The 144,179-nt window shown below is 33.2% G+C and overlaps 1 protein-coding gene across 1 annotated transcript; it reads right to left on the minus strand.

Annotated features, from left to right (window-relative positions):
* Positions 1–26,466: 26,466 nt before the first annotated feature.
* LOC114337369 (uncharacterized) lies at positions 26,467–99,437 on the minus strand. Its single transcript, XM_028287782.2, has 5 exons — positions 99,140–99,437; positions 83,014–83,241; positions 78,199–78,378; positions 42,813–43,160; positions 26,467–26,850 (listed from the first exon to the last, which is right to left on the minus strand). The coding sequence occupies exons 1-5, from the start codon at positions 99,402–99,404 to the stop codon at positions 26,558–26,560; spliced, it is 1,314 nt and encodes a 437-aa protein (XP_028143583.1). The 5' UTR covers positions 99,405–99,437; the 3' UTR covers positions 26,467–26,557.
* Positions 99,438–144,179: the final 44,742 nt, after the last annotated feature.

Below are 144,179 nucleotides of genomic sequence, written 5' to 3' on the forward strand. Positions count from 1 at the left end.
CCTTGGTCAAACCTAAACTGTTACACCGATATTTGCTAATGTAGGTCGAATGTATTTACTATAAACAAACGTAGTTTGTTTTGCTAAAGACATTTTTAATTATTAAAAGGATTTGTTTTAATAAGAAGATTACTAAGAGATGCCGTGTATCCCAACATACACGCAGCGTTCTACCCCTAGATATTTTACTTAGTTACGTCATGACCTACTTATTCCCACATTTTGGTGCACTCTCTCGATCATGAACGTCACAAAAAGAATAATAAAAACCGCGAATTTGATCCCTTACAGCTACCCTCGTCCCCACTCTGGTTTCCGGCTCTGGGGATTTTACTTATTTATGTCATGGTCTACTTATTCCCAAATTTTGGTGCACTGTCTCAGTCAAGAACGTAGCAAAAAACACTTTTTATATTCACACCTACCCTCACCCCTTTGTCGGCCCCGCAGCGTTCCGGGCCTAGAGATTTTGCTTAGTTACATCATGACTTACTTATTCCCAAATTTTGTTGCACTATCTCGATCATGAGCGTCACAAAAAAAATAATAAATTCCGCAACTTTGACCCCTTATAAATACCCTCTCCCCCGCTCTGGTTTCCGGCCGTTGGGGAAAGTCATGATCACAACTAATTAAACATATCCCCGTATAGTTTTTCCATATTACTTATCACGCACAAAATCCGCTCCTATCTGTCCGACTATTAATTTATTTATTTAAATAAATAATAAAATATATATCTCTCCGACTATAAGTGTGGTTTTTGAAAGTTTAAAGTAAAGCAGTCTTTTGTCCGAAAACTAATAATTTTTTATTTATAGTACTTCCACTGTAACTTTTTCCATGCATGAAATTATTCATGAATTACTTTTTATACTAGGTATTTTTTTAACTCAAGGAACTAGTATCGCAAAATTAAGCCGCCTTTCCATACAAATCACAATAGGTTAAAAAAGGATAAACAATACAGAATGTCCTTGATAGCTTCTGAATTTTGACGTTTATAGTTTTAAATTACTGTGACAGCTTGGTTTATTGGCAGTTATTTATTTATTTGATTTTATAAATCAATAACGTTTTAGTTACTTAACAATAAAGTTTATGTGGTTTTATATTTTATAAAAAATAAATATAATAATATTTCAAATAAATAAAGGAAGAGTTTCAATACTGACTTTTGAATCCTCAGACAAAGACGAGTATTAGTAATATCTTAGTGTTGATAACTCAATGTGTGAAAACTTTGCACTTGTATCATTGTTTCCCCAAAGGTACGATATATTAAAAATATTAATAATGTATTTATGTAATTGACTCAATAATTCTGTATTTCTCAACCTTAGGTACAGTTGATCCCGAGCCCTTTTTTCAGTGCGTCATTAATTTTGACATATGTATAAGATTTTTAGAGTGCCGCGAACCACTTCATGACATTCTATTTAAAGCTGACAGTTGTCAGAATATTTATATTTATCAAAAACGAGTAACCATTTTAAATTTCGCTGCAAAACGAAAATACAGCCGCACCATATTCTAGTCCAATCAAAGAGTGCAGCAAGCACCTCTACCGGTTTGTGAATTATAAAATGTGCTCAGCGCAATAAGGACGTGAATTATAAATTGTAAAATTCTCTCATCTTCCTTAGTCTCAGCATCCGTATGGCTTGCAAATTGTAGAAGCCTCGGATGTGTAACCAGAGAAGGTTCCCATTGTTTTCAGTCTGGTGGGATGTAGAACAACATTGTGTTGTTTTATATGCCATCAGAGTGAAAACTTAGTCTTTTGCTAGCAGTTGCCGCTAGTACATCTATGCCATTTCGTTCGTTGCAATCCGGGACTGCACGCCGGGTTTTGTTTTGGTTGGATCAGAGAGAGCAACATATGTGCCTCCCGATGAGAGACTAATAAGTTTCGAAACCGGTAGAGGTGCTTGCTGTACTCTCTGATTGGACTAGAATATGGTGCGGCTGTATTTTCGTTTTGCAACGAAATTGAGAGTGGTTATTAATTTTTTATTTATGTTTACTCTGATTGGAGTACGAAGGGAACCATTTTCGTTGGAACTTTACCGCGCTGAGCAGATGGGACGTGAATTATAAATTGTAAAATTCCCTCATCTTCCTTAGTCTCAGCATCCGTATGGCTTGCAAATTGTAGAAGCCTCGGAGGTGTAACCAGAGAAGGTTCCCATTGTTTTCAGTCTGGTGGGATGTAGAGCAACATTATGTTGTTTTATATGCCATTAGAGTGAAAACGTAGTCTTTTTATTTATATATATGTTTATACAGTGATGAGCGCGTTAATAACCCGCAAAATAGCGCCAGAGATGGAAAACATAATACATTACGAAACAAAAAGAGATCAAACCAGTGGAGATTGAAATGATCGTTATAAACGTATACGCTCTGGGCCTCGATTTTTGACCCTTCGCTTCGCTATCGAACGTATTCGCTTCGTATCTGTTTAGTATACGTAGCGAATACGTTCGATAACGAAGCGAAGGGTCAAAAATCGAGGCCCTGAGCTTCGCTGGTGGCGCTCCTAGCGGATTACTAATTCAACTTTCACCGGTAATTTTTAAATTTATTATTTAATTGTTATCGCTTATCATTTACAACGCAAAAAAGTAATTAAATTGTAATAGATTTTTTTAAAATTTTGCTAATCATTTTGACGTTCTATTGGCAAAATATGAATTTCTTACTTCGGATACTTTCACAATTATCGTGTAGATGGCGCTAAGATTTTTAGATTAAATTTTAATTACATATTACGGAACATTAAAAAAACTTAAATTCAGTATTTAAAACGTAAGTATATTTAACGTAAAAATATATACCACAGCTTTGACCAACTAATATTTTTTATAATTAAAGTTTTTAATTTTAATTTTAAATTAATCACTTTGACATTTATGTCAAATTTCCGGTAAACGTTTACAGACTTGCCACTACTGGCGGTCGCGAATTTGTAAATATCCCCTCTACGTACGAGATCACAGCGTATAAATTATAATTACATTACATAGTTTATCACCTTTAGACGTATCAGAGACAACTGTCACTGTGACAGTAAAATTTTATAAAGTACTCCTATCACAGACATCTAAAGGTGAGAAACTATGTAATGTAATGTTAATTTATACGTTTATAACGATCATTTCCAACGCCACTAGTTTCGTTTCTTTTTGTTTCGCAATGTATTAGGTTTTCCATCTTTTGCGCTATTTTGCCTGTTACGTATCACTGTATAAATTATCAATATTTATACACAACGCGTCAGAGAAAACGGGCACCACAAAAAATAGGTAATTTTTGATGTCTCGAATTTCTTAAACCTGTTGTCTGATTTAAGTGATTTTTTAATATGTTATAGCCTCAATCTTTAGCAATATCGCTGTTATAATATTGTTGCTAGACAGGTAAATTGTAATTCTATACCGGGCGTACAAATAAAATTGAGTTTTTTGTCAATGTTCACAACACCTTGTGGAATATTCTAGCCTTTATAAAGTACTTAAATTAAATCCGAACTATAGCCTCAGGTTTTCTTAATATTCTGTTTTTTGACAAATTTCTAATCGAGAATTTCAATTGTCATTTTATCCGGTAAAATTGTGAAACGTGTTTAAAGTTCTGTCACGATATTACTTTTGTTTCAAATTATCTTTATTCGCATCATGGATTGGTTATGTATTTAGAGTATGGTAATTGTCAACCCATTATACATCTATAAGTATAAATCACTTTATTATGGAACTATCTTTTAACAAATACATAGTTTTCGAAGTTCTATGTATGTATAATCGCGGATGTTTTTTTCTGTCACCTCCAACTTATGATTTATGGAGGTATGTTAGAGCGAATTTGACAAAATATGACGCACTGAAAAATGGGTTTGGGATCATCTGTAATATTAAACCTTTTTAACAATGTTAACTTTTTTGTTGTGACTGTTTTTTAATTTATTTATTACCGTTTTATATTTAGCTTATCTTTATGTTTAATGCTGAGTCCAGCAATCTTCTCAATAGCGATTAAGATTAAACACTCAATAAAATAACTTTATAAAATACGTTCACGGGATAATAGCCGTTTCCTAATTTTTACCACTGATACTCTGTCAGTACGTATCAATGATCTACCCATCGACGTACGTTTCACTTTATTTTCAACGAAAACTTTGTTTTCGTTTATAAATTCGCAAAGTCTGTTCGTTCGTTCGTGCGTCGCCGTCCCTGCAATACTTGGAGCCAACCTAGCGATGTATTTCTATGTAGTTTTATCGCCTGAATCCAAATCTGAAAATGGTATTTCGATATCTCAAACCATCTTCGAGATAAACGATCTCAAAATCAACTTGCATCTCAGGACAGCAATTTAGGGTCTTTTAGCAAATTTAGATATTGAGAGAACCCTACAGTTGAGACACTGCTAGAAACGAATTAAACCTCATGTACGTAAAAATGCAAATGAAAAATATAGGTCCCTAAAAAGTATAGCACGTGACTTCGACTGACATCGGCAATAAACACTTTTGTGATCAGGATTCTAAATTGCTGTCCCGAGATGCAAGTCTTTGTTTTGTTTGACACATAAACGTCTTTCATCTTTCTTTCATTTTTCCGACTGTAGGTAATGTTAAATGGCAGCTTACTATTGTTTTATTTGGGTTGTTTATTGTGTTTATTCAATGATATATGTAATATATGTATTATAATTATGTTATTATATACAACGTGTCTACGTAAGTTGGATACATAATTTATTATGGGTAACTTTTTTATTATTAATTTTATGAAAAAAGTTATTTTTCATAAAAAGCTGTGCATGTTCTAAAACCTAAGATTCAACCATTAGATATCAAATTGTATCTATTTTATACGAGGTATGTCAAAAAATATGAATTTCGCTTAAGAATAAAGCACCTTTATTTCTCACAATATTGAAAATTGTTATTATGAAAAGTTGTTTTAAATTAAAATTATGTTCTAATATATGCAATTACATCATTCTAATGAAAAGAAATATTTGAAAATGTTTCACAAATTTACAGCAAATGAACAGCTTAAATCATTTTCATTTATAACTCTTTTATTATTAATGTGACGAAGAAAAGTGCTTCTTCATAAAAAGCTCTTCATGGTCTAAAACCTAAGATACAACTATCATATATCAAATTTTATCAATTTTATACGAGGGGTGTAAAAAATATGAATTTCGCTCAAGAGTAAAGTAACTTTATAGTTTACATTATTGCAATTACAAGAATATAATTGCAAAATAAAACGTAGTTTTTAATTCTCATATTAGCAATTTTCCGTATTATGAATTTAAATACGCAAATAAACAAAGTTTTTGTTATGATAATGCTCGTATTTTCAGCTTGTTTGATTTAACTTGTTTGAAAATGAATCGTGATTCATGGGAAAAGTTGGAGTAGAAGATATATTATAAAAGTGTATTTATTTAGATAAGAAACAGTTTTGGTAGTACATATGTAGATATACTGATTATTATTTCGGTTGGTAGAATAATTGTAATAATAAAATGATTCGATCGTGCACTGCATTTGGTAGTACTACAAGAAATTCCAAGACAGACATGTATTTGAATGATTATCAAATCCTATTGATACCTTGATTGCGTTTATGGCTATCTTGACCAATTTGTAGTTTTGAAGGCTCTTCTACCCAGTAAGCACAAGTACGTACATAAGACAAACTAAGTACGTACTGATGGGACATAAAGTATGTACAATGTACGTACTTTGCTGTACGAAGTACGTACTTAATACGTACATAAGACGTACATTTTCCACTTGATGGTACATACCTAGTACGTACTGAAGGTACGTACCTAGTACGTATTGAAGGTATGTACCTAGTATATACTATATCTATATATACATATTATGTACAGGGTTATTCACTATATTTTGACCCCCTGAAAACTGCTTTATTTACAGAATTAGGAAATAATGTAAAATACAAAAGTTATTCGATTTTTAAATTATAATTTTTTGACATATATATCGTACTAGTGACGTCATCCATTTGGGAGTGGTGAAAGGTTATTTAATTCCCTATTCAGAATAAAAACATTAAGATGATTAATTTTACACGGTTTCCAAAAAATTTTGTTTAAATTAAATTAATTGACACAAAAAGAAGAATGTATGTAATTTATTTAATTCAAAATACACTCTACTGCTGTGAGAAAACATAAATAAATATTTATTGAACAAATAAACATTACTTTTCACTTAAATTCAATGTTCAAGCTGCAACCCATCTGCGTCTGGCAGTTTGAACATTGAATTTAAGCAAAAATAAATGTTTATTTGTCCAATAAACTTTTATTTCTGTTTTCTAAGAGCAGTAAAACGTATTTTAAATTAAATTAATTGCATACGTTCTTCTTTTTGTGTCAATTAATTTAATTTAAAAACATTGTTTGGACACCCTGTATAATTATTAATCATGTTAATGTTTATATTACTGAATAGAGAATTAAATAACCTTTCAAATGAGCTAGCACTTAACCCCTATTCCTATTTAAAAAAATAGTCGATTACGTCATCACGCCCAAATGGATGACGTCACTAGTACGATATATAGGTCAAAAAATCATAATTTAAAAATCGAATAACTTTTGTATTTTACATTTTTTTCTAATTCTGTAAATAAAGTAGTTTACAGGGGGGTCAAATATAGTGAATAACCCTGTACATACTATGCGCACTTATGATGATTTATGTAAATAAAAGTAAATATAGGTGAATATATCTTTATTATTTTTTAAAAAAATAAATTCAATTTTTATTCTGATTCCTTTTCCTTGAAAGTTTTTAAGCGATCCCCGGCTCACCTCAACCATCGTCCAATTTCTTGCTCCGCCACCTTCTTATCACTACATTTTTGACTTTTTATTGCCGCTTCTATGTTTTTATTTATATGACTATATAAGTTAAAAGTAGTAGTATCATATTATTTATATGACTATATAAGTTAAAAAACACCCACCTTATGGTGGCTCCTGGCTTCTGAGCCACCTTGGATAATTAGGGGTTGGTTACCCCCTACCATAAGGGTTGATGAAATAACTCGTATCACCGTAGATGCATTTATTTTATAAGTTAGAGTACTAACGGTAAATAGCTGGTGGTACGTTAGTTCTCAGTAGCTGTGATGTTTTCCCTTTGGGATCTCAAATATTAATGACTTACTCTTCGCAATGGAATTAGAAGATAATAATTAGTCTTCTCCTGTTTATTGTTTTGGTATATAATGAAAGTAACATTGTTTTGGTTAAGAGCGCTGAGTCGACTCGGTTATAAAAATAATGAATACTATTGTTATTGCAAACCGACCTTGGTCAAACCTAAACTGTTACACTGATATGTGCTAATTTAGGTCGATCGTATTTACTATAAACAAACGTAGTTTGTTTTGCTAAAGACATTTAACATTATTAAAAGGATTTGTTTTAATAAGAAGATTACTAAGAGATGCCGTGTATCCCAACACATCTTCCTTTCCTTCCGAAAATTTTCTGACTACGGAAAAGAAAGAAAATTTTTCTTTTATTAGTACCACCATCTGCTTACTGCGTTTTAATAAATACAATATATACATTTTTTATTTCCTATAAATAATAATTAAATACAAAAAAATAATAAAAATGTTCGTTATTGACATTGTTCCCGTTTCACTTGTCACTCACTTTGTTCTCGGATTGTAAGCATATAATCTATTCTTATGTATTTCCCTGATTTTATTGTTTTCCAATCTGATCTTACAATTAACATTATTTACCTCTGTTATTGTGAAGGGCCCTACATAAAGACTATCAAACTTACCATTCTCTTCCCTTTTTACCAGGACTAGGTCTCCTATTTTAAAGTGTTGTGTTGTTGCTTTGGGCTTATTTTCTTCTTGCCGCTCTTTTTTGTCTTCCTTGCTTTCATTGCTTCTAGTGAATTGACTTATCGTATCTATGTATTCTGTGTCCTCTGGTTTCGAAGAAGTGTCCGATATCACGTCTTCTTTGAGATGTGTTCTATTCGGTTTGTTAATTTGACATTTATGACATTGTTTAACGCATTTTCTTACGTCTTTTTCCAAATTTTTCCATCTAAATCTTGCTTTTAGCTTCTTTATGAGTCTGTTATTTCCTACGTGTCCTCCAAACATCGGATGATTATGATATTCCTCTATTAACCTGTGTTTTTCTTTGTCATCTTCTATTGTTTTTGGTACTTCACATATGTATATTTCTACATTCTTCAATATTTCGTTTCCTTGTTTAATAAATTCCGCAATTGTGCACACTTTAAAAATAATATCGTTTACGTATATTTTTATTTTACGTACTGCATTCTGTACCGCCAGCTTATCAAGCTGTGCCAACATTTGGTTTAAATCAAAATGATTGAATCCTGTGGCTATGCTCTTGCTGCACTTTATTTTGTTTTTGACCCTAATGCTCAGTCTTGGTGAGATTAGTTCTGCTCCAAAAGACAAAATTGGTAGTCTATGCGCCTCTAAATTATTTAGTACCTTTCTTACTGTCTGTTTGTGGGCTTCTGGCTGTAGTGCGTGTTCGCTTTCTGCCTTCGTTTGCCTTGCTTCCTTCTTATTTTCTCTTGCTTGAGCTCGTGTTATTGCTAATATATGGGTATTGTCTATGTATAGGTTCTTTAGTTGATGTAATGTTATTTTTCACTGTTATGTATTCTATGTCGAAATCGTATTCCTCTAAATCTAATCTGATTCTTGTAAGTTTCGAAGTTGGTTCTTTCATTGCAAATAAATGTGTTAGTGGTTTATGATCCGTTTTTACTAAAAATGTTGGTGCTCCATATAAATAACATTTGAAATGATTAATTCCCCAATGAATCGCTAGTAATTCCTTAACGATTATAGGTTCATTACCTTCTCGTTTATTGAAACTTCTTGATGCGTATGCTATTGGTAGGTCTATTCCGTTATAATCTTGACTTAAAATTGCTGAACAACTCTCGTTGGATGCGTCTGTTGTTAGGATGAATTGTTTATTGAAATCCGGATATTTTAGGATCGGTGGCTTCATCAGGGATGATTTAAGCTTATTGAATGCTTTTTCACATTCTTCTGACCAAAAAAATTCTACTCCTTTTCTTGATAATCTGTTGAGTGGTCTGCATATTTCAGCAAAATTTTGAATAAAACGTCTATAATAGTTACAAAATGCTACGAATCATTTTGTTTCTTCCGCTGTCTTAGGTGTAGGGTATTGTTCAATAGGGTGGAGTGAAAACTGGCTCGAAAAAAAAAAGTCCTTAAATCAATTGACCTATATGTGGAAAAGTTGCCTAATATAATGGTCTATTCTAGAAAAAAAAAGTGGCTTAAAATATTGCCATCTTCTACTGCCCATTTGACCGTGAAATTTAAAAAATTGAAGATAAATATTTTTTAAAGCCGTCATGCAGCTCTTCGCTTATTTCCATAAAAAATTCGTAATTTTTTATGGAAATAACCCAGAACTCACCGCGTGGAGGTAGCTGCATATCGAGTTCCACCGCCCTCCCACCCTTATTTGTACTTTTGTGATTAATTTTCATTAAAAACTTGAAGATATTGACTTTTTGTCTCGAATACTGGCAAACTAGCTCTAGAAGCAATTCGTGCCCTTATAAATCCATCCCTTGCTGTATTTCCACATACAGCAACTGCCGCTTCTGTTACTAATTTGATGCACCTTTCCACTGCTTGCGTGTGGCATGGATATTTTAGAATTTCAATTTCAGCTGGAACATCTAAAATCATTTCTTCTAGTTCTTCATTGGAAATACATTTTGTCAGGGGAGGTTCTGTTATTGTTGTCGACTGCCAGTCAATCATATCGATGTAGTCTTCAGCATAAAAATTTAAAGGTGGCAATTTGAATTCCCGTATTTCTTGTTGGTTTGCTGTTTTCCTACACTTCAATAATCTTCTAAGGCCTAATTCTCTCACTGTTTTGCGACTGTCAGCCAACATAGCCAATAATACATTTTCAGGATGACCGAAATAGCCATTCCTTTGAATTACTGGATCTATGATTTTTCTCAAATCTTCTGGTAAAAATTTTGATTTTTCAATCATACCAAATAGATGCTTGCTCCCGTGTCGACATGATGGTTGCATTTTGATTGCAAACCATGTGGTGGCATATACTTTCATAACATATTCTGTTAGAATAGTTAGATTTTGTGATGGTTTCGCTGTGGAGACATATAATCGTAAAATCCGGTTTGCGGTCGTAAGCCATCTGGAATGAGCCATTTTTCCGGGGTTCCTTTTTGACAAGTTCAAAGAGATGTTACCTTTTGAAATGGCATTACAAATTTCGTATAAGTATTGTTGGTCGGTGCTAAGTTGATCAGCACTAATTTCAGGCAAAGTAATTTCTATCCTTTTAAAATTTGTAGGTTGTAAAGTTTCACATTTTTCTAATTGCTTTCCTATCTCGCCACCAAATCCTTTTGGGCCAGTTGTTTTTCCGTCCAAATGTTGCAGCAAATGTCTTAAAGGTAGTTCGTTTGCGTGCAATAGGCAAACAAACCATTGTAGGGACCGATTCATCGAAAGCTCAAGCTGTCTAATAATTCCATTCTTATTACCAGTATTTACTGCTGTACCATCACAACCTATAGCCTGCAAATTTGAAACGTCAAAATTATGCTCCAAAAATTCTAGAATGCTCTTCTTTATACTTTGCGAATTGCCAGATGCAGGAGTCAAATGACCAATATATTTGGATCCTGGTTCTGAAACTAGGACTATATGCTCCTCAATCTTCGTTTTCTTGGACAAACTTCCTTCTTCACTAGTTTGAACTAACGTTTGGTCTTTTCTTCCATCAAAATATATTCCATATACCAATTCAGAACCTTCTTCTTTATCTTTTCTCTTGAGCTCAAATCGAGCTTTTGCCCTTTCTCTACGAATTTTGCTGCGGTCGACAATTTTTGATGAATCTTCTGTAGTAATTATTCCTACATCTTTTAACACTGCACTAACAAGAATTGCTGCCGTCCTATCTGAAACACCCGTTCTGTCACATGCATGTGCTACACTGGGTAGTTTTATTCTCATCTGAGAAGTTGAAGGAGTATCGACCTTGTCTTCTAATTTAATGACATTTTCTTCTGATGAACTGTTGTTTGAAGTCTCCTCTTCTAGAATAGATGACACTGACTGGTATGCTCTGCCAATTAAAGATTCATTGTATGGATCATCATATTCATCATGCCTGATTCTCCTTTCCTCGGTTTTACTTTTACGCTTCCATCTCTTTTCGAGTACTTTTGTAGTTTTTTGATCAACTCTACCGATTACCATTTTACGCGAAGTTCTTTGGTCGGTTAGAAATTCACGTTCAAGTACAGGCACTTTTATTGTACAAGAACAGCTTAAAAAGTCTTTACATTTGCATAAAGATATATCAAAGAGTTTCTTCTCGGCCAATTCTCTAAATGAAACAACCTGTTTTGAATTATTAAGTTTACCGTCCTTTTTTAGCCGTTTCATTATATTACGATATTTACCGTGGTATTCTCGAATTTTATGTAATATTTGTTGGTCTGATACAACACAAATGGAACTTTTCTGCCACAAGTTTTTCAAGTCTTTTATTAAACGAGAACAGACATCATCAGCGAAACTAGGTCTTTGTTTACTTTGTTGTACAACAATTTCTTGTCGACGATATAAGTAACATTTAATAATATCCGCGTAGGTCGGCAACACATTGTTCTTAAATGGTTTTGGTACACCAAACACAGGGCACAATGAATCACGTCGCGTAAAAGACATTTTTTACATACGTTAAGTGCTCTAATGCTGCCAAACAACTAAAATATTTCAACAACATCAGCGGGGGCAGACGATACATAGGTCCACGACCACAACCGATTTATTGCGACGGAGTTCGTGGAATCCTCTTAGCCTCGTTGGTCAAAGAGCATGTAGTATTGTTTCAAGGTCATTATATTGAGTTGCTATTTGGTTCTAGGAATGTTTTGTAATACCTTATTTACGTAATTATCCAGTAATAATTATTCATAAGATATTAGTGACAATAATAAGATATTATATATATATTTTTAAATATAGGGAAAATTTCAATTTTCAAAGCGGTTTGGGCAGTAGAAGTTTTAAGTTGATTGACCTGAGATTTTTTTTGGTGAATACTGGTAGTAAAAGGCAACTTTTCTAAACATAGGCTTTAGGGAATTATGAAAAAACAAATTTCGCTCCACCCTATTGTTCAATCGTTGCATATTTCGCTTTGTCTGGTGATACTCCTTCCTGAGAAAGATCATGCCTCAAATCTATGATCCTTCTAAAAAATTGACATTTTCCTGGGTTAAGTTTCAAATTGAATTTTCGACATGTCTCGAATGTCTTTTTCAGGTTGTCTAGGTGATGTTTTTCGGATATTCCTATTACTACTATATCGTCCATGTAAAGAAATGCTTTGTCTGGTGTTAATCCTGAAAATGCTATTGATATCATCCTTGAAAAGCTATTTGGGCTTACATTTAATCCAAAAGGTAATCTGGTAAATTGAAATGCTCCATTTTCTGTGCTAAACGATGTGTATTTTCTCGATGATTTTTCTAATGGTATCTGGTGAAAACCTGACATTAAGTCTATAACTGAAAATCATTTTGCTCTTCCTATTTGATCTAGTATCGAGTCTATCCTTGCTAAAGGAAATTTGTCTGTGACTATTTTCTTGTTCAGTTGTCTAAAATCTATGCATAATCTCCATGCTTTATTTCCATCTATCGCCTTTTTCGGTACCAGTACTACTGGGCTGTTGGATTCTGATGTAGACGGTTCTATTATTCCTTGGTCTCTCAGTTTTTGTACTTGTCGGTTTAATTCCTCTGTTTGTGCATGAGGTGTCCTATAGTTTTTAATGTATACCGGAGTTTGGTCTTTAACTCTCAGTTTCTGCTCGTAGAAGTTGTTACATGTAAGCATGTTATCCCTTAGGGCGAATATATCTGAATAATCTTCACATAAAGATACTAAATTATCGCGTATGTATTCTGGAATGTCTAACTTCAATGATTCCCGTAATTCCTTTTTCCTATCCTTGCTGTCGTTAATCAGTCTATATATGTAGAATAATTTAATGTCTAATGTTTTGATTGCGTTTGTCTCTACTTTTACTGTTTCGTAGGTTGTGTTCAAAATTTTGATGTACGGATTATTACTTGAAATAATTGCTCTCGCTATGAATATTCCTGGTTGTATTTCCTATTGTTCCACTATCCTTTCGTTCTTCAGCGTTTGAAAAATTTTTACGACTCTGTAAATTTCACATCTAGGCGGTATTATTATCGTGTCATTATCTATATTATCCAAAATGTTTGTACTAATGTAACAATCGTTGTCCTCTTTAATGTGCATTTTAAGGTTAGCGTAGTCTAGTATGCATTGAAAGTTTGAAATAAAGTCTCTCCCAATGATTCCGTCGGTTGGAATAGGAAAGCTAGGTTCCACTAACTGAAAGATATGCTCAAATCGAGATCCTTTTACTTCTAGCGTTGTTTCAACTTCTCCCATTGTTTGTAATTCTCCTTTAGTTACTCCTTTTATTTTCACTTTTGTGTTTGGTTTCACATGTTCCTTCATAAAATCTTGTGAACACTTCAGTATTGAAATATCAGCTCCTGTGTCTATGATAAAGGTATTTGTGTTTTCTAGGATTCCTGTTTTCATTCGTACAAAATTCGTTAGGTTTAAATCGAAGTTGTAAATATTATATTCCACTTCTGACTGTGTACTTTCCTTGTTTCGTTCATTCAAAACCCCAACTGCTGGTTTTCTGGTTCCTCTTGGCTGTCTTCTAACTCAAGTAGCCTTACGTTTCTGTTACGTCCTCCTCTCTGGTTCCCTGTGTACGTTTGGTTGTTGAATTGTCTATATCCTCTGTTGGAATAATTCCGTTGGTTTCCTGTTTCTTCTCCTTCGTTCCGTTGTCCGAAGTTATTTCTTCTTCCTCTGTCGTATTTGTTACGGTATCCTCTTCGGTATTGCTGTTGTCCTCTCCTATTTTCATAATTCGTCCTATAATTGAACACTCTCCCCTGTGTGTTCTCCTCTGTCGTATCAATCGATAAAAATTTAGATACTACTTCCTGCGGTGTTGTGAAATTACCTGCTTCCAGTGTTAGCTTAGCTCTATCCGTATTAACATTTCGTTTCATTGTTGCTACGACTGTTTCCGTTGTGTATTTTTTCGCTAGCTCCAATGGCATTCCTTCCGCTATGTATGCTACCTTCAACTGTTCCGCTAATTCCTCTACTTCGGATGCGTACACTGCTGCATCTTTGTTTCCTTGCCGTTTCTTTGCTAACTTGTCTATTATCGTTTTCGGATTGTCGCCTCTTAATTCCTTCTTCAGTGCCGCTGCTATAAGTGGGATCCTATCCTCTGTGGTTATCAGGTTTCTAGCCTTATTAGTCAATCTTGTTTTTATTAATGTTATCGCTGTTTCTTCATGTCCTTCTGCTATTTTTCCAAGTAACTCTAATGCGTCTAAAAATGGTTGTAGTTTCTCTGCGCTTCCATCAAACTTGTTGGGCAATACCTTGCTTGCAATATTAAAAAATTCGTTGATTGTCAGAGCCATGTTTAATATTTTTATATCTTGTTTTATGTCGCTTTTTCCCTCTTTTATTTCCTCGTCAATTTTTTCCTCTATCTCCTCGTCACTTTTTTCCTCTTCTAATTCTTCGTCGCTTTGTTCTTCCTCTATTTCCTTGTCGATTGGTTGGTGTATTGAACTTGGAACTACTGTTCTTAAGTTTACAGCTTGAAATGAGCGTATGACTTTGTCTCTTATTTTTCCGAAATATTTGTTGCACGCTTCTCTTTGTTTGTCCGATAGCGCTTCCCAATTTTTCTTCGTTAAATGTGTGAATTTGTTATACAATTTAATTAACTGTGTCGTTACTTCTTCTTGTATATCCTTAGATTTAGGTACTTTCTTCTTCAAGACCCTTCTACTTTGTCTTGTTACTTCTTGCGTAATCTCCTCAACTATTTTGATGAAGTCTTCCCAAGTAACTTTGTTGCTACTCATTTATTCATAATTCATTTATTCCTGTAATATTCATTTTCCTTATTCCTGTATCCGTAATAGGTCTGGATCCCGCGTATGAAAAAAAAGTTGATTAATAGCAAGCTGAAAATTTGTTAATAGCTTAAGGGTGTCTAGTCGAATAAACTTTGACACATGGGAACACTGAAACAGGGGCAGTTTTAATTGTGGAACAGGTTAAAAATTTGGAACTGTCACAGCACGAAAACGGCACATTTATTTTGTCCGACAGAACAGACTTAAACTCTCCGAACAGAGATTAAACTCTCGTGAAAAAATCAGGCTGCTATTTATTACCTGTCATAATTCCTGTCATTTGACATATTCTACATGTTCCACTCATTAAAACGCCCATTTGGTGATAAATAGCAGTCTGATTTTTGCATTAGAGTTTAATCTCTGTTCGAAGAGTTTATGTCTGTTCTGTCGGACAAAATAAATGTGCCGTTTTCGTGCTGTGACCGTTCCAAATTTTTAACCTGTTCCACAATTAAAACTGCCCCTGTTCCAGTGTTCACACATATCAAAGTTTATTCGACTAGACACCCTTAAGCTATTAACAAATTTTCAGCTTGCTATTAATCAACTTTTTTTTCATACGCGGGATCCAGACCTATAACGAACGCACAAATTTGACAGTCTTACGATGTATAGTAAATATATATAATGTATATGAAATGTTATGTCAAAAATAGTAAAAATATAGTAAATTGCACTAAAAATCATTATATCAATCAATATAAATCACCATAAAAATCAGTAGACCAATAAAAATGTAATAAAAATCAGTAGGTAAAATAATAAATGGATAAAAAGGCAGTAAAGATAAAAATATGCTAGTAAATATATAAAAATCCAGTAAAAATCAATATCAAATAAAAATGTATCATTACATCCTATAAATAAAAATAATATTAAAATAAACTATGTAGATAAAAATAGGTAAAACTTAGATTATGTATCTTAAATTACGATTATATTACGTTATTGTATGATTATATTTTACAAATTATATTATATGATTATATTATATATTATATTATACGAATCAGGACTAATATCGTGGAAATAGCATAAGAACAGATAATATGGACTTACCACTTTTACACGCCAGTGTTCGTATCACCAAAAAGTCCTCGCTGCACGTCCCATACCATTGTCCATTGTCAATTGTCCACACGAAGTTCCATCTCCATACCATTCCATTTTCCATACCTCAGCTCCGTCTCGGGCCTGACGCCTCCATCCTTTTTATGTGGGCACCCCGCTGCTATCTAGGGTGGTCGAGGTGCAAGAACATTGACGTTCCCATTTCTCGTTCTAGACTGCTAGTTCTGAGTTCTCGCCTGGTCTTGGATCGCCATATGGTGGCTCCTGGCTTCTGAGCCACCTTGGATAATTAGGGGTTGGTTACCCCCTACCATAAGGGTTGATGAAATAACTCGTATCACCGTAGATGCATTTATTTTATAAGTTAGAGTACTAACGGTAAATAGCTGGTGGTACGTTAGTTCTCAGTAGCTGTGATGTTTTCCCTTTGGGATCTCAAATATTAATGACTTACTCTTCGCAATGGAATTAGAAGATAATAATTAGTCTTTTCCTGTTTATTGTTTTGGTATATAATGAAAGTAACATTGTTTTGGTTAAAAGCGCTGAGTCGACTCGGTTATAAAAATAATGAATACTATTGTTATTGCAAACCGACCTTGGTCAAACCTAAACTGTTACACTGATATGTGCTAATTTAGGTCGATCGTATTTACTATAAACAAACGTAGTTTGTTTTGCTAAAGACATTTAACATTATTAAAAGGATTTGTTTTAATAAGAAGATTACTAAGAGATGCCGTGTATCCCAACACAACCTCAATAAGATAACAGGAAACCACACTGTATAAGCATCAACACCAAAAATAAGTAAAAAAAATCTAAACGAAACGTCTTGGAATAAATTATCACATCAAAACTGTACTCAGTAATAGGTATTTAATAATTAATATGTACACAGCTACTAGAACAGGGATCAAATCGAAAATAAATCTCAAATACAAAATACACAACCAGTACCAGGAAGAACATACTTAAGACGTAATAGTACGTACTCTTCTGTACGTACTGGTATGTACCCCAGTGTACGTATTTAAAACATACATTTTACATCCTGTACGTACGGTACCAAAATTGTACGTACTCAAAACGTACTGTGCTGTTTGGGTAGAGCTAGATTAAACAGCTTTGGCCATAGTTTGCCGCCTTGTCTCTTATACTCTGGGCAAATTGGCAAAATTCATGGAAAAGTTATTTACCAGCAATTTTATTGCTGGAATCGAATTATAAGATCCTATATATTAATAATATAGGTATGCAAAGTCCGCAGATAGTGTGCTACTTTTTTTATAAACAAAATGGCGCCCGAAAATCGTGTTTTTTTCAATTTTTGCTCTATAACTCCAAAGATTTTAACTTTACACCGAAAACACCCAAATAAAAATTCACCGAAATTAAATTCTGCATAGAGATATGTTTTTCCCGATTTGCTCCGACGAAAATTTTCCTCGGAAAATGCGGGTTTTCCCAACAAATCTCTAATTTTCAAATACAGTTTTAGGTAAGTAATTATTAAGCAATAATTAAATAACTTAGTGAGATCAAAGCTTTCTTGGTATAGATTGTAATTCCAGAAGTCGGGGAAAATTAAACGAATATTTTAGCAACAATTCAATTGTTAATTAACAATTTACGATCCCAATAATAACCAAAATAATCATGATACATTGATCAAACTTATAAAGATTATAAAGATGAGATGCTTATTTAATATTTTATCGACAAAATATAAATTTTTCATTTTTTTGCATAATCTTTAAATTTTGAAAAAAAAAAATAGTTATAATACGCTGGTCTAATTAGTAAAGTACAAAAAAGGTTATTTACCAGCAATTTTATTGCTGGAATCGAATATTATGATCCTATATATTAATAATATAGCTACGCAAAGTCCGCAGATAGTGTGCTACTTTTTTTATTAACAAAATGGCGCCCCCAAATCGTGTTGTTTTCAATTATTGGTCTATAACTCCGAAGATTTTAACTTTACACCAAAAACACTGAAATAAAAATTCACCCCAATTTAATTCTACATAGAGGTATGTTTTTCCCGATTTACTCCGACGAAAATTTTCCTCGGAAAATGTGGGTTTCCCAACAAAATCTCGAATTTTCAAAAAAAATTTTTGGGCAAGTAATTATGTATAAATAATTAAATAACTTGGTGAAATAAAAGCTTTCTTTGTATAGATTATAACTGCAGAAGCCAGTGAAAATTAAATATGTTAGCAACAATTCAATTGTTAATTAACAATTTCCAGTCGCAATAACAACTAAAATAATCATGAAACATTGATTAAACTTAGAAAGATTATAAAGATGTGATGCCTATTTAAGATTTTGTCGACAAAATATAAATTTTTCATTTTTTTGCATAATCTTTAAATGTTTAACAAACATAGTTATAAACAAATTAACATTTCTCAGAAATTATTTATAATATTATAATTTAAAAAAATGATTAAAATGCGTATTTAAAAGGTCTTGAAAACGAATGCTTTAATATTTTTTTCCAACCATTTGCAAAAAAGTTATGAAACAGCAAAATAAACATACGATTACTCCGTTTTTTATAATTTGTTTTAATTGTTTCAAAGCTTAAAAATGAGTTTATGGTACAAACTAATTACTCTCAAAAAATATCAAATATTTGTTCAATGGTTATATATTAATCAAAGATTAAAAATGATTTTTTTTGTAATTTTTAGCGCGAAAAGAGGCTTATTACAGAGCCGAAGCTTAATTTTATTTATTAACTACCGTACGTCGCGGGCGGTTGTCGCTTCGAGTGAAAATGTTATTAGCTACGGTACTGTATTAGTCTGCTTTCGCGCGTGTAAATTACAAAAAAAAATATTTATAATCTTAAATTAAAATGTAATCATTAAACTAATAATCGATATTTTTTGTAAGTAATTAGCTTGTACTTTAAACTCACTTTTACGCTTTGAAAGAATTAAAAAAAATTATAAACAACATAGTAATCGTATATTTATTTGCTATTTCATAACTTTTTTGAAAATGGTTACAAAAAAGTTTTAAAGCATCCATTTTCAAGATATTTGAAATACGCGTTTTACCTATTTTTTAAAATTAGAATATAATAAAAACTTTCTGAGAAACGTTAATTTGTTTATAACTATTTTTTTTAAACATTTAAAGATTATTCAAAAAAATTAAAAATTTATATTTTGTTGACAAAATATTAAATAGACATCTTATATTTATAAGATTTCAAAAGTTTGAACAGTGTATCATAATTATTTTGGTGATTATTGCGACCGTAAATTATTAATTAACAACTGAATTGTTGCTAAAATATTCGTTTAATTTTCACCGGCTTCTGAAACTATAATCTAAACCAAGAAAACTTTTACGTCACCGAGTTATTTAACTATTGGTAGATAATTTCTTATCTAAAACTTTATTTGAAATTTAACGATTTTGTTAGGAAAACCCGCATTTTCCGAGGAAAATTTTCGTCGGAGCAGATCGGGAAAAACATGTCTATATGCAGAATTTAATTTCGGTGAATTTTTATTAGGGTGTTTTTGGTGTAGAGTTAAAATGTTCGGAGGTATGGAGCAAAAATTGAAAAAAACACGATTTGGGGGCGCCATTTTGTTAATAAAAAAAGTAGCACACTATTTGCGGACTTTGCATACCTATATTATTAATACATATAATCATAAGCTTCGATTCCAGCAATAAAATTGCTGGTAAATAACTTTTCCCAAAAATACCCTATTCTCCGATAATCAGCCCAGACTATTAATGGGGTTGGGATTTGGGTCATTTTAATTAGCAAAGATATCCATAAATTATACAAGCCTACCTTAAAATATTTGAATTTTCTATCGTATTTTACTTTTAATATTCAGGAATATACACCAGGCAGTATTTTTAATTATTTAAATAATGACTCTTGCACGAAAAGTAGAATATGTATTAAAAACTAATTTCTCGGCAGCTCCTCTAAAATGTAAATTGTCCAACTCTAATCATGCATTCAGCTAACCTAACAAACATCTACGACACAATACCTCAAACTGTAAACAAAAGCCTCTGTTTAACATATCTGACTACCGGAAACAAAAGATAATAAAATAATTCACGAATGGAAACAATCGAGAGTCACGAAATATTAAAATCATGTTTTCCGGAAATGTGCCACAATAATTAAGGAACACAACAGGGACAACGAGGGGTCTTTTGTACCTAATAATGCCGTAATTACTCATTCGGGGCAAATGCCGTACGGAAACATAACAAACGTTTTTGTGTCTACACAATTTTAGTTAGGAAGGTCAGTTGAAATATTGGGTTGTATTTAAACATGTCTTTAGATCTAAGTGGATTATTATTTATAAGGTTATATTGTTGTATGTAATATAAGGTTGTATTTAAACATGTCTTTAGATCTAAGTGGATTATTATTTATGATGGTAAATGTTGATGAACTCTTGTGTATTACACTAGTCAACAAATAATCAAAAAAAGTTGCGACTGATGTTAAAATAGCTGTATAGGGCAGCTTAAAGCGTCCTGAATGCGAATTTAAACACCAAAATGTTCCACCACGTATATATTTTGAGTTATCTTCTTCTTAAAGTGCCGAGCATTTCTGCGTAGGCGTCCACCGTACATTGTCCGGTCAGGTGAAATGTTAGATTTGGAGTTATAGAATGCATCAAATATGGCTGTATATTATAGAAATTCTTACATACTATATACACATAAGTTCAGAACTAGAAACAAAAATTATATTAAATTGTGTACACAATTTTGTGCATATCCCAATTTTCCCATAACACAATTTGGATTAACACAAACACACATTTTATCCTGCATAGTAAACAAGCTGAAAATGCGAGCATTATCATAATGAAAACTTTGTATATTTACGTATTTTAATTCATAATATGGAAAATTGCTATTATGAAAAGTAGTTAATAATTAATAATTATGTTTTAATGTGCAATTATATCATTCTAATTTAAATGTTATGAACTATAAAGGTAGTTACTCTTGATCGAAATTCATATTTTGTATATACCTTGTATAAAAATAATACAATTTTATATACGATGGTTGCATCATAAATCTTAGAACATGAAGAGCTTTTTATGAAGAATAACTTTTCTTCGTCAAATTAAAAATAAAAGAGTTATAAATGAAAATGTTGTTGGTATCCATAATTTGAGAAAAATCTTCAAATATTTTTTTCCATTAGAAGGATGTAATTGCACATATCAGACCATAATTTTTTAAACCAAACAATACTATTTCATATACTATCGGTTCACTAAACTCAGACACAACTGGCTAGTGATTTTAGTCAATAATTTTGCCAATTTGGCAAAAAAAAATTATTACTAATTAGTTAATATTTACTAAATAATTAGTAATTTTGCCAATTTTGGCAAAATTCGCAAAAAACAAAAAAATTACCTACTAAAATCACTAGCCAGTTGTGTCGAGTTTAGCGAACCGACTATATTTTAATTTCATAGCAAATGGAACAGTCCATTTATCATAAAGGGGAGGCCGTATACTCGTATAAGCCTTTTTAAAGCTGTAAATAAATTATTGCTTTTAAAATATACTCAAATTCTATTTTTGAACATCTTATTTATTTTATATAATAATTAAATTCACTATCAAATGTCATTGATGTTTTACTAATAGTTACTTAATTTAAAATTTAGTTTGACATTCACGAAATATCAAACTCAAATGTTAATAACCTACGCTTTGCTTAACAAATCGAGATTAAAAAAACTAGCCTACTTAATAGCAACGATTTTAGCTGGACGTGTATTGTGTCGGCAGAAAATAAAACGATTGTGACGTCACATTTTAGATTTGAAGTCGATTATCTCGAAGACGGTTAGAAATCTCGAAATGACGTTTTCAGATTTGGATTCAGAAGAAGAAACTACATAAGAATCCATCGATAAATCTGATCTGAGTATTGCGGGAGCGGCAACGCAATAACACACACTTTACGAATTTATAAACGAAATGTTTTCGTTGAAAAACAAAGAGGATAGCTACTGGTTACGGTTCCTAAATATTATAAGTTGTCCTGGCTAGTAAATTCCATTTAAAAAAAATCCAATACTGATTCGGTATAAATTGTGTGCAATTATAACATAGAAAAATTAGTTTTATCAAATGTAGGCCATAAGTTGAAAAACCGGGATTAGAATATTGTAAGAAGCATTATCCGAAATGATCATCATTGATCATGCACTTAAAAAAAATATTAACAATTTCTGATTTTAATATATTAATACAATTTTATTAACAAATACTGATTTTAGTTCATACAAATCAAAAATTTTATGTAATATAAAAAATAATTTGTCTAAAGTGGAAGTAGTATTTATATGGGCAAAAGGGCATGCCGGTATACTGGGTAATGAGAAAGTGGATGAGTTGGCCAAAGATGCAATAAAAAAAGGTGAGATACTAACTCACATCTTATCGACAGATGCAATAAATGACGTCAAAGTTAGAATAAATAAAATATGGAAAAAAGAATGGAAAAATATTAAAAGTATGTCAAAAAATTTATATTTTTCTTTACATCAAGAACTTCCTCCGCCACCTGAATACATATTTAAATATAACCTGCCAAAGCAAGATATTTCTACTATCGTCAGATTAAAAACTCGACACGGGAAATATGAGGCACATCTGCACAAATTAGGAATAATTAATTCATCAGTATGTTTTTGTGATGTTTCGATTAGAGATTTAAACCATATTTTCTTGGAATGCAAAATTAACGAGAGATATATAAATCAATTATATTACAATTTACGACAAACACAAGTTCATTTTCCAATTAGTATAGAATATCTACTAAGTTGTCATAAAATGGAAATATTTAAATTACTCATAAACTACTTGAAAGAAACAAATATAATCATTTAAGTGAAATACGTATAAATATAACAAAACTAATAAATTGAGGTAAAAATAAAATAAAAATCTGTGGCTAACGGACTCGCATTCAAGCCATTTTTTCACACACACACACACACACAACAATTTCTGATTGATTAGAGCTAAGGTGGGGTAGTGTAAGATAGTGTAACAATCGGGTCAACTAATAGAATTCACACCCCGGATGCACATTGTACATTATACGTGAGACATCAGCAAGCAGACATATAATCGAGCAAATACTTGAGATGTTTGCGGACATAGCGTGTAAATAAATGGGCTGGTTTTTCATCAGTTATAAATAAATTTTGGGAAGCAATTGTACATATAAATAAAAGTTATCAATAAAAAATAGGTCAAACCCGCTTATTAGAATACCTCTTAAAGGAATATGCCGGTTTAATGAATAAAAATTTGAGGTCCCGAAACGTTTCTACTAGCGACCAATGGTCGGTTATTAGAATATCTCGGTTAAAGGAATAATTTTGATTGGCACGAAGGCTATTCCAATAAGCGGGTTCGACTGTATATACATATAGGGTGGAATATAATTAATTCTGCCGTTGTTTTAAAAAACTATAAGCAATGCTGAGACCCGTCGATATTTATTGACAGTTGAGTCCAGGGTTCTTTAACCGTACGTCATTAATACCTGCCGAGATGAAACACATAATTTTTAGCTAGCATCATTGTCTTCCACGCATGAAACTAAAGACAAACCAGATACCGCCTGTTATTAAGTAAAGACACATGTTATTTTTATAAACGCTCTAGAGCCAGTACATCGAAAAGAGATAGATACAAAAACGACGTTTGGTGACGTTTTCAGATTTTAAGTACAATTTGTGACGTTTCTGGTTTGTTTACTTGTCACTGTCAATTTGTTGGATTTTTTGTCCTTATTTTGCATTTAGAAGTTATTTGTATTAAAACAACAGTTGTCTTCACAACTAATTTAACACTGGAGTTTAAAATTTTTAAAAAATTTTGAAGTAAGTATCTTATTTTGCCATTCATTTACATACAAAGTTCATTCACAGTTGTTAAGAAATGGTTTTGTTTAAATTTCCATAAAAGTGAAATAAATATCAAAAAGAAAATATTTTAGTTTTAAATATTTATATTATAACAAATATTTAATATCACTAATGATAATAAAATAATTTATTAAGGGGATGGGTACGTATTTTCGGCTGCACTGCTATTCAAATGGGGTTTCATTTTTTCGAATCCTGAGAAAAATAATAAGCATTTTTGAAAAATTTAAACGCAGAATGAAAGATCACGTTCTTACTGAGGGCCGAAAGTCCCTGAAAACTTCTATGATGTTTATTTTAATAAATTACAGGGTTGAAAAACTAAGAGAAATGTAGTGTGATTTTTAATTTCAAATATATCATTCCAAAAAAACTTTCTATTTATTCTAAGGGACTTTTTGCCCTCGACAATAATTTAGTCTTTCATTCTGCGTTTAAAATTTTTTAAAAATATTGATTACTTTTTTTAGGATTCGAAAAAAAAATGGTGATATTTTCCAAATGGAACATTCGCTATCGGTGTCATACAACGCACTTAGTCAAATAGATAATAGATTATGATAACAAGACAGTGACACTTTTAAATATTTGACAAGGCATCGGGAATATTTTGAGTTGTTGATTAAATATTATTGATAGTGCATTTTATAAATAATTGATTTAAGACGTGATTGTTTAAGAACTTAATAAAAAGTTATTTATTGTTTATTATTTATGGAAGATTAAAGCAGATAATACATCAGGATATATTCTGTGATCCAAGTATTTTTGTGTTAAATATGTTCAAAATTGTAAGCGTTCCATAGTAACAATATATTATTAAAAAATCACTTTAACACTTTTCCTTTTTTCTCGATTGAGTATTAGTTTTTGTTGTACATATAAATTATTACAATCACTGAATACATAGTTAGTGAAAAAAATTATCACATTTTATTAACTGAATTAATAATTTGCAATAACAGTTATCCAAGAACATACAAAAGCGGTCTCTTTAAAGTTAATGATGACATTGTCAAGTAGAATGACATTCTAGTAATGTTTACATATCTATACCAGTGTGAATTTTACTACACGTAATTTGCCGTGTATAGACATAAAAAGTAGGGATAGCCGTAAAATATTTTCGAATTATGTACCGATGGCCTTAAGCTACTTCAAATGTAGCCCTAATTCTGCACCAAAATTTTAAATTATATTGATTTTATAACGTCACATTCTGTAATATAATCCGTGACCGGAGTAGTAGCTACTTTCTGTCACTTGCGGTTGCGTGGAATATATTTTCGACTTATTACGTATGCTTTAAATGATGACGAACGGGTAAAGGATCATGTACTCAAATGTCATCTGCGATTTTTAAACATATGTTTAAATGTACAGCGTGATTCACGCAAGCCTAACATAGTCCATAAGCTTTACTGTTAATGGAACATACTGTATAGTTTTCTATTTTTAAAAGCTTCTATCGAATCGTATACAGGGCCTGTTATGAATATTGCAAGCTCTGGAGGAAAAAGGTTTAAAACTTAGGACAAAAACAGAGTATTTGGAATATTCAATTAAAGATTTAGTTACTACAAATAAAATGGTATCTTTGGATGGTGAAGTGATTATGAAAACCAATAGTTTTAAGTACCTAGGATCGGTATTACAGAGTAATGGAGAAATAGATAGAGATGCATGCAGTAAGTAATTTTCCGAAATTGGCAAAATTACTTACTAAAATCACTAGCCAGTTATGTCTGAACCTATTAGCGAACCGACTATAACTACATATGATCATAGGAACAGTTTTGACCTAGAGCTTCTGATAGAGAGTTTGGGATATTGTATGGCTGTCTTTTTTTGGTCAATTTATTAAAAAGTGTTCGACTGTTAATCGGACGTTACACTGATCACAACCTCACAAAATTATTATACGATGGTGTTTATTTATTATTTGGCGTTTTATTCTCACCCTAATTAAATAATAATTATATATAGATGACTCACAGAAGTATCTAGTAGATAAACACTTTTGTTTTTAAAAATTATTGGATAATACCACTTCTTTTTACTAAAAACTAGGAGCACAAAATCAAGACAACTTACCATACTTTGTCAGAGCGGGTCCTCGTGATGTGGTTTTGTGTTTAAATAAAAAAAGGATTGTTTCAAAACAAGATAATTCTGGTATCAATTTGAAATTTTTAGTTTGATAAATAAAATGTGTAATTATATAAAAAGTTAACTAAAATTTATTAGGGTAATTAGAATTAGATTAAATATACATAAATATTTACATTTTGTTTTTCAATATCTCAGTTTATCCTTCCGTATCTTCCTTAATTTGGCTTAGCTTTTCTCGTTTGATACTTTTAAATAAATCCGAAGGAATAAAATAAGCTGTTCTGGACTCACGGCTGGGAATATTATCATAATTAATAGCTCTTTCTGTGTCTTTATGTCCTTTTCCTTTCACATATTTTCTTCGTATAATATCATTGAAAAAATTGATTTCAGCTTCATAAACTTCCTCAACAAAGGTTTTTTTGGATATACCTTCCACTGTCATGGATGGCTTTTTGTTGTAGTCGCATAAACCAAATGTAGTCATTCCTAAAAATTATGAAATTGAATCAAATTGATAGTATTAAAAGTTATAATACTTTAGAGAAAGCAATAAGCAAAGAAAAAAGCAATAAATAAACTGATACAATTATCATTATTTGGAACAAATTAAACATCATCATAATCTTTGGCTTTTACAACTTTCGTGAGTCTTTGCCGGGTTTACTATTATTGTCTTCCATTGGTTTCGACCCTGTGCTACTATTTTCCATGGTCTCACTTCCATCTTCTACAAGTTTTCTCTGACTGCATGTTTTCACCTTATTCTAGGCCATCCTGTCGATCTTCTACGTCTGGTCTTTCCCACAACACAATGCTAATCAGTCTGTCGTCATCACTCCGTAGCACTTGGATTGCCCATCTTAGTCTATTGGCTTTTATGTATCACACGATGTTTCCGTACCCGAAAAGACTACTTAATTCATTGTGGTATCTGCTCCTCCATTCATTTGTCACACTGCCATTCCATTATTCTCTTTGCCTTATCCCTATGCAGGGTCGGTTCCCTAATTGCATTTCTCCACACAATTCTATCTTGGGTCATATCAATGTTAATCCCCTTTACCAACATGTCCTGCCTTATCGTCTCCCCCCAGGCCTTCTTCGGTCTTCCTCTCCTACTCCTTCCAGGAATCTACACTTCAGATATTCTTCGTATTGGATGATTAACGTTTCGAAGTTGAACAAGACCAAACCAACTTAACCTATGCTCTCTCATTTTGGCATCAATTGGTGCCAAACCTAGACTTCCCCTAATATACATAATTTTAATTTTATCCTTTTTTGTCACTCCACTCATCCATCTAAGCATTCTCATTTTCGCCACATGCATTCGTTGTTCCTCTTTTTTTTCACTGCCCAACATTCAGTTCCGTACATCATAGCCGGTCTTATTATGGCTGTTTTATATTATTTTTCCTTCAGCGTCATTGGAATTTTTCTGTCACACAACACACCACTCGCTTCTTTCCACTTCATCCATCCAGCCCTAATTCTACTGCATGCATCTCCATCTATTTCTCCATGACTCTGTAATAGCGATCCTAGGTACTTAAAACTATTGCTTTTTACAATCATTTCACCATCCAAAGGTACCATTTTATTTGTAGTAACTCGATCTTTAAATGAACATTTCAAATACTCTGTTTTTGTCCTACTAAGTTTTAAACCTTTTTCCTCAAGAGCTTGTCTCCACTGTTCCAGTTTTTGTTCTTAGTCTCTTTCACTATTTCCTATTAACACTACATTATCGGCATACATTAGGCACCATGGAATGCTACCCTCTAGTTTCGCTGTTATCTGGTCCAAAACTAATGAGTATAAATAAGGACTAAGCACCGAGCCTTGGTACAATCCTAGTTTCATCTAAAATTTATCAGTCTCTCCCACACCTGTCCTAACACTAGTCGTTACTCCCTCATACATATCTCTCACAATTTTTACATATTCGCCAGGGACTCCTTTCTTATTGAGTGCCCACCACAGAGTCTCTCGAGGAACTCTATCATATGTTTTCTCAAGATCAATGAATACCGTATGAGCGTTGGTCTCTTTATTCCTGTATTTTTTCATCAGTTGCCCTACAATGAAAATTGCATCTGTTGTTGATCTTCCCTGCATAAAGCCAAATTGGTTAACGGATATTTCGGTTTCTTCACGTATCCGTCTATCAATTACTCTCTCTGATATTTTCATGGTGTGGCTAAGTAGTTTTATAGCCCTGTAGTTTGTACATTGTTATATGTCTCTCTTGTTTTTGTAGACAGGTACTAATATGTTGCTTCTCCATTTGTCCAACTTCCATAATTCTATTAAATAGACCTGCTAGCCAACTTGTTCCTGTCTCTCCCAATGCTTTCCATACTTCCCCAGGGATGTCATCTGGTCCGACTGCTTTTCCTTTCTTTATTTTTTGAAGCGCTTGAGCCACTTCCTCGTTTGTTATTCTGGTAACCATTGCTGTTACTGTCTCGGTTAACTCCACAGGTTGTCTGTCAAATTCTTCATTTAATAAACTGTCAAAATACTTTCTCCATCTCTTTTTGACAGCCTTTTCATGAATTGGTCACACTGCCCCTGCAAATACAATATATAATTCGCAGGATTTTGCGTTCCCATGCTAAGAGTTTATTGATTTTATTGCTGGCCATATTATGGTTTTGTACATTTGGATTTTGGCACGTCTTAAGAGAAGCTTTGACCTCATTAGATATTCAACGGCAAAGCAAGATTTATTCTTCGCCAATATTCGTTCTTCAATTTTCCGTTCTTCTGTGTTGTCACTGGTAATTGTTGTTCCTAGGTATTTGAATCCTTTCACCACCTCAAAATTATGATCGTTTATGGTAGTGTTTTGTCTTATTAACTGTCGTTCCTTTCTTGGCACGACCATGTATTTAGCTTTTTCTTCGTTTATTTCCAGGCCACGTTTAATGTTGCTTCTTCAAAGTTTGAACTATATCCTTAACTTTCAGTGTATACTGATAGTACATAAATAGATGCAGTAGTTTTCAATCCTAATAACAATATTATTAATATTTAAAAATATTAAAATATTACTAAAAGATTTTTAAATTGAAAACTTATTGGTCCATTTTCTTGGTAACACCTCCATGGCTTCTAAAATTTGCAAGCCAGATGGATGCTGAAGCGAAGAAAACAAGAGGGAACTCAAAAAACTTACAATTCACGACCCTGTCTGTTCAGCTGGTAAATTCCAACAGAAAATGGACCTAAGTTACTCAAACAAGTAACGACCAATATAAAAATAAAATAAAAATTCCATTTTTAATTCAGTTGCAATGCGAAGGCAAAACAATCTTCTTTTTCACTTAAAATACGGAGAGCAGTCCAGCCCTCTGAATCGACGATTTTCGACTCTTGTTGGAGTCTCATCGGAGAGAAGGTAGGGCTGCTTCTCCATACTTTAAGTGATCAACACCGAGAGTTTATCCCCCACACCGCAACTGAGGTGAATGGACTAGGTGACTAGCGTCATCTGGCAATTGAAATATGAAGTAGTTTTAAATCCTAATAACAATATTATTAATATTTAAAAACATTAAAATATTACTAAAAGATTTTTAAATTAAAAACTTATTGGTCCATTTTCTTGGTAACACCTCCATGGCTTCTAAAATTTGCAAGCCAGATGGATGCTGAAGCGAAGAAGACAAGAGGGAATTTAAAAAACTTACAATTTACGACCCCGTCTATTCAGCTGGTAAATTTCAACAGAAAATGGACCTAAGTTACTCAAAGAAATAACGACCAATATAAAAATAAAGTAAAAATTCCATTTTTAATTCAGTTGCAATGCGAAGGCAAAACAATCTTATTTTTCACTTAAAATACGGAGAGCAGTCCAGCCCTCTGAATCGACGATTTTCGACACTTGTTGGAGTCTCATCGGAGAGAACGTAGGGCTGCTTCTCCATACTTTAAGTGATCAACACCGAGAGTTTATCCCCCACACCGCAATTGAGTTGAATGGACTAGGTGACTAGCGTCATCTGGCAATTGAAAGATGAAGTAATTTTCAATCCTAATAACAATATTGTTAATAATTAAAAATATTAAAATATTACTAAAAGATTTTTAAATTGAAAACTTATTGGTCCATTTTCTTGGTAACACCTCCATGGCTTCTAAAATTTGCAAGCCAGATGGATGCTGAAGCGAAGAAGACAAGAGGGAATTCAAAAAACTTACAATTCACGACCCCGTCTATTCAGCTGGTAAATTTCAACAGAAAACGACCAATATAAAAATAAAGTAAAAATTCCATTTTAATTCAGTTGAAAGGCGAAGGCAAAACAATCTTATTTTTCACTTAAAATACGGAGAGCAGTCCAGCCCTCTGAATCGACGATTTTCGACTCTTGTTGGAGTCTCATCGGAGAGAACGTAGGGCTGCTTCTCCATACTTTAAATGATCAACACCGAGAGTTCGTTACTTCTTTGAGTAACTTAGGTCCATTTTCTGTTGGAATTTACCAGCTGAACAGACGGGGTCGTGAATTGTAAGTTTTTTGAATTCACTCTTGTCTTCTTCGCTTCAGCATCCATCTGGCTTGCAAATTTTAGAAGCCGTGGATGTGTTACCAAGAAAATGGACCAATAAGTTTTCAATTTAAAAATCTTTTAGTAGTATTTTAATATTTTTAAATATTAACCTTTAACTACACGCGCTGGCGTACTTTGTACGCCAGATATAAGAATTCTACTGCAAATATATTTAAAAATTTAATTTTTGACCTTGTTTATCTCTCTACCCTATCAATGGAATGTGCTTTACAATTTGGTTTTAGTTTCGTTATAATCGGCTTTCTGGGAAGATCGTAATTTACAGTTTATTATTTGTTGTCTCCGGTGGCGGACAATATACGCCACGATTATATTAATATAAGTAGTAATATAAGTACATATTTCAATTGTTTTTTAGTCATTATGGCACAAAGTATATTTTTCTTTATAAACAATACTTTTTCTCCTGCAAAAAATCACATTTCAAAAATTTTTTTATTAGTAATTTTATTTATCATGGAATCCATTTATTCCATGATTCCAGTTATAAATCCCAATTGGCTTACTGAGAAGGAACTCCAAGTATTTACTGATGTCGAATAAGGTGTATAACAAACAACTATGTGTATTTTTTCAAAAAAAAATAAACAAATCCGCTGTTTTTAAGTGTATTTTCTTGTGGCGTATAAAGTACGCCACGCGTGTAGTTATGTTATAACTTGATGCGCGGGTAGTTAAAGGTTAATATTACTGTTATTAGGATTGAAAACTACTTCATCTTTCAATTGCCAGATGACGCTAGTCACCTAGTCCATTCACGTCAGATGCGGTGTGGGGGATAAACTCTCGGTGTTGATCACTTAAAGTATGGAGAAGCAGCCCTACGTTCTCTCCGATGAGACTCCAACAAGAGTCTAAAATCGTCGATTCAGAGGGCTAGACTGCTCTCCGTATTTTAAGTGAAAAAAAATTGTTTTGCCATCGCACTGCAACTCAACAATCGATTGTTGATCTTCCAGGACTAAAGCCGCACTGGTAATGGCCAGTAATTTTCTCTGTATATGGCAGTAATCGCTTTAGTACCTACCACTGAAGCCAATATCTTATATGTAATACTGATTAGTGAAATTCCCCTGTAGTTGTAACATGTATCCATTCTGCCTTTTTTGGCACGATAATACAGCCACTCCATTTTGGTTGGAATTATTTCTTGTTCCCGGGCTTCTTTTATTATTTGATGTATATTAGTTTTAAGTTCATAGAACAAGTTAAACGTTATCGAATAATTGATCATTTTGACAGTTCTATGACTGTCCTTGTACTGAAGTGATTCTTGTTTCATATACACTTGCTAGCAAAAAAATCGACTTACTTGATGATTTGAAGTTTATGCTTAGAAATTTAATTTTGTAATGTGTAATGCAAAAAAATATTTTATATTATAGAGCAGAGGTGGCCAAACTGTGGCTCGCGAGCCACATGTGGCTCTTTGAAGGATTATTTGTGGCTCTCAATAAATGTCCCTGAATTACTTTTAATTCTTGTTTCAAAATGTGGCAACAAATATAAAAAGCTAAGCGTAACACGAGGACTTAGCCAAGGAGACCCCTTATCACTGTTCCCATTCAGTTTGGCCTTAGAATATCTAATAAGTAAAATATCATCTGAGATGACAGGAGGATTTGCGAATCGAGAATCAAAATTATTGTTTGCCTTTGCTGATGATATAGGTGCAGTCGATCATTCTACAAGAGACGTGAGTGAGGTGTTTTCACAACTCGAGGAAGAAACAGGTAGTCTGTAGTCTGTGCCTTCAAATAAATGAAGAGAACACGAAATACATGCTAGTAACCAAAAATCTAAGATGAAGAGGTAGGCAGAACATAACTATTAACGACCACAACTTCGAAGTAGTAAAAGAGTTTAAATATCTAGGAACGGTAATCACAGATGACAATCATATTACAAAAAGAGGTCTCAGCAAGGATGGCTGCGTGGAATAGATCATTATACTCCCTATCATCATTACTAAGATATAAGTTGCTAAAAAAACAATCTAAATTAAGACTATACAGCCAATTATTCGCCAATTGTTAAATATGGAAGTGAAACTTGGACTCTACATCAGTGGGAAATAAATCTTCTTTAGATGCAAAACTCTCTGTTTCTTGCAAAAGGTATCAGATATTCATTGTCGTTAATTCCTGTCCATTGCCTTATGTTTCGGAGTCAGGACATTTTTTTGCGTCCCATTCCGCTCTTGCCTTAAATTTTACCCTCGATTATAAGTTGGATTAACTGGTATTTTTCATTTCGCATAGTGTGACCTTGATACACAGTTGTCCTTTTTTTATGGTTTGGAAAAGTTGGCGTTCTTGGTTGATTCTTTTAAGGACATCTACATTTGTGACTTTCGCTGTCCATGGTATCTTTAGGGTATGGCGATAAAGCCACATTTCGAAAGCTTCTAATCTGTTTATATCCCTCGTGTTGAGTATTCAGCCCTCTACGCCATATAGCAGCACCGACCATACGTAGCACTTAGTAAACCTTAGTCTCAGTTGAAGATCGAACTCTGAACAGGTCAGTACCTTCCTGATGAGACCTTTTACTTCCCTGTCCGATGATCAGTCTTCAAAAAGCCACGTTCCCAGGTATTTCAATTTGCTCACTTTTTCAATGGACTTGGTATTCAGTTTTATGGTGGAGTTTTAAGGTGGATCCATGTTTCTGGAAATGATCATGAATTTGGTCTTTTTGTTATTAATCTCTAATCCCATTCTCTTACTGTGTTCTCCGATTATAGTGACAAGTTGTTGAAGATCGGCTATGTTGTCACAAATTAAATAAATAAGCTACTGGGAAATAATAATAGCTGCTGGTATTTGAAAGCAAAGTCCTCGGAACGATATTTGGTCCTCAAAGAAATGAATTGACAGGAGAATGATCTGAGTGATACTGAAAACATCGTCAGACATACAAAAGCTAAAATAAGATGGGCAGGCCATGTGGTAGATCAGAGCAAGACTGCATATTTGAAACAGCGATGTGAACCATTTTATTTCACGTTAAAATTCGTGAACTCCAAGCGGCAATAGAAAAATTTAATACCTTTTATAATATACTTTTTAGATAATTATTGTTTAATTGCGGCTCGCGAGAAATTTCAAATTTTAAAAAATGGCTCGGACTATCAAGGAGCTTGGCCCCACCCCTGTTATAGAGCTTCAAAAAACTAATTGTTTTATGTAAATTAGCAACGTGTTGTAAAATTTGCCAAACTTCTGTATGGCATAGGGAACGCAGCGAACATTGTCATAGGCATGCTCTATATAATTTAGACCTCCATAAACTTGCCGGTGCGGTGGTGGTCGGCTCAATCGCTTTTTAAACGTTGACGTGTGTGTAATCTTCAAACTGCAGTAACTAAATATTTTATAAGTGGATACTTCACCAGTGAACTCAGGTAATTGTATAATTACGAGAGCGCTATATTCAGAGGACTATCGCCTGCCATCTCCTTATGAAGTAATCTGCAGTTTTAAGGGCTTACTGTCGATAACAGAAGACCGGTCGTTATAGTCGACGACCAGGTTCGGGTCGGGTCGGGTAAATTTCTGTTTATAGAGGAGACCTTGATGCCATATCCTATCAAATGCCTGTTGTATATCGAGAAACATTAAAATTAACAAACAAAATGGTAACCAACAAATTGAATGAAATTATAATAGCAGAAAAACAATCTCGTAGGTCGGGAAGATCATGGAACGACGCTGTATTTACAATGATGCAAGTTCAAGAAGAATCGTCAGAATACAACAAACCGGCATATTTATGTTTCGTCGACCTTAAGAAAGCTTTTGACAGGGTCAAATTAAAGGACGTTATCCATTTGTTGGACTTATGAGGGGTTCCTCTAGGAATAATTAAAAGGATAGAAAATATCAACCAGAACAACACAATAGAAGTAAAAGTAGTAGATGAACTATCTGACCCAATTGTAACTGGAAATGGGATAAGAGACAGGAATTACCTTCAAAAAATCGATCGTAAGACACTTAGGTCTGGATCCCGCGTATGAAAAAAAATTTGTTAATAGCTTAAGGGTGTCTGTCAGACAAACTGTGATATATGGGAACACTGAAACAGGGGAAGTTTTAATTGTGGGAGAGGTTAAAAATTTGGAACCGTAAGACCACGAAAACGTCACATGTATTTTGTCCGACAGAACTTCCAATTGATTTGTTACCCTTTCATTAAACTATCATGCAAAAATCAGACTGCTATTTATCACCTGTCATAATTCCTGTCATTTGACATGTTCTACGTGTTCCACTCATTATAATGCCCATTTGGTGATAAATAGCAATCTGATTTTTGCATTAGAGTTTAACGAAAAGGTAACAAATCAATTGGAAGTTCTGTCGAAAAAAATACATGTGACGTTTTCGTGGTATGACCGTTCGAAACTTGTAACCTGTTCAACAAATAAAACTTCCCCTGTTCCAGTGTTCCCATACATCAAAGGTTTGTCCGACTAGACACCCTTAAGCTATTAACAAATTTTCAGCTTGCTATTAATCAATTTTTTTATACGCGGGATCCAAACCTAACTATATGACAGAGCTATAGAAATACAGATATAAGATAGAGATTATTAGAGATGCAAGGTGGACAACATTAATTACTTTGACAGGGTCAAATTAAAGGACGTTATTTATTTTTTGGACTTAAGAGGGGTTCCCCTAGGAACAATTAAAAGGATAGAAAATATCAACTAGAACACAATAAGTAGAAGGTGAACTAACTGTAGAATGGAATGATCACATAAGCCGAATGACAACAAATAGAGTATAGTAAGGACGGCGAGAGACGGTTCCCCAATAAGAAGACGATCTGTGTGAAGACCACGAAAACGATGGAATGACTAACTGGAAAACTTACTGGAGGCACACTGAAAAAACTGGCTTGTCATGTGTATACAAAAAGAAGAAGAAGAAGAAAATTGACATTATCGGCAAAATTCAGCTTGTTAGTATGATTTTAGAGGTTCAGTGGCAGTTTAGTCTCTGACGACTGGACTAATTCTACATATTTTCAATTATGCAAATCATAAAATAAAAATATTATTACTGAAAGTCACATTTTAATTATTCTAATAATAGCAATTCCCTACACCAGCGATTCTCAATCTCTTGTACATGTACCACTGGTGGTACATGTCATTATTTGCGGTGGTACACAAAACGCAAAAATACAAACACAGCCAAAATCAGTACCGTGTTCAATTTGATTTTATGCAATCCATAAACTTCCAGCATATAATAAATTATATTTAAATAAATTACCTAGCTATATAGGTATTTTAGTAAGGTGGTACCAAAATTATTAAAAATAATTTGGTGGTACATGACCCAAAATGATTGAGAACGAAATGTAGGACGACGAGAAAAAAGGTTTTTTTTTAATTTGATGCCTTTGGTAGGGACCAATTAGCCAGACAATTTTTTCTCTAACCATAATATATTTTTTTTATTTAAAACTTACCCTTCCGCACGATTACAATGCTGAAAATATTAGTGAGGTAAAAATGTGTGATATATAGGGTGAGGCAGATAACTGGCCTATTAGACATATCTCGAGAACTAAAGGTAACAGAATCATGAAAATTGGAATAAAAGGGTTTTGAGAAATGATCTATTAAATGAAAATATTTTCATCTCTTTGCAACTTCCGGTTATACCGGAAGTTGCTTATAACTTCGTTTTTTTAAATGTGACACCCTGTGTATTTTTACATTTTTGGATTTTCTTCGATGTCTTCTTTCTTAAAATATGAGGTTTTGTAATATTATACAGTGTATTTTAAAAGATAATTACGTTTTTTTAATAATTTCGTAGCAATATTCACACCGTGTAGAATTGTAGTAGTTTGACATCTAAAACTCTACTTACGCTCAAATGATTTTTAATATACTCTACTATTGTTAAGAATCATTAGTATAGCTAAATTTTTAATTTTAGTATACAGGGTTGTTCGAAACTTGGAATGAGTATTTTCTGAGTTTTCTTAAATGGAATACCCTGTATTTTTGTATTGTAATGAAATGATATTTTATAGTACTTTTTTATTTCTTAAGCATTCCCTCTACCTAACTGCTTCAATTTGTGAGTTATTGGTGATTCAAGGTAAATATTAATTGCAACAAAAAATACGTAAAATTTTATAAGGTTGGCCGTGAAAATACTTAATCCCAAATAATTTTTCAGAAATAAATACATATTAATCCAGACTGGTCCTTAAATTTACCAATAATGGTTTAGCTACCAAAATATCTACGTAGTTAAGATTGTTGGTGCGATTAACAATTAAGCAAAAACTAAAGCAGTTAGGTATAGGGAATGCTTAAGAAATAAAAAAGTACCATAAAATATCATTTTATTACAATACTAAAATACAGGGTGTTCCATTTAAGAAAACTCAGAAAATACTCATTCCGAGTTTTGACCAACCCTGTATACTAATATTAAAAATTTAGCTATACTAATGATTCTTAGTAATAGTAGAGTGTATTAAAAATCATTTGAACGTAAGTAGAGTTTTAGACGTCAAACTACTACAATTCTACAGGGTGTTAATTTTGCTACGAAATTAATAAATAAACGTAAATATCTTTTAAAATACCCTGTATAATATTACAAAACCTCATATTTTAAGAAAGAAGACATCAAAGAGAATCCAAAAATGTAAAATTATACAGGGTGTCCCATTTAAAAAAACGAAGTTATAAGCAACTTCCGGTATAACCGGAAGTTGCAAAGAGATGAAAATATTTTCATTTAATAGATCATCCTTCAAAACCCCTTTATTCCAATTTTCATGATTGTGTTGCCTTTATTTCTCGAGATATTTCTAATAGGCCCTTTATTTGCCTCACCCTGTATACATTATACTTTTATGTACTCTATGTAATATTATGTATAAGTTTTTAGTTTGTGAAAACTGTCATTATAGATAGCAGTGCGTGAAGGGTTTAAAGTGTGTGTGAAGTAACAATGTATTTTAAATGGGATTTACTTTTTCGCACACTTTCAATGGGTTTTCTGGCACACTTTCATATAATCAAATATCCTTAACTTTCGCGTTGTCATGGTGATGACAATATGAGCAATTAATTTACAACAACAGTTTTGACAGTTTTGTGGTTTGAAAGTAGTTAGAATTTTTAAATGCCAAAGTTGTAAATACTGTAGAATAGAAATGAATTCCAGTGACGAAGAGTTACAGTTTTTTATTTGTTTATCGTAGATAAAATATTGCATGAGACTGTGCGTGAAGTACTTTTTGCGAACTTATGCGATGTATAGCACTCGCTCCGTTGTCGCTCGTGCTCTAAATATCGCGTGCGTTCGAAAAAAGCATACTTCACGAACTGTTTCATAAATAACTATTTTATATGTAGGTATAGTTTAGTTTGTTTTTTTTTAACGTCTTATTATTCTTTTTTACTATTGTTTTTTTGTTTTGATTTTTTTTTGTTTTGGAATTATTTTTTTCGTTTTTTTTTTGTTTTTCTTTATTTTTTTTTTATATATTTTTGTATTTTTTCGGTGCACACGTACAAAATATAACTAGTTGCAGAACAACAAACAAGACTAGTTGCAGACAATAACAAAGATGTGGTTAGTAATTTACAATTTTGCACCTCTTGGTGTGATTACAGTATATTATAATTCGTATTGAAAATTATACAATTTAAAGTTATAGGTAAGAAAAATTTTGTTATTAGTTATTTCATTATACAATTTATCTGTGCTTAATGTTGTTCTGAAGCTATTTCCTTGTGGCATTTTTATAATGAACTATTTTAAATGGGAAATAAGCCACAATTTTATCAAAAAATTAATTTATTAACGTTTCGACGCCTAAGTCGGGTGTCGTTGTCAAAATATTTTGACAACGACACCCGACTTGGGCGTCGAAACGTTAATAAATTAATTTTTTGGTAAAATTGTGGCTAATTTCCCTTTTAAAATAGTTCATTATCTGTGCTTGCACTATTTAATGAACAAACAAGTATAATGTGAGTTAAGTCTCCCAGTTCACCACATAAACATGAAGAATCATCAATTAAACCAATTTTACATTTATAGGTTTACAAATATTTCTTTTAAAAATATCCAGCTATCCCATCCCGTACAGTTAATGATAGGGGAGCAAAGTATGCTAAATGTACAGTCACTCGAGCGTTATGGGGACCTATTGGGTTGTGAAGAGTAGGTCCTTAAACCAAAAAAAGTTAAGTAAAGTTTTCCATTTTAGTGCGGACTTTCCATGTTTAATTTAATTTTCCATCTCCAACAATCGTTTTTTAGATTATAGCGCGATCTATCCATAATTTGAAAAAATGTCTCGAATAAAAGTAGGAATTCAAATCTGCAATAAAAAATGGGGGCTTCTATTTAAGATTTTAAAGTAATCCCCCACCCCACTTCCGCGGGGGATCGTGTTTGGTGTCATTCGATAGATTTTTCAAAAATATTGAATAAGTGTATTTTTTAGTTTTTCGATCTGATGTTCATTTCGCGAAATATCACGGAATTCGTATTTAAAAGATTAAATTTAAACCCCCACCTGTCTTTGTGGGAAGTCGTGTTTGGTATCATTCGATAGATTTTGAAAAATATTGAGCATGTATTTTTTAGTTTTTCGATATGTCATTCATTTCGCGAAATATTCGTTTTTTTCTTGTGAAACTTTGGGACTCACCCATTTCCTTGCGCCCTGCACAAATCGTCAGATTTTTGAAATATACACTGTCTTGCATGTACTTAACTTACATTATCTTAATCTAACGATTTCTAGTTTTTATAAGGATATGCATTTTTCGGCCCCCCTTAACGAACTCCCCTGCATTAAGAGCCAATATATGGTAGAGGTACATTTTCAGGGTACAAGGTTTCTCCCCATGTAATAATCTGACGTGCTCGAGTAAATACAAAAATCACCGCTTGGGCTCCACTGAAATCAACCGGAAATAATACTAACTATCAAAAGACGAAAACTTGAGTACATTGGACATGTAATGAGAGGGCTAAAATACTCATTATTACAACTTATTATGCAAGGCAAAATCCGAGGAAAGCGAAATGTGGGAAGACGAAGAATATCCTGGCTTAAGAACTTACGGAAATGGTTCGAATGCAGTAGTGCAGAGCTATTTAGAGCGGCAGTCAACAGGGTTCGCATTGCCATGATGATTTCCAACCTTCAATAGAAGATGGAACTTAAAGAAGAAGAAGGGCTCCTCTACCATAAGTATATTCAAGTTTCAATTTCCGAAGAAACTCTATCTTCAGATCTTCTACATCTGAAGCAAGCAGCTGAATACTAGCAGCTAAGACAAATAGGCGAGCGGCAGCAACCCCTAAAATTACGTTATACTGACCACGAAAATCAACTTTAAGGTGAGTGACCAATTTTGGTAATTCTTTAGGTTTTCGAGGCCGCTCAATCCGAATATAAAATATATTTTTATCTAGAATTGGTGGAACATGTTCAAAAATCAAATTTTATGCAAAAATGCGAAAAATAAATTTTGATAATTTTTTAACTTTGCCTCCCTGTATCTTTAATATAAATATTTTCTTTTGAAAATAATTTGACTGTGTCATCTTTGAAGTATTTAGATAACGATTAGATTTGTCCAAACTGTTGAAAGAAGTTAAAAGAGGAGTTATTAATTTTTAAACATTTTGTCGTCAGATTTCGTAAGGTTCATGTGTACCTAAAAAAGTTTAGTCACAAACTTTTTAGTTTATAATTTTAACTAAACACTAATAAAACATAATTTATGAAGAAGTTTTATGGAACATTTGAAGTCAAAATATGCAATAGAAAAAATGTTATGTGACTTTATAGACGAGCGGCACATCCCAAAAAACGCTTATTTCTCGAGATACTGACCACGGTGTGGTGAATGGCTAATTTTGATCATATTATGTTTTTGATGGTGCTGAAAACGAAAATTAGGCTTATTTTGAATTTTACGTTGAAGAACATTGTCAAAATCACAATTTTATCCCAAAAATAAAACAAAAATGAAATCACGTTTTTTTGCGTTTAACTCGCTACAACTCTCTTCTATTTTAATATTTTTTTCTGAAATTTTTATACTATATATTTCTTACTTTTCTCAAGATAATGGGAACTGTTTCAATCTTTCCGTCTTATCAGAATAAAATTCATGAATTGTTTAAAGTAAAAGGTGCAGATTCCTGCATTGCAAAGTTTAATCTCAAAGGTTGAGAGACAAAATTTGAAATTTAGCTTTTTAATTAAGTTTATTTTAAAACGTAGAGCATAAGGACCAAAACTGATTTATAGAAAAAAAATGGGGCAACTTTTACTTTTAAGATAAACCTGTTTTCATTTTTTTTTTTAATCTTAGAGTAAAATTACGATTTTGACAATGTTAACCCATTTAAAATTCAAATTTAACCTCATTTTCATCATCGAAACATAAAGTATGATTAACATTAGCCATTCACCACACCGTGGTCAGTATCTCGAGAAATATGCGTTTTTTTTTTGGGAGTGCCACTCGTCTATAAAGTCAAATACCTTTTTTCCTATTGCATATTTTGACTTAAAATTTTCCAGAAATCTTCTTCATGACTTATGTTTTTATGCTGAATAAAATTATAAACTAAAAAGTTTGTCACCCAACTTTTTTAAGTAAACATGAAACTAACGAAATCTGACGACAAATTGTTTAAAAATTAACAACTTCTCTGTTAATTTGTTTAAATACCTCGGAGAAACCTTACTGTTAGCTGAATTCTTCAAAGATGACACAGTAAAATTTTCAAAAGGAAATATTTACAGCGACCAAAAATACAGCGAGGTAAATATGAAAAATCATCAAAACTGATTTTTCGCATTGTTGCATAAAATTTGATTTTTGGACATGTTCCTCCAATTCTAGATAAAAATAAACGTTATATCGTCGGCCCCATATGAAAAGTGCCTAAGTCCCAAAATAAGCAAAAATGAAATTTTTGCGCCATCTGATTAATCTTTGTGGTACGCATGCATCGCAAGACAAAAAAGTTCAAAAAAGTCAATAGATGTCGCTAGAACCACAAAAAATAATTCTACCCACTTCCACGGAGTTGGATGAATCACATGAAACTTGCCAAAGTCCATCATTTTCATTGAGGTTATATGCACTTTTGCTGCGCTGCTTTGTTATATCTTCAATTAAAGTATTATAAGCTAACATATCTTCATGGAAATAGTGTAAACTTATTGAAGGTAAGTTCAAGTTGATCATAATATTATAGTTTTTGTGTTAACTACATTTAAGTAGCATTATTATCTTTAAAACCCCACATTTGTTTTTCTTGTGGGACTTAGCATTTTTCAGTTTACGCATATTTGTTCATGATTTTCGTTATTAAATGTGCCTAACTCCAAAAATTTTCCTTATTTCAAAAATAAAACTTGACTAACTCCATTTTTAAAGTAATAATATTTTAAAAAATAGATCTATCTTTATGAGAAGACTGACGGACACTATTCTAAGTAACTGTGTCAAAAAACTGTGATAAAGTTTTAAGTCAAAATCATTCTTTAAATCAGTTTTTTTCGTCTCCTGTAATTTGTTAATTTGGACTTAGGCACTTTTCATATGAGGCCGACGATATTCGGATTCAGCGACCTCGAAAACATTAAGAATGACCAAAATTTGCCGTTCGCCTATCATGGTCGCTTTTTCGATTTTTAAGCCTTAAATTAGGGGTGTGCCGCTCGCCTAAAAAATATTATACATTTTAGGACATTTAAACATATTACTATGTATTATCAAAATATGCTGAGAAAATAAAATATAAGTATAATAATAAAAATTACAAATTATATACCTTGTACGTACTGATTCATCTCTATAAAACCAGAATTCATTCTGTCCATTAACAAAAACATTTGGCTAATGTGTTTCATCTCGTATAAAAGAGGCGGCTGTCCAGCACCTGATCTATACAAAAGACATTTATTCAGTAATTCCAAAATAAAACTGACGGGATTTTCGGGGGCGCTTCCTAATAAATGAGCTATAATAAAACGAATGAAGTCGAAAATCCTATGCACGCGCAAGTAATGCTGCGCTTTTTTCATTGCAATGGAGCTACTATAAATAAACGATAACTCCTTATCTTCTTTAGGTTCAGGCTCCATTTCTAAATATTCTTCCTCTTCATCTTGGTGAAGACCTAAAATCAATTGTAAATTAAAACATACCAATAAAAGTAGTAATAAGAGAACCAAATGAAATAACGACATTACAGCGGTATTAAGGAGGACAAGTACTTATGAATATAAGTGAGCAATTAAATAAGCATATTACTAATTTAAGAAAATATTTTCAGATGCAGGGCGAGACGTAGCTCGATTTGCACAGTAGATGACACAACACTGATCAAACTGAGAGTACTAGAAATGTGAATAAACCAGTGAAAAAATGCGCACCTGGATGGGTAAACCTCTGCATGGGCGACATTCCAATGAAGTCAGTCATCAAGACTATGTCGATAATTATTTATTATTGCCGATATATTATGTCGATATATATTATATAGCGACTAACTATTGGTTGACATGAGTCAAAGTAATTTAGGCTGTATCGAATAAGGATTTAATGATTTCCTTAATATCGATCTGATTTTATTTGTAATTTACACATCGGTTGGTGTGTGTTGGTTTTCTATAAACCTGAGTTTTATATCCAGTATCCTTTTATCCAGGAAGAATAAGATGAGCAGGACATCTAGCAAGATCACAGCAGACCAACCCTCCTAGAAGAATCCTTATGTCACAACTTGTGGGGAGTAGAAATAGGGGTAGGCCAAAACTCAGCAAAATAGGCGCACCAAATTGGTAACGATTGGCAATGGATAGGACTGACTGGCGTAATAGACTTGGGAAGGTCGAGGCTCTTTCATAGGGTTGTAGCACCATTGATGGTGATGATCCTTCTTTGTGATTAAAACGTCGATATTATTGTAAACTCTTTTGATATAATAGTTTTACTAAGTATGCGATTTTTGGGTGTTTTTGTATAATTATGGAGTAACTCTTACCATCTTATCTGGTATACATTTCCTATTCAGGCTTTCCCATACACTTAACTTTGGCACTTTATCAAATGCTTTTTCCATGTCTGGAAAAGTCAGATATGTCTTTTGTCCTCTTGATAGCTTTTTGTTGAATATATCATTGATCGCAAAAATATAATTCTGCGTACATGTACCTGGTCTAAAACTACTTTGGAATTCACCTAGTGCTGGTTCTATTATACGTATCAGTTGTAATTATTGTTTTTACCCTTTTTCAGGATACGTACAACCAAACCTACCTCTCAATAAGTACGTACTTGTTCCTATTCTCTTGCTATAATTATAATTAAGACACTTACAACACAAGGGGTATAAGTGATAATTTTAAAAAATTAGGTTTTAAATACAAAAATGGATTCCCTAACACATATAAAACATGGTGGCTTCAAACTTTCTACATAAAGTAACAATAAAATCATCAAAAATGACATGTCATTGAAAATATGCTAAGTAGTACCTGTTGAATTTTCATTAATTACTTTATTTACACGAGGAAGGCAACCAGTCCCAACTCTATTTTTAAGTTTGTCGTTGCTTTCTATCGCGATGTAAAAGATCTTTGCTTAATTAGCACAAAAACTGAAGACTTGTGTTTGTGAAAAAGGAAAAGCAGTCAGTTGCTATTCAAATCACGGCTAAGTTGTTTGCCGGTGTTTAAAGCGTATCTTGTAAGGTTTTCATGTATGGACTTTGTTGTCACTGTCATATATGTAAGCAATTGTTGGTGATAACTGCAGTCGAGGGCCTTCTGAAGACGGTCCACGGTAAGTGGACCTCTTTTCGACTCGTTTATCTCAATTATTTTATTCTTTTTGCTTGAGTTTGTTTTTTGTGGACCCGGTGTCAAATCGCGTTTATGAAACAAAAGAACCAGCCCTATGTTAAGATCTGAACATCAAGATTGCACAGTACCTACCTAGATTTTTTAAATTGGTCTAGAACTTTGAACAAAGTTTTCTCAAAACTTGGCACTTATACCCCTTGTGTTATATTAAGGTTTCAGTAGATTTCGTTTTCCTTTGCCCACCATACTTGTAATAATGTTCGCCATGATTTTATCATGGCCCGGGGCCTTTGCGTTTTATAGTTATCTTATTGCATCTGTTACTTATTCCGCATATTGTAATATTTTCTGTAATGTCATATTTTTCATTATTGCTTTTTTTTGCAGATCAGTACTGTTTTTTTTTCATTTGTAAAACTTTTGGAAATATTCTTTCCATCTCCTCATTACTGTCCCTTCTTCTTTCAACGGGTCCCCGTTGTCGTTTTTATCCAAGTTACTTCTTTGTTTTTCTTACCTCTTCGACTTTTTATAACTTTATAGAATAGTTTTTGGTTACTTCTCCTATATTCTTCTAATTCCTCTCCAAAATGATTAGAGGATTTGCTACGACTATTACTTTTTTTCACGGTTTTTCTCAGTTGGAAAATAAATAGCTGTGTCGACAGAGTTAGAAATCAGGAGAGGTCTTTAGACGGCTGAACCAAACAACACAACTCATCAACATAATAAAAAGACGGAATACTTCGACCACATTCGGTGACACCCTGAAAAATATTAACTTTTACATCTGATCATTCAGGGCAATATCCAAGGTAAATGTGATCCTGGTAGACTACATTTAAAATCGATAAGATAATGGTACGGAAAATCTTCTACATCATTAATCAGAGATGCTGTCAGTAAAGTCACGATAGCGAATATAGCGGTCATGTAATTAGAAGAGAAAGACACAACATTATATTATGTACCTGATGAGACTAGATCAGATCAAAATGATGTCACAGTTGGAAATTTCCTATTTGTATGTCATAATATTATTATACATTTTGCTTGTTTGGTATCATGACATTAGTTAACAATACTTAATATTGTAACAAAAGAGAAATCTTGGCCGACCGCCGTATAACAGTAAACACCTCGAGAATGACGTCATCGAATGATCTAGGCCTCGGCGGAAAGGAGGAGGAACTTCTCGAACATACGACCCGTAGGCGGAACACGCTGATAGCTAGAGATGGGCGTCGATTGTTCCAGAATAACAACTGGGTATAAATACGGGCATATTTGTAAATACAGTTTAGTCTTAAGCCAAAGTTGGTAAGGTAACTTGTATAAATAAATAATAAAGTCGTAAATAAATACGAACCGCTAGTTTTATTGTAATTATAAGTAATTACAATAGTCACGTTACAGTTGGTGTCGGTGTTCGGTTAACTTAGTGCGATATAAATAAGTGAATTACAGAGAGACTTTAAAAGACTTTTGAACTTTATTCGTCGGGAATAACCGGAGTGCGTTAATTGTTCGGTATTCGGAAAGACTTTAAAAGACTTTTGGACTTTATTCGTCGGGAATAGTTAAAGTGCGTTGATTGTTCGGTATTCGGAAAGACTGTTAAAAGACATTTTGGAAAGTACGTGTGTGCCGACCAAAGATGTTGCTACAAGAACTTACAGTAAAACAGCTCCGTGAACAGCTAGAGGAACGGGATCTGGACAGCAGTGGGCTCAAGATAGTCCTACAAGCACGACTCGAGGATGTCCTCACGAAGAACGGAGAAGACCCAAAGACGTTCCACTTCCAGTCAGCAGAACAAGTAATCTTATCGAAATTAAAAACTGTTTCTGAAACGATCGATGAAACTTCTAGAAGAAGCAACGAGAAACTTGAAGAAGTTAGTAGACAGAACAACGAGAAATTTGAAAGTGTTTCTCAAAAGATCGATGAAACTTCTAGAAAAAGCGACGAGAAATTTGAAAGTGTTTCTCAAGTAATTAAAGACGTTTGTAGACAGAATGACGAGAAATTTGAAGAAGTTTCTAGAACATTCGATAAGATGCAGAAAAGTGTAGAGACCGTAGAAGAAAAGATCAAACAACTAGAGAGCATGATAACCGATACAAAAGTACAACCATCAGTTAATGCAGCAGCGTTAGATCCTGTAGTGAAAGATGAACTACCGAGAGACGAAACGTCGCATAATATGAGATTCAAATTACCACCATTCGATGGAAAGTCCTCTTGGTCCATATATCTTAGACAATTTGAAGCTATTGCGACCGCCAATCATTGGACCGAACAGGAAAAGGCTGTTTCCTTGACTGCTGCTTTGCGAGGTGATGCTGCAGATATATTAAGAACAATTCCTAAGGGTCAAGAAAATTGTTACCAGACCTTTTTCACTCGTCTAGAAAAACGCTATGGAGATGCCCATCTACAACAAGTATACAAAGCACAACTGCGAAGTAGAAGTCAACGAGCAAGTGAGAATCTGCAAGAATTTGAAGCAGATGTGGCTCGTGTGGTGCGGTTGGCTTATCCAGAGGTGCCAGACAGCGTTTTAGAAGAAATTGCAGTAGATACCTTCGTCAATGGGCTGAAAGATAATGAACTACAGAAAGCTTTACGACTAGCAAGGCCGAAAGTTTTAGATAAAGCACTTGCTATTGCCTTGGAACACGAAGCAGCTAGCCAAGCTTCACGAAACAATCGAGTAATAGCCGTGGAAAAAGGCGATAAGAGAAAAGATGAACGTTTGGTGGAAATGGTACGGAGGGTGATTCGTGACACGATGCCGAAGAGACGCGTGAAGAGGGCTGGAAGAGTTCGTTCAAATACAGATGCTTCCTCGATACGGCCATGCGGTGAAAGTTGTAATCACCGGCTTAAAGTAGAGGAACAGCGTTGCCCTGTGAGACGAACTACCGTAGTTAATGAACAATGGCAGCCCCAACAGCTACAACACGCCCAAGAAGATGATCCATGTATAAAAAGAGTATTGGATTGGATGCAGCAAGGTGAGAGATCTAGTTGGCAGAACATTAGTGCATGTAATCCAGAAGTCAAGGCCTACTGGAGCCAATGGAATTGCCTGGTACTAAAAGATGATCTTCTGTACAGAACCTTTGAGAACGACGATGGTACAGAATCTAAGCTGCAGTTGATTGTACCTAAAAGTAAAGTGTCAGAAGTATTGCGTCAGTTGCATGACGGTACATCAGGTGGACACTTTGGTATTACGAAGACTCTGCAAAAGGTTCGAGAACGGTTCTATTGGGTGAACTGTAAAGATGATGTAAGAAGATGGTGCCGGAAATGTGAACTGTGTGCATCCGGTAATGGTCCAGTTGGTAAAAAGAGAGCACCCATGAGACAGTACAATGTTGGAAGTCCTATGGAAAGAGTAGCAATCGACATTGCAGGTCCATTTCCAGAAACCGATGCTGGAAATAAATACATTCTGGTAGCCATGGACTATTTTACGAAATGGACCGAGGCCTATGCATTACCGAATCAAGAAGCTGCTACAGTTGCAGAGATACTTGTTAAAGAATTCTTCAGCCGATTTGGTGTTCCTTGGAGATCCACTCCGACCAAGGGTGAAACTTTGAGTCAGCTCTTTTCCAAAACGTTTGTAAATTGATTGGTGCCAATAAGACCAGAACAACACCCCTGCATCCTCAATCAGATGGAATGGTCGAGAGGATGAACCGAACGATGGGTAAACACTTGTCCAAAGTTGTATCTGAACATCAGCGAGATTGGGACCAACACATTCATTTATTCCTGATGGCCTACCGCTCGGCCGGGAATGAAACTACAGGTCAAACACCAACCTGCCTGATGTTGGGTCGTGAAGTTCGTTTGCCCTGCGACCTAGAGTTTGGCTGCAGACCTTCCGAGGAATATGTTGCAGGCGAAGAATACGTAGACCGCCTGAAGTTCCGAATGAACAACATTCATGAACTTGCCCGACAACACATCCAGATAGCCAGTGACAGAATGAAAGATCAATATGATTCTCGCTGTAAGAATGAAAGCTTCGAAGTAGGTGATCTTGTCTGGCTTTATAATCCACAACGTCGTCGAGGCCTGTGTCCTAAACTGCAAAGACAATGGGAAGGTCCGTATGAAGTTAAGAAGAAAATAAATGACGTAATATACAGAACTAAGAAGTTACCAAACGGTAAATCAAAAGTTATTCACATAAATCGTCTTGCACCATATGCTGGCTCAAATGAAGCAGAGGAAGCCCGAGTCCTCCAACAGGAGATAAAAGATGCACCACAGCCAAGTTTTAAGGAATTTATGTCAAATTACGCAGAAAAAAAGAGTGCTAGATTCGGCGTGACCACAGAAGTTCAGCAAGATCTGTTTGGTGTTCCAGAAAACGTCTCTCTAGCCCACTGTGTTGCCCAAGACCTCGAGATGACTAAAGGAATCTCGTCCGTATTCAATAGAAAGTTCGGCCGCCTGGACGAGTTAAGGAATCAACAACCTAAAATTGGAAGAGTATTGCGATTGGAAGATGGTCCTCGATCTTTGCTGTATATAGTGACCAGGAAGTCTTATACGGACACGCCAAGCTACGAGAACATATGGCGTGCTCTAACTAATTTGAAGAAAATCGTGTGTAATTATGACATCAAAGATTTGGCTATACCAAAAATAGGCCATGCAGTAGAAAATCTGGATTGGAAGATTGTGAGAAGCATGCGTGAAGTAATCTTCAGAGAAACTGGCGTACGAATTACTGTGTGTTGCATGAACCCGAAGATGTCATACCCTTCAAAGACAGTAGACTGCTATTTCTTCTTGAAGGGTGTATGCAGAGCTGGAGAGTCGTGTAGATTCCGCCATCCTGGGCCTTCATCTAGAGTTGCTGATCGGGACGCTCAGATCTTAAGAGGGGAGCAGTGTAACAAAAGAGAAATCTTGGCCGACCGCCGTATAACAGTAAACACCTCGAGAATGACGTCATCGAATGATCTAGGCCTCGGCGGAAAGGAGGAGGAACTTCTCGAACATACGACCCGTAGGCGGAACACGCTGATAGCTAGAGATGGGCGTCGATTGTTCCAGAATAACAACTGGGTATAAAAACGGGCATATTTGTAAATACAGTTTAGTCTTAAGCCAAAGTTGGTAAAGTAAACTTGTATAAATAAATAATAAAGTCGTAAATAAATACGAACCGCTAGTTTTATTGTAATTATAAGTAATTACAATAGTCACGTTACAATATTATATTAATAATATAGGGTGTCCCAAAAGTAGGGGAACGGTCGAATATTTCACGAACTAAACATCTGATCGAAAACCTGAAAAATACGTGTTCAATCATTTTTAAAAATCTATCCAATGACATCAAACACCAACCCCCACTACACACCCTGGAGGTGGGGTGGGGGTAACTTTAAAATCTCAAATGGAAACCCCTAGTTTTTCTTGCAGATTTGGATTCGTTACGTAAAAGTAAGCAACTTTTATTCAAGACATTTTTTCGAACTGTGGATAGATGGAGCTATAATTGGGAAAAACAATTTATCCTGGTATCATAGGTAAATTATAGAAACGGTCTAATATCTCGAGAAATACACTTCCAAATGAGAAACCAAAAAACGCTGGACGGAAGGGCCGCCCGAGAACTTTATCGTACCGATCTATTATCGTTATGGTACTAGATACTGGCATTCTATAAAAATAACAAAGTTACTCGTTATTTTGATATTTTAGAAACACCTTCTGTACTTGAAAATATTTTATGGTTCTACGCATTATTAATTCCTGCATTTGAGGAAATGTTCGGAGCCATATTTCGGGGACACACTAAAGATGAATAGATTATTGCATAAATCAATAGAATATTATAGTCATACTTTCATTTCAAATTAGTTAATTTTTCTGAGAAACTAATAGTTTAAAATATTTGCAGTCAATGCACGAGACTAAAAACAAGATATTATCTCCGAATTCTATCCTACTGCATGGATTTTAATGAAATTTTGGGAGTAGCCCAATCTCCTAATTCAAAGTCTATCCTATATCCTATGACGCTTTTATCATGGGGGAGGTTTAAAATTTAAAAATTCATTCTATAATTTGATCACATTTTTTACAAAAACCATTCATTTTAAACCCGTTCAACTTTTTGAAAGTAGAAATAACACTATATTAAAAGGTATGGCAAAAGAAAAACAATGCATTTAAATTATGGTGGATGGGGAGATAAATGTATATACTTTTCATTTTTCCTTAAAGTACATTAGTCATATATTTTTTTTTCACCATATCTCGCTTAGTTTGTATATAACCGACATTTAACGGTGTTCGTTTTAAAGGCCTTTTCAAACACTATAAAAGGTGTTGGTAGCATTATACACCCAAAACCTGCCGTTCCTCTGTTATTTCAAGTTGAATACATCAATTTGAGCATGCACCAAAAAACAAAATATTTTCACCTACCATATCTCTTTTTGTATAATAAATAGAATATTTACGAAGGAACGAATCTCTTTATTATTTATAATCTAAAAAATGTTTTATATAGTGTTTTTAGTTTGATGCATAGTTTTTAAGGTATTCACAAAAAATCCGTCCGAACAGGTGTCATTTTTCAATGAAAATGGCCAATTTTCAACTACGCATAACTCAAAAAGTATTGAGTTCTCAAAAAAAAGTATAGACCAGTTTTTGCTTAGAAATAGGTTCTTTAGCCACTTCCGTGCTTATTCTGACCAACAAATTTTCCACCCCCTTGAAGAAGTGGGAACCGCCCCAAGATAAAAGCGCCATAGTATATAGGGTCGATTTTGTTTCTTGAGCTATTCCCTACTTACTGTGAAAATATCAAGTACATCAATGTAGTAGGATGAAATTCGGAGCCAAATACCGTCATTGACTGCCCTACAATAATGCTCTGCTATGATCGCGTGAGAAAGGACACACATAAGATTATAGCAAAATGTCTATTTACCGTAACTTTTCGAGTTTTTGAGCTACAGCAATGAATTTTATGTCATTGGAAAGGTTATTTTGCATTCTTTTAAAATATGTAAAAATATATAGGGTGCATCTAAAACAATTAAGATTTTTTATTCATTTCCGGTTCAACCGGAAGCCATATTTTTGATGAAATTTATTGTGATAATAGATAATAAAGTACCATATCGAGGGTTTAGTGTCAATCAACGTTATCTACATTTTTTGTGAAATTGAGATATATCTATAATCGAGTTCACCGTTTTCGACTTCATTTAGTAACAAAAACCTGTATCTCTATCTGCAGCAGATTACAAAATACATTAAACGTTAACTACCAATTCTGAAAAAATTGTTCATGTCAAAAACATCTAAGAGGTGATAACGTTATTTCACAGTGAATTTCGTGATACATCAAAAACAGTTATCGACTGTTAACGTTTATTGACACTAATATTTTAAGCTGTAATTGTAGACAGCGTTATTATTATAATTCGTATTTGTTTGAAAAACGTCATTTTGATACTGGATAGCTAAATACATTTGTTTATTTTCGATATTGTTCAATTCTACCATCTGATTACTCATTACATGATTACATCTTACAATAATCTGATTACTCATTACATCTTTTAATTTTGCCGAAGTTAAAAGAAAACATATATGTTATTTTCTTATTGCCGGTTACATATATATTTGTCGTAATTATTTAATATTTTGATTTTGTCAGTGTTTAACAGAAAAATGTCCAGTCATAGCACGATAGCACAAAACTTTGAATGACACAAAGCACTAGCGGGTCGTGGATCTTCTGAGGTAGCCTCTTGCCTTACAAATACAATGAAAAGTGAAGTTACTGGGAAAGACTTCGCTTTTATGTCTGAAAGTTGTTCGGGCCAAAATGTTTCTGTTTGCTGTTGAAACACTAAATATTTAAAAAAATCACCCAGTTATTTTTTGAGCCCGGATATTCCCAAATGGACCGTGATATGGTCCATGCCCACATCGAAAACGCGAGTAAAGGCTTAGAAATTTTTGATCCATCGGGATGGTATATGTACAGTGATTAAAATGGCTTTAAAGAAATCAAAATACGAAGTAGTGGAAATAGATCAGGAAGACATTTTGAATTTTAAAGAACTTCAAATTCAAATGATTAAAAATAAAAAAACTGACATTGAAGGAAATGTTGTCAAATGGTTGAACATAGTTTGGCTACAATATACATATTATAAAAGAAGACACTGCACACAGTTATTTCAAATATAATTTTAAATCAGACAACTTTACGAAATTAAAAATACAGAGAAGGCAACTTCTAACATTTTCAATTAACAAACTTGTGCCAAGAAGAAATATGACAAACCGTTAACGATTAATAATAAAAAGTTAAAAGGTTTAGTAGAACTCTGTGAGCAAAAATTAAAAAGACAAATATCACTTCTTTTACTAGAATCTTCAAGGAAGGGGTGATCATAATGAAAATGTTTCAGAAGATGAAGACGTTTAAAGATGGTACCTATAAGTATTTAGACATTTCATAAGTTTAATATTTGCATGTTATTAGAAAAATAAAGTTTTTTATTTAAATACACTTACAATATTTTTTATAATACAGGGTTAGTGCTGCATTGGATATCCTGAAAATTTTGAAAATAACAGCGAATTTAAGTTAAAGGATATCCTGAAAAAAGGGGAAATATCAGTGAAATTTTCTCAACATTTTAGTTAAATTACATTTTTACATTTTCACCCAGCAGTGCTAACCCTGTAGTAAAATTATTATTAGTAACAAAACTATTAAAAATATTATCAGGTGCGATGTTAACGGTTACAAAAAATATATATCGGTAATATCAAAAAGCGTTATCAGGTCATTATTAGAAAAAAATTCTATTTTTTTCTCTGTAGAATAACAATAACCTGTAATAATTTTTACCATATGTCAAAGAAATCATAATAATATTATATAAATTTACAGATTTCTATTGTAATGTATTTTGCCTCCGTAATCACAAATTTGTTGGCCGATATTACGTTTCAAAACAGTTTTTTGCATTTTCTGCCACTTTATGTTTTTGTAGTGAACGTTGTTTGATACTAAACCCTCGATATATTTCTGCAAAATTTCAAATTTTAGTTTTTATTAAGAAGGAAGTTACGGGCACTCGAATATTTTTTTATAAAAAATTCATAACTCCCCTCCTATGGGGAGTTAAGAAATCTGACTAATGTCATTCAATTTACTGATAGGATATCAAAAACATATCAAAAAATAAAAAAATTCCTTGGAGCCACTTTTGAGAAAATCTAGTTCAAATTTATGTAAAATTTTGACCCCTTAAATATAGGCAACCCGTAACTTTCTCTGAAAAACGATAACATCCTTATTATAGCCCCATCTTTAGGCTATATAACGACTTTTTCAAGTTAAACTTATCTTAAACACGTTTTTAGATTGGTAGGGAAATGTGTCGAGTGGGCGGTCGGCCATGTTGGCCGCCATTTTGAATTTGGAAATGTCAAATTCCGTATTTTTATTTACCTATCGATGCGCTTACTTTGAGTTGAATTTCATTCATTTCGGTCAAAATTTGCAAAAATGGGCCCTAAATAACCGCACCTATTTCGGCCCCCCTTTGAGAGGATTTTTTTAAAGCTTAGTTTCTCGACAAAATTCTCTTAAACTTACTCATACTGAATTTCATCAAAATCGGTCGGGTAGTTTTTACTGGGCGGTGGCGACATACGTACGTACGTACGTACGTACATACGTAGGTACGTACATATTTCCGACATGTTTTTTTTATTTGCTTTTTAGACTCAAAACGTCGAAAAAAAGTGAAATCTGAAAAATTTTTTTTGCACGATCTTATAACTTTATCTATTATACTATACTACGTATATAGTACGACAAAACGATAGTACGAGTAAAACAGGTTTTTAATATTTTTCGAAAATCTACCGATAAACACCAAAAATGACCCTCCAACCCACCCCCTGGAGACGGGGTGGGGCGTAAATTTAAAATCTTAAATAGCAACCCCCACTTTTTATTGCAGATTCGAATTCGTCATGAAATATTAAGCAACATTTATTCGAAACATTTTTTAAAATTGCTGATAGATGGCGCTAATAAATCGTATTTTTCCAATTAAAGCGCCATCTATCAACAATTCTAAAAAATGTTTCGAATAAATGTTGCTTAATTTTTCATGACGAATCCGAACCTGTAATAAAATGTGGGGGTTGCTATTTAAGATTTTAAAGTTACCCCCCACCCCACCTACAGGGGGTGGGTTGCAGGGTCATGTTTAGTGTTATTCGATAGGTTTTCGAAAAGTTTTAAAAACCTTTTTATTGGTTTCTCCTTTGGAAGTGTATTTCTCGAGATATTAGACCGTTTCTATAATTTACCTATGGTATCGGGATAAATCGTTTTTCTCAATTATAGCGCCATCTATCCACAGTTCGAAAAAATGTCTTAAATGAAAGTTGCTTACTTTTACGTAACGAATCCAAATCTGTAAGAAAAACTATGGGTTTTCATTTGAGATTTTAAAATTACCCTCCACCCCACCTCCAGGGGGTGTAGTGGGGGTGGTTGGTGTTTGGTGTCATTGGATAAAGTTTTGAAAATAATTGAACACGTATTTTTCAGTTTTTCGATCCGATGTTTATTTCGCGAAATATTTGACCGTTCCACTACTTTTGGGACACCCGTATAATACGGGTGTCCACTTATATTTTCCCCCATTTCAACTGCCTACAACTTCTAAACGGCTCAAGATAAGATAGAAATATGCGGTTTTCGCTGAAATGTTTTATTTTAGTAAAAGTTTTGTCTGAATGGACTGAATTTTTTATATCGCTTTCAAATACGAAAAGAAAAATGGCGGAGTTTTGAAAAAAAACGTTGTTGACTTTTTTTTAATGGAACACCCAGTATATTTTTTTGTAAATAGAAATAAAGGTAATTCACCTATCTATGGATATAAAGGTTTTCAAAATCGGGTGTCAAATCACTGAGTAATTAATTTTTAAAATGAGAGGTGCACCGTGGATATCACATTATATGTGATTTCCACATTGCATCTCTCATTTTAAAAATTAATTGCTGTCATTTGACCACCGATTTAAAAAAAAATTATATCGTTGGATAGGGAAATAACCGCTTTTTCAAGTTTTTAGGTAATTGACCATTTTTTGTGTCGCTTTTAAATAAAAAATGGCGGATTTTTGTAAAAAAAAACGTTGTTGACTTTTTTTATTGAAACACCCAGTACATTTTTTTGTAGCTTGAAAAAACGGTCATTTACCTATCCAGCGATATTAAATTTTTTAAAATCGGTTTTCAAATGACCGAGCAAATAATTTTTAAAATGAAAGCTGCAATGTGGAAATCACATAACATAATATCATTTTGCTTAGTTATGTTATTTAGGTATGTGATATCCACGTTGCACCGCTCATTTTAAAAATTAATTACTCAGTGATTTGACAACCGATTTTGAAAATTTTTATATTGTTGGATAGGTGAATGATCTTTCTTTTAATTTACAAGAAAATATACTGGGTGTTCCATTAAAAAAAAGTCAACAACGTTTTTTTTTTAAATCCGCCATTTTTCTTTTCGTATTTTAAAGTGATATGAAAAATTCAGTCCATTCAGACAAAACTTTTACTAAAATAAAACATTTCAGCGGAAACCGCATATTTCTATTTTAAGCCGTTTAGAAGTTATAGGCAGTTAAAATGGGGGAAAATATAAGTGGACACCCGGTATTACAAACATACATTTATTTTTTTTATTTATCGTAAGGGCATAGATAAAATAAGAACACATAATTTAAAAAAAAGTATATAAAACATTACATGAAGTATCACAAACGAACATCTAATGTATTAATATAATGTAAAACATTTTCGGTCGCATTCAGGAACTCATCGAGAACTCCAGGGTACCGCCTTCGGGGGCATTCCTCAATAATGTGGCGGACGGTCTGCCGTTGCGTACCACAGTCACACTCAGGAGTAAGGGCATTTCCCCATCTATGCAAGCTGTCAGCACATCTACCGGTACCTGTTCTTATTCTGTTCAGCGCCGTCCATATATTGCGGGGCAGTTCAAAGCCTGGCGGTTTCTGATCGATACAGGCCATTTGGTGTGATTCTTGTGGTAAGTCGCTCTCCCATTGTCTTCTCCAAGCGTTGGTGAGGTCGAAATGTTCCTGATGTAGGGAGGTGGCCCTTAAAAATGGGGGATATCTGGAGCGCAGTCTGTTCATTTCGATATCAAGCTTATCATGGTGGATGGGTAGTTGATGGTTAGCATCGATTTTTCGATATTCTCTGAGAAGAGAATGACTTCCCCTTCAGCCCTCAGAATGACTTCAGAGCCTCCTTGAAAACAGGTAGACCTAGAAATAGTACTACCGGGGGATGGAGGAAGACAGATTTTAATCAAAACGAAACCGTAGATTTTCTTATTTTATTATTTTACTAATGCCATACTCTGTATAGAGTACACAGACTCGTTTCATATGGGTTCTCTGAACCTCAAAGTGGAATGTTTTCCTAGCGATGCCTGTTGGTATGTTTATACCTGGGTTAAGCAGAGAACTCGAATCGAGTCGAAATTCATTTCGCTTATTCCCCGTTAGAGGGCGTTCTAACCATACTGCGATATAAATTGTTTTAATTTATATCGAGAATCTACGGCCCTGATGGTAAAAATTTGTCTTCCTCAGAGCCTCCTTGAAAACAGGTAGACCTAGAACTAGTACTATCGGGGGATGGAGGAAGACAGATTTTAATCAAAACGAAACCGTAGATTTTCTTATTTTATTATTTTACTAATGCCATACTCTGTATAGAGTACGCAGACTCGTTTCATATGGGTTCTCTGAACCGCAAAGTGGAATGTTTTCCTAGCGGTGCCTGTTGGTATGGTTATACCTGGGTTAAGCAGAGAACTCGAATCGAGTCGAAATTCATTTCGAAATTCATTTTGACTTCTTCTTAGTTTCGGCGGTGGAATGTGACTCAGAATGGGAAGCCAATAGTTCGGTGTTGGTCGAATTGTACCTGAGATCATTCGCATTGTCTGGTTTAATTGGGTGTCAATGATCTTCGTGTGTTTTCTATTGAGCCATACCGGCGAAGCATATTCAGCCGCCGAGTATACGAGTCCGAGAGCGGATGATCTGAGTACGGAGGCTGAGGGCCCCTATGTGGTGCCACATAGCATTTGGATTATATTATTTCGCGTCTTCAGTTTTTCTGCCGTTCTTTGTAGGTGTTCCTTAAAACTTAAATTTTTGTCAAGAGTCACTCCAAGATATTTTGGTGTTGAGTTATGAGTGAGTAGTCTGTTTTCAAAGTGAACGGAGAGTTTTTTGTTGTCTTGGGCATTATTCAGATGGAAACAGCACACTTCAGTTTTCGTTGCATTGGGCCGTAGCCTCCATTTGCGAAAATATTCACCCATAAGAGCAAGGTCATCCGTCAGTATTGTTTCTGTAACATTCATGTTATTATGTCTTGCTGCAATGGCCCAATCGTCAGCGTAGCCAAATTTCTGCGAAGTTGTCCTAGGTTGATCCGCGATGTATAAATTAAAGAGTAAGGGTACCAAAACAGATCCCTGTGGCAGTCCATTGCTGAGCTTCATTTGGACACTTCTTAAGTTGCCCATTGTGACGTGAAAAGGTCTGTCGGTGAGCATGTTATCAATGAGTTTGGTTACCTTTTGGCATGGGATGGCACGGATCAGTTTGCAGATTAGTCCTTGTCTCCAGACAGTGTCGTATGCAGCTGATAGGTCAATGAAAGCAACGGATGTTTTTTGATTTCTTTGAAAACCTGCTTCAATATGTGTTGTTAGGGATAGGATCTGATCTGTGCAGCTGCGGTTAGGTCTGAACCCTGCTTGCTCAATAGGTATCACCCCAAATATGTTGTTACTAATTCTGTTGTGGATTAAGCGTTTTAACAGTTTATAGACACAGCTCAGCAGTGCAATCGGTCGGTAGATTTGGGGTTGATCATTTGCTTTTCCTGGTTTCAATATGGCTATAATGGAGGCATTTTTAAGGGAATGGGGTATTTCTCCTGATTTTAATATATCTGTGTAGAAATCAGCCAGCCATTTCCTAGCATATTTGCCACAATGGAGTAAAAATTCTGGATGTATTTTATCGGAGCCGGGTGCCTTTCCAGACTTAATTTGTGATATTGCTGAGGTAATTTCTTCTGAAGTAAACTCTTCAGAGTATTCAGATGTAGGTGGGCATGCAGACTTTAGTATTTTTAGTTCTTGTTTTACTTTGGTGATGTGGTCACGATCTCTAGGTGCCCTTGAGTTTGCTACAATATGGGAGGCCACTCTGTTGGAAACTATTGATACTTTATCTCTAGTTGAGTGTCTGCTACTACCAAGTTTTCTAAGTAAGGACCACGCTTTTCTGCTTGGTTTACTAAAGTCTAGTTTTTCCACAGTTTCCATCCATTTTTGCCGTCTGGCTGCATCCAAACTGTGCAGCAGTTCGTCCGCAATTCCTCGGTCTTGGCTTTCGTTGTATTCTTGATACAATTTTTCGCATTTTTCATCCCATCCTGGGACATAATCTCTACGATATCGTCTGGGCATAGTTTTCTTCGCTGTAGATATAACTGCGCCAACAAATCTCATATAGTTTGTACGTGTTGGGGTTATCCATACGAGACATTTGTCCAATCTCGCAGTAAAAGTCGCCCAATCTGCTTTTTTAAAGTTCCACTTAGGTCGAGGGAAAGATGTTATCTGGGAGCACTACAAACATACAAACTAGAATTAATGCTGCAAAATTACTACGTCTATATACATACTGTTATGCTCTGTATTTCTCTCTTTTATGAGATTGATGAGCAAATTCTTAATTTAATTAATTACTCAATTATTTTAATTACTGTTTATGTAAAACAAAACCAAATTTAAATTAAATTTTCTAATAAACTTTATTCTCAGGGCTATTTTATTTTTGATGCTTTACCTTTGGTTTGTGGCTTCTGGTATCTTTAGTTACTTACTCCATCCACGACAAAACAGGGAAACTAAACACACTCAATATCATATAGATGTTAAAAAATATTATTTATTTACCAATATACTAGGTCTGGATCCCGCGTATGAAAAAAAAGTTGATTAATAGCAAGCTGAAAATTTGTTAATAGCTTAAGGGTGTCTAGACGGATAAACTTTGATATATGGGAACACTGAAACAGGGGCAGTTTTAATTGTGGAACAGGTTAAAAATTTGGAACGGTCAGATCACGAAAACGGCACATTTATTTTGTCCGACAGAATAGACTTAAACTCTCCGAACAGAAATTAAACTCTCATGCCAAAATCAGATTGCTATTTATCACTTGTCATAATTTCTGTCATTTGACATATTCTACATGTTCCACTCATTAAAACGCCCATTTGGTGATAAATAGCAGTCTGATTTTTTCATGAGAGTTTAATCTATGTTCGGAGAGTTTAAGTCTGTTCTGTCGGACAAAATACATGTGCCGTTTTCGTGGTCTGACCGTTCCAAATTTTTAATCTGTTCCACAATTAAAACTTCCCCTGTTCCAGTGTTCCCATATATCAAAGTTTGTCCGACTAGACACCCTTAAGCTATTAACAAATTTTCAGCTTGCTATTAATCAACTTTTTTTTCATACGCGGGATCCAGACCTATACCATAAACATAGGATTTAAATAATATGCTACAATCTAAATTTGTTGCAACTATTTCTCATCTACTAAATTAAGCTTTAATTGTGATATCTCCTCTGTTTTAACAAAAAAAAGTTATTTAAATAATTCGTTACTTATTCTTACAAAACTTAATAAAATTTACTTTTCTCCTTTCGAACTGATTACTTATTTCTTCTTTAAAATTTTGAATGACTAATTATGTTACAGAACGGTTCAATACAAAAATTAAGGAAATATGGTGTGGATATAAACAAACTCTCTCCGTTTCAGAAATGATGTGACTAACCTTTTTGTTTCTTCTCTACTTTTTTTCCCGGATTGCGTCGTCTTCGATTCTCCCACACGTACTCTTAGGATGTTGCGAAAGGTCCCTCTAGTCCAGAATGCTTCACAAACAAACAAACAGGACTAGCTCGAATTCTCGACTCAGTTTTCTCTCTGTTCGATATCTTGTGCAAATAGATACCAATCGGCTACTCGTTCTAGACAGAAACAGAATCTTCCTCGGACACAGGAAAATTAACTTCTCAACTCGGTCAACGATTTCATTTCAACTTGATTCTGCTCGCAAAGTCCAACTTCACCACTTTAAACTGACTTCCCACTTTTCAAAAACTGGACTGCTCTCTCCAGATATTCATTACACAGTGCCTATTTTTTCTCTCGTCAAAATCAGACTCAACACGCTCATCCCTTCCATCCATTATTTTCCACCAATCACAAAACATCCTTTCTACCCACTACCCCATATTATCATTTCTTAAGAACCAATTTAATTTATATACAACTTTCCATTTTGTTAAATTCTCGGAGACATCAAATTACTTTCGTTGTTTCAAAATGCTAAACAAAAAGCCTTACATTCTAAACTCAATAAATTTATAAGAGTAGTTTCATACTCTTATTCTTGTAAGAGATAGCTGTATGAATTCATCTAAAAAAGAGTTTATTTACAATATGTACAAGATAGATTAAAAACATTAATATAACTAAAATAACATAAAAATACAAACCTAAAAAAGAGAATCAAGAACAATGCTATTTCTTATGAGTTTTTGACAATTATCAAATAATTTACAAAACGTCAGTCAAACTACAAACTACAATTATAGAGTCATGCCGCCTAAAACTACAAATACCCTAAATTATCGAAATGTTGTTTTATTAAAAATAAGCATAGTTTTATTTTTACATCCCCCCACCAACAGGTATGACAAACCACTTAAGTTTATGGTTGGTCACAAGGCATAAATTTTGAGATGTGAAAATAATTCATATCGTTCCTTTTGTATCCAATATCTATTTCATATAACGTATTTGAAATTCGTTTCTTTATTTGAAACGGGCCTAGTCTTATTTCATCAAGCTTTTTTCTATTTAGCTTGGATTTATTTTCCACATATGCCCAATCTCCTTCTTTAAATTCATAGAATTTTCTATTTTTGTCATACAGTTTTTTGTTATATTCATGATGTACTGAATTTTTATAAGCTATTTGCTTATCTTTTGACAAATTTCTTGTTTCACAAAGTTCCTCGGGAACAATCGGATACGCTTTTCCAAAAAGCAAATATTCTGGGCTATATCCGGTTACCGAATGATCTGTTCTATTATATTTATCTATACATTCTTCAGCTATTTTTGTCCATGCTCTACTTCTAGTTTCATTTAATTTGCATCTTATCCTATTAACTAATGTTTGATTAAGTCTTTCATTTAAACCGTTTGAAAATGGGCAATCCACTGCTGTAAAAACCAGTTGAATATTTAACTGTTTCATATTATTTCTAAATATTTTGGAATTAATTCCCGGATACTGATCTGTTAATAATGTTTTTATGGGGTGTTTATCTTGAATTTTAGAGATTAGTTTAATGAAATCATCTGTCGTCTGATTTTTGGAAGTAACTGCAAATGCATATCTGGTAAAATGATCTACAAGTAAGTGGAGGTATTTTTTTGTTGAACAATTGCCAGCAAATCCTCCTATTGTATCTAGGGACATAATCTCGAAAGGTTCTTTTGCCGGACCTAATTGTGACAAGAGACCACATTTTGGACCTACTCTTGTTTTATTTTTCCAGCAGATCTCGCATTTCTGGCAGATATCCTTTGCCAGTAAATCCAAATGTAGTAAAAATTCCTAATTTTGTTAATTACTTTACCAGCACAAATATGACCATAAAATTTGTGAATTTTTGTTACTAACTCCACTCCAAAATCCTTGGATAATATTATTTTTTTCTGGTTCTTCCTCAATTTATAGAATACATCTTGGTTGAAAATTGTTCCTATCATTTTATCTATAGCTTGTCGATTATTATTCTGGTCTTGTTTTATCTCAGTTAATGTCACTAGGTTCACTGTTTTTATAAATGTTTCTGCATTTTCTATATTTTCCAAAACTGGGTTTCTAGAAAGGCAGTCTGCTTCTACATTTCCTTTTCCGGGTTCATATTTAATGTCGAAGTCAAATTGTGAAAGAAAATGAGTCATATCTCCTAATTCTTCATCTGGTCTTGTACGAAGTTCTCTTCCCTCAAGGGGATTATGATCAGTAATAACTACAAATTTTCTTCCCATTAGACAGTATTGCCAAAATTTTAATGCTACTTTAATTGCCAGGCACTCTAAAAAAATTGCTTTTTTGTTTTTCTGATATTTGTTCAATTTTTTTGAAAAGTAAGCCACAGGTTTCATTTCTCCATCTTCTTGTTTTTGTTTGAGAACTGCACCAACTCCTAAAATACTAGCATCGGTATATATTATTGTAGGAGCATTTGGGTCAAAAATAGCTAGAATAGGTTCAGAGCAGAGAATACTCTTTACCTTATTAAAGGCTGCTTGGCAGTTTAAAGACCAGTGGAATTTAATATCTTTTCTAAGTAAATTATGTAATGGTTCTAATAATCTGGCTGAATCTTTTATATATTTGTGATAAAAATTGACTTTTCCCAAAAACTGTCGTATTTTTTTCCTGGTATCTGGTGCTGGAAAATTTCTGATCGATAATAAATTATCATGTAAAGGACGAACTAAATTGTTTCCCACAATGTGTCCTAAATATTTTACCTCTTTCCTTGCAAAATTAAACTTTAGAAGTTTGAGCCTAAATCCCTCTTCTAAAATGGCTTCCATGAGTCTTTCAATGTGCTCTAAGTGTTCTTCAAATGACAATGAAAATATTAAAATATCGTCTCTGTAATTTATACAAAATGAGTTTAAATTATGTTTTCTGATAATATTACTTAAAATTCTTTGAAATATTGCTGGTGATGTTTTAAGCCCAAAAGGTAAGCATTTCCATTGCCAATGACCATCTTGTGTAACGAAGGCTGTCTTATATTTATCTTTATTCCAAACTGGAATACACCAAAAAGCAGAATTTATATCTAAAGTAGTAAAGAATTTAGCATTCCGTGTTTTGGTCAAAATCTCGTCAATTAATGGAAAAGGTTGTGGTTCGGGAACAATTAATTTGTTTAATTCACGAAAATCAATGCATAATCTTGTTTTAGATCCTTCATCTTTTTTAAGAGCCAATGTAACAGGTGCTGCAAAGGGCGAAGATGATTCTTCTATTAAATTTGCTTTTAACAATTGTCCTATTTGAAATTATATCTCTTTTTGATCCTCTATTGAGCATCTATATGGTTTGTTTGCGACAAATTTATGTTCTAACAGTTTAATTTGAGCTTCATTATTTTGAACTTGCCCAATATCAAATTTATGTCTTGCAAAAATATTGTCATATTTATTTAGTAATATTTCTATTTTACTTTTCTGATCTGGCTGTAAATGTTCTAATTTTGCTTCAAAAAGCTCTCTGGGAATTCCTTCATTAAAGTTTATTGTATATTTAGTCATATTAATATTGTGATTAAATTTTTCAATCTTCTCTTCAATATTTTCATCTAATCTTTGATAAATTTCTAAATCAAAATCTTGTTTCATTTGAAAATTCAAAATAGAATCTAATCCAAGTAGAATATCATACTCGAAATACTCATCACTAATTACAAAAAGATTAAAATTTTTCTCGATCTTATTAATTTTCATTTTTGCAATTAGTTTTCCTGTAAAATTTGTTCTGCCATTTACCGTTTTAAACATATTCCTATCTTCATGAATAACTAATCCCAACTTACCTGCTACCTTCGAATTCAGAAGAGTAACATTTGAACCTGGGTCATAGATTCCACATAATTCTTTATTATTTAGGAATACTTTAAATTTGATCAATGGCAGCAAATTCAGTTTTTTTGGTCGGTTATCGTTTCATTTAATGTCTCCTGTATAGCAATATTAGTAACATATTTAATATCATTTGATTTGTTTTTTTGTATTGTCTTCATATCTTTTTGCTTTAAACGGCACATCGCCTCTGGGTGAAACCTCCCAGAGAATCCTTTTTTATCACAATATTGACAACTTTTTTTTCTTGTGAAATTTGTTGAAAATTTGGTTTTGTCTGTGATTTATCTTTCTTTCTTATAACTGAACTTTCCAATTTTCGTAATTCACCTATCAATTTTTCCATTGTTGTAACGTCAGCTCTATTAATATTATTTTTATATGAGTTGGCAAATTTGTCACAATTAAATCGATTAGTATGTATATCACTAGGAAAATCATTTTTGACATTTAGCAATAAATTTTCTTTACGAAATGCATAATCAACAAGACTACCATCTATATACTTAAAAGAATACGCTTTCCTATGGTTATGCCAACCTGTTTCACAAAAACTATCTAAAAAATTAATTTTCCATACCTCAAAACTGTTATCTAAGCCTAATGTTATTATTTTTGATTCAAACCATTCCTTTGCTATTCCATCAAGAAACAGACGTATAATCAAAATCTTGTCTTTATCAGCATCCACTTCACATCGCGAACATTCTGATTCGAAGGTATTAAGCCATGAATTCATTGGAACATGTTTCCCATTAAAATTTCGAAGTACAAAATCATCTTTTATTTTTTTATAGTTTTTCTTTTCAACTTTAAGTATACCTGTTTTACTATTTTGGAGCAACTTGACTAATGCTGGAGATTGTTCAATCGCTTCTGTCTTCTCATACTCTGGTAATAAGGTCTGCTGTAGGTACTCATTTTGATAAAACACATCACCATCTGAATCAAAATAAATCAGTTTCAAATTATCATCTAATGCAATGGTACAGATTCGAAAGCATCCACTTGATATCATAGACGCTAAAATGTTTTTAACTTTTTTCAAACGGAATAGTTCAGAATGATCATCTTGAAGTTGATTTTCAGCAGGCAGTTTATAATAAAAAGGAGACCCTGTTGGCTGCAGCCACTTAAATTTATACACATTCTTCTCACTATCACTACAGCTTGCTTCTACAGCAATACAAATTTTCATCGATGTAATATTCATCCTTAATTTGTCCATATAACGGCTTGAAAATCTATTGTTATCAGTATTTTCGCTTGCTAAGCTTAAGTTCTTGATTTATAAGAGTAGTTTCGTACTCTTATTCTTGTAAGAGATAGCTGTATGAATTCATCTAAAAAAGAGTTTATTTACAATATGTACAAGATAGATTAAAAACATTAATATAACTAAAATAACTTAAAAATACAAACCTAAAAAGAGAATCAAGAACAATGCTATTTCTTATGAGTTTTTGACAACCATCAAATAATTTACAAAACGTCAGTCAAACTACAAACTACAATTATAGAGTCATGCCGCCTAAAACTACAAATACCCTAAATTATCGAAATGTTGTTTTATTAAAAATAAGCATAGTTTTATTTTTACAAATTTATTTACCGCTTAATCTTCTTCGAATTTTTTATAAAATGTCTTATTATCCATTGCAAAGCGAAATAAGTTGTATTGTCTAATCTGACCGCACCATTGTTTAAGTCAGTTCAAAAACCCATTAAGAAAACCACCTTCTTAACGATTTCACTTTTCCGAGAAAACACTGATTACTAACTAAATTATCCTATTACAATTTTTGGTCATACACAGGGCGATGAAAATCTATAATTTCGTGGTCTCTGATATAAATTTATTTTTTAAATTTTTCCAAAAAAAATTATACAACAATACATAATATGATTAACCATTAAATAATATACAACAAAGCAACATACAACGTAGTATGTACCTACCTATAATACTTTTATTTTTATACCCGTACGATTGCACCATTCCAATTATTTTGCAGTGAAAATATAGCGGTGTTAGTTCAGCCAGTAAAGTGAATTAGTTTCCTATCATACATCATTGAAGTTAATGTAATTCTCTGTCTCGATTTATTCCCCTGGCACCAGTCAGCCTCTTCATCCGAGAGGAGCTTTTGTGAACTCAAACAAGAGGTAATAAATCTTTACGACAACTGTAAACTGCAAATCATTGACTGTGTCTCTTTACTCACCTTAGTGTAAGTTTGCAGTAATACTTACCACGTTTGATTTTCATGTACAGTCTCTGGCCAAATTATTAGACGCACTATTAGTCCATTGACTCACGGCAAAATATTGCAAAACCTCCAAATTTTTAAGAAGCAAATTTTAAAAAACTGTTTGGATTGACATGAAATTTGGCATACACTAAACATGTCAAAGAAAAAAAGTAATATTGTGCCGATGTGTGCTTTTGCGCAGGGAGTGAGTTTCACTGTTTGTCGGAGGTGAAACTTTCAAACTAAGTCCGGAAATGGATAAACTAACTAATTATAAGCAAGTTTTGTTGAATAGCGTTTTTTCACTAAATTAATACTTTTCGACTTATGAAGTAGTTTTCAATCCTAATAGCAATATTATTAATATTTAAAAATATTAAAATATTACTAAAAGATTTTTAAATTGAAAACTTATTGGTCCATTTCCTTGGTAACACCTCCATGGCTTCTAAAATTTGCAAGCCAGATGGATGCTGAAGCGAATAAGACAAGAGGGAATTCAAAAACTTACAATTCACGACCCCGTCTTTTCAGCTGGTAAACTCCAACAGAAAATGGACCTAGTTACTCCAAAAAGTAACGACCAATATAAAAATAAAATAAAAATTCCATTTTTATTCAGTTGCAATCCGAAGGCAAAACGATCTTATTTTTCACTTAGAATACGGAGAGCAGTCCAGCACTCTGAATCGACGATTTTCGACTCTTGTTGGAGTCTCATCGGAGAGAACGTAGGCCTGCTACTCCATACTCTAAGTGAACAACATCGAGAGTTGCGGTGTGGGGGATGAACTTTCGATGTTGGTCACTTAGAGTATGGAGTAGCAGGCCTACGTGCTCTCCGATGAGACTCCAACACGAGTCGAAAATCGTCGATTCAGAGTGCTGAACTGCGCCCCGTATTCTAAGTGAAAAATAAGACTGTTTTGCCTTCGCATTGCAACTGAATAAAAATGGAATTTTTACTTTATTTTTATATTGGTCGTTACTTCTTTGAGTAACTAGGTCCATTTTCTGTTGGAATTTACCAGCTGAACAGATGGGGTCGTGAATTGTAAGGTTTTGAATTCCCTCTTGTCTTCTTCGCTTCAGCATCCATCTGGCTTGCAAATTTTAGAAGCCATGGAGGTGTTACTAAGGAAATGGACCAATAAGTTTTCAATTTAAAAATCTTTTAGTAATATTTTATATATATGATCGGTTTAGAACGTCTTGCGGCGTTATCCGATTCCCAAATTCCATTCCTTCCTATTTTGCCACAGGTCATCCCTGAGGTCTCGCGCGCTCATCGCTTTCCGGATGCCGGTTGTCCAATTAACTTTCGGTCTCCCTCGCTTCCGATGTTCAGGAGGTTGCCATTCCAGACATTGTTTTGGAAGTCTCTCGTCATTCATTCTGTTTATTAGTAATATTTTAATATTTTTAAATATTATTAATATTGCTATTCTGGTTGAAAACTACTTCATCTTTCAATTGCCAGATGACGCTAGTCACCTAGTCCATTCACGTCAGTTGCAGTGTGGGGGCTGAACTCTTGATGTTGGTCACTTAGAGTATGGAGTAGCAGGCCTACGTTCTCTCCGATGAGACTCCAACAAGAGTCGAAAATCGTCGATTTAGAGTGCTGGTCTCCGCTCCGTATTCTAAGTGAAAAATAAGATTGTTTTGCCTTCGCATTGCAACTGAATAAAAATGGAATTTTTATTTTACTTTTCGACTTATTTTCGAGTCAATATGTTTTTTGTGAATATTTTTCAACAAAAAATAAAACACGTCTGTGGGCAGTTTCTCACAAATAACTCAAAAAGTAAGAGTTTTATCGAAAAACATATTCCTCGTAAAACTATAACTTATAAAAAATGGTGTATTTATGTCTCTAGACCCAGTAGAAGCATAGTTGTAGCTAATGAAACTTAGGTTCCTAATCGTCAAATTCCAAATCGAATCGCTCAACGTGAAATAACCAAAAAATATGAAGGACTTTTGGGGGAAAACTCATTAAAACTTTTTTAACCAGGGAGCAGTCGCGCCGTTAGAAAAAACCTGACATTTTATCATTTTCCGAGATAATTTAATGAAAAATTTTTCAGCATATCTTTCCACTCATAAGAGCCTTTAGGAAGGTTGGAGTAATGCGCAGGTATTTTTTTTTAATTTTTTTTTTAAATCTCGATCACGACCGTCACAAAGAACCCCTTATAACTCTTATATTCACCGCTGTCCGCCACTCCTTTGTTCCCCACGAAGCTGTCTGCCCCTGGATATTTTGCTTAGTTACATCAGGACCTACTTATTCCCAAATTTTGTTGCAATATCTCGATCATGAGCGTCATACAAAAATAATAAAAACCGGGAATTTGACTCCTTATAACTACCCTCGTCCGCCCTCGTACCTTACTCTCGTGTCCGCCCGTATGGGAAAGTCATGTACACAACTAATTCAACATATCCCCATGTAGTTTGTTCATATTACTTATCACGAGCAAAATCCGCTTCTATCTCTCCGACTACTAATTTCGATTTTTCTGTATGGTTTAGTATTAACTAATAATAGTCCGGGAGATAGCGTCAAATTTGGCCGCAGCATTTCGGCATGGCCTTTTTTATATAGTCAGTTTTTCCAAAGCTTATTAACAAATTATGTCTCAGCTGGCCCAAAGCCGGGGCATAAAATGACAAAAAACCAGGAAAATTAATAATAAAAAAAAGTAATTACACTTTTATAAAAAAGAACTTCCTATAATACCACGTTTTTATTATTTATACGACCCAATTTAAAAAATTACTATAAAAACAATTATTATTTTTCAAATCAAAATGTCAATTTTAAAAACCAAAAGGATTTCCGACGCCGGGAATCGACCCTGACCCGCCTGGGTGAAAGTTGGTGAAAGCCATGTATTCAAGCCAGTGAAACCACCAGCCCATAATGGATGTAAGGCACAAAGATAAATATTTGACATATAAGTTGTAAGTGTTGTTCTGAAGCTATTTCCTTGTGGCATTTTTATAATTACGTATTTTTTATGGGAAATAAGCCACAATTTTACTAAAAAATTAATTTATTAACGTATTTTGACAACGAAACCCGATTTGGGCTTCGAAACGTTAATAAATTAATTTTTTAGTAAAATTGTGGCTTATTTCCCATAAAAAATACGTAATAATAAGTTGTAAGGTTTTTTTCATCTACTTTCATAATATTTTTGCTTGCCTAAACGCCCCTGAGTCGCGCCAGCTGACAGACATTTTCGGTATAGGTCTGGATCCCGCGTATATAAAAAAGTTGATTAATAGCAAGCTGAAAATTTGTTAATAGCTTAACAGTGTCTGGTCGGACAAACTTTGATGTATCGGAACACTGGAACAGGGGAAGTTCTAATTGTGGAACAGGTTAAAAATTTGGAACGTTAGACTACGAAAATTTTATGATGGATATACCAATACCAGCGTGAAACTCTTCTTGGCTTCGGAAGGACTACCTACTAAGACTGAAGAACTACGAAAAGTTCTTCTAGAATTTAACGATGCCTATGGAATTGGTCCAGCTGAAGTGGAAGCCTAACTAGTTGTTTCCTATTATTCAAGTAGGATTGGAACCAATTTAAAGAAATACCTCGAATTCCATAGGAACTTAGTTCTTTAATCAATATGTCGTGATTTACACAATCAAAAGCTTTGGCATAGTCACAGAAAACAGTGGCACTATAACGATGATTGTTTAGTGCTTGGTAACCAGGAGCGTCATTTGAAATTTTGTTTGGGGGGGGGGGGCAAGCGCTATATATACAATACATTATATGATGTTATGATGAATATTGATGTATTTTTTGTAAATTTCAGTCATTTTCAGGGCCAGGGGGGGGGGGGAAATGCCCCCCCGGGACGCCCAAATGACGCCTCTGAGTAAACCTCATGTAGTGCAGAAAACATGGCATCAGTGGTACATTTATTATTTAAAAAGCCGAACTGATTTTGTGATAAAATGTTGTTATCAACGATAAAGGACATAAGTCGAGTTTTAATGAGTCTCTCAATAATTTTGGAGAGTACTGGTAGTAAGGCAATAGGTCTATAGTTGCAGGCATTAGATTTTTCACCACTCTTATGAAGAGGAGTAATAATGGCTGTCTTTAGGCACTCTGGAAATTTACCTTTTTCTAAGGAATCATTAATTAGTGAGACGAGGATTTTTTTTATTTACAATTTGCTTCAACCACAAAGTGTTATTAGCAATGAACTGTATTGACATCAAATTACAAAGTTTTACAAAGTATTAAATTTGATTAATGAACCCTATAGTACGTAAAAAATTGAGAGTCTTGGATGAATTATTTTCACTTAAACAATCTTTAAATGTATTTGGTAACTGTTGATGTTGTCGTTCTATAACGTAGAGGGGGCAGTCTATTATTATATCTTGCACTGTTAGTTCACTATCACACACATAACACATTGGAGGGGCTTCCTTCTTTAATATAAAGTCGTGGGTGATCTTCGTATGACCAAGTCGCAATCTGGACATGAGCACCTGGTCTCTTCTCTTAGTAGGATGTTTCGACGGCAATACACTTTGTTTGATTGTTCTTTATATAGAGTTTGATTTGTTCCAATTTGTTTGCCATTTTGTCATGATCTTGTTCTTAAAATATTGCTTTAGATCAGTATGAACGCAAGTAGTTATGATGTCTGTTAACGGATTCTCACTCGCATTTTTTGCTAATGTGTCAGCTTTGTCATTTCCACTTATCTCGCAATGTGAAGGTACCCAGAGGAACTGAACTAATCTTTGATTTTGTTGGCATATCAAGAGTTCCGCTTTAATTAAAAGCAGGACAGGATGTTTGGGGTATACTTGCTTTAAGGCTGTTAGTGCACTTAGGGAATCGCTAATGATTATTGAGAATTTTATGGCATGTGTGTTAACAAACGTTAGTGACTGGAGGATAGAAAATAGTTCAGCTGAGAATATGGAGGTTTAGGTAGGGAGCTGGTAGGAACTGTTATAGTTATCTGTTGTGAAAGCCGCTCCTACTCCATTTGCAGATCTGGATGCATCTTTGATAATTTTCTAACAAGTAAAACCACCTTAATTTTGATAAAAACTAAGAGCTAATCGGAACACTGTTTACTAGTTAAGAAACCAGTTTCGAATCGAGACGAGGATTTCCATCACATTTTCCGTGAGATTAGAGAAAACTTTTATAAATAGTCCATCAGTACTACAGGATGATTTCCTTTTGATACTATTGATTGTTTGGATCAGTTCAGAGTTACTGACTGGTCTTAAAAAGAATAAATTCGAGACCTTTCTTGAATTAGGGAGATAGGAAATGGGATCTTGTTGTGGAAAAATAGTTGATTTTATATTTTTTCTCACATTAACTAAGTAATGGTTTAGACTTTCAGGATTTGGAGGGGAAAATGATTGAGATGTGTGAGTTTTATTTCGAAGATCGTTTATTATAGACCAAGTTTCTTTTGCAACACTTTTAGAGCTTCCCAGACGATTTTGATAGTAGGCTTTTTTAGCTGATTTGATAAGTTTTAGATATGTTGTCCTGTACTTTGTGATATATTCAGTGACAGAAACATTGGTAGTAAATTTCTTGATGTATTTTAGTGAACGCATATTCTGGGCTGATATGCGGATAACTTTCGTAACCCAAGGTTTCCGATGTTTTGGCTTAATAGGAATTAAAGGAAATGCCATATTGAAGATGCGGAGAATCTTATCAAGAAAAACACTGAAATTATAGTCCACGTCTATAGAAGGAAATTGCCAGTTAGGAGTTAAGCGTAAATTTTGGAATTTACGAAAATTCTGGGCAGAAGAATTCTACCTAAACGTCGGGTTTTTAAGGAGAGATTGCTGAAGATGTTAAACTTCGTATACACTGCTTCATGATCAGATAGTCCCGCATAAATAACTGTAGGGAAGACATCAAGGGGTGAGAAAACTGAGACAATATAATTGATCATGGTAGATGTAGCTTTTGTAATCCTTGTAGGAGAATTAACATGCATACGATTCAAATATGTTGGCCAGGGACACTTGGGTAGCACAAGCAGCAGCGTAATTAATGTTAAAGTCACCGTTTAAAATTGTTCCACGGTAGAGTCAGGTGATCTATAAATGCAAATAATGTAAAAATTAAGATTTTTATTATAAACTAAGGAAAACTCAAAGAAGGATCCACTTAACAAAAGTCATATTTTGTTACCAGAGAAAAATCATTATTTCTAGAAAGAATAAGGATGCCTCCATGTGCCGAACTTGGACGATCATACTTGGCAATTCTGGTATATTTTCTACAAAAAAAGGCTCGTTGACTTTAAGCCAGTGCTCTGTAACCGCAACTATCGGTGGAAATCCTAATTCTTCCAGAAACAAAAATAATTCATCAGTTTTATTTCTTATAGAACGAATATTAATCAGAACCATGCGAAAGTTGTCATCACTAAAATAATTTGAGGTTTCTAGTACCTCAGAACACGTCGTGTTATTTAAAAATTTCGCTTTGGAGAGCCAGTGGAATAATAACTTCGGTGACATTCCCTTGACTATTGTAGGTGTATAATTCTTCCCGAAGTGAGAAAGGGCCTATAAGCGGCAAGATCAGCTTATGATACTGACTCTAGTCTCAAAAACATTGTATGTGGAGTACCATAAGGTTCAGTATTGGGTCCTCTTCTGTTACTTATCTTTATAAATGACATCACTAATTCAAAAACCGATGGGAAAATTTTTCTTTTTGCTGATGATACCAGTATCACTTGGAGCAACTCAACTATTGCATCTTTTCATGAAACTATAACTTCAGATCTACTGACGATAAAGACCTGGTCTGACTCTAATTAACTCTCTTTTAACGTAGATAAAACAGTAGCATTATCCTATAAAGGAGCTCTTTAACCTTTGCCTCTTACTAACAGCCAGATCCGTACCGTTGATTCTGTAAAATTTCTTGGTATTTTTTTACACAGCAACCTCAAATGGTCCCTTCATATCGATTCGTTAAGTAAGAAACTCACCTCAGCTTGCTATTCAATAAGATCTGTCTCAAGGGAACTCAATTTAGCATCTTCTAAAATAACATATTTTCGTTGTTCGAGTCTCATCTTCGATATGGTCTTCCCTTCTGGGGTTCTAGTAGAGCTGCCCAATTTGATGTTATTTTTAAATTGCAAAAAAGAGCAATAAGATATTTGTTTGGCTTCAGAAGATCTACACATTGCAGAAGTTACTTCAGAGATAACGGAATTTTAACACTTCCTTACACTTCTTTATATATTCTAGAAGCGTTTTGTTTAATTCGTAAACACCTTTATGTCTTTCCAGCAAGGCCCAATCATCTTTACTCCACCAGAAATGCAATCTTTGATATTTATTTACCGATCCCATCCACTGAGTTATTAAAGAAATCTATACTTTATTCCGCAAAAAAAATTTACAACCATCTCCCTTTAAAACTTAAATCTGTAACATCTTTCCCAAAGTTCCGTAAAATGACAAAAGCCTATCTATCTAAAACATCATAATATTCAATAGAATTTCTTAATGAATAACTCAGAAAATTGGGTTTCATACGCAGTAGCTTAAACTTCCAGTTCCTAAGGTTGTATTTTATTTATTTATTTATTTGTTGTTCTGAAGCTATTTCCTTGTGGCATTTTTATGATTAATTATTTATATGGGAAATAAGCCACAATTAAAATGAAAAAAATAATTTTATTAACGTTTCGACGCCAAAATCGGGTGCCGTTGTCAAAATACAAAATATTACTAAAATAAACAAAAGTGTTGTTGCTAAGCAAAAAAATTCTTCTAATAATTTATTTAATCTCACTCATTTATATTGGCAATTCAGACATATATTATACATTTTAAAGTAGAAGACTTTAAAATGATATTGCCAATATTTATGAGTTGCGTTCCTGGGACGACTTACTGAAAGATAGTTCATTCGATTACATGAAATTAACCCCAACTCAAGAATATCCGTCATAAAAAATTATAGCATGTGATATGTCTTTAAAAAAACAAAAATCGAAACGTTAATAAAATTATTTTTTTCATTTTAATTGTGGCTTATTTCCCATATAAATAATTAATCATTTATTTATTTGTTGTAAGTATGTTAAATTTGTAATTTATATAAATTTTGCAATAAATTGTTTTTGTCTTTGCTTTTATATCTTATGTACTGTATATGTATATTGACGATTTATCTAATTTTAGGAAATTGTAGTTGTTATTATTCGTTATTGTTATTATTTTTCTTTTGACTGTATGTAAGCTTTGTCCATAAAATTGTAAAAAAATTCAGTGAAAATAAAGCATATTTCTATTCTATTCTAAAAGGTCCCATGTATTTTGTCGGACAGAACTTCTAATTGATTTTTTACCCTCTCATTAAACTCTCATGCAAAAATCAGACGGCTATTTATCACCAATATACTTCCTGTCATTTGACATGTTCTATGTGTCGGACTTATTAAAATGCCCAGTTGGTGATAAATACCAGTCTAATTTTTGCACGAGAGTTTAAAATTAAAGGGTCACAAATCAATTGAAAGTTCTGTCCGACAAAATACATGGAACGTTTTCGTAGTTTGACATTTCAAATTTTTAACCTATTCCACAACTAAAACTTCCCCTGTTCCAGTGTTCCCATTCATTAAAGTGTATCCGACTAGACACCGTTAAGCTATTAACAAATTTTCAGCTTGCTATTGCAAGATGCGGGATCCAGGCCTATTATCAAACAAGTACTATCTACCAAAAGAAATTCATAAAATCCGTGTCAAAATCACCATAAAAATTTGACACTACCTCCGAGATTATAAGGTTAAAGTTTCGAAAGAGTTTCAGTATTTTGCTAATTAATTGCTTGTTCTTTTTTCAAATCTTATTTTTCATACGGTAGTCTTAAATGACAAACAAAAAATTTGCAATTTCATAATTGATACTACACTGCGGTGCAAAAAACTCGATCCACTAAAAATTTGGTAATTTTTGATGTTTTGAATTTCCTAAACCTGTTGTCCGATTTAAGTGATTTTTTACCACGTTATAACCTTATCTACTGAAAATATCGATGTAATAGTATTGTTGCTAGACAGTTTAACTGTCATTGTATACCGGATGTACGAATCAAACTGTGTTTTTTTCCCAAAGTTCGCATCACCCTGTGGACTATTTTAGTATTTATAAAATACTGAAATAAAACCCAACTATAGCCTCAGATTTTCTTAACATTTTGTATTTCGATTCCTTCGCTTATGTTGAATAATAAAAAAGTTGGGTACTTTAACAACTGGCCATGTTTGTCTTCAGTACAGGGTGTTTCTAAATAAGTGCGACAAATTTTAAGGGGTAATTTTACATGGGAAAATAATGGCAATTTGTTTTATATTTATATGTCCGCAAACGCTTCGTTTCCGAGATAATGGAAGTTCAATTTCTGTTTTACAAACTGACGATTTATATAGATATGCAGATCAAATTCGGTGTGTTTTCGGAGCATCCATAAACTACGTCGTTGAAAAGGGGGAGGGGGACTTTGCTTATTACGATGGTATACGACAGGGGGGAGGAGGCCATAAGTGCACATCCGACGTCGTTTGAAGGTCACGAATATAAAAAATATACCCTATTTTAGAATGAAAAAAATTTGTATATTACTTTTATCGTATACTTTTCATTTCGTTTTTATCACTCACAGCCTTAATAATATTGCTAGCAGTTTTATACAGAATAACAAACAATAAAACATTGTCCTATGTATCTAAACAAACGCTTCTTTTCAGAGCAACGTCTGGAAGCAATAAATATTAAACTGTTTACTTATTTACTGAATACTCTCTGTGAAAAAATTCTAAAAGAATGAATAGAAATAAAATATTCTATTCTATTTAGTTAGTACATTGTATCTATTTATACTTAATAAAAGAAATGGCATTGAAATCAAAACAAAATAAGTATCAAGATTTATATGATGCTGTTAAGAAAACATAGGAACTCCGATAAAAGTGTTGTCTTTTGTCCCTATAAAGCTAATTATTAGTTGTACAGTGAATTGAGAGAGTACGAGGATATTAATGAGCTACATAGTACCTAATACTGATTTGGATACATTCGTTAATAAACTTTGAGAGCTAACTTTTAAAAATCAAGGAATAACATGGAATTTAAAAAAATCACTAAAATGGGGGGTCATGAGTTGCAATTGCGACGCGTCGCTATGAGGGGGGGTCAACTGCAAACGACGCTTTACGACAGAATGGGGGGAGAGTATTAAAAACTCCAAAATTTTTACGACTTTTTTTTATGGATGTTTCCTTTAAAACGTAGTTATTGCACATTTTTTGACATACAATTAAGAATTTTATATTCACCATTGACGTGCGTACGGGTAATATTATCGGTCATAATACCCGTTTGCGCGCCACTGGTGAATATTAAATTCTTAATTGTATGTCAAAAAATGTGCAATAACTACGTTTTAAAACCCACCAAATTTGATTTGCACATATCAACTGGTTTTAAAGCAATAAGTAAATCATCAGTTTGTATAAAAAAATTGAACATCCCGTATCTCGGAAACGAAGCGTTTGCGGACATATGATTATAGAGCAAATTGTCATTATTTTCTCATATACAATAACCCCTTAAAGTTTTGTGCAAATATTTTAGAAACACCCTGTACTGATGACGAACATGGCCAGTTGTTAAAGTACCTTACTTTTTTATTATCCAACATAAGCGAATGAATCGAAAGACAAAATGTTAAGAAAACCTGAGGCTATAGTTGGGTTTTAATTTCAGTATTTTTTAAATGCCAGAATAGTCCACAGGTTGATGCGAACTTTGAGAAAAAAAAAACACAGTTTGATTCGTACACCCGGTATACAATGATAGTTTGAATGTCTAGCAACAATATTATTACAGAGATATTGTCAATGAATAAGGTTATAACGTGGTAAAAAATCACTTAAATCGGACAACAGGTTTAGGAAATTCGAAACATCAAAAATGACCAAATTTTTAGTAGATCGATTTTTTTGCACCGCAGTGTAGAAATTAAACACTAGCATATTTTTAAACATTACAAAAACCTGCAAAAAAAATTGTATAATTATATATTATGAACAATTTGAAAGTATTACCCATAAGATACTCTAGCTTTAATCGTTCGCCAATTGTTTCTGCTTCGGTAACAGTTTCTGAAGTACTTGTACTCTTTGTTGTAGATGTCGATGTAGAACTAGATGCAGATGCCAATGATACGTCTGGAGTTCTGGTACATGTTATTTCCGCTTTGTGTTTCTGTTGACGTCTGTATATTTCTGAAATATTGTATTGTTTTAAATTAGAGGTACAGCAAGAAAAAATAAAATACAGATCTCAAACTGAAAAGATATATGATTTAAAAAAAAAGTAAAAATTAAAAGAGTTCAACCTGATACCTGAGCATATTCATTAGATTTTTTGAAAATGCTAAAACATATCAATTTTTATTTCAAAAGGAACCTCTTTTAACGATATAGATATTTGTCATTGGTCAACTTCCTCCTGTCCTGTACCACATACCTTCAATTTTTAATAGGGAATGTACCATCATATACCATTATAACATAATAATATACTCCGTTCCAAACCCTTTTTTCGTGCGTCATTAATTTTGACGTCATATAGGATTTTAAGAATATCGCAAATCATTACATGACATTTTAGTTAATGACACTGACAGTTGTCGGAATATTTATATTTATATAAACATCAATATTTATACAAATATTTGCCAGAATATTAATATTTAAAGTATGTAGTTTAATTTAAATTTAAATAAATATAATATCAAATTTCACCATACCGAATATACCAATGACATATAATATTTATATTTACGTAGTTGACAAATCTCTACCTAGAAATTACAATTGTCATTTTATCATGATCGATTATTTTTGCGTCAAATTATCTTACTCGCCTCATTGATTGGTTATCTGTTTAGATTATTGTAATAGCCATACCCCAGGCTGTGGGTAAAAAAACGTGATATAATTGCCATATGTCTGCCAAATCGTAAAGTGATACACACCGGAGTATGTTTTTGAATCGCGGAGTAATTTACAAAAGAAAATGAGAACAGCTGTTGACCGTTTCTCATTACGCTCAAGCGCACTGGAGCGAACTAGGGAGGTAAAGTCCATTCATTTTACAGATTCCCAACTGTAACCAAACGCGCATGAAAGCTAAACAGGGTCGTCCTGAAGTGTATCTTAAAAACCAACACGCTACCTACAATTTGAATTTGCAGACTGACCAGTTTAAATCTGTAAAATGAGAATCCGCCTCGTTTATTCAATGATTTGTTCCAATGATTTGTTCTGATATCTACCGCAAGATTCATTATATTTTGAGGTGTCTTTTAAAAATTTGCCACCGTTGGCTTATTTTTCAATATTTTGTCTTGAATTTTTTTTTAATAATCTATGAATAGTACTAAATATGACTGTTTAATTTACGAGTAAAAATAGAATAATTCTACCATACTTTAAAAAAAATGTGCTTCAAATATTGATTTCAACCCCTACGCCCCCCCTTAAGGATAGCTATGACACGATTTTGATAGGCAACATATGCTAGAAATATTTGTCTATGCATGAAATTTAATAAAAACAATTTTCATCTGGAAAGCGGATGGGCACAGGTCGACATATATTCGGATCTTAGACTACTAGTAATTAAAGAAAAATACAATCTATATAGTAATAATGTACATACTTTACGATAAAAAAATTACAGATGTAGTCTAAGAGCTGGGAGCGGATTATGTGCGTGATAAGTATATACCCCCGAACATCTAATATACCTGCTGAAACAACTGTATATCAACAACACAGCAAACGTAAGAGTCAACAACACATACTCCGATAATTTTAAACTAAAAGCCGGTGTTCGTCAAGGATGTATTATCTCTCCCACGTAATTCAATATATATAGCAAACACATCATGCGCATTGTATTCGACGGATCGCTAGGAGGAATATCAGTCGGAGGCCGAAAAATCAGCAATCTCCGCTATGCTGACGACACTTTAGTACTAGCATCATCAACAAATGAACTGGAATACATCATGTACAGACTAGATACTATTAGTCGTGAATATGGACTTAAAATTAATGTACAGAAGACCAAGATAATGATAATTGATCGAATTAGAAATAACCAGCCGGAAATACGAAACGTAGCGGGGTTTGAAGTGGTAAGCCGTTTCAATTACTTAGGTTCTGTTATCACAAACAACGGTGGATGCGAAGAAGAAATACGCCGACGCCTTACAATGGCCAGATCAGCAACGGTCAAACTCACTGAAATATGGAAAGATACGGCCATAACCAGGAACACGAAACTGCGCCTGGTACGTCCGCTTATCTTTCCTACCGCTACCTATGCTTCAGAAACTTGGACCATTAAAAAGTCCGACTCACGACGTATAATGGCCTTTGAAATGTGGGTATACCGTAGAATGATGCGCATACACTGGACAGCACATCGCACAAATATCTCAATATTATCTGAACTCGACATCAACACTAGGCTTACCACCATCATCAACCAAAATATATTGAGGTACTTTGGACACATTATCAGACGAAGAGAAGGCATGGAGAGGTTTGTGCCTGAAGGCAAGGTAGAGGGTAAAAGAACTCGAGTAAGATCGCCACTCCGATGGTCAGACCAAATAAAATGTGCCACCGTTTACTCTCTGTCTAACGTCACTTACGAAGGATAAAGGATAGAGGAGGAGAAGGAAGTAATATGGAAAAACTATTCGGGGATATGTTGAATTAGTTGTGTACATGTCTTTCACCAACGGCCGGAAAGCAGAGTGGGGGCCGAGAGTAGTTATAAGGGGTCAAAATCGCGGTTTTTATCAATTTTTTTTATGACGCTCATGATCGAGATAGTGTACCAAAATTCGGAAATAGGTAAGTCATGGCGTACCTAAGTAAAGTATCTAGGGGCGCAACGCTGCGTGGCCGACAAACGGGTGGGGTTAGGGGTGAATATAAAAAATATAAGGGTTTTTTGCGACGTTCGTGATTGAGATAGTGCACCAAAATTTGGGTATAAATAGACCATGACATAAATAAGTAAAATCCCCAGAGCCGGAAACCAGAGTGGGGGAGGAAGGTAGTTATAAGGGGTCAAAATCCCGTTTTTATTATTTTTTTTTTGTGACGCTCATGATCGAGATAGTGCACCAAAATTTGGGAATAAGTAGGTTATGACGTAAATAAGTAAAATCTCTAGGGGCGGAATGCTGCGTGGCCGTCAAAGGGGTGGGACAGGGGTGAATATAAAAAAATGTAAGGGGTTTTTTGCGTCGTTCGTGATTGAGACCAAAATTTGGGAATAAGTAGACCATGACATACCTAAGTAATATCCCCAGAGGCGGAAACCAGAGTGGCGGACGAGGGTAGTTATAAGGGGTAAAATTTGCGGTTTTTATTATTTTTTTGTGGCGTTCATAATGGAGATAGTGCACCAAAATTTGGAAGTAAGTAGGTCATGACGCAACTAAGTAAAATCTCCAAGGGCCGAACGCTGTTTGGGGTACAAAGGGGTGGTAGTCAGGGGTGAGTATAAAAATATATGGGGGTTTTTTTGCCGTTCTTGATCGAGATAGTGCACCAAAATTTGGAAATAAGTAAATCATGACATTACTAAGTAAACTATCCAGGGGCGGAACGCTGCGTGGGGGACAAATGTTGTGCCGGGTCACAAAAAAATAATACACACTGCGACTTTGATCCCTTAAAACTACCCTCATCCCCAACTCTGGTTTCCGGCTCTGGGGATTTTACTTAGCCAAATCATGGTCTACTTATTCCCAAATTTTGGTGCACTATCTCAATCTAGCACGTCGCAAAAAACCCCTTGTATTTTTTATATTCACACCTACCCCCACCGCTTTATCGGCCACGCAGCGTTCCTCCCCTGGAGATTGTATTTAGTTACCTCATGACCTACTTATTCCCAAATTTTGGTCCACTATCTCAATCACGAACGTCGCAAAAAACCCTTTATATGTTTTATATTCATCCCTACCCCCACCCCTTTGTCGGCCACGCAGCGTTCCGCCTCTAGATATTTTACTTAGTTACGTCATGACCTACTTATTCCCAAATGTTGCTGCACTGTCTCGATCATGAGCGTCACAAAAAAATAACAAAAATCGCGAATTTGACCCCTTATAATTACCCTCAACCCCCACTCTGGTTTCCGGCCGTTGGTGAAAGTCATGTACACAACTAATTCAACATATCCCCGTATAGTTTTTCCATATTACTTATCACGCACAAAATCCGCTTCTATCTTTCCGACTAATGGCTTAACTTGCAAATCGGCTAACTCCATTTTATACCGAAATACAGGTTTTGGCGTTGTTGACTGCGTCTAGTTGTCTCTCATATTATGGTCAATAAAATATCTCCCTAGTTTTTAAAATTACGGAGAAAACGGCGAACACGTAAAACGGTCATCTGCTAACACTAGCATAACAACACCGAAACGTGGCTAACTCCAAAGTCAACCTCCAGTTTATTTGTACTTGACGGTGAGTAACAAGGTGCCACGTTTTAAGTGCGTGGTCTTTTTTTTAGAAAACTGTGAATTAACAGATAAAATCAAGCTGATTTGATAACGATACAGTGTATAAGAGTGGCGGTAAGTAGTTTTAATGAAATAATATAACTTTTGTGAGAAATATCCTAGATATTACATAACATGTTGATGATGGAGTTGTCCATTTTTAACGTAACTATTTACTATGTGAATTGAGGAGTTTACCAATATACCAATTCTGTGATTTTAAGAAGTTTTTTTGTGTTCCTGTAAAGTTTTAAAAAACGGAGTTAGCCGCTGTGCAAGTTAAGCCATCGATACTATTCTTCTTAAATAATTGTTTTTACCTAGAAGCCTCTTACTCTCCTCGTCCAAAGCATTTTGCAACGACTGAAGATTTCTCATTCCAAATCCAGTAACTAGTATAGAGGGAGCTTCTTTTTTAACTTCTACTAGTTCATTGGCACTATCAAGCGTCAGCACTTTAGGAAACAAGTCTTCCTTTCCCATATTTCGTTTTTGATAGTCTGCAAGACCTAATTTTGGCAAATGAGCATACAGCTCACCAAAAGTAGCTACAAAATGTCAAAATTTATTATAAAATTTAAAAAATATTATTTAAAAACATAAATCACTGTTAAGCGACAAACAACAATTAAAGAAATGTAAGCATGATGTAAAAAGTAAGAGTACGATCATTAATTTACACAAGAAATTTAATTTCATGTAATACCGGTCAGAATAAAAGCAGATAAGTACGTATTATGCTAAAATTATAAAAGTGATAATTAAAAAATTTTCTGCAGATTGGATCAGTATAAGTACAACTAAATAATGCTTTAGACATTTAATGATAACTAAGCTGACACGCAGTTCCCTTTTTATTTTGTTCAACTTAAATTATTATAGTCTATCGTTATGACCGAGAGTATTATAGAATAAGAAGCGGTAATAATTTTATAACATAATTTACTCTCTCGGTCATAAAGATAGACTATAACTTGGTACCCCATAACACAACCTTATTTTTTTTTTGGTATCTCTTTGATACCTCTTTATATCTTTTTCCATAAATGGAATCTACCTTTACCCGTTTATCCTTTAGCCGTAAATCACATGATTTGATGTGGTTAAATCAGTCTACTTAAAAAAATCATTAGGTTATAAATCCAACGCACGTAATGTAAGTTTGTCCTTATCTCTTATAAACAGCTCTGTGAAGTTATCTCTTCTGTCCAGAAGAACCGGAAAAACACGTCAAGTGGTAGTGAGTAAGTAGCAAAGAAGGGAATAACAGCATAATATGATTTGGATTTGATAAAATAAATACGAAAGTGAGAAATCTGTTCAAAGGAATCCCTCTCAATGACGACACAACACTATACACTTTATGTTTCGCTGAGGACCAAATTCTGATTGCTCAGGATCACGACGACGTGAGTTAAATGACGCGGAAGCTAATAGAAGAATATAACAAATGGGGTCTCGAAGTCAACATTAAGAAAACTGAAGCCATGTGTAGTAGAGGAACAAAGCAGTCCATTACATTAGACGATGGGGTAGAAAATATACACTGCGATGAATACAAGTACTTGGGAGGCATGAAGATAACTCAAGATGGAACACTCGACGCTGCTATAAAAGACAGAAACCTACATGGTAGGAAAGCCATGTCCTTGATGAACAATGGACTTGTGGAGAAGAGCAGTAGGCAAATCAAGAAAAAATCGGATACCAAATGAGAGAATACGAGAAATGATGGGAGTCACACATACAATAATTGATGGCATAAAAACAAAACAACTAGTATGGTACGGCCATGTACAGAGAATGCCATTTGACAGGACCCCTAAGCAGATTTTGGCATGGAAACCACAATGGAGAAGAAAAAGAGGAAGGCCGAGAAGAAGCTGGAGGGAGGGAATTTTAAAAGAACTAGAGCAAAGAGGAATCCCTCCAGGTCTATGGTTAAACACAGAAGAATGGCGGTTAGGAGTCGGAAGGCGTCGGAGAACGCTGTAAACTGATAGTAGTAGTAGAAATCTATTCAATCCAGAATGAGAAAAAAAAAATAAAAAAAGGACCATTCCGGGATAGTGAAACAACCAAATGCTGTCTCAGCGGTATGCAAGTTGCATCTTTCGTTTTATCCTCGAGTGATGCAGACTCCACATAATAGTACTATTCTTGTTGATATCTAGTTGTTCCTTCTACGTTACCCTTTTCTACTCTAATAATAATGACTGAAATCACTGATATGACTGAAAATAGAATGTTGCTGAAACTTTCTGAATTTATAAAAAAAAGTTAAATCCCTGTGGCGGGGTCATAGCTCAGCTAAAAAAATAAATATAAAGTATTAAGATCAATGTCATCCCTGTATAAATATAACCGATAATGATGTAGAAATTGGTTAACAAATAAGATTGATTTTTTGTAGTTCCTATCCGTTTCGAATTTTGGCGCCCATCATGGCAATATATACTTTGCACACTGCTTTTCTAAAAATATTTGTGGTTGTTGTGTTAAACCACGTACGTAGATCTTTCAGCCAGGAAATCCTTCGCCTTTCTGGTTCTCGTTTTCCTTCTACTTTTTGCTGTAAAATTAGTTGCAGCAGTATACCGGGTGGTGATTCGTAAAACGGGCCATAGGAAACTCAATGTAAAATTTTAACTGTTGAATTCCTGCTTTCCTAATTATTTTACATCAAAAGTCATAAGAGAATATTTGTAGAGGATTGAAATCTGTACTAAAATCAAAAGTTAAAATTGTTCTACGATATAAACGCAATTCAAAATTATGGAAAATATAATACATTTGCTGTAAAACTTAGGACATGTGTGTAAAAGTTAGGCCACAGGTTACTATTTAACTGACAGTGCTCACACCATTTACTGAATAAAAAATCTTTATTATTAGTATGATATAACTAGACCCAAACGCAGACATCCAAAGTGAAAGTTATCCTCCAACATCAAATTGTTCTATATAGTCCACATATTGTTCAGTAAAAAGTTACACCATTTTGAGCGTCCGGTTTGGGGGGAAGATGAGGGAGAAGTCGATAAATTAGAAGTTTTCTTATATTTTTCGTCAATATTTCTAAAACTATGCTTTAGCATAAACAATGTTCTATACAAAAATGTTCTACATACAATTTAAAACAAAAAAGATCTCATACATTATTGTTATAAATCAACGGTTCTATAGTTACGGAGGGTGAAAAGTGGAGGTTTTCGATACTTTTCATATTTTTTTTGGCAAATTATAATATTATTGATGAAAGAAATTTTCTTTAACAGGATTGTGTTTTGTAAATAAGATTTGCTATTTCAGTGGCCGACGTTATGTCCCTGTGATAAGCCCTTGAAGAAACGTCAACCTCACCACCCAAAATCATCATTAATTGCCCAAAAAATATAAAAAGTATCGAAACCTCCACATTTCACCCTCCGTAACTCTGGAACCGTTGATTTTATGACAATTATGGATAGAACCTTTTTGTTTTGAATTTTATGTAGAACATTTTTGTATAGAACATTGTTTACGCTAAATCATAGTTTTGGAAATATTGATGAAAAACGTGAAAAAATTACTAATTTACCGATTTCTCCCCCATCTCCCCTACAAACCGGACGCTCAAAATGGTGTAACTTTTTACTGAACAATACGTGGACCATATAGAACAATTTGGTGTTGGAGGAAAACTTTTACTTTGGATGTCTGGGTTAGGCCTTTTTTGGACCAATTATACTATACTACCTCTGTAACTTTGGAACCGTTCACTTTAGAAGGATTATGCATAGGGCCTTTTTTATTTCAAATTTAATGCAGAACATTTTTGTATAAAAGGTTCTTCATGCTAAACCGCATAGTTTTAGTAATATTGACGAAAAACGTAAAAAACTACGAATTTACCGATTACTCCCCCTCTCCCCCCCCCAAACCCGACGCGACTTTTTTCTGAAGATTATGTGGACCCATATAGAACAATTTGGTGTTGGAGGATCACTTTCACTTTGGATGTCTGGGTTATGCCATTTTATGGATCAATTGTATCATACTATATTAATACTTTCTCCGCAACTGAGGGTATCTTTTCAACTGTATAGTTTTTAAACAATAAATGATATAATAAAAATATTGACAGTTCAAAAATGTGAAAATAATAACTTTATTGTGACATATTATTGTACTGTGTGTGGCCTATTTTTGGGCTGAAAAACTGAAAAATGTAATACGTTTTTTCAAAATTTTGGAATATGTTTAATTCGTAGAACAATTTTAACATTTGTTTTCAATACAGATTTCAATCCTCTTGAAGTACAGGTCTTGTGGAGACTTGGTGGTGGTCAAATGAAGTACAAGGAAACATAAAAGAGAAGAGAAAATTATATAAAAAGTGGCAAGAAACCAGATCGGACATAGATCTTCAAAACTATATGGTCGCCAAAAAGGAAGCGAAAGTAGCAGTAGCAAAAGCTAAAGCAGAAGCGTATTCAAACCTATACGATCAACTTGATACCAGGGAAGGCGAAACGAAGATATATAAAATAGCCAAACAGAGAGCAAAGAAAGCAAAAGATTTTAATCAGATTAGATGTATCCGAGATGAAAATAATAAAATACTAGTTCACGAAAGGGATGTCAAAAAGAGATGGAGAAAGTACTTTGACAGCTTATTAAATGAAGAATTTGACAGACAGCCTGTAGAGTCAACGGAGACAGTAGCAGCAATGGTCACCAAAATAACCAACGAGGAAGTGGCTCAAGCGCTTCAAAAAATAAAGAAAGGAAAAGCGGTAGGACCAGATGATATTCCTGGGGAAGTATGGAGAGCATTGGGAGAGACAGGAACAAGGTGGCTAGCAGGTCTATTTAATAGAATTATGGAAGTTGGACAAATGCCAGACGAATGGAGAAGCAGTATACTGGTACCTGTTTACAAAAACAAGGGAGATATACAACAATGTACAAACTACAGGGCTATAAAACTGCTTAGCCACACCATGAAAATATGGGAAAGAGTAATTGATAGGCGGATACGTGAAGAAACCGAAATATCCGAGAATCAATTTGGCTTTATGCAGGGTAGATCAACAACAGATGCAATTTTCATTATAAGGCAGTTGATGGAAAAATACAGGAGTAAAGAAACAAACGCTCATATGGTATTCATTGATCTTGAGAAAGCATATGATAGAGTTCCTCGAGAGATTCTGTGGTGGGCACTCAATAAGAAAGGAGTCCCTGGTGAATATGTAAAGATTGTGAGGGATATGTATGAGGGAGTAACGACTAGTGTTAGAACAGGTGTGGGAGAGACTGATAAATTTCATGTGAAAGTAGGATTGCATCAAGGTTCTGTGCTTAGTCCGTATTTATTCTCATTAGTTTTGGACCAGATAACAGCGAAAATACAGGGTAACATTCCATGGTGCTTAATGTATGCTGATGATGTCGTGTTAGTAGGAAATAGTGAAAGAGACTTAGAACAAAAACTGGAACAGTGGAGACAAGCTCTGGAGGAAAAAGGTTTAAAACTTAGTAGGACAAAAACAGAGTATTTGGAATGTTCATTTAAAGATGGAGCTACTACAAATAAAATGGTATCTTTGGATGGTGAAATGATTGTAAAAAGCAATAGTTTTAAGTACCTAGGATCGGTATTACAGAGTAATGGAGAAATAGATGGAGATGCATGCAGTAGAATTAGGGCTGGATGGATGAAGTGGAAAGAAGCGAGTGGTGTGTTGTGTGACAGAAAAGTTCCAATGAAGCTGAAGGGAAAATTCTATAAAACAGCCATAAGACCAGCTATGATGTACGGAACTGAATGTTGGGCAGTGAAAAAGAAAGAGGAACAGCGAATGCATGTCGCGGAAATGAGAATGCTTAGATGGATGAGTGGAGTGACAAAGAAGGATAAAATTAGAAATGAGTATATTAGGGGAAGTCTAGGTGTGGCACCAATTGATGCCAAAATGAGAGAGCATAGGTTAAGATGGTTTGGTCATGTTCAACGTCGAGACGTTAACCACCCAATACGAAGAATAGCTGAAGTGCAGATTCCTGGAAGGAGTAGGAGAGGAAGACCAAAGAAGAGCTGGGGGGAGACGATAAGGCAGGACATGTTGGTAAAGGGGATTAACATTGATATGGCCCAAGATAGAATTGTGTGGAGAAATGCAATTAGGGAAGCCGACCCCGCATAGGGATAAGGCAAAGAGAATGATGACAGATTTCAATCCTCTACAAATAGTTTCTAATATTTTTGATGTAAAATAATTAGGGAAGCAGGAATTCAACAGTTTAGAATTTTTCATTGAGTTTCCTACGGCCCGTTTTCCAATTCACCACCCGGTATATCTCTTGCTGTTCCTCATGATGTGACCGAGGTATTCGCTTTTGGCTGTTTTTATTGTGGTAAACAGCTCTTTTTTTTTTATTCTTAACCCAGGAACAGTCGCGCTCTCTTATGTCACGTAAGCAGTCGCGCGTCAAATTAAATCTAACAATACGAATTTAAATACGAATTTAAAACAAATTTTTAATTTGTAATATTTTTATTTCTTTGTTATTTGAACAATATTTATTTCTAAGAATTTAAAAGTTAATTGGTCTTCACCAAAGCCATAAATCAAAAAAAAAAATAAATAAAAAAAAATTATTTTTTTTTAAATACCCACGCATTACTACAATCTTCGTCGAGGCACTTACGAGTGGAATGTTGGAAAAATTTTTATTAAGTTATCACGGAAAAGGATAAAATGTTAGATTCTTTCTAACGGCGCGACTGCTCCCGGGTTAAGAAAACTCCTTGATTAGTAACGTGCCCAATCCGCGATATCTTCAGTTTCCAGTGATAAAGCCACATTTCGAAAGCCTCAATGTTCTTGCAGGTGGTGTCTGTGAGAGTCAACGACTCAAATCTGTACAACAGTATAGGAACGACATAACATCATAATATTCTGATTTTTATGGGTATTGATAAATCATGATGATATTTGAATAGCTTAACCATATTTTAAATTTCAGGTCTTACTTTATCTATCGTACACTTCTTTCATTTGATTTCTAGGGAATGGTCCCAATTTTTTTGACCAAGCTACCTACAAATTTAGCAAGGTACGTACTTGCTCCAATTGATTATGCAGGGAAAGATTCAACGAAAAAGAAGCATAAAAAGACGCAGAATATCGTGGCTGTGCAACCTGAGAGAATGATGCAGATATACATCAATTGAACTTTTCTGAGCAGCCGCCTCTAAAGTCCTCATAGCTATGATGATTACCAATCTCCGGCGCGGAGATGGCACTTAAAGAAGAAGAAGGTACCTACCAAGGTAGGTGTATCTTTTACCCTTTCTATTTGTTGACCATTCACATTGACTCGGCCAAACTGTTGTAGACAAGGCGAAAACGGCGGGTTATTTGGAGAAAATATTCCCATGAGATTTTTTTGCATAATCACATTCGTGAGACATTCCAGAATAAGATTCAAGAAGTCGCCCACGCGAAAAGTGGTTTAATAGTTATTTATGATATAAGTGTTAAAAGTACACGTTTAAGGCACGCATGTGAAAGTTTGCAGAATGAGCGAAGCGAGTTCTGCAATTCACATGAGTGCCTTAAAAATATACTTTTTAACACGCATAACATACAATATTTTTTCTACAAACTTAATTACAGGACAATATCTACAAAAACTTTTACTTGAACTTGACTGACATTCCATTTTTATATTTTTTTTTTGACATTACATCAAAATTACCTATACGGTCAATACGAACTGCAGTGTCTTAAACATTTTAAAGCACTAGTGCCTTAAAGTAGCATTTTTAACGCTCGCATGGAGTGCTAAAATAGTATATTGTGCAACAAGTGCAGAAAGGTACTAATTTCTCACGAGTTTGAAAAGTTGCGGTACGAGCGCAAGCGAGTGCCGCAATTCAAACGAGTGAGAAATTACCTTTCTGCACGTGTTTCACACTATACTTTTTCTACAAGCACAGTTTTTCCTAAAAATAAAAATCACAATTTCCAAACGACGATTAATTATAATAGGTACCTATGTGATAAATTTTAAACTGTATTTAATTAATACCTACTAATCAATTTAAATTCCTTATACCTAAATAAATTGCACAGAAATCAGTTAAAAAATTAATGCACTGCATTAATTTGTTTAAATTTAAACAATTATTACATATTATTGACATTATATTTATGCAGTCACGGATTTACACAAAACCTACTTCATTCGACGTCTCTTGCACAGGTTGCTAAATCCTTATTGGTTATTTGATAATTATAAAATGTTTAATAAGAATAAAATTGTAAAATAAAACAGTTGTAACATCCATAATTTAGTTTCTATGCTATAGTTAAATATAATAATTGTCTTGTAGGTTATATATTTGTCTAAAGTTTAACCACGGATGTAAACAGAATATAACGTTACTCAGAATGCGGTAGTCCACGGATGTAAACAGAATATAACGTTACTCAGAATGAGGTAGTCAACTGTGCAGAAAAGAACTTTGCTGCACAGAAACGTCACTTTGCGGCACAGAAACGTCACTTTTCTGCACACTAATGTCAAATATCTTATACTGTGAGAAAATATCAAGTTTGCTAACATAAAACCGTGCAGAAAAGTGCACTTTGAATAGTGGTTGTAGAAAAATTGCATTTTTAACACGGTTGTAGAAAATTTTTTTTAACAATTTTTTAAATGAAGTTGCAAAAATCATAGTTTTTGGCCGGAACAATTTTTTTTGGGTTTTCTGGACAATGCTGGATTAAAAAGATCTCTTATAATTTTACTCTAAAGTTAATAGTTTTCGAGGTAAAAGCATTTTAAAATTGAAAAAAAAACGAAAAATGGCGATTTTCAAACCTTAATAACTCGGTTAAAATGTATTACTATGAAAGTAAGAAAGTAACTAAATCAAAGTTTAAAGCCCCCCCTACAAAATCCTGAAGAAATTTTTGTCATTATTTGATTACACTTATTAGGCGGCCGTCCATGATGAGTGCGAAAGAGATGCCATTTAGGCAGTCCAATGGCGCATCCCACTCGCACTCTCATTTACAGCCGCGTCAATACGATCTTACCACTTAATATTATTAATTAAAAATAACAGCTTAGTAATAAATTAATGACACAAATTTCTTCAGGATAATGAAGGGGGACTTAAATTTGATTTAGTCACTTTCTGACTTTCATAATAATCATTTTTAACCGAGTTATTAAGTCTTAAAAATGGCCATTTTCGCGTTTTTCAAATTTTAAATTGCTTATGACTGGAACACGATCAACTTTAGAGAAAATTATAACAGACCTTTTCTGTCCGGAATGGTCCGAAAAATCGAAAAAAAAATTATTCCGGCCAAAAATATAGATTTTTGCAATTTCATTAAAAAAATTGTTAAAAAACAATTGGACCACTTTCCGCGTGGGCGACTTCTTGAGCCTTAGTTTGGGGTGTCTCATGAATATGATTATGCAAAAAAATCTCATGGGAATATTTTTTCCAACAAACCCGCCGTTTTCGCCTTCTCTATTGGTCGTTCTATGAGATCATCATATATTTTTTTCTTAATGTTTTAGACCAGGGCGCATCTGTAAAAATATTAGTACATTTGGACGTTGAGAGGTGACTCAAATTTTTTTGCAGAAATTGCTTGAATATAAATCAAATAATAATATTTGAGTTATCCTCCCTCTCAAAAAGGTCCGGAAAATTGTTTAAATAATCAAAATATCAAAAAATTAAGGAAAAATTCGATTTTTTTCTTGGTTTTTTGATTATAACTTTAAAAGTATTCATTTTCGAGAAAAGTTGTACTGACATAAAAGTTGCGTAATTAAATTTCCTACAATATAAAATTTAAGAAATAGTCACCCTTGTTGCAAAATAGCAATAATTGTGAAAAAAACATACAAAAACAAGTATTCGCATTTTACGTTTTTCAACCATTTATGCTACACTTAGGACCTTCATATTTCACCCTGAAAAATTTTATGATACAGTAAAACAATATTGTAAACATTAATTATTGGTGCTACGCGCAGGACAGCGGATAGGTTGCTTTGATTGGGCATTCCAATGACCTTTGATAATGATTGATACATTTTAATTTTTATGACATTTCGATATAAATAAATAAATTTGTTTATTTCAAAATAAAAACACATACTCTATCCTTTGAAATAACACTTTTATTAGCAAAAACTTTCTGTGTTCATATATTTTAACTTAAATAATAAAAGTTTATTATTTTTAAACATATGCAATTGTTTAAACAATATTTCACAAACAATAATAAAATTAGTTTGATTTTTGTGGAATTAAAAAATTAAAATACAACAAAATATAGAGTAAGAAAATAATATATTAGATAAAGATTGGAAGAAATTTTGGTGGAAATCAACCTGTGTGAATCGAACACCGCTGTCCTGCGCGTAGCACCAAAAATTATTGTTTATTTCAAAAATTTTCTGACGCCGTGGTAATCAATCGATTTTAATTTTGAAAATTGCAAATTAAAGGTACAGTACACTTCTATTAGCAAAAAAAATTCAACTTGCTATCTGCTTATTTTCAGTCCTGTAACATTTTGAAAAAATGAATTTTTTTTGCGAAAGCTGTATTGCAAAATTTATTTTGCAAAATCTATTGAACTGATCTTAATGAAATTTACAGTATTGTTTTACTGTATCATAGAGTTTTTCTGTGTGAAATATGAAGGTCCTAAGTGTAGCATAAATGGTTGAAAAACGTAAAATGCGAATACTTGTTTTTGTATGGTTTTTTTGCAATTATTGCTATTTTGCAACTAGGGTGACTATTTTTTAAATTTTTAACCAATTCTATATTATAGTAAATTGAATTACGCAACTTTTATGTCAGTACAACTTTTCTCGGAAATGAATACTTTTAAAGTTATAATCAAAAAACGAAGAAAAAAATCGAATTTTTCCTTCAATTCTTGACATTTTGATTATTTAAACAATGTTCCGGACCTTTTTGAGAGGGAGGATAACTCAAATATTATCATTTGATTTATTTTCAAGCAATTTCTGCAAACAAATTTGAGTCACCTCTCAACGTCCATCTCAAAACAGATCCGCCCTGGACTATTTGGTGAAAGTCCATAACTCCGACTAACTTCTGTGATCCTATTCAATAACTCCTGGAGGGCTTTAGAATTGTCAGCGAACAGCACCGTGTCGTCTGCGTATCTTATGTTATTATCACATTCTCTTTTAATTCTAATTCCGGATTCACACCGTCTACTGCTTTTTGCAAGATTTCTTCAGAGTATTATGTTAAACATCAGTGGTGATAATATACATCTTTGTCAAACCCCATGTTTGATTTTGATATCATCGGATTCTCCTGTCTGTTCGGATATACGATGTTTGTTTCCAGTAAAAATTGCTAATAATTCTTTACAGGTGTTTATTCCAGTATCGGTAAATATAATATCTCCATCAACTAAATCAGATACTTATATTTAAAAATGGGGAAACTTTTACTGCACCATCAGTAGACTCGATGTCGATATTTGATTTAACTTTGATATAACGACTTTATAAGGAGTGAGAGAGTTCGTATAACTAGGCTCAGAAATCAACCAAACTAATACAGTAATTGCAGAAATTGACAGACGTATACAGCGTGTCTACTTAAGTTGGAAACATATGGGAAACTTTTTTATTATTAATTTTACGAAAAAAGTTATACTTTATAAAAAGTTCTGCATGCCCCAAAACTTAAGATTCAATCATCAGATATCAAATTTTCTCAATATTATACGAGGTATGTCAAAAAATATGAATTTCGGTCAAGGATAAAGTACCTTAATTTCTCTCAATATCGAAAAATCTTATGATAAAAAGTAGTTTGGAATTAAAAACTAAGATCAAATATGCAATTACATGCTTCTAATTGAAAAAAAAAAAAATTTCTCAAAGTTATGGATACCCAACATCGTTTTTAATTATTACCAAAATATGATAACTCGTTTATTATTCATTTTATGAAAAAAAGTTATTCTTCATAAAAAGCTTTGCATGGTCCAAAATCTAAGACACAACCATGATATATCAACTTTTATTAATTTTATACGAGGTGTGTCAAAAAATATGAAATTCGCTCAAGATTATAGTACACTGGAACCTCGATAACTCGGATTAATCGGGACCGCGACCGATCCGGGTTATCGAAAATCCGAGATAGCCGGAGAATATGGTAAAAATTAATAAAATACGGTATACTTACAGATAAACTCCGTTAGAATTGAAATAACATGTAATATATTTATAAATATACACAGTATTCACAGTAATACCTACTCATTAAAATTACTAAAAAACACCAAACCCAAACGTAAGCAAATGGAAGCGAACAATACAAGACACACAATACTAAAGACCATTGTTTATAAAAGAATTTTTTAAATAGTCTTTCCTAAACAATGCTGACAGTTTGAAATACAAAGGAATTGATACTACAGACAGGTGGCTGTTGTTTCTGCGGCGTGTGCTATGAGTCATTTTTAATATCGTATAGTTCAAATTACGCACATACACATTATCTCTCAAATATTATATTACATACATTTTTATTGTTAAAAGGTTTGTCTGATAATTAACTATTTTGATTGGAAATAAGCCACAATTAAATTGAAAAATACAAAATATTGAAAATCAAAATGTTTATCTGATGAAAATCGGTCCGGGTTAGCCGGACTTCCAGGTTATCGGGGGCCGACTTATCGGGGTTTCACTGTACCTTTATATTTCACAATATTTCAATTAGAAGGATGTTATTGCATATCGAAACATAGTTTTTAATTCTAAACAACTTTTTTAATAACCGTTTTCAATATTGTGAAAAATAAAGGTACTTTACTCTTGAGTGAAATTCATATTTTTTAATATACCTCGTATAAAATTAATAAAATGTGATATCTGATGGTTGCATCTTCGGCCTTAGGACATACAGAGCTTTTTATAAAGAATACCTTTTTTCGTAAAAGTAATAATAAAAGAGTTATCTTATGTGTAATAAATAAAAACGAAGTTAGTATCAATAAATTTGAGAAAAATTTGGAAAATATTTTTTTCCAATTAGAACCATGTAATTGCATATTTGATCTTAGTTTATATTTCCAAACAACTTTTCATAATAAGAATTTTTGATATTGAGAGAAATAAAGGTACTTTACTCTTGAACGAAGTTCATATTTTTTGACATACCTCGTATAATATTGAGAAAATTTGATATCTGATGATTGAATCTTAGGTTTTAGAGCATGCAGAACTTTTTATAAAGAATAACTTTTTTTCGTAAAATGCATAACAAAAAAGTTTCCCATATGTTTCCAACTTAAGTATATGTAGAAAATAAAGAGTACTACTGATTAAAGCAGGGGTGTCAAACTCAATTTTGCAGAGGGCCATATATTAAATTCAGAATGTGTCGGCGGGCCAGATTCAAATAAAAAAAATGTACTGAATTATTATAACATTTTATTTAATAGTATACTTATAATATACGGTTGTTAAAAATCATATCAAAGTTATAAAAGAGGGTAATTATTTTGAGCTCGAGGATCCAGATACCTGACTTCTCTTGTTTTTGACAAGCTCATTGATGTCAGGTATCATATTCGTTGTATTTATTTTAAGAATTGATTGGAGATGTTCATTTGTAAGTCTTGTGCGATGTTTGTTCTTATTTATTTTCATGACGGAAAACATCTGCTCACATAAATAGGTGCTACCAAACATGCACAGAATGCGTGCTGCATGCTTTTTTAATTCCGGGTAGTTATCCAAACTCTTGAAATATTGTGTATAAAATGTAAGTGCGTTAACCTCTTTAAATTTTTCTTTCAAAATACTGTCCGATTGAAGATCTATCAACTCCATTTGCAAATGAACTGGTGCCTGTGAAGCTTCAAAATTGAATGGATTGTTGAAAATTGGGAATTCCATTTCATTCATTTTGTGGAAGTCTTCAAAACGATTGTTGAATTCCGTGATAAGATTTTGCAGAAGTTGAGAATATTGATCCAATTTTTTTTGATCCACTGTGCCAAATGATTTTAAATGAGGGAAATGATCCAAAGTTTGATTTTTTACCTGATTTTCCCACAGCCTCAACTTTGTTTCAAAGGCTTGAATACATGAGTACATTTGAGTGACAATCAGATTTTTACCCTGTAACTTTACATTCAGATCAGTCAAGTGTTTATTCATATCTACCAAAAAGGCACAATCAACCCACCAGTCATTGTCATAATCAATTGGGTTGCCTTTTTCTAACATGAAAGCTTGAATAGGGTCACGTAATGCAAAAAATCTTTCTAAAACTACTCCTCGACTGAGCCAACGAACTTCGGTGAAATAAGGGATATCAGAAAACTTTTCGTCCAAATCTTGTAAAAACTGCCTGAACTGTCGGTGATTTAGTCCTCTGCTCCTTATAAAATTTACTATTTTAATTATAGGTTGCATGACATGGTCCATTTTTAAATGTTTGGATGCCAATGATTCCTGGTGAATTATACAGTGAAATCCCACAAAATTTCCTGATGTTTTCTGTTTTAATTTAGTTACAACGCCCGAATGTTGGCCAACCATGGCAGGAGCGCCATCCGTAGTTGTGCTGCTAAGTATATTCCAATCGAGTCCATATTCTGCCATCAAATGCTCCAATGCAGAATAAATATCATTTGCTGTTGTAGTACCTGTCAATGGAACGCACTTTAATAGTTCTTCAGTTATTTCAAAGTTACTGTTAATACCTCGTATAAAAACAGCAAGTTGAGCTGTATCAACAGTATCAGTGCTCTCATCAACAGCCAGTGAAAAGTTTGTAAATTCCTTAATTTTCTCCTTCAGTTGAAGAACCAAATTTTGAGATAAATCATTTATTCTTGAAGCAACAGTGTTTCTTGACAGCGAAATATTTTGAATTATTGACTTTTGAAATGGAAATGAAACATCGGCAACTTTCAACATACAGTCTTTAATAAAATCACCATCAGTGAAAGGTTTTGATCTCTTCGCGATTTCTAATGCAATAATAAAACTTGATTTCAGGGCATCTTCGCTCTCAGTATTAGCTTTAGTAAACATCGATTGTTGACCTTGAAGTTTAGATTTTAAAGATGACAATCTGTCCATTCTTATTTTTTCAGTGTAACAATCGAATTTTGATTTATGATTCGTATCATAGTGTCTCTTCAAGTTAAACTCCTTACAAACAGCAACTGTTTGATTGCAAATCAAACACAGTGGTTTACCTTTCCATTCTATGAAAAAATATGCATTTTCCCATTTAGACTGAAAAACTCTACGTTCACTATCAACTTTACGTTTTTGTGACATTATGCCGAAATCGTAACAAATATGGAACTCGACACAATTATGGATATCGCACACGCACGACACAAACAAATGTACAATACCTTCTCAACCACTACTTCGCAACTGACTCACGTGACACGTCGACGCACTTCTTTTATATCGATAAGGAAGGTTCTAGTCTAGACTCGAAGCGCATGGAAGATTCTATTGTTCTCAACAAAAATAATAGGGTGTTTCCGCTAAGAGATGGTGTTACTGTCTATCTCTCTCGCTTGTCTAGGCACGCGCTGCCTTTGAAATGACTTATAAATGTAGTGTAGTGTACGCATTTTAAAACTTCCGTAGAGCAATCGAGTGAAGTCTAAAAGCTCTAAAAAACATGATTCTTCTTTCTGTGACACATTGCGATCGCGGGCCGTATTGGTATGGCCCGGGGGCCGGATGCGGCCCGCGGGCCGTATCTTTGACATGACTGGATTAAAGAAACTTTTAACATCAAATATAGTAAAAAAAAAAGACCAAAACTATTAATATACAGTAGTCTAATCAAGCCCGTCCTCATTTACGCGTCAGAAACGTGGACGATAACAAAAAGTAACGAAGAACAGTTATAATAGGCAGTTTTGAACGTAAAATTCTCAGATATATCTATAGAGGCGTGCAGGAAAACGGATTATTTCGTAGACGCTATAATTTTGAGCTTTGCCACCTTTACAGTGAGCCTAGGGACATCTATCAAAATAAACAGGCTGCGGTGGCTAGGCCACTTATAGACAATGAATGAGGTGGAGCCGTCGAAGCACATTTATAGCAAGAGACCGGATGGGGTGAGGATAAGAGGCAGCCCCATAGCATAACACGATAAGGACCAGGTGGAAGACGACTTGCAAGTGTTAGGAGTGCGAAAATGGAAAACCAATGGCGAAGGATAGGAAGGAATGGAAGCTGATTCTGGGAAATACCAAGACCCACCGTGGGTTGTAGAGCCAATGATGATGATAATGAGTTTCTAATAAACATTAAACTCAATAAACTTTAACATATACAGTACCAAGATTAAATTTAAAAATATCGTCTTACATAATTTTTCCTCTTTCGGCTCTAAAATAATCGATTCGATAAGTTCTTCTTTATCTTCTTTATCTGGAGGTATATCACTCTCTAGCTCAGACTTATTTCGTAAAGTCTGCTCATGTCGTAGACGAGCAGAACTGGTTGAAAAAGCTGGAAGCAATGTTTGGGATGGTTTTGCGGTAATACCATTTTTCGATGATTTTGATTGTTTTGATTTTTTAGAATGTTCTGATCCACCAGAAGAAGATTTCGAGACACTGCTGAATGACATTTTTATAAATAACTTAATTGATCAATAATATGATTGACATTTCTTAAATGCCAATTGTTATATTATGGGGCAATTTAAGACTTTGACGTTTATTACACCGCTGGGAGTCAAACTATCAAACATTGTATTTGTCTATGTGTTTCGTACCAAATTGTGTTTCTTAGGCCGCGTTCAGAGTGGACGAGCAAAGAGCAAAGAGCAAAGAGCAAAGCGGAGAAATCAAACTAATACTGGGAAATGGAGGTACACAGAGTGCTAGCAAAGAGCAAAGCGGCGAAACCAAACAAGTTTGATTTTTCCGCTCGCACTCTTTGGTCCATGTGGTGAGACCGCTCCCGTCTGAAAAAATTTTTGATTCGGTTTCTTTGTCAATTCCTATTCAAAAATGTCCCCTTTAAACAAATCTGAAGAGCACCGGGCGGAATTTTTAGGCAGAAATTGTTTAAACAATTTTATCTACTCTATGTTATATTATGTGTAAGTTTTTAGTCTGTGAAAACTGTCATTCTAGATAGCAGTGCGTGAAGTGTTTAAAGTGAGCGTGAAGTAACAATGTACTTTAAATGGGACTTACTTTTTCGCACTGTTTTTAACACACTTTCATATAATCAGATATCCTTAACTTTGGCGTTGTCATGGTGATGACATAATGAGCAATAAATTACGACAAAAGTTTTTACAGTTTTTTGGTTTGAAAGAAGTTAGAATTTTTAAATGTCAAAGTTCTAAAAATTGTAGAATAGAAATGAATTCCAGTGACGAAGAGTTACAGTTTTTTTATTTGTTTATGATAGAGTAGATAAAATATTGTATGAAACTGTGCGTGAAGTACTTTTTGCGAACTTACGCGATGTATAGCACTCGCTCCGCTGTCGCTCGTGCTCTAAATATCGCTTGCGTTCGCAAAAAGCATACTTCACGAACTGTTTCATAAATAACTATTTTTAAACAAATACAAAAGATCACGTTTTTTGCTCCGGAACATATATATTTAGGTTTTTTGGGTTATTCTAAACAAAAAAGGTATCTTGTAATTTTTCCCAAAAATTAATAGTGTTCGAGTTATAGGCGATTTAAAATCTGAAAAATGCGAAAATACGCATTTTCGAGGCTTAAAAATTCATATTTCAATTAATATTTTTGAGGTTGCCAGATACTTAAATTGATGATTAAACATTCAGCTTCGATTCTGAAGAGTGATCGCGTCTAACCTTAATTTATACCGTTGTTTTTTAATTGTTAAATATGCGTGTTTATCCGATTTTTTTGCCGGTGCGGCGCGCTCTGTTTCAAAAATCTCCCATTTCCTCCGAAAATTATTTTTTCTAGATTTTTTGGGACATTCTAAATAAAATAAGTTTCTTGACATTTTTCTCAAAAGTTAATAGTTTTAAAGTTATAGGTTAATAAAAAACTCATTTTTGGATTTTAAATCGCTTATAACTTTAAAACTGTTAACTTTTGAGAAAAATGTCAAGAAACTTATTTTATTTAGAAAATCCCAAAAAATCTAGAAAAAATAATTTTCGGAGGAAAATAGGAGATTTTTGAAATAGAGCGCGCCGCACCGGCAAAAAAATCGGATAAACACGCATATTTAGCAATTAAAAAACAACGGTATAAATTAAGGTTAGACGCGATCACTCTTCAGAGTCTTGAAGCTCAATGTTTAAACTTCAATTTAAGTATCTGGCAACCTCAAAAATACTAATTTAAATATGAGTTTTTACTCATATTACTCATATTACTTTAAAACTATCAATTTTTGGGAACATTTACAAGATACCTTTGTTGTTTAGAATGAATGACCCACAAAACTTAAAAATATATGTTCCAGAGCAAAAAACGTGGTCTTTTGTATTTGTTTAAAAAAAATTGTTTAAACAATTTCTGCCCAAAAATTCCGCCCGGCACCCTTCAGATTTGTTTAAAGGAAATTTTAAAATATTTTTAAATAAGAATCCACAAAGAGACCGAATCGGAAAATTTTCAGACGGGAGCGGTCTCACTACATGGACTACTGTGTGAGTAAAGAGCAAATATCCTACCGCTCCTATCCGTACTGCCGAGTGGAAAAGAACTAAACTCTCGTCTAGCGTAACTACCCGCTATTAGCACTTCTTTGCTCTTTGCTCTTTGCTCGTCCATCTGAACGTGCACTTTTTGCTCTTTGCTCTTTGCTCGTTGCAGTTTGCTCTTTGCTCTTTGCTCTTTGCTCGTCCACTCTGAACGCGGCCTTAAGTTACCTTTAATAGTTTTTAGTTGTATTTTCCGAAAATTTTGTTTTTAATTTTGTGTAGTTCTTAGTTGTAGAAGTGCTTCAACGACAAGCAAAAGATTGGCAAAATAAATAATAGAGATTAATTTTCCCTCAAGGAATCTAAATAATTAACCTATAGTGGAGAAAGTTTTCCAAGGGTAAGTAACATGGGCATCTTCTTTATGTGCCGTGTCTGTATGCAGACACGTTGGCCGTCATTATATTTACAATTTCCTGAAACCTTTCTTTATCGGCTGCTGCGCGAAATATCTTCTACTGTGGAGCTACACCAGAGTATCTAATATTACGCAACCATAAAAGTTTCTTTCGACCAATCCATTTCTTTCCCTCCACTACTTTTCCTTGTATTATAAGGCAAAACACATGGTAATTATGTCCTCGAATTATATGGCCGAAGTATTCTGTTTTTCTTCTCTTTACGATGCTTATAAGCAGACGTTTGGAATTCATTATTTGAAGAACATCTTCATTGGAAGTATGGAAACCCACGATATCTTTGGAATTCGTCGATAGCACTACAATTCGAATGCTTCTAATGTGTATAGCATTGTGCTTTTTAAGGTCCAAGTCTTACAATAACACAATAGCATAGACCATACATAGCATTTAAGGACCTTCTTGGGTTTATTCATCGACAGATTCATACAGATGTTCAATACACAACAGAGATGAGGCATATTATTTTTTTAAATTAATTCCTCCAGTGAAAATATTAAATAATTATTAATCCTTGTACAAAACAAAATTACGAAGAAACGTAACTTTTTTTTTCGTCTTTAAAGAGGGGGGGTCTGGAATCTTCAAAAGACACCTCAGTCCAGAACGCCGCCTGACTGACCTTAGTGCAGGATTCATTCTGCGTAGTACCAGCGATAGTTCCCGAGGTGCTTTAAAACGCTCTCTCGTCGCCGAGGCTACGCCGAATGCCTACCTGCTAAACCAGACCCTCCTCTGTCATCCAGCGCTCCGAAAACGAAATGGCCGCTGCAAGGTCGACATCGCTTCCGAAGCACTTTACCTTCATTTATCCACAGACTGTAAGCAAGGAGGCCCTTCATCTTCCCCGTTCCCCCCTTTTTTTGGTCCCAAGATTGGGCTTTTTTTTTAATTAGAGCTTCTTTCCCACATTCTGTTTCATACAATTTATCTCACTTATTCGCCTCTCGTCAAAACTTATTCTCTCTGCCTTCTACTCACAATATATTTCCCTCTCACCCCTATCGTTGGTACAGCTGTTTTTCCTCCTCTTTTTTCTTTTCGATCACTACACGGATATAGTTTTGTATGCTAGTCCAACCAGTTTTATTTTCAATCATTCTCTCAATCATTTCTCGCACTGTCACAAAATTCACACCTGTCTCTCTTTCCATTCTATTTCTTTCTACTATCCATCTGTTGTACTCTAGCATCGCATGTGTAACAGTGTCCAGGTGTCTGCAGTATAGACATTCATCAGTGTCAGCCTTTCCAAACGAAGAAACGTAACTAAAATGATCTAAAACACATGAAGGATGAACATAATAACGTTTATGTTTGCCACCCAGCTGCCATAATGATTTTATTTTGACAGCATGTTGGAATACCCTATTACGATTTTGACAAAACTGAATCATGCACTTTTTTGTATCTTGAATAAAATGTAAAATACTTTTTATAAGACTTCACATCTAGAGTTGTAGTAGAACGTGTTGAACATAAGAAAGGTGACATAAGAAAGAATATTGTTTCTTTTTTAACCAAGAGGAGTGATTCAAATTTACCGCGCTGTATTGCTTGTTTGTAATTGGTCCAACCACAGGCAAATTTACTCCACTATTATAAAATTTTGACACTAATGACATTTATTAAATTTTGACACTAGTGACATTTCATAGGTTAATTAAGTTATATCGGCGATTTTTGTGTTTTCTGTGTTATTCCTTTAATTTTTAGATTGTTAGTCTGCTTTTATATAAAAAGCAGTTGTTTTTGGAACTCTTTAGCGACGTATTAATTTAATATAATATTTATGGATTACCGTTGAGGGCGGACTAGATCAACCAAAAAATAAGATGTATTTGGTTATAATTCTAGTGACATATTTGGGTGTGAATCTGTCTGTTTAGTTTACTCCTCCTGGTTAAAAAATAAACTATAGTTGTCAATTAAAAAAACTGGTTATTATCTAGTTTAAAGCTTCTGAACAGTTGAGATGGGCTTTGCTGTTTAATAAGAGATTCAAAACGTTACCAAATAAATGGTCGAGGTAATACAGACAAACAAACGGAAAACGACCGACGGTTAAAGCGCAGATGAGGAAGCTAGAAGAAAAAAAGACGAAAGAAAAGAAGATGAAATCTTCAGAAAAACCAAAACATATGAAGATCTCCAATACTCCTGTTTGGTTAATTTATTATAGATCCACATGTGTTTTTGAAGAGTTGGTTGTGTATTTTCAATATTTTCTGTTTTTGCACCTTGTCTTCCAGCCTTTCATTTTCATTATTTTTGTATCTTCCTCTATCTGGTTTCACCATGTTATTCTGGGTCTTCCTCTTTTTCTTGGTCCCAGGGGTGCACACTTCGTGATTTTTTTTATCATATCTGTGGGTGCCCTTCTCATTATGTGGCCTGTCCATTCTAATCGTCTTGCTTTTATATATCTTACTATGTTCTCACCTCAACATTTCTTGTTGAATTTCTTTGTTGGTCTTCATTTTTGTTTCTCTGTCACTTGTTATTTTGGTTCCAATACTGATGTCATTATATTTCTTCCTACTATTCTTAGATCTGCTTCATCTTTTTTTGTCAGCGTCGTGGTTTCCATTGCATATGCTATCACTGGTGTGATCAGTGTCTTATACACTCTGATCTTTGTTTTTCTGCTGATGTTTTTGGATCTGAGTAATTGATTATTTCTTCCAACACCTTAATTACCCTTCTGGATTCTCTCCTATATTCTATCTTTGCTGCTCTTTCCTATTGTTATACCTAGGTAGTTGAATTTGGTTACTTCTTCAAATTTATATTTTCCCTTCCAGCTTCCCCCTTAAATTTCATGTATTTGGTTTTGTTTTCATTAATTACTAATCCCACCTTTTTTTTATACATCCAGCTTCTTAAGAGCTTTTATTAAGTCTTCTCTTTTCTCTGCTACAACTGTTAAATCATCCGCATAAGCGATAATTTGTGTTCCATTCAGTATTACATATATTTTTATTCTTTCCGTTTAGTTTTGCTTTTCACAAGACATTCTCCAAAACTAAGTTAAAAAGGGTGTGAGAAATTAGGTCTCCTTGCTTCACACCAGTAATGATATTAACCTCATCTGATATTGTTCCCTGAAATCTGATTTTTGCTTTAGAGTTCTGCAGGCATATCTGCTGTAGTCTTATCAGTTTGTTTAGTTTGTTTGGAATTCCTATCTTCTTTAAAGCCCTTCCCATTTTGGTTCTATTTATGAAGTCAAAGGCACTTCTAAAGTCAATAAAAGTTACGTGTAGGTTCTTATTATCTTTTCTATATGTCTGTATTATTTGTTCTACTGTGTGTATTGCGTTTATGGTTGATCCTCCTGGACGGAAACCATTCTGATAATCTCCTATACTCCTATTATATTCTCTACTTGTGCTTTTAGTTGATGGTTTATACTACATTATTTTACGGTTTTTGCCGTAAATTTTAAAGAACCGCATGCATTGACATGAAATTTGACATACGCATAGCTAACTTGTCAAAGAAAAAAATGATATGGTGCCGATGTGTGCTTTTGCCCTGGAGGTGAATTTCACCTCATCTCGGGGGTGAAAAAATGTATGTCCAAGATAAGTCCCGAAATAGATAAACTGACTAATTTTAAGCAACTTTTGGTCTATAAAGTTTTTTCACCAATACAGAACTTTTCGAGTTATTTGCAGGTGAATATGTTCATTTTTTCAACAAAATAACCACGTTTTTAGACGATTTTTCGCAAATAACTCAAAACGTAAGCATTTTGTCGAAAAAATATTTCTAGCAAAATTATAGCCTATAAAAAAGTGAAAAAAACTGTGTATATAATAGGTCTCTACACCTAGCAAAAGAAGAGTTATAGCTACTGAAAAATAGGTTCATATCCGAAAAATTCCAAATAGAAAAATTCAATGTGAAATATCCAAATAATGAAACATTCTTGAGGAAAACACATTACAACTTTTTTAATGTGTTTAAAAAAAGCTCTATTTCTGTTTTTATAAAAAAATTCTAGCATCAAATGTAAGCAAGTTACGCTCAAAATAAAGTTGATCAATTTTGTTTTGGCAAAAAAAAATCAGGTAGATCACCCCCCAATTAGGAACTTAAATGAAATTAATAGTTACCGCTTCACAAGTTACTTTACTTAGGTTGTCTTTATATTATGGTCTGTAAGTTTCATCGATTCAAAGTGCTTATTTTTGAAAAAAATTGGTTTTAAAATAAAATTTTTAAAAATATTAATTTTGAAAAAAGGTTTTTTCAAAATAACTTAAAAATTCTTAGAGATTCCAAAAATATTAAACAACAAAAAAGTCGGCTCCAATTTTCTGAATATTTTGTATTTTTTGTTTTTCTGTAAGACAAAAATCGGTTAAGATTCGGTGTTTCTAAATTTGCATACACTCGTGATAAGTCACCCGTTCAAGCCCTTTTAACTACAGCTCTTTCAAAAAGAAGGACTTTGAACCGATGAAACTTACAGATCCTATGACCAGTACATATGCGAGTAAAAAACTTGTGAAGTAGTAACAATAAAGTTCATTTGAATTGTTAATTAGGGGGTGATTTTCCCGATTTCTTACCAAAAAAAAGGGACCAACTTTATTTTGATCGTAAATTGTTTACTTTTGACGCTAAAAATTTTTATTAAAAAACAAAAAAAATCATTTTTTAAACACTTTATAAAAGTGAAAATAAGTTTTCCCCAAAAAAGTGTTTCGTTTTTCGGTTAGGACACGTTAAAATATTCTATTTGGAATTTGACGAATATGAACCTATTTTTCAGTACCTAGTAATAACTCTGCGTCTACTAGGTATAGTGACCTAATATATACACCATGTTTTTCACTTTTTTACGTGCTATATTTTTGATATGAATTTTTTTGTCGAACAAATACTGACTTTTTGAGTTATTTGCCAAAACCGTCCGAAAACGTGGTAATTTTGTAGAAAAATTAACATATTCACTCGCAAATAACTCGAAAAGTATTTTTTGGTGAAAAAACTTTATAGAACAAAAGTTGCTTATAACTACTCATTTTATTTATTTCCGGACTTATTTCGAACATATATTTTTTACCCACAAAAGGGAGTGAAACTTACCTCTAGGGCAAAAGCACACATCGGCACCATATCACTTTTTTTCTTTGACTTGTTAGCAATGTGTATGCCAAATTTTATATTAATCCAAGCGGTTCTTTAAAATTTAGAGGTTTTGCGATATTTTACCTTCAAAGAACGTACTATTACTACATTCAGTAAGATCTTGTAGGCTGTATTAAAGAGTGTAATAGCTCCATAGTTGGAACATTTCTCGTCCAATTTTTTGTGTATTGGCGTGATTATCCCTGTCGTCCATTCTTACGGAATCTCTTCCTTGTCCCATATTTGTTTTACTAGTTCCTGTAATTGTTTGTGCAGCTGCTTATCACCATACTTTATTAATATTCATTTTGCTACTATTTTGTATTCTCCAGCTGCTTTACATTTCTTTCTCTATTTATTTATTTGTATTTCTTTCGTCTTTGGGCATCTTACGCTTTTCTTAGACTACTTTTTAAATTTCGACCTAAGTTAAACAACGGTTAAACGTTGCGTCAATTACATTAATCATTTATATTAACACGTTGAACGCCGTAATGTATGTAGTATGAAAGATTTTCTGGACCAATTAAGCCATGGTCCTTAAAGAATAACTGTCACTACGAAGCAATTGTGATTCGTGCGGCCCTGTTAATCCTTCAATGTGTTAATTTGTTCTACTTTTTGCATATTTCTGAAGATACGTTAACATACTTTTGAAAACCGAAATCGCTCACCTGGGCATTAAATATTTTCCACATTCTCAATATACTTTTCTTATCAATTAACTCATTTGTCATATTTGTGTGTACAAAATATAACCGTCTTTTTCAATTCTTATTTGAGAGCTTATTTTTTTATGTAAAGTTTACTTTTCATAATCTGTCGAAAATATTGTATTTCTGTTTTTCCTAAGTATATTCTGTTTAGTAAAATTATTCAGGAAATTTTTATAAATCGTATTCCTATTTTTTTCGAATGAAACAATTTTAAAAATGGTAAACATCGTTAAATCATTTCCATATCTGGTCCGTACTTTCCACTGACAAATAATCCCAAAATAAACTTCTGTATACAAACTTCGAAGTGAAATTTGTTAAGTGAGACGAGTAGAAAAGTTTAAATTTGTCATTGTACTAATTCCAAAGTATTAAGTGGAGCGACATATTTTGTTAATTTATCGGCCACTTCTTTCTCTAACTTTCTTTAACTTTCGTAATTTGTTCTGAAATTTTTAAACCCTCCAGAAAGTTCAACGAGGCTGCGAAATTATATAGGAGCAGTCGTGAGTCGAAAATAAGTGCGATTATTTTTGAATGCTTTTACTAACAAAATTTCAATAGCTACAAATTTTTTATAAATTCATTATCATACTACAGCATCTGAACCATTTTTCGCTAAATAAATATTGTAATAATAGTATATTATGCAACGAGCATTTAATGATGGGCATTATGAAGAGAGTATGACAGATAAGAAACGAACCGCCTAGCGGCGAGTTTCGCATGGAATACGAGCTTTATAATGATAATTAAATGCAAGTTGTTTACACGATTTTTTCTGTGATTATTCACAATAAAAATATATTCAAGTTTATTAATTTTGAAACGCAAACACATTACGTAGTTATATGGTTAAATTAATTATTTTGTTTATACATTTATATTTTAAATATTACAATTATTAAAATTATCTTGAGAATAAATTTTTAATATCCCTATCGTCTTCAGACATTTTCTTAACAATATTTTTCTATTCTCATACTATAATACCGGGTGTCCACTTATATTTCCCCCCATTTTAACTACCTATAACTTCTAAACGGCTCAAGATAGAAATATGCGGTTTTCGCTGAAATGTTTTATTTTATTAAAAGTTTTGTTTAAATGGATTAAATTTCTTATATCGCTTTTAAAAGAAAATGGCGGATTTTTGAAAAGAACGTTGTTGACTTTTTTTAATGAAACACCAAGTATATTTTTTTTGTAAATTGAAAAAAACGGTCAACACCTATCCAGCTATATAAAGTTTTTTAAAATCGGTTGTGAAATGACCGAGTAATTAATTTTTAAAATGATAGATGCAATGTGGAAATCACATAACATCATATCAATTTGCTCAGGTATTTTCATGTTATTTAGTTATGTGATTTCCACGTTGCATCTCTCCTTTTAAAAATTAATTACTCTTTTAATTAAAAAATTAATATACTATTTTAGAAAAGTTCATATCGCTGGATAGGTGAATAACAGTTCTTTTAATTTACAAAAAAATATACTGAGTATTCCATTAAAAAAAATCAACAACGTTTTTTTCAAACATCTGAAATTTTTTTTATGTAATTGAAAGCGATATAAAAAATTCAATTCATTCAAACAAAACTTTTACTAACATAAAATATTTCAGCAAAAACAGCATATTTCTATCTTGAGTCGTTTATAAGTATTAGGCAGTTAAAATAAGGGAAAATATAAGTGGACACCCGGTATATCAATTATGATGTCACTACCTGTATCATAATGAACTTCATTATGATACAGATTTTCATTACGATACAGATTTTTAACCAATAGAATCGCAATATGGCATTAGCGATAAAGGTGGCACACGGGCAGTGACCAATGGCAAGTCAAATACATACGCTTTGACAGTTCTCCATGTACATATAAAAAACTGTCAAACTGACAATCTACTTAATTTGTTTGCGTTACAAAATTAATAAATTTGAATATATTTTTTGTTGTAAATTATCATAGAAAAATCGTGTATATAACGTGCATTTAATTATCATTATGAAGCTCGTAATATATACGCAACTCGCCGCTAGGCGGCTCGTTTCGTACCGCTCATACTCACTTTATAATGACCATTATTAAATGCTCGTTGCATAATATACTATTAATAATTTTTAAATTAGTCAGTTTATTTACATATTGAGAACTGTCAAAGCGTATGTATTTGACTCTCCATTGGTCACTGCGCATGTGCCACCTTCATCGCGAATTCTATATCGCGATTCTATTGGTTAGAAATCTTTATCGTAATGAAAATCTGTTGTATCATAATGAAGTTCATTATGATACAGGTAGTGAAATCATAATTGATATATTAAAATATGAGAATAGAAAAAATCGACTATAATAATTATTCAGGAGTACAATATTTTCAGATACCTTTAATAAAATCGTAACACCATTCTCATAACCCAATAGGTATCTGGTAGCGCTTTGTTCTGAAGCCACTGTTATCTCTAAATTGCTATCTCTTATCACCTATTATTCTATACACATATTAAACGGGGTTTTAGACCGATGCTTTTTTGCGTTCGTCTTTTGATTTCCTATTTAGTTTTAGCCTCTTCTTTTTCTGTGTGTAGCATTTTTTCTTTTGCATTCCTTCTCTTGATGGTTTCCTTGTAATTGGTATTAAACCACTCGATTCTACTACACATCTCTGTTTCTCTTGGAAATACATTGTTTGCCGCTATTTCAATAACTATTTTTTATCTAATAATAATTTTTTAACTTAGTTTTGTTTGTTTCTCCAGCTTTCATCCGTACTCCCTTCAGTTACATGCAGGTTTGTTCTGCAATTTCGTCTGCAAATTTTTATCTGTATTTTTTTTTCTTTCAGCTGTTGTATATTTAAATTTGCTTTTAGGTTTAAGTTGCTTTTAGTTTTTTTTTTCAAATGTTTGGTTTGTTTGAATTTGCAATTATCATGGAGTGATTGCTATCTGCATCTGCTCCTCTGTAAGATCTTATATCTGTTACCATGTTCGTATATTTTCTTTGACTCCAGGCTATCTCTTTTGGAGATAGCCTGGAACCCTTATGAATGTTTTTATGAACAAACTTCGTACTTATAACAGATACACCTTTTGCTGTTCCTAACTAAAATTTGCTCGATATCATTGGTAGTTTCTGGTTTGATAAAACTGCCTATTACTGGCTTATAAATTTCTTCCTTTCCAATCTTTGAAAACTACTATTATTACCTTTATATCCCGTTTTGGTAAAGAGTTAAATATTTTTCTACGTTTACATAAAAATCTTCTTTCTCTTAGTCCTCCTTATACTCGCTTAGCGCATACACTTTCAGGATACTTATCAATACGCATACAAACTTCTGTTTTTATTCAAAGACTTCATGTTCTTTCTGAAGTCGTTTTTGTTATTATGGTTTTATTTATTTTGTGCACCATAAAACCTACTCTCAACATTATATCATCCCCTTCACTATTGAAAAAAATATACTTTTGTGAAATTTCCCTTTTGTCTAGTTTTTGGAGCGCTAACACATTTAATTTATACAGGGTGAGTCATGAGGAACTGTACATACTCCTACCTCGTATAGAGGCTCCTATGGGGAATAACAAATGACCATTAAAAAGTGTCTGCTCCCCTTGTTTAATAATATACAGGGCGAGTTTCGAATTTTGACAGAAATTTATATTTTCATAATTTTTGAACGGTTATATCGATGTGTCTCTTATTTTATTCAATCGTTACACTATTACCACCTAATCAACTGATTTATTCAAACTATGACTATGAATTAAAAGTTTGGTAAAGTAAACCATAGATTTTAAAAAATTAACTTTTATTACAAAAATTTATTTTTTTTAACAAATATTTGATTTATGTTACCACTCAATCAACTGATTTATTCAAACTAGAAAAAAATCAGGTCCGGCTTTAAAAAATTAGTTCGTTTGGGTCTTAGAAAAAATGTCAAATTGTATACGCTTTTTGAAAACTCTAATATGAATTTTACAAATTAGACAAATAGGCAATTAAAATGGCATATTATTTATTTTTTTCCCCACATGATTACTTAATTTTTTTTAAAACAATCAAATTTGACTATGAATAATAATTAAAAGTTTGGTAAAGTGAACCATAGATTTAAAAAATTACTATTATTACAAAAATTAATTTTTTGAAAAAATATTTAAATTATCTTACCACCCAATGAACTGATTTATTCAAACTAGAAAAAAATCAGGCCCGGATTTAAAAAATTATTTCGTTTGTGTCTTAGAAAAAATTTTACCCTATATACGTGTTTTGAAAACTCTAATATGAGTTTTACAAATTAGACAAATAGGCAATTAAAATGGCATATTTACTTTTTTCCTCACACGATTACTTAATTTTTTATTAAAAAATCAAATTTGTCAAAATCGGAATTTTAACCTAAAAATGAAAAAAAAAAAAGATAAAAAGATGACGTTATTAAAAAAAACTCGCTACAACGTTCCATTTAATTTTTTTTTCTTAAATTTTTACAGCACATATCTTTTACCATTGTGAAGACTATGACAATTGTTGTAGACTTTCAGTCTTCTTCTCGTAAAAGTTATGAATTTTTAAAAATAAAAGGTGTAGATTCGTGAATTGCAAAGTTAAATCGCAAAAATTAAGTGAAAAAATTTAAAATTTATCTACTTGATCACGTCTATGTTAAACTTTAGAGTCCAAAGAGAAGTGTTATGGGGAGTTTTAGATCTAGACGTGTTATAGAAAAAAAAATGGTGAAACTTTTAATTTTAAGAAAAACGTTATTTAATTTTTTTTATTTTTATGGTAAAATTGCGATTTTGACAAATTTGATTTTTTAATAAAAAATTAAATAATCGTGTGGGGAAAAAATAAATATGCCATTTTAATTACCTATTTGTCTAATTTGTAAAATTCATATTAGAGTTTTCAAAAAGCTTATACAGGGTGAATTTTTTTCTAAGATCCAAACGAACTAACTTTTTAAAGCCGGACCTGATTTTTTTCTAGTTTGAATAAATCAGTTGATTGGGTGGTAACATAAATCAAATATTTGTCTGAAAAAAATGAATTTTTGTAATAAAAGTTATTTTTTTAAATCTATGGTTCACTTTACCAAATTTTTAATTCATAGTAAAATTTGATTTTTTTATAAAAAATTAAGTAATCGTGTGGGGAAAAATAAATATGTCATTTTAATTGCATATTTGTCTAATTTGTAAAATTAATATTAGAGTTTTCAAAAAGCGTATACAGGGTGAAATTTTTTCTAAGACCCAAACGAACTAATTTTTTAAAGTCGGACCTGATTTTTTCTAGTTTGAATAAATCAGTTGATTAGGTGGTAATTGTGTAACGATTGACCAAAATAAGAGACACATCGATCTGACCTTTCAAAAATTATGACGAATATAAATTTCTGTCAAAATGCGAAACTCGCCCTGTATATTATTAAACAAGGGGAGCAGACACTTTTTAATGGTCATTTGTTATTCCCCATAGGAGCCTCTATACGAGGAAGGAGTATGTACAGTTCCTTATGACTCACCCTGTATCTACTTCAGCTTTATTTTTTTGAAACTTATTTTGCTAGTAGTGCATTGGTGCAAAATCAAATTTCATTGACAAACTTCATGTAATATTTCTATCCAAAACATATTATAAATCCTCTGCAGAAGGCTTTATTTTATTATATATTTATGACAAAAATATTCTTTTTGGTTCTACTCCCATAAAATCTATTTTCCGTATATCGGAACATCAGATCTCTCACTTCTGAATTCTAAAATGCACTTGAACATATGACGAATTGAAGGCTTTAAAAGACCGTAAACTTGACGGGTAAAGACTGTACATCAAAGGATTTCCCCATAGCTGAAACAGAAAGAAGAGAAAATTGGCTTAGTAGTGCAATATTTATTTCCTATACTTCTTTCAGGTTATAGCTGTTATAAAATTGAAGGGATGATCGGATGATTGACTGAAAAAAGGATATAGATATAAATACGATACAAGTAAAAGCAGAACCGGACTCCACATGAATTAAAAATTAAACAAAGAGCATCTTCTTTGTACACTGTGTTCCATAAAATATTTACGAAGGAGGTTGTGTATCATCACGGTTTAAGGTATATAGTCACATAACTAATATATCAAAGAAAAAAAGTGATATTGTGCCGATGTGTCCTTTTCATCACTTCTTGGGAGTGAAAAAAAAATTGGTTCAAAATAAGTCAGGAATTAGAAAAACTGACTAGATGTGAGCAACATTATTGTTCTATTGAATTTTTTCACCCAGTCAATACTTTTCGAGTATTTACGAGTGAACATTATCATTTTTCAACAACAAAAAAAAAACGTTTTTATACTATTTTTCGCAAATAACTGAAAAGTATGAATTTTATTGAAAAAACTATTCTTTCGATATAAATACTTAATTCTTGAATTAATTCCAAAAAACCGCCTACAAATTTATGAATTCATTCAGAAACAAATTCATTCGCAAATAACTTAAAAAGTAAATGGAAAAGTCTCAGGGGAGTTCGTTAAGGGGGGTCCGAAAAAATCTACTCATAGAAAAATTCAAAATTGTCAGATTAAGATAAGGTAAGATAAATACATGCAACAGTGTATATTTCAAAAATCTGACGGTTTACGCGGAGCGTAGGAAATGGGTGTCACAAAGTTACACAAGAAAAAAGCGAATATTTCGAGAAATAAACGTCAGATCCAAAAACTAAAAAATATCTGTTCAATATTTTTCAAAAATCTATCGAATGATACCAAACAGGACCCCCACGGGGAGGGGTGGGGGTAAATTTAAAGTTTTAAATAGGAACCCCACGATATTTCTTGAAATGAACATCAGATCGAAAAACTGCAAAATATACGTATTCAATATTTTTGAAAAATCTATCAAATGTCACCAAACACGACCCCTCACGGAGGTATGGTGGGGGATTACTTTAAAATCTTAAATAAGAGCTCCCATTTTTTATTGCACATTTGGATTTCTTACGTAAAAATAACTAACTTTTATTCGAGACATTTTTCCGGATTATGGATAGATGGCGCTGTAATCGGTAAAAATGATAGTTGAAAATGGAAAATTAAATTAAAAAATGGAAAGTCCCCACTTAAATGGAAATTTTTACTTAACTTTTTTTTGGTTTTAGAACCCTATCTTCACAACCCAATAGGTCTCCATAACGCTTGAGTAACTGCAAATTTAGCATACTTTCCTCCTCTACTAAAGCATCCCGCTTATTATTTATATAGGAATAAGTTGTCTAACAGGTTTACTTAATATAATTATGGAAGTTGGAAAAATGCCGCATGAATGGAAACGCAATATATTAATATCAGTTTACAAAAACAAGGAAAATTTACAGCAGTTAACAAACTACAGGGCCATAAATCTACTTAGTTACGCCTTGAAAATATGGGAGAGAATAGAAGTAATAAACGGATACGTGAAGAAATCGAAATATCTTATAATCAGTTTTGTTTTATGTAAGGCAGGGAAGACGGAAAGTGGGAAGGTCTAAAAAGATGGAAGTCCTGGCTGACGGAAGGGAAACGGCATTATCTGTAGACAACCCTTTATAAATATATAAACTTACCTGCATAGAAATCCGCCCACTTAAAAATTTGGTCGTTTTTGATGTCTCGTGTTTCCTAAACCTGTTTGTCGATTTAAGTGATTTTTTAAATATGTTATAGCTTGATTCTTTAACAATATCGCTGTAATAATTTTGTTGCTAGACAGGTAAATTTTTATTGTATACCGGGTATACGAATCAAACTGTGTTTTTTTCTCAAAGTTCGCATCACCCTCTGGAAATATTCTAGCATTTATAAAATACTGAAATTAAAATCCAACTACCGCTTCAGGTTTTTTTAATATTCTGTTTTTTTATTCACTCATATATGTTGGATAATAAAAAAGTTAGGTGCTTTAACAACTAGACATGTTCTTCATCAATACACGGTGTTTCTAAATAAGTGCGAGAAACTTTAAGTGGTAATTCTGCATGAAAAAATAATGGCAGTTTGCTTTAAACGTATGTTTGCAAATGTTTCGTTTCCAAGATACAGGATGTTGAATTTTTTCTTACAAACTGACAATTTATTTACTGCTCTAAAACCAGTTGAGATAGAAATATGAGACTTCAAAAATGACAAAATTTTTAAGTGGGCCGATTTCTATGCACGTAAGTTTATATATGATAGAAAAATACAGAACTAAAGAAACAAACGCTGATATGGATCACCGATCTTGAGAAACATTAGGATAGAGTTCCTCGAAGAATTATGTGGTGGGTATTCAATAAGAAAGAAATTAGTGGTTAATAGTAAAGTTGTGAGACATGTATGAGGGAGTAACAACAACTAGTGTTAAAACATTAGTGGGAGAGATACTGATAAATTTCATCTGAAAGTAGGAGTGCATCTCTGTACCTCAGAGCTAAACTGTATTAACTCACAAAATTGAAATTTTAAAGGGGAGCAGTTTAAAAAAATATGAACAGTAAATTTTAAATAAAATTTTAATTTCTTTTTCTTCAAATATGTGATAAACACTATTTTATAAGTATAAATGATACCATATATTGTATTTGATATTTTTATACCTCTTTAATTTTTTGAAAAAACGTGGAGTTAATACTGTTTGGCATGAAAACAATTACCATGTTCGGGAGTTAATATAATGGTAAGTTGACACACGTAAATCAATAATCTGGAGATAATACGTTACATGAAACACAATTTAGTCAAGAACTCTTCTTTTTTTAAATTAAATGCAATAAAAAAATATCTATAAAACAAAATGAGTAAACAAAACTGACGAAAAACGAAACCCAAAGATCATGAGTGTTGTTCACTTACAATTATTTTGGAAAATTTTTATAAATCCTCCTCTACTTTATCGGAGTGGGATAAGTTTTTATAAAAGTTATGAAATTCCTTTGGCTTATCATAATTCACAGGCAGAGCAGCAGGAAACTCAACACGCCTAGGAGTTCTGTTAAGATCAACAGATTGGAATGTTTCCGAACTAAAATTAGTTTTCAAGTAGGGAAACCTACTTCCAAGTAGGGATGGGAAAATCCTACCGGTTTTAACCTAAAACCGGTTTTTTTACTTCGCAATAACCGGTTTTACCGGTTGTTTTTTTTTGTCCAGGTTATAACCGGTTTTCTCTTTTTAAAGTAAAAACCGGTTATTAGGTTTTTACGGGGATTAGGATTAGGTTAGGTATTATTTTGGATCCCAATCATAATTATTATTCTCAAGTAATTATTCCAAACAAAACCATAATTCAAATTTTATTTTATAAATATAGAAGCAAACTGAAAGTGCAAACTCACATCAGCCAGAAACAATTAAGTTTTATTATAATATTTCATTGAAAAGGCATTTGTAATCATATTATTTACATAAGAAGTGATCTGCTTGAAGTAGACGCAAACATAATCTATTTTTCACACTTGACTTTTGACATTGAAAGTGGGTGAATGACTTTTTCTGATTACCAAAAATAATGTTCTGACTATGAATATCGAATTACCGATTACGAATACGAATCTCCAAGGATTTCTTTACGTTTTCAAAACGATACACCCATACAGGAAATATTAAATGAGTTAAAATGTACCTATTATACAAATATACAAACGTGTTAAAAGAAATACATGATAAATTTTTTTTGATGGTAGTAAAAATAAAAGATAAATTGCATTACTTATCCAATTTATTTTTTAGTAAATTATTTATGTTGATATTATTTTTTTTAAATCCCATTTGAAAGAGTCTGGAAAATTTTTTATATGTTGAAATGGTTGGGTTAAATTGTATATTATTACAATATAATATAATATAGTTGATCAAAAAGATGGCATAACCCAGACATCCAAAGTGAAAGTTATCCTTCAACACCAAATTGTTCTATATGGTCCACACAATGTCTAAAAAAAAGTCACACCATTTTGAGCGTCGGGTTTTGGGGGGGGAGAGGGGGAGAAATCGGTAAATTCGTAGTTTTTTAAGTTTTTCGACAATATTTCTAAAACTATGCGGTTTAGCATGAACAACCCTCTATACAAAATTGTTCTACATTAAATTTTAATTAAAAAAGGCCCTATGCATAATCTTTCCAAAATGAATGGTTCCAAAGTTACGGAGGTAGTGTAGTATAACTGGTCCAAAAAAAGGCCTAACCCAAACATCCAAAGTAAAAGTTTTCCTCCAACACCAAAATGTTCTTTATGGTCCACATATTGTTCAGTAATAAGTTACACCATTTTGAGCGTCCGGTTTGCGAGGGAGATGGGAGAGAAGCCGGTAAATTAGTAGTTTTTTTACGTTTTTCGTCAATATTTCTAAAACTGTGCTTTAGTGTAAACAATGTTATATACAAAATGTTCTACGTGCAATTTAAAACAAAAAATATTCTATACATAATTGTTATAAAGTCAACGGTTACAGAGTTACGGAGGGTGAAAAGACGAGGTTTTCGATATTTTTATATTTTTTGGGCAATATTTATGATATAACAATACCAAAAACCCAGACATCCAAAGTGAAAGTTATCCTCCAAGACCAAATTGTTCTATATGGTCCACGTAATGTTCAGAAAAAAGTCAAACCATTTTGAGCGTCGGGTTTGGGGGGGAGAGGGGGGAGAAATCGGTGAATATAAAAAGTATCGAAAACCTCCAATTTTCACCCTCCGTAACTCTGGAACCTGATTTTATGACAATTATGTATAGAACCCTTCTTGTTTTAAATTTTATGTAGAACATTTTTCTATAGAACATTCCTTACGCTAAAGCACAGTTTTAGAAATATTGACGAAAAACGTAAAAAAACTACTAATTTACCGACTTCTCCCCCATCTCCCCCCCAAACCGGACGCTCAAAATGGTGTAACTTTTTACTGAACAATATGTGGACCATATACATAGAACAATTTGGTGTTGAAGGAAAACTTTTACTTTGGATGTCTGGGTTAGTCCTTGTTTTGGACCAATTATACTATACAACCTCCGTAACTTTGGAACCGTTCATTTTAGAAGGGTTATGCATAGGGCCTTTTTTATTTCAGATTTAATGTAGAACAATTTTGTGTAGAAGGTTGTTCATGCTAAACCGCTTAGTTTTAGAGATATTGACGAAAAAGCTACAAAACTTAGTAGGACAAAAACAGAGTATTTGGAATGTTCAAGATATAATTATTACAACAAATAAAATATTTCTGGATCGCGAAATGATTGTAAATTTATTTTTATTTATTTATTATCCTAACAGACCTATAAGGTCTAATTACAAAAATAAAATACAATAATTTTTCTAAAATAAATATACAATAAAAAAAATTAAATTAACAAAAAAACAAAATAAATAGTAGGTCTAACATATCAGATAATAAAAACCATTCTTATATACTATCCATAAGACTACACTTACTAATCATATGCCGTTAAATTAATAATTTGTCGTAACACTATTCTCCGAAATACATTTTGTGAGACTGACCAATCTAAATCAGTTAGTTAGAGTATTGATGTTATTAGCTAGTCGAAACATGGTCACCAGAGGAGCCCTGGTGGTAGTAGATAATAGTGGAATGTTAAATATTACCATATTGCGATTTAATCTTAATGGAACATTAAACCTAATCAAAGCTAGAATATTGAAGCTGTAAGTTTCCGTCTGTCTCCTAATGATAATATTTTAAACTCATTTCTAAGGCGAGTGGTTCTAACTTCAGTATAATCTGGTCGTATGTGATATTTTTTTAAATAAATATATCTTAAAAATTTATTTTGAATTTTTTCCAGTGTATCTAATGCAGTTTGATACTCACCAAACCTAATATGAGCTCCAAATTCTAATTTTGCCCTTACTAAATTATAGTATAAAATTTTAAGAGTTGCTATATTTCTAAACAGATTTGTCTAATTATAAACCCTAGTAATCGGTTTGCAGACTTCTTTATATTATTTATAATCGAGGCATTGAAGGATTGAAGTGTCGATTTTTTGCAGTAAGGCGGATTTTAATGCGGATTGGTGCGTTGGATCCGTGAGAATGTCAGGAAATTTTGTGAACTAATGTAATGAATAAGAAATCTCAAATTGCATTTGTGCATAAGAAAAATGCATTTCAAAAATGCATTTCGGTAAATGGTGCGAAAAATTGACTCAATTTTCTTACTCGGGGGTTTTTGGGGTCGCTGAAAATGAATCTGAGGTCGGCGAGAGTGTGCAAAGTACCTGGTGCCTACAGCAGGTGTAATAAACGTCTTCCTCTGGAGTATTATGGTAATTTATCATATAATTAGTTTAAACTCGTTACTCGGGGGTTTTGTGGGGTAATCTATTTTCTTCGATGTAACTATAGTGATCGAAAAGGGTGGTATTTTTATTATAAATAAACATAAATTTTTATTATTATAATATATTTTTGGTTAAAAAAGCTCATTATATAAAATTAATCGTAACTTATCTTTAAAATTCATTTTCTTCATCATTATCATCTTATTCTTCATTATTGCCTTCCTCTCTCGAGTCCAATGCAATATTTGTGCAATCAGAGCCTGCACAATTTTTGCAGGCTAAATAACAAACTAACCCATGCTTCCTGCACCCGCATGAGTTGCCGCAGTCTGACTTACAACTACAGAATATTAAATTTAAAATGTTTGGAGGACCAGGTGGCTGAGTCATTTTAACTGGAATTAATACATTATTTTGTAATTCCCATCCCCAATCGGTTGGGTTCATATTACTGTCCTCTCCATGCAGCCAAATTTGTGTTTGTAAATATACCCTTTTTAAATGCTGGGTAAATGCATCAGCAGACGAAATAATTTTTCCAATGACAATCTTTTTATTTTTGGCAATAGCAATTAAGTATATTCTGTACCTAGTAATTTTCTCTCAAGGCAAGACCACATCATCCACTTGCGCCTTAATTCAAACTGCTTTAAATGATATGAAATTAGAATTTAGTCGTTGAGATATTTATTTTCAGTGACCCCAAAGACCTCCGAGTAATAAGTTTGGGCCAATTATTTAACAAATTACCATAATAGTCTAAAGGAAGACGTTTATTACACCTGCTGCAGGCACCAGGTAGTTTGCACACTCTCACCGTCCTCATATTCATTTTCAGCGACCCCAAAAACCCCCGAGTAATGATTTTAAGCCAATTATATGATAAATTACCACAATACTCCAGAGGAAGACGTTTATTACACCCGCTGCAGGCACCAGGTAGTTTGCACACTCTCGCCGACCTCATATTCATTTTCAGCGACCCCAAAAACCCCTCGAGTTACAAGTTTGGGCCAATTATTTAACAAATTACCATAATACTCTAGAGGAAGACGTTTATTACACCCGCTGCAGGCACCAGGTAGTTTGCACACTCTCGCCGACCTCATATTCATTTTCAGCGACCCCAAAAACCCTCGAGTAATGAGTTTAAGCCAATTATATGATAAATTACCACAATACTCCAGAGGAAGACGTTTATTACACCCGCTGCAGTCACCAGGTAGTTTGCACACTCTCGCCGACCTCGTGTTCGTTTTCAGCGACCCCAAAACCACCGAGTAAGAAAATTGAGTCAATTTTTCCCACTATTTAGCGAAATGCATTTTTGAAATGCACTTTTCTTATTCACAAATGCAATTTGAGATTTCTTATTCATTACATTAGTTCACAAAATTTCCTGACATTCTCACGAATCCAACGCACCAAACTGCATTAAAATCCGTCTTACTGCGCCAAAAATCGACAGTAAGGCCTTTTTTTGTGCTTCAATGCCTCGACTATTATGTGGCCAGCGAAAGATAATAAATTATTATAGGTGATGCCTAAATCTTGTACCTCTGTACAACGCAGTAAAGTTTCTTCATTAATTATATAATCAAATATAATAGGATCTTTTAAACGTGTCACGGTAAATATACAGCATTTTTTCACATTAAAGTATAACTTGTTGCAATAGCTCCATTCAAGTAAATTATTTAGACCTTTTTGTAAATAATAATAGTTTTAAGAACTAGTACAAGGATCTTAGGCACTTAGGTTTAAATTATTTGTTTGCTTCTACTTTAGTCTCTAAAAAATGCCATAAAATACGTAGACAGCCACTTACAACGCAAGTTAGATATTACTCATGAACCATTGCATAACCTGTTATCAATAATTATTGCTTCCTTATGTAAACTACCTATTGTCAAAATTCTGTATTATAATAATCTGCTTTACTTTATAATTTTCACTGTATATTTTCCACTATATACATTTCGATATTTTACCTTTTTCTGTTATTTTTCGTTTCAGCTAAATCATTTTCTATATGCATTCACAGCGGAGAGAAGTATTGATTGTATTAAATATTTATGATTAAATGGTATTATAAGCTACTTTTGTTTGGAACGGTTTTCTTTATTTAACCATAACCTTTTAGAACATCAGAATTTATCATTTATAGAAACTAATCATCAATATATTCGATTATTGATATCCCATTACATTCGAAATAAAAAGTAAGAAATTAAGTAATGTATTCATATAATATTACATTCATTTATTGTAACGATTATTGTTTCATTGGTTCTTGTAATATCTGAAGTATAAATAATTAGGTACAGAAGTGGTCCCGAGACCCTATGGTACATAGGCTGAGATTGACTTGAAAATTGAAAAAGCTTCTTAATGTAATAAAAAGAATGTGTGTGTGTACTTTGTACGCACGTAAGAAGTTATACTTCTATTATAATATAATCTAACTTCATGTTATGATTTCAACGAAATCAATATACCTACCTACTTTAAACAGTTTTTTGTATTGTATTTAAATATTAAACTAATTTTAGAAAGAACAAAAGAGAATACCAATCGTTTAAAAAAAAATAAAAAAAAATAAATAAAAAGGATATGACTTTGTCAGGATTTGAACAGGGGACCTCTCGATCCATAGGCGAATGCTCTACCGATCAGCTACCACCGCTTTTGTATTCAGTCGATCATTTCTCGGACATAATTACAATCACGGTGAAGGATACATTAATTGAAAATAAACATTTTCAATAATACTTATAAGGAGGAAGACAAATCCACAGACATAAAAATTATAATAAATATATTTACTAAAAACACTAATAATATATTCTTTTCACGCACACCTTATTTGCTCTACATAACTTAAAATATGTAGAGACTAGTATTATACTGTCGGTGTGCGCATGCGCCAGGGAATGTAAAAATTCACCCTCGTGCCTAAAGAAGTATAACTTCAAAAATTGACAAAGGTTTCGCAGCAGTAGTCAACTCATCTTATATTTTTTTTAGAAAATACAGCAGCATCCACCTTAATGGTGATTAGAGGCGGCTGCAGAATCCAATGCTAAATTCTATAAAATTTTCCTTGTGGATTTTAGAAATACATATTACAATATTGTCCGTTGAACAATTAGTGCCCAATAAATTACTTATACAGTTAGGTATGTTGAACATGGCGCGATAATTGGAAAAACGGGGGCATACAATTAACAAATGATTAAGAGTGATTAACTCATCTTATATTATGTTCTAAGAGAAGGAACTCTGAAATCAAACCCTGGTCCTCCAAGGTGGGGGTTAAGGCATCGGGCTAACTCCTCGGTACTTGTAAAAAAAATGACTGAAGTGGGGTAGAGAGGACTCCTTAGCTGTGGAGAAAGCAACCTCTCTAAGAGAAGGAACCCTGAAATCAAACCCTGGTCCTCCAAGTTGGGGGTTAAGGCATCGGGCTAACTCCTCGATACTTGTAAAAACAAGCAAATGTTAAACGACCCAATAATCAGACTCGGATGAATGGACGGATCACTCGGCAACGAAAAAAGCGACGAAAAAGGACTATGAATTGTGGAACATGGAACGTTCAAAGCCTCTCAAATAAAATGGATGAAGTTATATTAGAGCTAAAATACATGAAAATGGACATCGCAGTGGTGACAGAAACTAAGAGGAAAGGCCAAGGATCACAGAAATTGGGCTACTATGATCATTTTTATAGTGGAGTTCCAAAACACATAAGAGCTCAACAAGGAATATCGATCTTCATACGCAGAACATTAAGAAAGCACATAACATCGTGGGAAGGAATAAATGAAAGAATGATAAAGGTCAACATGAACATATATGGCTATAGAATAACTATTTTGGGAGTATATGGTGTAAACGAGGACGCACTGGTAGCTAACAAAGATGAGTTCTATGAACAGCTCAACGATGAAATCGTCAAAATAGGAAATGCCAGAGAAATTATATTATTAGGAGACCTAAATGGCAGAACAGGCAATAAAAACAGGATGACGTAGTAGGCAGATACGGCGAGGAAGTACTCAACAATAATGGAACAAGAATAATTAACATCTGTAAACAGAACAATTTAAGAATTATGAACGGCTTCTTCCAGCATAGATGCATTCATAAATATACTCGGACCCAACCTACTATGAACCAGAAAAGTATAATTGATTATCTTTTGATAAAACAACGGAGTCGAATGAAAATTAACGATGTAAGGGTTTATAGAGGAGCAACATGCGGCAGTGACCATCATCTTCTAAAAGCGGAAGTACTGTTCCCCGGAATGAAATCTCAAAAAAATCTAAATCCACGAGAACAAGGAGGAAACAAATTGGCACCAAAAAAAGAAATACAACCTAGAAAGCTTACAACAAACAAGCATAAGAACGTTATACGAAAAGCGACTGGACGAGAAACTGAAAGGACAGTATATATTTATAAATACTGAACATCTTCATACACATATAACACAATGTATACACGAAGCTGCATATGAGGCATTGGGGGAGTACAAAGACAACATAAGAAATAAACCATACTGGTGGGACTTAGAAATAGCCACCGAAATAGACGATAAGAGAGAAAAGTACCGGAAATATATGAGTACACAGAAAGATTCCGATAAGGTTTTATACAAAGAAGCACAAGCAAGAGTGCGGAAAAAAATCACACAGAAGAAAAACGAAACGTGAACAAACAAATGCAATCAACTTAACGCCTATATAGGGGGGACAAGAAACACAGAGAGCTGGAAATTCCTTAAAACGTTGAGAACAGATACCAAAAGGGATATAATAACACCGATTACTCTGGAAAAGTGGGATGGCTATTTCAAGCAGTTACTAGTAGAAAATAGAGAAGATTTTATTAAAAACGAAGATCACGAAAGTTTCAACGTAATTGTCAGTGGCTCACCGATTCGGTTAAGACTGGAAGAAGTACGAAATGCATGCAAATCCCTAAAAAATAGAAAAGCGTCAGGGCCTGGCGACATAGCACCAGAACTGCTCAAATACGGTAACAACACCCTGTATGAATACCTAAGAGATCTATTTAATAGATGTATGAATGGCGAAGTCATACCAAAAGAATGGCAATTGTCTGTAATTTCTACAATACCCAAGAAAGGCAGTAAAAATATATGCGATAATTACCGGGGAATATCTGTCACAAGCACCATCAGCAGAGTTTACGGAAAAATTATCAAAAATAAAATAGAAGAAGAATACAAGGACTTAGAGGCCGAAGAGCAAGCCGGTTTCCGCGCTGACAGATCCACCACTGACCACCTATATTGTGTAACACAGTTAATAGACAAACAAATAGCCTACAATCAAGAACTGCATTTAGTGTACATAGACTTAAAAAAAGCATACGATACTGTACCACAAAGTAAACTTTGGGAAGCCCTCGAAAAAACTAACATCAGTCTAAACCTCATTAAAGCTGTAAAAAATCTATACCAACATAATATAGCAAAAGTTAAGCTAGGCAAGGAAATCTCGTCAGGATTTGAAGTGAATAAGGGTCTTAAACAGGGCTGCGGTCTATCGCCGACACTATTTAAAATATATTTAGAGCAAGTTTTGGAATCCTGGAAAAGGAAATGTAAGAATATGGGTATACCGCTAAATGATGATAACATGCTATACACTCTATGCTTTGCCGATGATCAGATTCTTATGGCCCAGGATTATCACGATATTGAATATATGACCCGAAAAATCATAGAAGAGTACCGAAACTGGGGTTTAGAAGTGAATACCAAGAAAACGGAATATATGTGCGTTGGAGGTATACAGCAGGATCTAGCGTTGGAAAATGAAATAACTATTAATCACTGTCAGGAATATAAATACTTGGGTCTTAAAATTACACAAGATGGAACGTTGGACAAGAATATCCAAGAAAGGTGCACACAAGGAAGGAAAGCTATCGCATTATTGAACAAAATCCTATGGGACCAAAGTATCTCCAAAGAAAATAAACGTAACATCTATAACAGCATTGTTAAGAGCATTATAACATACAGCAGCGAAGTTTGGCCACTTAAAGAAAAATCCGAAAATATGCTCAGAACAACTGAAATGGACTTCTGGAGAAGATCTGCTGGTATATCAAGAATACAAAAAATCAGAAATACAAGAATATTGGAGATAATGGATGTAAAGCATACAATAATGGACGATATAAAAACAAAGCAACTAAGATGGTTTGGCCACGTACAACGTATGGAAGAAGACAGATTACCCAAGAAAGTGCTACGATGGGCACCAAAAGGACGGCGGAGGAGACGAAGACCTAGGAAAAGCTGGATAGAAGGAATCCATAGGGAAATCGGAGAAAGAAGCTTGAACGAACACATGTGCTACTATCGAGAGCAATGGCGATTGGAAATCGGAAGACGTCGTAGAACGTTATGAACCGATTATATATATATATATATATATATATATATATACATCCCGCTATTAAATTGGCATCTTTTCACGTTGCAGTCATTTGGCATCACCTAGAAATGCTATCATTTTCAAGGTATAATCCGTGAATGTTCGCTTAGTACACTTCTTTAAGCTTGGCACCGTTGTCGGATTTTCAGTAATCCGATTTATTTATATATTTTATTCCTTACACTATAACGACAATTTGACCCCCGTAGGTCAAAAACATTGCTTAAACATCACTTTGGCAACAACAGGATGTTGCCAAGATATACATTTTTACGGAAAAGACAGTACCTAGTTAGATACATAATATCGATCGCTTCACGTTACAAGTCTTCCACTCGCACTCAGGTAAAAACCAGTTGTAGGCTCTTTTGTCTGAACGGGTCCCTGAATGAGTTTAATAATTCACTTTTATTGTGTATTTTGTTTCGTTTAGTTGAAATATCAGATTTTGTTTGTAACGAATTTCATAATAGATATTTAAATTATTTTTTTGTTAACAAAAACAAATTTTAAAGTTTGACATTTGAAAAATTAATTTTATATTGCCATTTTCATGACATGGTCAATGGTTAATTGCATTTATAATAATTTAATGGGTCATTGCGAAACAATATACAGTGCGTCCATAAAGTAACGCATAAATTCATTATTTCACAAACCGGACACTTTCAGGAAAAATACCGAAACAGGTCGATTTTTATTTTTAAATTACAATTTATTGGCATACATATCATACTAGTGACGTCATCCATCTGGGCGTGATGACGTAATCGTTGATTTTTTTAAATAAGAATAAAGGGCATGTAATAGCTCATTTGAAAGGGTATGTAATTCTCTATTCAATAATATAATTGTTAATATAATTATTTATACAGGGTGTCCAAAAAATGTTATTTAAATTAAATTAATTGGTATAAAAAGATGAATGTATGTAATTTGTTTAATTCTAAATATATTTTATTGGTGCCAGCAAATATAAAAATGTTTTATTTAAAACCTAAATATTGATTTTCGCTTAAGCGTAATCTTAAACTTCCAAGAGGCAGGTGGATGGCAGCTCTAACATTTAATTTTCTGACAAAAGTAAAACGAATTTTGAATTAAATAAGTTACATACATTTTTCTTTTTGTCTCAATTAATTTAATTAAAGAATTCTTTTTGGACACCCTGTATATATAATTATGTTATTGTTTGTATTAGTAAATAGAGAATTAAATACCCTTTCAAATGAGCTATCACATGACCCCTATTCTCATTTAAAAAATTCATCGATTACGTTATCAAGCCCAGATGGATGACATCACTAGTATGATATGTAATATGCCAAAAAATTGTAATTTAAAAATAAAAATCGACCTGTTTCGAAAATTTTCCTTAAAGTCGCCGGTTTACGAAATAATGAAATTATGCGTTACTTTATGGAAGCACTGTATGTTACAATGTGTAAATTTTTCAGGAAACGTAAAAATCTTTCCATTAGTAGTTAGAGATTCTGATAGTAATACTATATTTTATATAAGTATTATGGGTTATAAATGCATCTATTAGGTCTGGATCCCGCGTATGAAAAAAAAGTTGATTAATAGCAAGCTGAAAATTTGTTAATAGCTTAAGGGTGTTTAGTCGGATAAACTTTTATATATGGGAACACTGGAACAGGGGCAGTTTTAATTGTGAAACAGGTTGAAAATTTGGAACGGTCACACCACGAAAACGGCACATTTATTTTGTCCGACATAACAGACTTAAACTCTCCGAATAGAGATTAAACTCTCATGCAAAAATTAGACTGCTATTTATCACCTGTCATAATTCCTGTCATTTGACATATTCTACATGCTCTACTCATTAAAAGGCCCATTTGGTGATAAATAGCAGTCTAATTTTTGCATGAGAGTTTAATCTCTGTTCGAAGAGTTTAAGTCTGTTCTGTCGGACAAAATACATGTGCCGTTTTCGTGGTGTGACCGTTTCAAATTTTTAACCTGTTCCAAAATTAAAACTGCCCCTGTTCCAGTGTTCCCATATATCAAAGTTTATCCGACTAGACACCCTTAAGCTATTAACAAATTTTCAGCTTGCTATTAATCAACTTTTTTTTCATACGCGGGATCCAGACCTATATCTGAAAGACCAAAAAAGTTTAAATGTTGCTTATTTTTTTGATATTATGTTTTAAAGTTTGTGGACTTATGTTGTTTTCGAAATGAAACCATAATTGGTAAAGTTTTTTCTTTATTCTCAACAAGAAACAGTCATAATACGGACAACGCACACATCTTATGGAAAATATAATGTCACTCAAATTCAATAAAATTTATACGAATAGATCCGTTTTAATTTACCGATCAAATCTTATCATTGCGCCAACTCTTAATTATGATTAATTACGGCGCAAATTGCAATTAAAGTTTATCGAAATCACATTTTTGGAGTCCATAAAGTGTTAAAAGTGTTAAAGTTACAATCATTATTGCTCCGAGTGCTATTCATAAGAGCTTAAATCCCGCTGGGCCTAAGCGGATTAGTGAAACTAATCCGCTGATTTATGGAGTACCGAAAATCTGGGTAGTTTAAAATATTTTTTCTCTCTCTAACTTATGTACCTACCCATTTGATTTCAGATTTATTTGTATCAATTTCTGCTCTTATTTTTGAAAATAGAGAGTTGGCGCAATGATAAGATTTGATCGGTAAATTAAAACGGATCTATTCGTATAAATTTTATTGAATTTGAGTGACATTATATTTTCCATAAGATGTGTGCGTTGTTTTCGAAATGAAACCATAATTGGTGAAGTTTTTTCTTTATTCTCAACAAGAAACAGTCATAATACGTAGAAATTTATACTAAATTTAAAATCCAGATTCAGTAGAAATAAACAAACCAAGACACGTTAAATGCTACTAGGAGCACTCCCGAATCATAATTATTTACAATGTATTGTTATATTTCTATTTGATATGAAAATTAAATTTTGATGGTTGTAAACAGGATTCAATTTAATATAAAATATTTTCAATTTTCTCAACCACGGGCATATAAATTTAGAACACCCTGTATACAACAAATTGTTATATTTAATTTTAAGAAGTGATTAGACGGAACTCGGGACAGTGCGCTTAAAATAAACAAAGTGAATGACGCGTACCATTATCGTTCTTCTCGGAAGGTCGATCATTAGCCTATGCTAAATAAAACTCAGTGAAATAGATGATAGTTCATTATCGTTTTTCGCGGAAGGTTTCGATCATTAGCCTATGCTAAATAAGACTCATTTGAAAAAGAGAATAGGTCATTAAAATTTGTAAATAGTAGAAAGTGATTTTAGAATGGGAATTAAATATTTTCTTTTGAAATCCATTAAGCATATTTAGAAAGATTAAAAATTGGTTTTTGAGGAATACTGAGAATGAGAGTTGGTGGTGGAAGGTTGATTTGTGAATCTGGAAGGGATATTGAGAAAGTAGGTGAATGAATGACAAAGTGGGATCAGAATGTTTTGAGCTGTCGAGAAGTGAAGTCGAGTAGTAGACGGTAGTGTTCGAGGAGTGAGAAAGCCGGTAGTTCCGTGAGTGTGGAGTATCTATCGTGGAACGAGAAGTAGGCCAGGTCGAGAGTAAAAGAACCTCCTTGAGCCCAGAGTGTCCCGGTAGCTGATAGCAGTTTCGAAAAAGGTAGAACACAGCATCACGACAAAAGCAGGAACGAGAGCTATTCGAGCTAGTTTTTCAAAGGAGAACATCACTGGAAGCCAGGACGAGGTTTGATCGCAGCCAAGGATAGCAGGAAAGGGTTTTGTGTGAGGACATTTTCAGTTCACCAGGAAAAGGTCAGTCTCATTTGTTTGGACATGAATGTATGGGTTTTTCGTATTAAATTCCACATAAAAAATTGAATAACATAATCAATAATATCAGAAAAGCTTCATCAAACTTAAATAGAGTTGTCCCTAATAACTCCTAATAGTTAAATGTTAATAAAAACTTTCAATAGAAAACCAAAAGGAAATAAAATTCCCAGTTGTAAATGTTATGTTTAAGAATAATAAGAAATAGCAAATATTAAGCATTGATTGCCTTTTGAATAAAATAAAAAATATTTTGATTATAATTGTAACCCATATTTGTATTTTTTTTTACTCTTTTCTTTTCTATCCCGATTAGGAACCATTAAGAAATATTCAGAAGCCACGAAAGTAAGTAATTAATTTATAATTCGCCCTGAGATTGAAAACATATTGATATGTGATCTGGTTAATTAATTAGATTAGTATTAATACATTGATTAAATTAAGTGACATATAAGAATATTATCTCATATCAATAATCAAGATCACATCAGTATATACATTGTAAATTCCAAGTCATGATTTCCAAAGTTTACACATTGTAAATTATGATTCGGGAGTGCTCCTAGTATCATTTAACGTGTCTTGGTTTGTTTATTTCTACTGCATCTTTACTGTTTCTGTTAACTAATCTAAACGTAGAGATATTTTTTGAGATTCTTTAACTCTTTCAATGCTGGGGTTTGTCACATCCCACCTGTCTGTTAGTGGCAAAAAAGTTCACCTGTCGGATGCCGGGTTAAAACATGACAAATTAGATGTGGAATGAAAGCTTATAACCCAAAGATGGTACTAAAGGTGAGAAATTTGGCCTCCGACTTCAGGATAAAGAGTTGCAACCCGAAGTATTGTTCTAAATTCGCAGAAATAGTACAAACTATGTATTACTCGACGCGCCTTAGAAAGACGAGAACAAATATTTATGCCTGTCCGGTTTTATGCCTGTCTGTCCGTCCGTCTGTCAGATATAATCACAGAGGTTGAATGAAAGATTATAACCCATAGATGGTACTAGCGATTAGAAATTTGACGCGCATTAGAAAAATGAGAACAAAGAAATACTTTTTTTAGTTTTACACCACTTCCGGTTAAAATGGTGTACCCGGAAGTGACACACATAGTCACAGAAAAATATACTTGATCAATTTACGTGTATTAAGAGGTCGAAACCGAATTTTTTTAATTCTGGTTTTGATGTCATATGCGGTTAAAAAATTGTCTGGAAGTGGAAGAAACCAGTTTAGTAGTTGTCCCCTTCGAGTAGCGAAAAATAAACAATACTTTGTAAAAACATTCAACATTGGTTGATATTCCGCTGTTTTCATATTATTTATTGACCTAAGTTTTTGTAAAATGCACTAGTCTTTTTTAAAGATATCATTGGACAATTTACTCACTGTTTTTGGATTTTACAAAATCGCTTGGATTGGCATGAAATTTGACATAAGCATAGCTAACATGTCAAAGAAAAAAGTGATATTGTGCCAGTGTGTGCTTTTTTCTGGGGATGAGTACCACCCCCTTCTCGAGTGTGAAAAAATATAGGTAAAAATATGTCCGTAAGTGGATAAACTAATTAAATTCCTTGTATTTTTTGTTTTTAGATGGTTTTTCGTAAATAAATCAAAAAGTAAGTATTTGATCGAAAAAACTATTCTTAGCAAATATAAAGCTTATAAAACAGTAAAAAAAATTATGTATGTATGAAGTCTGGACACACAATAAAAACAGAGTTGGAGCTGAACAACAGTTGGTTCTTATTCGTCGAATTCCAAATCGACTAGTTCAACGTAAAATATCCAAAAAATAACGCACTTTTCGGGGAAAACTCGCCACAAATTTTTTAAAGTGTTTAAAAAAGTTTTATTTTTGTTATTTAAAAAGTATCTATTCTATCACCATCAGCATCAAAAGTAAGTTACGCTTTAAATAAAATATGTCCCTTTTTTTGCTAAAAGAAATCGTGAAAATCACCACCTAATTAGCATTCCATATGAAATTAATAGTTACCGCCCTAGTTAATTTACTTATATTATACTGTTTATATGATCTATAAGATTTATTGGCAAGAAATGCTTATTAAAAAAAATTGGTTTTAAAATAAAAAAATTTTAATTTTGAAAAAAAATGCCTTGGTTTAAAATAACTTAAACATTAGTGATACTAAATATCTCAAAGAGTAAAAAATGTACATATCACATAAACAATACATAAGTAAATTAGGCGGTGATTTTTACATTTTTTTAACAAAAAAGAGACTTCATTTTGATGCTAACTAACTTTTGATGCTAGAAACGTTTATAAAAATACAAATAAAACTTTTTAGACATTTTATAACAGTTGTAAGTCATGAGTTTTTCCCGAAAAGTGCTTCGTTTTATGGTTATTTCATGTTAAAATATTCGATTTGTATTTTGACGAAGTAGAACCTGCTTTTCATTAAGGTGATACAGTAGCGATCAACAGGTAGCCAAAACGCGTTCCAAGATTGCGGCTGTAATTTTGAATATTTTTTCGAGATATTTGGCACACGTATTCGTAATATAATAAAGAATGGCGGTACAGAGCCGAATTTGAAAAATATATTAATATGTGGAAATTACTCTGTAATTAAATATAATATTAAAAAAACGAGCCTGTACCGCCATTAAGAAGAACAAAAAAATACACTTTCTTCAAATAAACTTTTTATCCGATGCCTAGATTTTGTGTCATTTTGGAACTACTAATGAAATACAAAATTTTAGTAGTTCCAAAATGACACAAAATCTAGGCATCGGATAAAAAAGTTCATTTGAAGAAAGTGTATTTTTTTGTTCTTCTTAATGGCGGTACAGGCTCGTTTTTTAAATATTGTATTTAATTACAGAGTAATTTCCACATATTCATATATTTTTCAAATTGGGCTCTGTACCGCCATTCTTTATTATATTACGAATACGTGTGCCAAATATCTCGAAAAAATATTCAAAATTACAGCCGCAATCTTGGAACGCGTTTTCGCTACCTGTTGATCGCTACTGTTTCCTCTTAACTACAACTCTACTTTTACAGGGTCTACAGACTTCATACATACACCATTGTTTTCACTTTTTTATACGCTATATTTTTGCTAAGAATATTTTTCGTTAAAATACTTTTTGAGTTTTTTTCTAAAACCGTCTAAAAACGTGACTTTTTTGTTGAAAAACGAACATAATATATTCACTTGCAAATAACTCAAACAGTATGTTAAGAAAAAATCTATAGAACAAAAACTAGCTTAGAATTACTCAGTTTATCCACTTTAGGACTTATTTTGAATGTATGTCTTTTCACATTATAAAAGTGGTTGTACTAACTCCCAAGGCAAAAGCACACGTCGGCACAATATCACTTTTTCTTTGACCTGTCAGCTATGTGCATACCCAATTTCATGTCAATCCAAGCGGTTGTTTAAAATTCGGAGGTTTTGCAATATTTACCGTGAGTGGATGGACTACAGATATATGTATATTAGATAAAAATTATAGTCTCAGCGAATCTTTGAAATATCTCCATTCCTTTGAAATGTTACATTTTTTAAGCCTTGAGGGAGTAGGCGCAAAATTATGACCAATGCTATTTAAATGCATTCAGTTTATTCGAATCCTGAGAAAACTAATAAGAATTTTGGAAAAATTTAAACGCAGAATGAAAGATTACATTATAACCGAGGGCGAAACTCTCTAAAAACTTTTATGTTTATATTGATAAGTGAAAGGGTGAAAAAAAAAGAAAATTTAGTGTGATTTTTTATTTCAAATATTTAATTCAAAAGAAATTTTTGTTTATTCTATTCTTTTTGACATGAGGCTGTATTTGATTTCTCTATGTCATTGTATGCTATTGGTTAGTTCCTATCATTTCAGCCGACGTACGTCACGATTGGATCAATAGGGCCGAACATACATAACTAAGGCCCTTTTGGCATGATGCTGTATTATTTTGAAGTCGATACAGCCTGAATATTTTTTTTTATTTTTTTACGTTCTATGTGATTAAAAAAATTAAGAATCACCGCAATTTTAGCCCACCACCCCCTTCCCCTTTCCCCACATCAAAAAATGTCAATTTTTCGATTTTATTTTTTTTTAAGTTGGTTTGCAATTAAATTATAAATTACAAAAAATTCACACGCACAGCTGAGGCTTTTACAAAACATATATTTTTATGGACCCGAAGGTCGAGTGTACATAACCTCAATGTTTTTTGTTTTTTTAATAGGTACGTATAACTTTTTTTGGCGATGGCTGCATGTCTAATTTTTTTGCGTTTTGTGAATTTTATCAAAATCTGTATTTCTGACTTTTTTCAGATTTATTCGTAAGGTGCGCCATCTTCAAAAATCCGGAAAACTGGTTTTTTCGGTAGTTTTTTGGGATTTTCTCCATTTTATATACTTCAAAATAGACTAACTCAAGGTTTTTTATAGGTTACGTATATATAATTTGAAATAACTGAGTTTTTAGGGATATTCAAAAATTGTGTAAAACACCTAAACCCCCCAAAAACTATGTTTTTTCAAATTCTTAAAAGTTTCTTAATTCTTTCGTACCCCATGAAGTTAAATTACAAAGCCATTAAAATATAACTAGAGGTGATTCATACCTACTTACCATCTCAATTGAATGCAATCATCGGCAAAGCCATCTTTTAGTGTCATTGTGTCATCCCCAAAAATCTACCTGGGTCTTAAAATGCAGGTATGCATACTTGTTCCGTTATAACTCTTATCTTTTAAAATTTTGTAGTAAAAGCATTTCTATAGCTATAGTGAGTTTATTGCCCTACCTCTTTATGTGGCTTAATGATTTGGATTGTAAACACAGATAAGAAAGGGTGTGATAGACCAGAGAAATTAGCAAATAAATGGCCTCTTTCGTGACATCCGTTGATACAGGTATCTAAGAACTGCTTATGGCATTAGGGTAAATTTAGTTACAACAGTATCCAATATAAAAATTATGCAAAAAATCAAACGTACTTTTTAACTTATAAACAATATATAAACAATTAAAGATCGCTATTTGATTGTAAATATTAAAGGTGGAGACCGGTATGCTGTATGGAAAGGTGATACAATTTTACTGAAGAGCATAGAAAATTCTTTAAAATGAGTGTTTGGAAAGTTCTTTTTGTTAATTTGTTGCTTAGTTATTGGGAAAATAGCTTCAAAAGTCGATTTTTTGAAAATAATTAATAACTTTTCTAAAAATACACTAAAAGCTTTATTTTCGCGTAAGTAAAGGAACAATATTAGAAGTATTCAGCCGTTAAAATTTCAAGAAGTTTTACCTAATAGTTATTGCAAAATTGAAATTGTTTATCCCAAAAAGCTTCTATCTACAGCGTTATTATGCATAAACTATTAGGTCAACATAAATTCTAAAGACATCAAACCAAAGAGAAAGGTTCAATTTATCAAATTAGATCAAGTCTTGAATAAAAAGTTTATAATAAATATTATAAATAATTATAAAATAATTTTGAAAAAGTAGTGTTATTTTAAGCTTATTCGCGAACTCAAGCGAGGGTGCTGCCGCTTATTTTGAACTAGAGGAATTGGGATGAAGATTTAAACAAAACATCCGTTAACCTATATATCAATGTCGATTGAATGCTTGTCTGGTGTGTTCATTTAATGAATGATTTATTTATATTAATTAATTACATCAATAAAAATATTAATTATATCAAAATGCATTATCCCAATTACATCGGCCATTTTCATGCAACTGCACTGCCACCTATAGTCGATTGAGTTCGCGAATAAACAATTAAAATAACAACCGCATTAACATGTGGGAATTAACTAATTTTGATGGGAAATAAGCCACAATTTTACTAAAAAAAATGGTTTTATTTTGACAACGACACCCGATTTGAGCGTCGAAACGTTAATAAAATCAGTTTTTTTAGTAAAATTGTGGCTTATTTCCCATCAAAACTAGTTAATTCCAAAAATGCCACAAGAAAATAGCTTCAGAACAACAACACGTAGGAAGTTAATTTTTTTTATTCGACATGTTGGTATTCTTATAGAAACTGAAACAAAAATTTAATGCCCTACAACCCTTAAAACCCGAGTTAGCCACTTTTTTCAAAAATTCACCGGGGCTTTGTTTATAAATATTAGAAAATTTGAAAAGCAACATTTAAACGAACGAAAGAGCATGTTTATACAAAAAAAAATTAAAACGATTCTTTTAAAAACGAGCCGTCCATGATGCGCCAAAAGTGAAGAGTTTAAAAGTAAAGCGATTCTTACCCTCTTGATTTTATTATCAAAAACTTAATTCACAACTACACATTTATAAAAGGCGCAATACCTCCGGTAAGATTTAGGTACAAAATTAACAAAACCCAAAAAAAATATATAATACAATATTCCAGTTACCCGTCGTTTGTCACCATTAATCCCTTTATCCTAAAGATAAATAACAGTTTGTCGACGAAAATTCCATTCGATCAAATGTTCGTCGATGAATTGTCCATTCGATGAATTGTGCATTCGACCAACTGTTTGTCGACCAACTGTTGTCGACCAATTTTCCGCCGACGAAGTGTTCTCGACCAGCTTTCCGACACCGGATTTGGGTGTCATTGTATTCTGTTGGTTAATTCCTACCATTTTAGCCACCGTACGTCATGATTGGAAAAATAGCAGCGAATATACGTAACTAAGGCCCTTTCAATATTTTACTGTAATTGATTTTTCTGTGTCATTGTATTCTGTTGACTGATTCCTATCATTTGAGCCGCCGTACGACACGTTTGGACCAATGGGAGTGAAGATACGTAACTAATACCTAACAAGAGGTTTACTCAAACTTCTTTTTTGTACTTATACCACTCGGTAAAAGTACAAAAAAAAGTTTGGGTAAACTTTTGCACAACTGTGTAAATACTAACGAAAAATCTAAAATATTAAAAAAAATTAGTGGAATCCGTTAATCTGTTCTCGAAAAAATTAGCTATGAAAATGAGCATAATTTTCTATATCCCTAACTTTTGACGAGCAGTTTAGCTTAAATGGGGAAAAGCGGTAAGCTTAGACCAAACACCAGTAGGAGGCATTCAATTAATTGAGGAAAAAAATTAAATGGATAACAATATTTATTTCAGTTACACAAAAGGCATTGTCCCGCTAGAATGTTTGAAATCACAATTAATAGTCCTACAAAAAAGACAGGCGTTTAAAAGTGATAAGACCATTGAACAATAAGCCTGTGAGCTACCTTTTAAACACATTCTTAAAAATAATCCATAACACAATTAAAAAAAGGTTTGTTAAGAAATTCTTTTATAGACTTCAGAAATTCAACAACTTCTCCTGATTATGTTTAAAAAACGTACGGAATGCACTAAATGAAAAAAAAAAAAGAAAAAGATTTATCATACCGTTATACTATAATATATCCTTACGTTGAATATTTGATGCTTCCCTGTGGAGTATAAAACGGACAGTTGTGTTTTTCCCGTGATCTGCCTTGTTTAGTCTTCTTTGTCGTTTTATTCGTTAAATCCTATCCTCTTAAGTCACAGCGTCAGAAAGCAGTGGGTATATGCAGTGAACGGGAGGCCTATGTCGAACAGTGAACGTTGGGGCCCTTTCGCGTTTATCATATGTAGAGAAGTCGCTTGTCAAAAACTGGACGTATGTAATCGTATTCTATTTGTTAAATACTCTCACATAATATGTCATACCATGTGCGTTAATCCATTTTATTTCTACAATTTTAAAGTGTTATTACATGCCGTCATTTTCATTTGTCTACACCATCGTATTCTGCCAGTTAAATCCCATCGTTTCAGGCGCTGTACGTCACGATTGAACCAATAGGACCGAAGATACATAACTAAGGCCCTTTTGACCTGCTGCTTGTTTGATTTTTCTGTGTCATTGTCTTCTATGATGCCTAAGGCATATTTATGACATGTCTTATTTTTAAAGAAAACAAGTAATTGGACTTCGTAAGTCCTAGGTTTTCACCCAAAGTAATCGAAAGTAGAATTGGAAGTCGATATTTGAATTCTTCGTGTAACTTTGCGTGGATTGATATACAAATTTACTAATTTTGAGTCATTTTTACTAAACTGTTTACACAGAAATAACTCTAAAGATTCAAACCTTTCAATACGCTTCGATTTATGTGTTCGTATACTATTTCTGAGTCTATTGGGACCGTGCAAGTTCGGCAAAACGACACCTGGTTTCTACGCTCTGCAACTTTATTCGCACTTTTAATTATATTGGCCAATTATATTAGTCCTGGTTACTGGATAATTGTCAAGGCCATAATCCAAAAAAATAATAAGAAGAAAAAATAAGATTCAGGTTATGTTATTAAAACGTAAACAATTGTATGTAGTAAATAAAATTAGTTATTAAAATGCAGTACTGCAAGCAAAATACAATTAATTTAATTTGCCTTCATATAATAATTGCATATAATATCAATATTGCAGAACAACATATAATTTTTCTTCTTCAATGACAGTAGGTATGAAATGTACGTCAATTTGACAATTTCAATGGACAATATGAATTATTTAAGAAAGTTGCAATATTTCTCCGCTATTCGCGCACGATCGTTTCTCGTATCCGTTCCAAGTACTTGCACACCGCGAATAATGGCATTTCCGGTTATAACTTTTTAAGCGGAAATTACGTAAAAACCAAAATTTTACATTTGTTCTCATCTTGCTAAGCCACGTTGAATAATATATCACTTATTCTCTTTCGGCAACTTTAAAATAGTAAATACTTACGGTTGCAACTCTAAAACCGGAACTCCGACGTCAAATTTCTCATCTTTAATAATACCATCCTTAAGTTAAAAGCTTTCATTCGACACCCGATTTGTCATTCTATCTGTATTAATAACGGAGGAGTTGTATTCGCGGATGGACAGACATACGGACAGACAGCCTAGGTAAAATTTTTCATCTTTAATACCATGCTTGAACTATAAGCTATCATTCGGCACCTCATTTGCCATTATACCTGGTATAATGACGGAGGATTTATACTCGCGGTCGGAGGGATCGACGGACAGACAGCCTAGGTCAAATTTTTCACCTTTAGTATCATCCTTGGATTATAAGCTTTCATTTGACACCTCATTTGTCATTCTACCTGGTATATTGACGGAGGAGCTATATTCGCGGTCGGACGGACCGACGGTCAGACAGCGTAAGTCAAATTTCTCACCTTTAGTACCATCCTTGGATTATAAGCTTTCATTTGACACCTCTTTTGTCATTCTACCTGGTATAGTAGAGGAGTTATATTCGCGGTCGGACGGACCGACGGACAGACAGCCCAAGTCAAATTTCTCACCTTTAATACCATCCTTGGATTATAAGCTTTCATTTGACATCTCATTTGTCATTCTACCTGGTATAATGACGGAGGAGCTATATTCGCGGTCGGACGGACAAACGGACAGACAGCCTAAGTCAAATTTCTCACTTTTAGTACCATCCTTGGATTATAAGCTTTCTTTTGACACCTCATTTTTCATTCTACCTGGTATAATGACGGAGGAGTTATATTCGCGGTCGGACGGACCGACGTCTCACCTTTAGTACCATACTTCGATTATAAGCTTTCATTTGACATCTCATTTGTCATTCTACCTGGTATAATGACGGAGGAGCTATATTCGGGGTCGGACTGACCGACGCGACGGACAGACAGCCTAAGTCAAATTTCTCACCTTTAGTACCATCTTTGGTTATAAGCTTTCATTTGACACCTCATTTGTCATTCTACCTGGTATAATGACGGAGGAGTTATATTTGCGGTCGGACAGACCGAAGGACAGAAAGTTTAAGTCAAATATCTCACCTTTAGTACCATCCTTGGATTATACGCTTTCATTTGACACCTCATTTGTCATTCTACCTGGTATAATGACGTAAGAGTTATATTCGCGGTCGGACAGACCGACGGACAGATAGTTTAGGTCAAATTTCTCACCTTTAGTACCATCCTTGGATTATAAGCTTTCACATTTTTTTCAAAATTGGGTGAAAACAACTTGATGCCAGAATGATTTGTTGATGAAAATAATATATACATTCTCAAATTGCCTATTTTTCGTTGTGGATAATATTGTATTCAACAGTGATGCCAAATTTCTGATGCCAAAATGATTGATAATGAAAGTGGGATATACGTTTTCATGTATATAGCGGCAGCGACAAAACGGTAAAACACTGAACTAAATGTATATAATATTTTCACTGTGCCATCATTTTGAACTCAAACATTTTATGGAATAAACTTATATAAGTCAGTAAGGAATAAACAAAGAAAGCTGATATATTAAAGTAACATCAAGGAATCAAATCTCTAACTACAGAGTTGATTAGACTTCTGCTAACAAGTACAGGAAAAAAGTTATTAAGGTAGTGTAAAGTGGCATCGATATACAGATGCCACTTTGCAAGACGATGCCAAATTGATGGTAAATGCATAATGTATCGATGCCAAATTGATAGTAGGATTTATATATATATATATATATATATATATATATATATATATATATATATATATATATATATACTAATCTTATTTTGGTGTTCTTTGACAAGGAGCGATCTTTCCAGATTTTCGATAATCGACTCCTAGCGTTTTTGGCCATGCCTATTCTCCTACGTATTTTTGTTTCACAAGATCCTGTATTACTGATGTAGGATCCTGGATAATTGAACTCGTTAACCACTTCAAACCGGTCTAAGGCTCCTGTTGTCTGAAGTGAATTTGAATAATCTACTATCATAATTTTTGTTTTTTGTTTATTGATCTTGACACCACATCTATTGCTTTCGGCTTCCATTAGCTGCAGCAGGCTGCACATTTCTTCTTCGGATGCAGTTATTAATGTTGTATCATCTGCATATCTGAGATTTTAGATATTCTTTCCTGCGATAGAAATACCGCCATTCCGTTTGTCGAGTGCTTTTCTCATTATATATTCCCCATAGAAATTAAAAAGACTTGGAGATAGAATACATCCTTGTCGGACTCCTTTACCTATTTTAAAAGGATCGGACTTATGGTTTTCAATTCTTATTCTGGTTTCACTGTTCTTATATTACTCATATAGGCTTTTCAACAGAGCTGACAGATGATCAGAAACCCCCATCTCATGTAGAACTGTCCAAATGCTTTCTGATAATCCAGAAAGCAGATGATCATCGGAATTTTGAATTCTCGTGCTTTCTCAATGAGTTGTCGCATATTAAGAATTTGCTTCCTTGTGCATTTACCCTTCACGAAGCCTGCCTGTTCTTGTGGTATTTGTCTATCCAGGTATGTCTGCATGCGACACTTGATGATTCTCAACAGAATTTTACTTGGGTGTGAAATTAGTGAGATGGTTCGGTAGTTACTACATTTTGTGGTTACGCCTTTCTTATGAATGGGAGTAAATAGTACGGTACACCAATCACTGGGCTATTTGCCGATTCTCCTTACATGATTGCACAGTCTCCACATTAACTGGAGACCATGTTCACCCATGTTCTGTAAAAGTTCTACCGTGATGTCGTCGCAACCAGGTGATTTATTTCTTTTAAGGTGTTTTATGGCTTCATCAACTTCAGACCTTAGAATATCTGGTTCTAGGGTTGTTGTTGAGACTTGCAGTGCTGTTATATGATTAATGTTAGAGGTTTCAGCTTTATAGAGATCTGTGCAGTATTTCTTCCAAGTCTCCAGAACCGTATCCATATCGCTTACCATATTACCTGTCTCGTCCTCTATAGCGTAATTTCTGGCTTTGAATTCCCGAGCCAGTAACTTTACTTTCATATATATATTCGTTGTACAAAAATATTCACCTATTTGATAATCTTTCATTTATGGCATGGTGTGAAATATTTAGTTTTTTATTAATTTTAAGAAAATGCATAATTTCAAGAATATCTCCTAAAAATTTCAGATTAGTAGAAGTAAAATTAACAGAGATAGAGCATGCTGAATTTCCCTACATTCGACACGCTTTGCAACGGTTTCGCGTCAGCAGACTTAAGCGTACTGAGAAACGTTAAACGTTCAACAACTGTTCGCCCTTTCTTTTGTAAATTACTCCGCGATTCGAAAAACATATTCCGATGTACATCACTTTACGATTTGACAGACAAATAAGAAGAAGATGCAAATTGTCAAAACTCAAATTTTTGTAACTCAAAAACTACTCGATCGATCTACCTGAAATTTTGCATATATTTTCTTTAGACATTTCGTGAGTAACGCTGTCGAGATAATTTGTTTTTATGCATATTTTCAGTCTAGAAATAATAAATAATAAAAAAACCTATGTCAAAAAATGCGCCATACCTACCTCTTAACATCTACCAAATTTAATGTGCATATATCAACAGGTTTTAGAGCAATATATAAATCGTCAGTTTGTAAGAAACAATTCAACGTCCTGTATATTGAAACCGAAGAATTTGCCGCCATTCGTTTATAAAGCAAACGGTCATTATTTTTTCATGCATAATTACCCCTTAAAGTTTGTCGCACTTATTTAGAAACACTCTGTATTGATGAATAACATGGTTAGTTGTTAACGTGCCTAACTTTTTTATTATCCAACATAAACAAATAAATAAAAAATAGAATGTTAAGAAAGCCTAACGCTACAATCGAGATTTAATTTCAATATTTTTTCTATGCTAAAACATTCCACAGGGTGTTCCGAACTTTGAGGAATAAACACAGTATGATTGTTACACCCGTTTAGACCAGGGCGCATCTGTAAAAATATTAGTACATTTGGACGTTGAGAGGTGACTCAAATTTTTTTGCAGAAATTGCTTGAAGATGAATCAGATAATAATATTTGAGTTATCCTCCCTCTCAAAAAGGTCCGGAACATTGTTTAAATAATCAAAATGTCAAAAAATTAAGGAAAAATTCGATTTTTTTCTTCGTTTTTTGATTATAACTTTAAAAGTATTCATTTCCGAGAAAAGTTGTACTAATATAAAAGTTGCATAATTAAATTTTCTACAATATAGAATTAATTAAAAATTTAAAAAATAGTCACCCTTGTTGCAAAATAGCAATAATTGTGAAAAAAACATACAAAAACAAGTATTCGCATTTTACGTTTTTCAACCATTTATGCTACACTTAGGACCTTCATATTTCACCCTAAAAAACTTTATGATACAGTAAAAAAATACTGTAAATTTCATTAAGATCGGTTTAATAGATTTTGCAAAATAAATTTTGAAATCCAGCTTTCGTAAAAAAAATTTATTTTTTCAAAATGTTACAGGACTGAAAATAAAGCAGATAGCAAGTTGAAATTTTTTTTGCGTATAAAAGTATACTGTAACACCACGGCGTCAGAAATTTTTTTAAATAAACATTAATTATTGGTGCTACGCGCAGGACAGCGGATAGCTTGCTCTGATTGGGCATTCCAATGACCTTAGATAATGATTGATACATTTTAATTTTTATTACATTTCGATATAAATAAATAAATTTGTTTATTGCAAAATAAAAACACATACTCTATCCTTTGAAATAACACTTTTATTAGCAAAAACTTTCTTTGTTCATATATTTTAACTTAAATAATAAAAGTTTATTATTTTTAAACATATGCAATTGTTTAAACAATATTTCACAAACAATAATAAAATTAGGTTGATTTTTGTGGAATTAAAATATTAAAATATCAACTTGTGTA

The sequence above is a fragment of the Diabrotica virgifera genome, chromosome 2 (assembly GCF_917563875.1).
Source record: "Diabrotica virgifera virgifera chromosome 2, PGI_DIABVI_V3a".
NCBI lineage: Eukaryota > Metazoa > Arthropoda > Insecta > Coleoptera > Chrysomelidae > Diabrotica > Diabrotica virgifera.

What these genes read in the sequence shown, in the direction of transcription:
- LOC114337369 (XM_028287782.2), bottom strand. Translation starts at nt 99,404, where the DNA reads ATGTCATTCAGCAGTGTCTCGAAATCTTCTTCTGGTGGATCAGAACAT. An exon ending in GCCGAAAGAGGAAAAATTAT is followed by an intron (nt 83,242 to 99,139) that starts GTAAGACGATAT and finishes GACATTTTGTAG; the next exon opens with CTACTTTTGGTGAGCTGTAT. An exon ending in AAAGCTAGAGTATCTTATGG is followed by an intron (nt 43,161 to 78,198) that starts GTAATACTTTCA and finishes AATTGATTTTAG; the next exon opens with GTCTTCACCAAGATGAAGAG.